Source organism: Pseudochaenichthys georgianus, chromosome 9 (genome assembly GCF_902827115.2).
Source record: "Pseudochaenichthys georgianus chromosome 9, fPseGeo1.2, whole genome shotgun sequence".
NCBI classification, from domain to species: domain Eukaryota; kingdom Metazoa; phylum Chordata; class Actinopteri; order Perciformes; family Channichthyidae; genus Pseudochaenichthys; species Pseudochaenichthys georgianus.
In genome coordinates this window covers 28,350,298-28,494,476 of record NC_047511.1, presented here as the reverse complement: position 1 = coordinate 28,494,476, position 144,179 = coordinate 28,350,298, and the positions used below count along the sequence as shown (strand labels likewise).

The following is a 144,179-nucleotide window of genomic DNA, read 5'->3' as shown; positions in this document are numbered from 1 at the left end:
AAATAAACAGTGTTTTAAATTGTCTTATGCGGAACAACTAACAACAATCCATAACAAATGATTTTCTTCCTAAAAAGCCACATTGATAAAGAAATATACCTGATCACAAACTTAGTGGCATTAAAACACTGCGGAGGAGGAAACAAGCACGAACCTGCTGCTAATAGAAGCTCTCTGCCTCTTTCTTTACAAAGAAATTAAAGTTGGAAAAAGTGGAAAAGTAGTTGGCCATATAGTAGTTTTAATTAAGGTGAAAATGTCTACATTTGAACAAGATTTTTTGTAGTTGGATTTTTTTTTATACAAATTGGTAATATTTGTATGCAGGAAATTACAGCAGTTGGGCGAACCTCCAACCTGCATCACAAATGTTAAAATTAAGCCAAACCTCTTGTGCTTGCTATTTTCAGGATGACAGAGATCGGAGGCATGCTTATAAATGCGATGCAGTTTCGTTTCACACAATACAACATCTTATTATGTTTTGGTTGTCTCAGCTTTATAAGCTTTAAAGAGTTGTAAAGGCCTGTGGAAAGAAGAACAATGTTTGAAGTGGAACATTTCTATAAATCAATTTGACACTGTAATTAAGAGAGAAAGATAGATCTTTGGGAAGATTGCCTCAGGCTCATGGCAGTTATGTCTTTTTGATTGTTATCACCTCCATCTAAGTTGAGGAAATTGGATATTAGAGTGGAAAAACACTGGCAAACTGTACTCAGGTGCAAATGAACAATAGCTTTTACTCTTTATGTAATCTTTGTCCTGATGTCTTTCTTATTGTTCTTCAATACATTTCTCAAGATAGGTTTACAAGACAATGGTGACAGTAATCAGATTCAGTGCTCAAGACATTTACGTTTCCCCCTATAAGTGGAAACGCATGAGAGGCACAGAGCCATCACAGTGTCGGATGGGAAACGTTAAGAACATGATACATTTCTGGAAATCTTCTGATCTTATAAAAGCCGAAAACTTGAGGATGTCCATTTGAGGAGCTGCCACCACAGCTCATCTTGTTGTTATTGCAGTTAACTTCCACTGTAAACTTTCTGGCTGCCAAATATAAATAAAAACAACATTCAATAAGGCTATGAGTTTCCATATAGAGGAATATGGCTTTGGACTGGTAGAATATACTGTATATGACCTTGACCTGAGAACGAATAAATCAAGCAGAATTAAAATGACATTTGATTTCAACTGAATATGGGTCTTTATGTACACACATGTTGCCTTTCACTATATTATCTGTCAATCTTTTTGTGCTTTGTTTTTCACTCATCAGACAGAAATTGAATTTGTTTTAGCAAATTTGCAATTCTTGGCGTGTAGATTAAGCACCAGCAATGTGATCTGTATTTCCAACAGTCAGAGTCAGACACCTTGTCTCACATCACAAGATGTTTGAAAGCCGTAAATTACTCAAATGCTCAATCTCCCACACATAATCTACATACCACACACACACACACACACACACACACACACACACACACACACACACACACACACACACACACACACACACACACACACACACACACACACACACACACACACACACACACACACACACACACACACACACACACACACACACACACACACACACCACACACACACACACACACACACACACACACACACACACACACACACACACACACACACACACACACACACAGAAGAGAAAATGAGGGAAGTGTTCTGTTTTCAGCTGATGGGAAACTCAATTACACAGCCAATTGAGAATTTGACTGCTTCTCAGATTTGCGTGATGTGTTCCTGACCTAAATAAGATCGCAGTTTCTTATGAAGTTTCCACAACTGCATACATTTACTAGACTGACAAACATAGAAAAACAGTACACTGACACAGACACACTGGACCTCTTCTTCCCTTATTCATATTTGATTTGTTGTTCCCCAGTGTTGCTGCCCCTGGACCACCTCAGATGAGGTGAGATTTGGAGCCACAGTATAATGCCATCTGGATATTCACACATGATTGCCCATGTGCACCCATACACACACACACACACACACACACAGATATACTCTTGTCATAACCCACACTGACAAACACCTGGACTTGGTTACTGGACTCTGAGGGAGAGTTGATGTGTGTGTGTGTGTGTGTGTGTGTGTGTGTGTGTGTGTGTGTGTGTGTGTGTGCGTGCGTGCGTGCGTGCGTGCGTGCGTGCGTGCGTGCGTGCGTGCGTGCGTGCGTGCGTGCGTGCGTGTGTGTGTGTGTGTGGGGTGAATGAGGAATACTGGGTTGTAGGTTATTCAGCGCTGGAGGCTGTGTTGAGGTTAATGTAGCTTTTTGAGCCCTTGAAGAAGGGGGCTCAATTCACCAAGTCTCACAAATGTCAAGGTACCTTTGTGGCTCCCAAATACAAATAATTCCTGAAGAGAGGGTTTTTCTGATGGTAACTGACAATCATGATGGTAGGACTGTTTGTAAATAATGTTTTATAGTATACAGTGTTAAAATATTTACAGAATTCATATTAACAGTGTTCCGCAGATGTTTTCTACATGTTTTTTAATAACATATCCTGGGAACTGATTAAACGTGGAAATTAAAGTTTTCTAAATGGCATCAACTATCAACGTCTCTAATATGTCTGTGCTCTCACATATATGATTGAGTGTGAAAATGCAGTTGTTATTAAGATTGTGTCACCCATTATGTGTTATTAACTTCAACAACTAATGTGGTGAAATTCATCAGAAATGAGAGTCACAATAAAGGCTTTCTTACTATCAGTGTTTCAGTATTTAGTGTTATGTCGGCAGTTACTGCTGCCTTTTTGTCAAAGTATCTTCCTGGATGGAAAAGAGATTGTTCTTTTTGCTACCCTAACAAGACATTGCTACAACAATAAACACAAACAGGCTACAATAAGGCATCTTGGCCACCACACATTTAACATTAACTTACTGCTGTCACTGTTACATTAACAGTAATGCTAGCTCACCTCTGGGAAATGTTTCCAACTGCATGCCATAGGATTACGTTTTACAATGTCTTTACATTTGAGTAGGACTATTAAACAGCACACTGGCCTGGGCTAATGACAAATGAAGTAATCCTAGACCTAGAATATTACATTTTAGTTTGAGTGAGGGGGCTCAAAGTGATACTCTTCTACTGTTTGAGATAAATACAATTAGGTTGTGTTATTGTTTGGACTCTTCTATGTTAACAATACAGGACCAATATGATCCTCTGCACTGAGATTAATGTAAACAACGTTAATATAGAGCTATAGGAAAACCATTCAATCTTTTATCAATGAAACGCTTCTCTTCTAGGTTGTTATCATCTACAATTTCCAGTAGCCTAAACTAAACCTCAAATAAATAAGTCAAACGCACGTGCAGCAGACTGTCAACAGCTAGCAAATAAAAAGAGCAACGCCTGTCACACCAAAGGTGATCCCCAACAGTCGCGACTATAAACAGACATTGTAAAAGTAATACCACTCAAGAACTGTGTTATAATGACACCCGTGTTGCTCAAAGTTTACTCACCTTAAATTACGCTCTTTTCGCAATCGGTAGCTTACAAATGCGGTTTGGTCTGTTCTCACGCCAGAGTTGTGGCTTTTCTCCCTGTCTGTCTGTCTTCCTCTCTCTCTCACTCTCTCTCCTCACTCATACACACTCAAACCCATACACACCCATGTATGAACATGCACAAACGCACACACACGAACACACACACAGATGCACGAGGTCACACATTCGTCTCACACACCGAAACCTCTCTGTGCCTCACTCTGCCGTATGAGGGGTGATTAATGCCACCAAAAAGTGCATTAGCAAAGAGAAAAGTGTTTTAGTGCACCGGCAAGACATGCTTGCAAAAACACTCTTCTGTTGATAGATAATAAACAATTACAAAAACGTTACTGCACCGTCTCTTCATTAATATATTCTCTAGTAACCCTAGGGCTATAACCCTATACCTTATCTTAGTAACACTGTAATCACTGTAACTTTTATCCATGTATTTTTTCTTTTAATGTTTATTTTATTAGCTTTTCTTTTTAATGACTGATTTTAAATGCCATTTTCTTAATGTCTTTCATTTTTTGTAAAGCACTTTGAATTGCCTTGTGTTGAAAAGTGCTATATAAATAAACTTGCCTTGCCTATAGTCCCAGGCTTTCTACTCTAATGGCATAATCTACATTTTACTGTCTGCTATGTAAGAAACACTAAATTAACATTGAGAAACAACATGATACATAAAGTAGGTAAAGCAATAAGCACAACCAATACCAAACCAGATACACTATATTAGGCTAAAAAGTATATGTGACATGAACTCGTGGAGGATGATCTAGCCTGTCCCTCCTACACTTATAGTTTTGGTTTAATTCTGACACATGATCCTCCAATGTCAAAAGACTATAGGCCTACTATCGTCTCAAAAGGCAATTCTTACTTAAGAATGTGATGGCATTATTAATAACTAAAAGACATGAACTCAATTGCAATACTAAAAGAATAAATGCAGTGGGACAGTACTTACAGTACCTGCGCTTCTACATTTTACTCATTGGTGTATCGTGACCTTTTCTAGGACTGCACATACTCTTGACTTTTGGATCAGCCAGAAAGTTTCATGAGATCTCGAAAACCTTTTCTGCTCTATGTTCACAATGACACAAATCCCCATTCATTTTAGGGGTTGATGTTGGAATTTGTAGTGCGTTTAAATTATCATTTGGTTTGTCAATTTGTCTTGAGAAAACCTACAAGGTACACACAGCATACTAATAATAACTTTGTAGTGTCATTTAATGGTAAGCTATTGATGTGTCTCCCATCACCCAAATCCCCTGACTATTCTCTCAACTCAGTATTTACATTCTTCTATTCAAAGAAAATCAGTAATATCTTAATATCTTTAAAAAACTTAAAGTCCTTTTCTATCAGCTGTGCATCTACCAATTGGATCAAATATAAAAGTCAGCCGAATTACTATTGATACTGCAAGGAGACGTATTTTGTGAAAAGAAACTATAGGTTACTTACGTAACCCCAGCCTCAGAGTAACATGAAGTGAGATGTCTCCCTATGGGATGCGCCTCATCGCGGAGCAAACAGAAGCATCAATCTCATTACGCCAATCCTGATTGGCTGGTGATCTTGACGTCAACGTCAGGGAATCACCCCCTATAAGTAGCTTGCGCCACGACGCATGCGTCATTCAAAATAAGAACCTCTTCTCGCTTCACCATAGCAAGGAGGGCCGTCTGGTGAGACATCTCACTTCATGTTACTCTGAGTCCTGGGGTTACGTAAGTAACCTATAGTTCTCATTCATAACACTCCGTTCGATGTCTCACTATGGGAAATTGTAGCTCCCGTATTGCCACCAAAAATCACCAACCAACCAGAACTTAACAGGTAGAGTCCCGACTCAACAAGGTGCCCAGCACTGCTCGGGCCACGCTTGGAGCGGAGACGTCTAGCCTGTAAAAGCGGACAAAAGTGAGCGGCGAGGACCAGCTCGCCGCTGCACAGATGTCTTGGATGGAAACACCCTTGAACAAAGCCCAGGATGTAGCTAGGCCCGAGTCGAGTGAGCACGCAGACCCGAAGGACAGCACCCGTAGGCGCGCCCCGTACTAGAAAAGTCGGGTGCGTCCAGTGGCGTAGTGCCACTACGCATTTCATAATAACCAATACTCTCCGCACGCCGTGCCGCGCGGGGTTTAGTTTTATTATGAGACCCATGTTGAGCAGGTGCTTTACGAGGACATTTGTCTGCGTAATCTGACTCTGCTCGGCGGGCATTATAGATAAAACCCTCCTTTCTAGGAGAGAGAGAGAACCTCTCTCTCCAGAATATGGGTTGACTCTCTCAGGGCTTGTGAATACAGATAGCCCGAGAAGCGAAGGGGGGTGACGGTGACTTGGAGTCTGTAGCTCCGTGTAACTGTCTTGAGAAACCCAAGCAGATGTCGTGAGCATCTCCTGCTGTATGCTCCTTAGAGCCAGCTGAGATGTCACGTCTCTTCCCCTCTGAGTCTCTATTTGTAGTGTTATGGGGCCCTCCAGTGTCTGAGCATTGTGGTGCCCCATTTCGACAATCCCCACCGACACACATGCGTGTGGCGGTGGTGCCCCTACGGCTCCAGCCGGCACTGCACATGCGCGTGACGGTGGTGCCTTCACGACCTCAGCCGGCACTGCGCATGCGCGTGACGGTGGTGCCTTCACGACCCCAGCCGGCACTGCGCATGCGCGTGACGGTGGTGCCCTTACAGCCCCAGCCGGCACTGCGCATGCGCATGACGGTGGTGCCTTCACAGACCCGTCAATTGTCCGCCCTTTGAGAGAGGCCGTAGCTGCTCTCAGAAGGGGAACAGTTGACGGACTGTTTATTGTTTTTATTGTTTTTCTTTTAATTTTTTCGAGCTCGAAGCCTGGATGCGTCAGCGGAAAATGTTTTATGACATAAAAATCAATAAGTGTGTGACATGTGTTTATACGGACTGGAGGATAGTGTTGAGGCATCTCTCGAGGCGGCGGGAACACATTTAGAGCTGGGGAACCATAGACTTCCAGCTCTGTCACAGAGGGGAGAAGGAGGGGCTGTCACGCCGCTCGCTTCTTCTTCCTCGACTGCTGGCCGAAATTCTGGGTTGGCTGCGCCTGGGCTGCAGCCGGAACCGGAGATTTTCTAGGCCAGCTCGCCCTCGTCCCCTGCCTGGGCTGGGGACTCGGGGCGGACTGCGACCTCTGCGTTTTCGGTATTTTGAACCGAGCAGGGTTCGGGGCAGCTTGGACGAAGGGCTGCTGCTGCGAAGGCAGCGGCTGGGCCCTTTGAGGGAGGAAGAGGTGGAGGGCCTCGTCCTCCTTCTTTTTCGACTCGCATCTCCTCTGCATGGAGGCAAGAGCGGAGCCGAAAATCCCCTCGGGAACGATGGGCATGTCAAGCACATTCTCCTTTTCCCGGTCTGGGAGGTTGGTGAGGTTGAGCCATCTAGCTCTTTCCTGCACCACCATGATCCCCATTGTTTTGCCCGTGGCCTGGACGGCGCAGTGTTGGACACGGAGACAAATGTCTGTGACCGCGGCCAACTCGTCCAGAACGGCCAGTCCAGGATTACTCGACATATCCTCACAGAGCTCCGCTTGGTATGCGGTTAGCAGTGAGGAAACGTTCAGAGCCCTGGCGGACAACGCTGCGGCTCTGTAGGACCGTTCAGTCATGGTCGACTGGAAACGGTCCACCTTCGCTGGCAGCGTGGGGTTCCTGCTTGGTGACGGGCCCATCCTCGGTAGGAGGTGGGCTGCCACCAGCAGTTCCATCGGCGGTATGCGGAGCAGGCCGAGCCTCTCCATACCGTCGCAGTCTAGGGAGGAGGCACCCTGGATTGGGGCCTTGTTGCTAAAGGGTCGGTCCCTCCACGAGACCGACACCTCATCCAACATCTCCGGGAAGACCGGGAGGAATTGCCTCCCTGTCCTCGTTGCTTGGGGAGAATGTTTCCCCTCGTAACAGGACCTGGCCGTCTCCTTGGCCATTTCGGGCCATGGGATATATAGCCTGGACGCAGTGCGCTGACACGCGGCCTGCAGGTCCATGCTCAGACAGGGCGAAGCTGGTGTGCTATCACCCGGGAGAGCAGCCATCGCTCCCGGCTTTGCCGTTTGAGCCGATGACATGAAGATATCTTCTTCTTGCTCATCCGAATCAGACAGGAGGGACTCAGAGGTGTCCTCTTCGTCCCCCATGTAGTCTAATTCCAGGACATCCTCCGCGGGCGAGACCATGGTGAGGTCTCGCCAGGAGCTCCCGCCTGGTGAGGCGTGGGGCTCCGTTCCCGCGTCTCTTGCCGCCACCGGGTCCCGGCCTGACAAGGCGTGGGATCCCGGTTCCGCAGCTGCAGCTGTTAGTGAGCCCCAGACCGACACAGTGAGGGGCTCAGTCTCTGCGGCAGATGCCCCCGTGTCTTGATTGCCAAACGGCGAATCAGTGGACATGAGGGAGTCCTGTTCCAACAAGCTAGCTTGGTGTGCTAGCCGCCGGTGGAGGCTCTTTCGGGTGAAACGGGCACAATGCCCGCACGAGCCGGGGTTGTCGATAGCCTCCCGGGCGTGTTCCAGCCCGAGGCAGGACGAGCAGACCTGGTGTGAGTCTGTGCCTGCTATCTTCAACCCGCAGCCGCATGACCGAGCCTCCGAGTCCCTGACTCCTCTGGTGTGAGGGGGAGAGGCGTCCATCTTGTTCGCCTCGTGGCATGGAGAGGACCCGCTCGTAACAGGTACGTCGTTGAGAGAAAAGTGTTACCAACCCGTCCTTAATCCGGAGAAAAACGGACGGTGTGGGTCCTTTGTTCTCAAAGAATATTGACTGGTGTGTCAATATACTTCTAATCCTTTTCTCCTCCGTGAGAGAGAAAAAGAAAAGCGTCCTCGCTACCGTGGTGACGGTAGTAAGGGGAAGCTAGCTAGCAACAGGTGTGTTGCTAGCAACAGGTGTGTTGCTAGCTTGAAAAAATCAGACCTACCTTACTTTCCGGAGAAGAGAAGGGCGAGGTCGATTTCAATACTAACTGGCGTTAGTATTGAAATCCCGTCGACCGAAATGGTTATATTTGGGTTCAGTCTGTGGACCGTTAAGCTTGTCCGGCTACTATAGAGATGTGCTCTGAAGCGAGAAGAGGTGTTTGAATGACGCATGCGTCGTGGCGCAAGCTACTTATAGGGGGTGATTCCCTGACGTTGACGTCAAGATCACCAGCCAATCAGGATTGGCGTAATGAGATTGATGCTTCTGTTTGCTCCGCGATGAGGCGCATCCCATAGTGAGACATCGAACGGAGTGTTATGAATGAGAACGTAAGATGTTGTTTAATTGTTGATATATTTATGATCCACGTCACATATTAAGTTTTGGCGGCAGTTCTTCAAGTTTGTCCAGAAGTCTTCTCATCAGGGCTCTATAAATAAAGAACTACGGCAGATGTGTAATATTTAATGCAGCCGAACCGTGTATTACAATGTCGTTATGTGATGACTTTCAAAGAGAAAAGCAAGAACACTCGGAATAAAGTATTTTATTTTTTAAAAATGTTTTCGGATATCATATCTTATTAACACCATATCCCAGCGTGCATTGCAGCTAAAACATTCAATCAACAAGCTTCAAGCTGAGGATCTTGGGTAATCAGTTCAGTGGGTTTGTGGTGTGTATCGCTCGAAATGTCCCGTCTGTTTCGGGTGACTTTAGTTACGGCTAAAAAGCATGCTAAAAAGCCCAAGATTATAGAGTTAAACGAATAAATAAAAACAAGGATAATTGTGTGTTATTTAGAAAATAATAACAAATTAGAAGGAAAAAAAGATTAAAAAAAATACAGATTTCAGTATTTTGAGGCTTTAAGCCCCATTTATTTTCCTCACAGACGGCAAAAAAAGTCCGACATTATACGATTTAAAATAAAAACAAATAAATAAAAAGATAAAACACTGGCATGTCATTTACGTTAGAATAAATAGAATGGTTTTGAATAATAGATGAGAGTAAAATCTACGTCACTTTACAGCCCCGCCCACTTTTGGGGAAACCAACGCTGTCATTTGAACCGCGATCACGCCTGAAGGCACAGAGATCTTCTGTTACTGTCCTTTCTTCTTAGAGGAAGTACAGAAACACGTAACTCTGGATTTGTTTTAACGTTTGAGGTGCAATAAACGACACAGCATCATTTTGGCATGTTAAAACTATTATTTTCTGCCTCGCTCATGAGAATAACAGCTGGCGAAATTACAGCCTCGCCTACTGATTTGAATTTAACCATATATCGAGCCCGATTGTCGATTTCAAATGTGTGATCTAAAATGATATTTATAAATGACTATTATCATTATTATAAGCAAGACAATAAATGGCAAAGATATGTAGAAAATAAACGTATTTAAGATACGTATTTAAGATACGTTCATAACAAACGTAACGTGGGAGAAAATATGTTTCTAGAAGATATGTAGAAAATAAACGTATTTGAGATACGTTCATAACAAACGTAACGTGGGAGAAATTACGTTTTTAGCTAAACGTAATTGAGAATGCAGTTTAGTTCTGTGGGAACGTAATTTTTAGGAGACAGGGTTGAGGCCCCCCTTGCTCGATTTTGCTGATTGACATTTCTTTCTAACAGTCAGAGCCAATTGAATCGAGGGGAACTCCCACATACTCCTTATTTGGTAATGTGTGTGAGACTGACGCATAGCTGCAACAAAAAACTCAACTCAACAGCATAGCCAAAACCGGAAGCTGCGATAACTCTGGTGGCTACCATTAGCAGCTCATTTTTACTGTCCGATTTTTACATAAAAATTGAATTATGGATTATAAATCATTTTTTCAAATCAACAGAAACATTATCAACCTATGGATTAACCGATTTAGTCGCGTTTTTTCTCGTTTTAATGCCATTGAACAAGTATTTTGATCAGATTGACAGCTACGGTGAGACGATCCCCTGTAAAAGCCCCGTAAAGGTACGTGTTGTGATGTCTGTATTTGCTTCCCCTGTCGCGAGTTCGGATCACTCAGTGATGATACTATACCTAAATAATCTTTGGAACCTCAGCTTTAATTGGATATCTTGTATGTGCAGCTACGATAAGTAATAAGGGTATCTTTTATCTTGAGTTCTGTGCCAAAGTGCGTTAGCATTTTTCGCTCAGGGGTCATTTAGATGCTTGTTATGAGACTTGTGTTTTGTTTTGGTAAAAATTGTTTGCATCGTCAGTTAGCTGAGATTCTTCCCGTTAATCTGGTATAACACATTAATAGGTTCTTAAATACTAAGATACCCTGAGACACAGTGTCGTGAAGGAAAAAAGGGGGGCTTTGGGGCTTAACAGTTAATGGTAAGCTGTTAAAATTGTGATTCCATAGATGTGTCTCCCATCACCCAAATCCCCTGACTATTCTCTCAACTCAGTATTTACATTCTTATATTATATTATATAAAAGTCAGCCGAATTAATGTTGATACTGCAAGGAGACGTATATTGTGAAGAGAAATTGAAGATGTTGTTTAATTGCTGATGTTGTTTAATTGCTGATATATTTATATTATATATTTATCATATATTTACTGAAAACGTGACGTGGATCACGTCACGTTTTCAGTTTCGGTGGCATTTCTTCCAGTTTATCTAGAATTCTTCTCAGGGCTCAATAAATAAAGAACAGATGTGTAATATTTAATGCAGCCAAACCGTGTATTGCAATGCCGTTATGTGATGACCTTCAACGTGCATTGCGGCTAAACAATCCAATCACCGAGCTTCTAGCTGAGGATCTTGGGTAATCAGTTCAGTGGGTTTGTGGTGTGTATCGCAGCAATGATGCTCGAAATGTCCCTTATAGGCCTAGGTCTGTTTCCGGTGACTTTATTTTGAAATTCAGTTTCTGAGGAACGGCTGATATTATAGAATTAAACAAATAAATAAAAACAAGGATAATTGTGTGTTATTGTTAAAGGAGACATGTCGTGCTTTTCCGGTTATTACCCGTCCCCTTGTGTGTTATGAAGGTTTTTATGCATGTAAATGGGCTGCAGAGTCAAAACCCTCAAAGTGCACCCTGTTGGGAGTAAAGCTCTAACACAGAAAATACCTCCCCAAAACGCCTCGTTGGAACTATTTGACCTTCTTCCATGTTCTTCCTGGACATTGTGACGTGTGAACACCCAGTAGCCACACCCAGAACTATGACGCGATACGGTCATGCGGTAGCCGGAACCAAATGGGCCAATCCGTGGAGCCGTTACTTTACGTCCGCGGAGCCGTTACGTTAAGCCCCCGCTGATTGGTCCAAATTAACCAATCCACGACTTCCTCACACACTCACTCAGTGCAGGCAGCTCTGCTGTTCTCATTCATAACACTCCGTTCGATGTCTCACTATGGGATGCGCCTCATCGCGGAGCAAACAGAAGCATCAATCTCAATACGCCAATCCTGATTGGCTGGTGATCTTGACGTCAGCGTCAGGGAATCCACCCCCTATAAGTAGCTTGCGCTACGTCGCATGCGTTATTCAAACACCTCTTCTCGCTTCAGAGCACATCTCGATGGTAGCCGGGCTAGCTTAACAGTCCACAGACTGAACCCAAAGCTAACTTTCGGTCGACGGGCGCTCGCCGGCTACTCTTCTGCTTTGCAAGAAGACTGTTAATGCTAACACACCAGTTAGTATTATAATCGACCTCGCCGTTTCTTTCCTCGGAAATTAAGGTACGGTTTTGATTTTTTCAAGCTAACAACACACCTGTTGCTAGCTTGCTTTCCCTCGGAGCCCCACGCTTTACCAAGCTGGGGCTCCCGGCTGGACCTTACCATGGTTTCGCCCGCGGAGGATGTCCTGGAATTGGATTATATGGAGGACGAAGAGGGTGCCTCTGAGTTCCTCCTGTCTGATTCGGATGAGCAAGAAGACGATATCTTCATGTCATCGGCTCAGGCTGCAAAGCCGGGAGCGATGGCTGCTCACCCGGGCGATAGCACACCAGCTTCGCCCTGTCTGAGCATGGACCTGCAGGCCGTGTGTCAGCGTGCCGCGTCCAGACTAGACATCCCATGGCCCGAAATGGCCAAGGAGACCTCCAGGTCCCGTTACGAGGGGAAACATTTTCCCCAAGCAACGAGGACAAAGAGGCAACTCCTTCCGGTCTTCCCGGAGATGTTGGATGAGGCGTCGGTCTCGTGGAGAGACCGGCCCTTTAGCAACAAGGCCCCAATCCAGGGTGCCTCCTCCCTAGACTGTGACGGTATGGAGAGGCTCGGCCTTCTCCGCATACCGCCTATAGAACCTCTGGTGGCAGCCCACCTCCTACCGAGGCTGGTCCCGTCACCAAGCAGGAACCCCACGCTGCCAGCGAAGGCGGACCGATTCCAGTCGACCATGACTGAACGGTCCTATCGAGCCGCAGCGTTGTCCGCCAGGGCTTTGAACGTTTCCTCGCTGCTAACCGCATACCAAGCGGAGCTCTGCGAGGATCTGTCAAGCAATCCTGGACGGGACGTTCTGGACGAAATGGCCGCGATCACAGACATTTGTCTTCGTGTTCAACGCTGCGCCGTCCAGGCCACGGGCAAGGCAATGGGGATCATGGTGGTGCAGGAAAGAGCTAGATGGCTCAACCGCACCAACCTCCCAGACCGGGAAAAGGAGGATGTGCTAGACATGCCCATCGTTCCCGAGGGGATTTTCGGCTCCGCTCTCACCTCCATGCAGAGGAGATGCGAGTCGAAAAAGAAGGAGGACGAGGCCCTCCACCTCTGTCTCCCTCGAAGGGTCCAGCCGCTGCCTTCACAGCGGCTGGACAGCCCGGCAGCCCGCCCCGAGTCCCCAGCCCAGGCAGGAGACGAGGGCGAGTTGGCTTAGAAAATCTCCGGTTCCGGCTGCAGCCCAGGCGCAGCCAACCCAGAATTTCGGCCAGCAGTCGAGGAAGAAGAAGCGGGCGGACTGACAGCCCCCCCTTCTCCCCTCTGTGACAGAGCTGGAAGTCCACGGTTCCCCAGCTCTAGATGTGTTCCCGCTGCCTCGAGACATGCCTCAACACCATCCTCAAGTCCGCAAAAACACATGTCACAGTATTGGTTAATAGACGGGTCTGTGAAGGCACCACCGTCACGCGCATGCGCAGTGTCGGTGGGGATTGTCGAAATGGGGTACCACCGTGTTCAGACACTAGAGGGCCCCATAACACAACAAATAGAGACTCAGAGGGTAAGAGACGTGACATCTCCGCTGGCTCTAAGGAGCATACAGTGGGAGATGCTCACAACATCTGCTTGGGTTTTCAAGACAGTAACACGGGGCTACAGACTCCAATTCGCTGTCACCCCCCCTCGCTTCTCGGGCATTCTGTATTCACAAGCCCAAGGAGAGTCAGCCCATATTCTAGAGGGAGAGATCCTCTCACTTCTAGAAAAGAGGGCTATATCTATAGTATCCGCCGAGCAGAGTCAGAGCGGCTTTTATTCCAAGTATTTCCTCGTTCCCAAACGGGGAAGGAACGGAATTCGGCCAATACTGGATTTGAGGGTTCTGAACACATATCTAAAAAGATACAAATTCAGAATGCTCACTCACACATCTCTGCTGCGTCTCGTGCGACAAAACGACTGGTTTACATCAGTCGACCTGAAAGATGCGTATTTCCACATCCCAGTATATTACCCACACAGGAAATATCTGAGGTTCGCATTCCAGGGGATCTGTTACGAATACAGAGTACTTCCCTTCGGTCTGTCTCTCAGTCCAAGAGTGTTTGTACGATGTACGGAAGCCGCGATAGCCCCGTTAAGACAACAGGGTATTCGCCTGGCGACCTACCTAGACGACTGGCTGCTTCTCGCACAGTCGGAGCAGGAGGCTATTACGCAGACAAATGTCCTCGTAAAGCACCTGCTCAACCTGGGTTTCATAATAAACACAGAGAAGAGCATGTTGTGCTCAGCACAGACTGTACTCTTCCTGGGTTTACACCTGAACTCGGTGCCCTTTACAGCCCGCCTGTCAGCGGAAAGAGTGAAAGCTTTCAGAGCTTGTCTCGCTCATTTCCAGCTGCGCAAACATGTTCTCTTCAGATCATGCCTGCGGTTACTGGGGCTCATGGCGTCAGCCATCCTGGTCGTACGACTGGGACGCTTACACATGAGAGAGTTTCAGCGCTGGGTAGCTGCTCTAAAACTAAACCCTGCGCGTCATGGCGCGCGGAGAGTAATGGTTACTGTGAAATGCGTAATGGCACTGCGCCACTGGCTGCACCCGACTTTTCTAGTACGGGGCGTGCCTATGGGTGCTGTCCTTTCACGGAATGTGGTCACCACGGACGCATGTCTGACAGGCTGGGGAGGTATTTACGAAGGTCGTCCGGTGAGGGGTCTCTGGAGCAGAGACCTCCAGCGGGCGCACATAAATTACCTGAAGCTTTTAGCGGTGTTCCTCACCCTAAAACGCTTTCTGCCTTTTCTCAGAGGACATCATGTCCTCGTGAGGACAGACAATACGACCACAATATCGTATATAAACCGCCAAAGGGGTTTGCGTTCTCTCCAGTTACACATGCTGGCACGCAAACTGATCGTATGGAGCGGCGGACGTCTCCTCTCTCTGAGAGCGACGCACGTACCAGGAGTGATGAACCTCGGGGCGGATCTGCTGTCCAGAGGTGCACCACTATATGCAGACTGGACTCTACATCCAAGGATTGTGAGTCAGCTGTGGGTGCGTTATGGCAGAGCCGCGGTAAATCTGTTCGCATCGAAAGAAAATGCTCAATGTCAGCTTTTCTTTTCAATGCGTGATTTAAACGCTCCGTTAGGTGTGGACGCGCTCGCGCACGTTTGGCCTCCGGGCCTTCTGTACGCTTTCTCACCCCTGGCTCTGATACCCCCAACTCTGGCCAGAGTGAGGGAACAACGCCACACACTTATCCTGATAGGATATCTGCAGGTCTCCCTTGAAAAAGAGATCTATGATCTCAATGGGACCAATTTGGTTAAATAAAGGTTTGAAATTAAATGAAATTAAATGATAGCTCTGCACTGGCCTGCAATGTACTGGCTGGCGGAGATATATCAGCTGCTGTGCGGGCAGCCATGGCAGCTCCCACTACGCAGGGACATACTGTCTCAGGCGGGGGGGGGCGATCTTTCACCCACACCCAGAGCGCTTGGCACTATGGGCCTGGCCCGTGAGTGGTACAATCTGAATACAGTGGGACTCCCTCAGAAGGTGATAAACACTATTCAGAGTGCGAGAGCTTCCTCCACCAGGTCTCTTTACGACTGTAAGTGGAGGGTGTTTGAGGAGTGGCGCCTTCAAAAAGGACACATCTCTTTTCAATGTCCTGTTGGGGTGATTTTATCATTTCTACAGGACTTGATTGATAAACACAGAGCTTTCTCTACGATCAAAGTGTACCTGGCTGCTATTGCTGCATGCCATGTGGGCTTTGAGGGAAAGACGGCCAGCCAACATCCTTTGGTCTGCCGTTTTATGAAAGGGGCTCGCAGGCTCCTCCCTGTCTCCAGGTCACTGGTGCCCTTATGGGACTTGGCAGTGGTTTTAAATGGGTTCACTCTAACCCCATTTGAACCCCTTGAAGAAGCTGACATGAAGCACTTGTCACTCAAGACAGTGCTGTTACTGGCCCTGGCATCCGCCAAGCGAGTCAGTGACATTCATGCGCTATCTGTACATCCTTCATGCACTCAGTTCGCCCCAGGGCAAACAACAGTGTTGTTGAAGCCCAACCCTGCCTTTATACAGGGTGGTTGGTTCATGTACCCCAATTGACATTGAGGCATTTCCTCCGCCGCTGTGTTCCTCCGGGGAACAGCAGCCGGATTTGCTGTGTCCAGTTCGTGCTTTACGCACCTATATGGACAGATCAAAAGAGTTTCGTCATAATGACCAACTCTTTGTGTCCTGGGCTAACCCTCAGAAGGGCAAGCCTGTTACTAAGCAACGGCTCTCCCACTGGATTGTGGAGGCAATTGCTTTGGCCTATACGAGTCAGGGTTTGCAGGCACCAACGGGTCTGCGTGCTCATTCGACTCGTGGTCTGGCTACATCCTGGGCTTTGTTCAAGGGTGTTTCCATCCAAGACATTTGTGCAGCGGCAAGCTGGTTCTCGCCGCTCACTTTTGTCCGCTTTTACAGGCTAGACGTCTCTGCTCCTAGTGTGGCCCGAGCAGTGCTGGGCACCTTGTTGAGTCAGAGCTCTACCTGTTAAGTTCTGGTTGGTTTGGTGAATTTCGAGATAAGCTCGTCTGGCAATACGGGAGCTACAATATCCCATAGTGAGACATCGAACAGAGTGTTATGAATGAGAACTATAGGTTACTTACGTAACCCCAGGACTCAGAGTAACATGTAGTGAGATGTCTCACCAGACGGCCCTCCTTGCTATGGTGAAGCGAGAAGAGGTGCTTATTTTGAATGACGCATGCGACGTAGCGCAAGCTACTTATAGGGGGTGGATTCCCTGACGCTGACGTCAAGATCACCAGCCAATCAGGATTGGCGTAATGAGATTGATGCTTCTGTTTGCTCCGCGATGAGGCGCATCCCATAGTGCAGTGGTTCTCAAACTTTTTCTGTCATTCCCCGCTTTGAACAGGTGGGCCTTTTCAAGCCCCACCTGTTCCTCATTGCTCCAATCAAATGGTAGGCCAAGCTTAAAATTGTCAAATGTATCGTTCTATAACAGGGGTCTCCAACTTTTTTTAGGATGAGGGTTACTTTCAAAAAATAAAACAAGTCGTGAGCTACTTTTACTCCTCTTTTTTGTTTTTTTGCAGTGTATATATTTAGCACATTTTAACATTATTATATGCTACCTTTAACCTTTGAGTGCTGTTTGGGTCTGTGGGACCCGTTTTCAGTGTTTACTAAAATAAAATGTATGCAATTTAATTATTTTAACCTGCTTTATTTGGTGGTGGACGTCACATCCTCTAGGGGGGTCCAGGGGCATGCACCCCCAGGAAGATTTCTTTTTAAATGTTGAAGTTGAATGCATCAATCTGGTGCACTTTGAGCTAGGGCTGCTCAATTAAATCGTATTTTAATCGCAATTACGATTTTGGCTTGCAACGATTATGAAAACAACATAATCAAAATAAAACGATTTTATTTATTTTTTAAATAGGTTTTTCAGTTGAATTATACTTAAAGTTCAGAGTAATCAACTGTTAAAAACATACTTTTCAAATTATTTTCTTCAATAAATTGACGTTTTTCAAAGTAAATGGTTAATCGTTTTTAATAATCGTGATATCAATTATTGACCCAAATAATCGAGATTATGATTGTTGCCATAATCGAGCAGCCCTACTTTGAGCCCAACATGAATTTATGGATACAGCTCTCAACACTCAGATGAAAGGGAGCTGTATACTTTTCAATAATCCAAACATCTTTAGAATATGATCACAACAAATCATTTAAACTTGTTTATTCTTATCTTATGTTACCTAGTTAGCATTCTTTCTTTTTATTTATGCATATTTGACTAATCCCTCCCCTTGTAAACTTTTGACTGTCCTATAGTACACATTGGAATGATTTCTTACTTTATTTTGTTCAACTTTATTAAATAGATAAAGGTGTGCTCTCTCTCTTGCTCTCTCGCTCTCTCGCTCCACATTGCTTTTCTTCCCGACTGCAACGCTGTTGTGTGTGTCTGTGAGAGCGTTTCATGTGTGTATGAGAGATTTTTACCAGTGGCGAGCCTGTCTCTGAGGGCCTAAGATATTCTACAAAATAATATTTAAAAACATTAAAACAAATTATATTTTTCTTTATATATTTTTTTTAAATATGTTTTTAGTAATATTTGTCATTAGTTTTACCAAAAATAACTTGATTAAATTGTATTTAAAATAACATTTCCAAAGAAATAAATCCTTTGAATCTGCCTATTCATTTTCTGTTTGAATGTGAAGGGTTAAATGAAAGAAGCTCCTCTCTGCGAGTCTGTGAAGACAGGAGCTGATTGGACGTCCAGCTGTGAACTCACAGAGGGTCGCTATAGTAACTGAACGAGAGTAATGTCAAATGACAGTACAATTGACCAATCATATCTTCCCTCTAAATGGGTGGGCTTTATTATCGCGGACTTTATGACAAGTTCCGCCTGCTGTGAAACATTTCTTGTTTCCATAGCAACAACAACTGTCAACAGCGTAAACTTGCCTTCAAAATAAAAGCATGCCAAATTACACTTAAGACATACAACTGCAACGAAAGTAACAAACACAATGCAATATCCTTTTCAATTTCAAAGAACACAAATTGGGTTATCTACAGGTGTTGTTTTGTGTGGTAGAGGGTCGCTTTTCATTGATACGTTTTGCACCCCGGGTGGCCCGTTGTTTTGATATTCCACCAGTGTATAAATAAATAAATGTGAAAAAAAAATGTAAAAAAAAAATTGAGAAACGCTGCCATAGTGAGACATCTCACGACATGCTCTGAGACTGCGGTTACATAAGTAACCTATAGATTTCTCCTCCCTGGCTGCAGGCTGATAACAGGCAGTTGGGATCGCGGCAAAATTCTCTCTGCAGACCCATTCTCACAGCGTTTATCAACCTTTTTCTTACTCAATATCAAGCGACACTTATTGTTTTTACTTCGGCTGTGACTTTGTGTGTGTTCAGGTTGAGTTTGGCTGTGTTTCGCTGTGTATCGCTAAACAAGGAAATCACACCTCGACGGAGCTCTGCGCAATTCACAACGTCCCAACTGGTCCCGACCAATCGGAGCACACTGGGCTCACAGGGAGGGAGGGCAAGAGCTGCAGCAAGCCGTTTAGTGGAGAAAGTGAATACTGCTGAATACACATACTTTAAAGAGATGCTGTATGCGAAACCAGTGGTAGTGCCACTACGCATTTCATAATAACCAATACTCTCCGCACGCCGTGCCGCGCGGGGTTTAGTTTTATTATGAGACCCATGTTGAGCAGGTGCTTTACGAGGACATTTGTCTGCGTAATCTGACTCTGCTCGGCGGGCATTATAGATAAAACCCTCCTTTCTAGGAGAGAGAGAGAACCTCTCTCTCCAGAATATGGGTTGACTCTCTCAGGGCTTGTGAATACAGATAGCCCGAGAAGCGAAGGGGGGTGACGGTGACTTGGAGTCTGTAGCTCCGTGTAACTGTCTTGAGAAACCCAAGCAGATGGTAGTGCCACTACGCATTTCATAATAACCAATACTCTCCGCACGCCGTGCCGCGCGGGGTTTAGTTTTATTATGAGACCCATGTTGAGCAGGTGCTTTACGAGGACATTTGTCTGCGTAATCTGACTCTGCTCGGCGGGCATTATAGATAAAACCCTCCTTTCTAGGAGAGAGAGAGAACCTCTCTCTCCAGAATATGGGTTGACTCTCTCAGGGCTTGTGAATACAGATAGCCCGAGAAGCGAAGGGGGGTGACGGTGACTTGGAGTCTGTAGCTCCGTGTAACTGTCTTGAGAAACCCAAGCAGATGTCGTGAGCATCTCCTGCTGTATGCTCCTTAGAGCCAGCTGAGATGTCACGTCTCTTCCCCTCTGAGTCTCTATTTGTAGTGTTATGGGGCCCTCCAGTGTCTGAGCATTGTGGTGCCCCATTTCGACAATCCCCACCGACACACATGCGTGTGGCGGTGGTGCCCCTACGGCTCCAGCCGGCACTGCACATGCGCGTGACGGTGGTGCCTTCACGACCTCAGCCGGCACTGCGCATGCGCGTGACGGTGGTGCCTTCACGACCCCAGCCGGCACTGCGCATGCGCGTGACGGTGGTGCCCTTACAGCCCCAGCCGGCACTGCGCATGCGCATGACGGTGGTGCCTTCACAGACCCGTCAATTGTCCGCCCTTTGAGAGAGGCCGTAGCTGCTCTCAGAAGGGGAACAGTTGACGGACTGTTTATTGTTTTTATTGTTTTTCTTTTAATTTTTTCGAGCTCGAAGCCTGGATGCGTCAGCGGAAAATGTTTTATGACATAAAAATCAATAAGTGTGTGACATGTGTTTATACGGACTGGAGGATAGTGTTGAGGCATCTCTCGAGGCGGCGGGAACACATTTAGAGCTGGGGAACCATAGACTTCCAGCTCTGTCACAGAGGGGAGAAGGAGGGGCTGTCACGCCGCTCGCTTCTTCTTCCTCGACTGCTGGCCGAAATTCTGGGTTGGCTGCGCCTGGGCTGCAGCCGGAACCGGAGATTTTCTAGGCCAGCTCGCCCTCGTCCCCTGCCTGGGCTGGGGACTCGGGGCGGACTGCGACCTCTGCGTTTTCGGTATTTTGAACCGAGCAGGGTTCGGGGCAGCTTGGACGAAGGGCTGCTGCTGCGAAGGCAGCGGCTGGGCCCTTTGAGGGAGGAAGAGGTGGAGGGCCTCGTCCTCCTTCTTTTTCGACTCGCATCTCCTCTGCATGGAGGCAAGAGCGGAGCCGAAAATCCCCTCGGGAACGATGGGCATGTCAAGCACATTCTCCTTTTCCCGGTCTGGGAGGTTGGTGAGGTTGAGCCATCTAGCTCTTTCCTGCACCACCATGATCCCCATTGTTTTGCCCGTGGCCTGGACAGCGCAGTGTTGGACACGGAGACAAATGTCTGTGACCGCGGCCAACTCGTCCAGAACGGCCAGTCCAGGATTACTCGACATATCCTCACAGAGCTCCGCTTGGTATGCGGTTAGCAGTGAGGAAACGTTCAGAGCCCTGGCGGACAACGCTGCGGCTCTGTAGGACCGTTCAGTCATGGTCGACTGGAAACGGTCCACCTTCGCTGGCAGCGTGGGGTTCCTGCTTGGTGACGGGCCCATCCTCGGTAGGAAGTGGGCTGCCACCAGCAGTTCCATCGGCGGTATGCGGAGCAGGCCGAGCCTCTCCATACCGTCGCAGTCTAGGGAGGAGGCACCCTGGATTGGGGCCTTGTTGCTAAAGGGTCGGTCCCTCCACGAGACCGACACCTCATCCAACATCTCCGGGAAGACCGGGAGGAATTGCCTCCCTGTCCTCGTTGCTTGGGGAGAATGTTTCCCCTCGTAACAGGACCTGGCCGTCTCCTTGGCCATTTCGGGCCATGGGATATATAGCCTGGACGCAGTGCGCTGACACGCGGCCTGCAGGTCCATGCTCAGACAGGGCGAAGCTGGTGTGCTATCACCCGGGAGAGCAGCCATCGCTCCCGGCTTTGCCGTTTGAGCCGATGACATGAAGATATCTTCTTCTTGCTCATCCGAATCAGACAGGAGGGACTCAGAGGTGTCCTCTTCGTCCCCCATGTAGTCTAATTCCAGGACATCCTCCGCGGGCGAGACCATGGTGAGGTCTCGCCAGGAGCTCCCGCCTGGTGAGGCGTGGGGCTCCGTTCCCGCGTCTCTTGCCGCCACCGGGTCCCGGCCTGACAAGGCGTGGGATCCCGGTTCCGCAGCTGCAGCTGTTAGTGAGCCCCAGACCGACACAGTGAGGGGCTCAGTCTCTGCGGCAGATGCCCCCGTGTCTTGATTGCCAAACGGCGAATCAGTGGACATGAGGGAGTCCTGTTCCAACAAGCTAGCTTGGTGTGCTAGCCGCCGGTGGAGGCTCTTTCGGGTGAAACGGGCACAATGCCCGCACGAGCCGGGGTTGTCGATAGCCTCCCGGGCGTGTTCCAGCCCGAGGCAGGACGAGCAGACCTGGTGTGAGTCTGTGCCTGCTATCTTCAACCCGCAGCCGCATGACCGAGCCTCCGAGTCCCTGACTCCTCTGGTGTGAGGGGGAGAGGCGTCCATCTTGTTCGCCTCGTGGCATGGAGAGGACCCGCTCGTAACAGGTACGTCGTTGAGAGAAAAGTGTTACCAACCCGTCCTTAATCCGGAGAAAAACGGACGGTGTGGGTCCTTTGTTCTCAAAGAATATTGACTGGTGTGTCAATATACTTCTAATCCTTTTCTCCTCCGTGAGAGAGAAAAAGAAAAGCGTCCTCGCTACCGTGGTGACGGTAGTAAGGGGAAGCTAGCTAGCAACAGGTGTGTTGCTAGCAACAGGTGTGTTGCTAGCTTGAAAAAATCAGACCTACCTTACTTTCCGGAGAAGAGAAGGGCGAGGTCGATTTCAATACTAACTGGCGTTAGTATTGAAATCCCGTCGACCGAAATGGTTATATTTGGGTTCAGTCTGTGGACCGTTAAGCTTGTCCGGCTACTATAGAGATGTGCTCTGAAGCGAGAAGAGGTGTTTGAATGACGCATGCGTCGTGGCGCAAGCTACTTATAGGGGGTGATTCCCTGACGTTGACGTCAAGATCACCAGCCAATCAGGATTGGCGTAATGAGATTGATGCTTCTGTTTGCTCCGCGATGAGGCGCATCCCATAGTGAGACATCGAACGGAGTGTTATGAATGAGAACGTAAGATGTTGTTTAATTGTTGATATATTTATGATCCACGTCACATATTAAGTTTTGGCGGCAGTTCTTCAAGTTTGTCCAGAAGTCTTCTCATCAGGGCTCTATAAATAAAGAACTACGGCAGATGTGTAATATTTAATGCAGCCGAACCGTGTATTACAATGTCGTTATGTGATGACTTTCAAAGAGAAAAGCAAGAACACTCGGAATAAAGTATTTTATTTTTTAAAAATGTTTTCGGATATCATATCTTATTAACACCATATCCCAGCGTGCATTGCAGCTAAAACATTCAATCAACAAGCTTCAAGCTGAGGATCTTGGGTAATCAGTTCAGTGGGTTTGTGGTGTGTATCGCTCGAAATGTCCCGTCTGTTTCGGGTGACTTTAGTTACGGCTAAAAAGCATGCTAAAAAGCCCAAGATTATAGAGTTAAACGAATAAATAAAAACAAGGATAATTGTGTGTTATTTAGAAAATAATAACAAATTAGAAGGAAAAAAAGATTAAAAAAAATACAGATTTCAGTATTTTGAGGCTTTAAGCCCCATTTATTTTCCTCACAGACGGCAAAAAAAGTCCGACATTATACGATTTAAAATAAAAACAAATAAATAAAAAGATAAAACACTGGCATGTCATTTACGTTAGAATAAATAGAATGGTTTTGAATAATAGATGAGAGTAAAATCTACGTCACTTTACAGCCCCGCCCACTTTTGGGGAAACCAACGCTGTCATTTGAACCGCGATCACGCCTGAAGGCACAGAGATCTTCTGTTACTGTCCTTTCTTCTTAGAGGAAGTACAGAAACACGTAACTCTGGATTTGTTTTAACGTTTGAGGTGCAATAAACGACACAGCATCATTTTGGCATGTTAAAAACTATTATTTTCTGCCTCGCTCATGAGAATAACAGCTGGCGAAATTACAGCCTCGCCTACTGATTTGAATTTAACCATATATCGAGCCCGATTGTCGATTTCAAATGTGTGATCTAAAATGATATTTATAAATGACTATTATCATTATTATAAGCAAGACAATAAATGGCAAAGATATGTAGAAAATAAACGTATTTAAGATACGTATTTGAGATACGTTCATAACAAACGTAACGTGGGAGAAATTACGTTTTTAGCTAAACGTAATTGAGAATGCAGTTTAGTTCTGTGGGAACGTAATTTTTAGGAGACAGGGTTGAGGCCCCCCTTGCTCGATTTTGCTGATTGACATTTCTTTCTAACAGTCAGAGCCAATTGAATCGAGGGGAACTCCCACATACTCCTTATTTGGTAATGTGTGTGAGACTGACGCATAGCTGCAACAAAAAACTCAACTCAACAGCATAGCCAAAACCGGAAGCTGCGATAACTCTGGTGGCTACCATTAGCAGCTCATTTTTACTGTCCGATTTTTACATAAAAATTGAATTATGGATTATAAATCATTTTTTCAAATCAACAGAAACATTATCAACCTATGGATTAACCGATTTAGTCGCGTTTTTTCTCGTTTTAATGCCATTGAACAAGTATTTTGATCAGATTGACAGCTACGGTGAGACGATCCCCTGTAAAAGCCCCGTAAAGGTACGTGTTGTGATGTCTGTATTTGCTTCCCCTGTCGCGAGTTCGGATCACTCAGTGATGATACTATACCTAAATAATCTTTGGAACCTCAGCTTTAATTGGATATCTTGTATGTGCAGCTACGATAAGTAATAAGGGTATCTTTTATCTTGAGTTCTGTGCCAAAGTGCGTTAGCATTTTTCGCTCAGGGGTCATTTAGATGCTTGTTATGAGACTTGTGTTTTGTTTTGGTAAAAATTGTTTGCATCGTCAGTTAGCTGAGATTCTTCCCGTTAATCTGGTATAACACATTAATAGGTTCTTAAATACTAAGATACCCTGAGACACAGTGTCGTGAAGGAAAAAAGGGGGGCTTTGGGGCTTAACAGTTAATGGTAAGCTGTTAAAATTGTGATTCCATAGATGTGTCTCCCATCACCCAAATCCCCTGACTATTCTCTCAACTCAGTATTTACATTCTTATATTATATTATATAAAAGTCAGCCGAATTAATGTTGATACTGCAAGGAGACGTATATTGTGAAGAGAAATTGAAGATGTTGTTTAATTGCTGATGTTGTTTAATTGCTGATATATTTATATTATATATTTATCATATATTTACTGAAAACGTGACGTAGATCACGTCACGTTTTCAGTTTCGGTGGCATTTCTTCCAGTTTATCTAGAATTCTTCTCAGGGCTCAATAAATAAAGAACAGATGTGTAATATTTAATGCAGCCAAACCGTGTATTGCAATGCCGTTATGTGATGACCTTCAACGTGCATTGCGGCTAAACAATCCAATCACCGAGCTTCTAGCTGAGGATCTTGGGTAATCAGTTCAGTGGGTTTGTGGTGTGTATCGCAGCAATGATGCTCGAAATGTCCCTTATAGGCCTAGGTCTGTTTCCGGTGACTTTATTTTGAAATTCAGTTTCTGAGGAACGGCTAAAAAGCCTGATATTATAGAATTAAACAAATAAATAAAAACAAGGATAATTGTGTGTTATTGTTAAAGGAGACATGTCGTGCTTTTCCGGTTATTACCCGTCCCCTTGTGTGTTATGAAGGTTTTTATGCATGTAAATGGGCTGCAGAGTCAAAACCCTCAAAGTGCACCCTGTTGGGAGTAAAGCTCTAACACAGAAAATACCTCCCCAAAACGCCTCGTTGGAACTATTTGACCTTCTTCCATGTTCTTCCTGGACATTGTGACGTGTGAACACCCAGTAGCCACACCCAGAACTATGACGCGATACGGTCATGCGGTAGCCGGAACCAAATGGGCCAATCCGTGGAGCCGTTACTTTACGTCCGCGGAGCCGTTACGTTAAGCCCCCGCTGATTGGTCCAAATTAACCAATCCACGACTTCCTCACACACTCACTCAGTGCAGGCAGCTCTGCTGTTCTCATTCATAACACTCCGTTCGATGTCTCACTATGGGATGCGCCTCATCGCGGAGCAAACAGAAGCATCAATCTCAATACGCCAATCCTGATTGGCTGGTGATCTTGACGTCAGCGTCAGGGAATCCACCCCCTATAAGTAGCTTGCGCTACGTCGCATGCGTTATTCAAACACCTCTTCTCGCTTCAGAGCACATCTCGATGGTAGCCGGGCTAGCTTAACAGTCCACAGACTGAACCCAAAGCTAACTTTCGGTCGACGGGCGCTCGCCGGCTACTCTTCTGCTTTGCAAGAAGACTGTTAATGCTAACACACCAGTTAGTATTATAATCGACCTCGCCGTTTCTTTCCTCGGAAATTAAGGTACGGTTTTGATTTTTTCAAGCTAACAACACACCTGTTGCTAGCTTGCTTTCCCTCGGAGCCCCACGCTTTACCAAGCTGGGGCTCCCGGCTGGACCTTACCATGGTTTCGCCCGCGGAGGATGTCCTGGAATTGGATTATATGGAGGACGAAGAGGGTGCCTCTGAGTTCCTCCTGTCTGATTCGGATGAGCAAGAAGACGATATCTTCATGTCATCGGCTCAGGCTGCAAAGCCGGGAGCGATGGCTGCTCACCCGGGCGATAGCACACCAGCTTCGCCCTGTCTGAGCATGGACCTGCAGGCCGTGTGTCAGCGTGCCGCGTCCAGACTAGACATCCCATGGCCCGAAATGGCCAAGGAGACCTCCAGGTCCCGTTACGAGGGGAAACATTTTCCCCAAGCAACGAGGACAAAGAGGCAACTCCTTCCGGTCTTCCCGGAGATGTTGGATGAGGCGTCGGTCTCGTGGAGAGACCGGCCCTTTAGCAACAAGGCCCCAATCCAGGGTGCCTCCTCCCTAGACTGTGACGGTATGGAGAGGCTCGGCCTTCTCCGCATACCGCCTATAGAACCTCTGGTGGCAGCCCACCTCCTACCGAGGCTGGTCCCGTCACCAAGCAGGAACCCCACGCTGCCAGCGAAGGCGGACCGATTCCAGTCGACCATGACTGAACGGTCCTATCGAGCCGCAGCGTTGTCCGCCAGGGCTTTGAACGTTTCCTCGCTGCTAACCGCATACCAAGCGGAGCTCTGCGAGGATCTGTCAAGCAATCCTGGACGGGACGTTCTGGACGAAATGGCCGCGATCACAGACATTTGTCTTCGTGTTCAACGCTGCGCCGTCCAGGCCACGGGCAAGGCAATGGGGATCATGGTGGTGCAGGAAAGAGCTAGATGGCTCAACCGCACCAACCTCCCAGACCGGGAAAAGGAGGATGTGCTAGACATGCCCATCGTTCCCGAGGGGATTTTCGGCTCCGCTCTCACCTCCATGCAGAGGAGATGCGAGTCGAAAAAGAAGGAGGACGAGGCCCTCCACCTCTGTCTCCCTCGAAGGGTCCAGCCGCTGCCTTCACAGCGGCTGGACAGCCCGGCAGCCCGCCCCGAGTCCCCAGCCCAGGCAGGAGACGAGGGCGAGTTGGCTTAGAAAATCTCCGGTTCCGGCTGCAGCCCAGGCGCAGCCAACCCAGAATTTCGGCCAGCAGTCGAGGAAGAAGAAGCGGGCGGACTGACAGCCCCCCCTTCTCCCCTCTGTGACAGAGCTGGAAGTCCACGGTTCCCCAGCTCTAGATGTGTTCCCGCTGCCTCGAGACATGCCTCAACACCATCCTCAAGTCCGCAAAAACACATGTCACAGTATTGGTTAATAGACGGGTCTGTGAAGGCACCACCGTCACGCGCATGCGCAGTGTCGGTGGGGATTGTCGAAATGGGGTACCACCGTGTTCAGACACTAGAGGGCCCCATAACACAACAAATAGAGACTCAGAGGGTAAGAGACGTGACATCTCCGCTGGCTCTAAGGAGCATACAGTGGGAGATGCTCACAACATCTGCTTGGGTTTTCAAGACAGTAACACGGGGCTACAGACTCCAATTCGCTGTCACCCCCCCTCGCTTCTCGGGCATTCTGTATTCACAAGCCCAAGGAGAGTCAGCCCATATTCTAGAGGGAGAGATCCTCTCACTTCTAGAAAAGAGGGCTATATCTATAGTATCCGCCGAGCAGAGTCAGAGCGGCTTTTATTCCAAGTATTTCCTCGTTCCCAAACGGGGAAGGAACGGAATTCGGCCAATACTGGATTTGAGGGTTCTGAACACATATCTAAAAAGATACAAATTCAGAATGCTCACTCACACATCTCTGCTGCGTCTCGTGCGACAAAACGACTGGTTTACATCAGTCGACCTGAAAGATGCGTATTTCCACATCCCAGTATATTACCCACACAGGAAATATCTGAGGTTCGCATTCCAGGGGATCTGTTACGAATACAGAGTACTTCCCTTCGGTCTGTCTCTCAGTCCAAGAGTGTTTGTACGATGTACGGAAGCCGCGATAGCCCCGTTAAGACAACAGGGTATTCGCCTGGCGACCTACCTAGACGACTGGCTGCTTCTCGCACAGTCGGAGCAGGAGGCTATTACGCAGACAAATGTCCTCGTAAAGCACCTGCTCAACCTGGGTTTCATAATAAACACAGAGAAGAGCATGTTGTGCTCAGCACAGACTGTACTCTTCCTGGGTTTACACCTGAACTCGGTGCCCTTTACAGCCCGCCTGTCAGCGGAAAGAGTGAAAGCTTTCAGAGCTTGTCTCGCTCATTTCCAGCTGCGCAAACATGTTCTCTTCAGATCATGCCTGCGGTTACTGGGGCTCATGGCGTCAGCCATCCTGGTCGTACGACTGGGACGCTTACACATGAGAGAGTTTCAGCGCTGGGTAGCTGCTCTAAAACTAAACCCTGCGCGTCATGGCGCGCGGAGAGTAATGGTTACTGTGAAATGCGTAATGGCACTGCGCCACTGGCTGCACCCGACTTTTCTAGTACGGGGCGTGCCTATGGGTGCTGTCCTTTCACGGAATGTGGTCACCACGGACGCATGTCTGACAGGCTGGGGAGGTATTTACGAAGGTCGTCCGGTGAGGGGTCTCTGGAGCAGAGACCTCCAGCGGGCGCACATAAATTACCTGAAGCTTTTAGCGGTGTTCCTCACCCTAAAACGCTTTCTGCCTTTTCTCAGAGGACATCATGTCCTCGTGAGGACAGACAATACGACCACAATATCGTATATAAACCGCCAAAGGGGTTTGCGTTCTCTCCAGTTACACATGCTGGCACGCAAACTGATCGTATGGAGCGGCGGACGTCTCCTCTCTCTGAGAGCGACGCATGTACCAGGAGTGATGAACCTCGGGGCGGATCTGCAATGTACTGGCTGGCGGAGATATATCAGCTGCTGTGCGGGCAGCCATGGCAGCTCCCACTACGCAGGGACATACTGTCTCAGGCGGGGGGGGGCGATCTTTCACCCACACCCAGAGCGCTTGGCACTATGGGCCTGGCCCGTGAGTGGTACAATCTGAATACAGTGGGACTCCCTCAGAAGGTGATAAACACTATTCAGAGTGCGAGAGCTTCCTCCACCAGGTCTCTTTACGACTGTAAGTGGAGGGTGTTTGAGGAGTGGCGCCTTCAAAAAGGACACATCTCTTTTCAATGTCCTGTTGGGGTGATTTTATCATTTCTACAGGACTTGATTGATAAACACAGAGCTTTCTCTACGATCAAAGTGTACCTGGCTGCTATTGCTGCATGCCATGTGGGCTTTGAGGGAAAGACGGCCAGCCAACATCCTTTGGTCTGCCGTTTTATGAAAGGGGCTCGCAGGCTCCTCCCTGTCTCCAGGTCACTGGTGCCCTTATGGGACTTGGCAGTGGTTTTAAATGGGTTCACTCTAACCCCATTTGAACCCCTTGAAGAAGCTGACATGAAGCACTTGTCACTCAAGACAGTGCTGTTACTGGCCCTGGCATCCGCCAAGCGAGTCAGTGACATTCATGCGCTATCTGTACATCCTTCATGCACTCAGTTCGCCCCAGGGCAAACAACAGTGTTGTTGAAGCCCAACCCTGCCTTTATACAGGGTGGTTGGTTCATGTACCCCAATTGACATTGAGGCATTTCCTCCGCCGCTGTGTTCCTCCGGGGAACAGCAGCCGGATTTGCTGTGTCCAGTTCGTGCTTTACGCACCTATATGGACAGATCAAAAGAGTTTCGTCATAATGACCAACTCTTTGTGTCCTGGGCTAACCCTCAGAAGGGCAAGCCTGTTACTAAGCAACGGCTCTCCCACTGGATTGTGGAGGCAATTGCTTTGGCCTATACGAGTCAGGGTTTGCAGGCACCAACGGGTCTGCGTGCTCATTCGACTCGTGGTCTGGCTACATCCTGGGCTTTGTTCAAGGGTGTTTCCATCCAAGACATTTGTGCAGCGGCAAGCTGGTTCTCGCCGCTCACTTTTGTCCGCTTTTACAGGCTAGACGTCTCTGCTCCTAGTGTGGCCCGAGCAGTGCTGGGCACCTTGTTGAGTCAGAGCTCTACCTGTTAAGTTCTGGTTGGTTTGGTGAATTTCGAGATAAGCTCGTCTGGCAATACGGGAGCTACAATATCCCATAGTGAGACATCGAACAGAGTGTTATGAATGAGAACTATAGGTTACTTACGTAACCCCAGGACTCAGAGTAACATGTAGTGAGATGTCTCACCAGACGGCCCTCCTTGCTATGGTGAAGCGAGAAGAGGTGCTTATTTTGAATGACGCATGCGACGTAGCGCAAGCTACTTATAGGGGGTGGATTCCCTGACGCTGACGTCAAGATCACCAGCCAATCAGGATTGGCGTAATGAGATTGATGCTTCTGTTTGCTCCGCGATGAGGCGCATCCCATAGTGCAGTGGTTCTCAAACTTTTTCTGTCATTCCCCGCTTTGAACAGGTGGGCCTTTTCAAGCCCCACCTGTTCCTCATTGCTCCAATCAAATGGTAGGCCAAGCTTAAAATTGTCAAATGTATCGTTCTATAACAGGGGTCTCCAACTTTTTTTAGGATGAGGGTTACTTTCAAAAAATAAAACAAGTCATGAGCTACTTTTACTCCTCTTTTTTGTTTTTTTGCAGTGTATATATTTAGCACATTTTAACATTATTATATGCTACCTTTAACCTTTGAGTGCTGTTTGGGTCTGTGGGACCCGTTTTCAGTGTTTACTAAAATAAAATGTATGCAATTTAATTATTTTAACCTGCTTTATTTGGTGGTGGACGTCACATCCTCTAGGGGGGTCCAGGGGCATGCACCCCCAGGAAGATTTCTTTTTAAATGTTGAAGTTGAATGCATCAATCTGGTGCACTTTGAGCTAGGGCTGCTCAATTAAATCGTATTTTAATCGCAATTACGATTTTGGCTTGCAACGATTATGAAAACAACATAATCAAAATAAAACGATTTTATTTATTTTTTAAATAGGTTTTTCAGTTGAATTATACTTAAAGTTCAGAGTAATCAACTGTTAAAAACATACTTTTCAAATTATTTTCTTCAATAAATTGACGTTTTTCAAAGTAAATGGTTAATCGTTTTTAATAATCGTGATATCAATTATTGACCCAAATAATCGAGATTATGATTGTTGCCATAATCGAGCAGCCCTACTTTGAGCCCAACATGAATTTATGGATACAGCTCTCAACACTCAGATGAAAGGGAGCTGTATACTTTTCAATAATCCAAACATCTTTAGAATATGATCACAACAAATCATTTAAACTTGTTTATTCTTATCTTATGTTACCTAGTTAGCATTCTTTCTTTTTATTTATGCATATTTGACTAATCCCTCCCCTTGTAAACTTTTGACTGTCCTATAGTACACATTGGAATGATTTCTTACTTTATTTTGTTCAACTTTATTAAATAGATAAAGGTGTGCTCTCTCTCTTGCTCTCTCGCTCTCTCGCTCCACATTGCTTTTCTTCCCGACTGCAACGCTGTTGTGTGTGTCTGTGAGAGCGTTTCATGTGTGTATGAGAGATTTTTACCAGTGGCGAGCCTGTCTCTGAGGGCCTAAGATATTCTACAAAATAATATTTAAAAACATTAAAACAAATTATATTTTTCTTTATATATTTTTTTTAAATATGTTTTTAGTAATATTTGTCATTAGTTTTACCAAAAATAACTTGATTAAATTGTATTTAAAATAACATTTCCAAAGAAATAAATCCTTTGAATCTGCCTATTCATTTTCTGTTTGAATGTGAAGGGTTAAATGAAAGAAGCTCCTCTCTGCGAGTCTGTGAAGACAGGAGCTGATTGGACGTCCAGCTGTGAACTCACAGAGGGTCGCTATAGTAACTGAACGAGAGTAATGTCAAATGACAGTACAATTGACCAATCATATCTTCCCTCTAAATGGGTGGGCTTTATTATCGCGGACTTTATGACAAGTTCCGCCTGCTGTGAAACATTTCTTGTTTCCATAGCAACAACAACTGTCAACAGCGTAAACTTGCCTTCAAAATAAAAGCATGCCAAATTACACTTAAGACATACAACTGCAACGAAAGTAACAAACACAATGCAATATCCTTTTCAATTTCAAAGAACACAAATTGGGTTATCTACAGGTGTTGTTTTGTGTGGTAGAGGGTCGCTTTTCATTGATACGTTTTGCACCCCGGGTGGCCCGTTGTTTTGATATTCCACCAGTGTATAAATAATAAATAAATGTGAAAAAAAAATGTAAAAAAAAAATTGAGAAACGCTGCCATAGTGAGACATCTCACGACATGCTCTGAGACTGCGGTTACATAAGTAACCTATAGATTTCTCCTCCCTGGCTGCAGGCTGATAACAGGCAGTTGGGATCGCGGCAAAATTCTCTCTGCAGACCCATTCTCACAGCGTTTATCAACCTTTTTCTTACTCAATATCAAGCGACACTTATTGTTTTTACTTCGGCTGTGACTTTGTGTGTGTTCAGGTTGAGTTTGGCTGTGTTTCGCTGTGTATCGCTAAACAAGGAAATCACACCTCGACGGAGCTCTGCGCAATTCACAACGTCCCAACTGGTCCCGACCAATCGGAGCACACTGGGCTCACAGGGAGGGAGGGCAAGAGCTGCAGCAAGCCGTTTAGTGGAGAAAGTGAATACTGCTGAATACACATACTTTAAAGAGATGCTGTATGCGAAACCAATGTGAGTTTGGAAAATTGCACAGTATTTTTCTATTTTAGTATACCTCAACAATGGAATTATGATCAGGGGAAATGGCCATGACACCTCTTCTTTAAGTAAATAACAGTGTGTTATTTAGAAAACAATAACAAATTAGAAGGAAAAAAAGAAAAACAAAATACAGATTTCATTATTCTGAGGCTCTGAGCAACATTTATTTTCCTCACAGACGGCAAAAGAAAAGTCAAACATTATACGATTTAAAATAAAAACAATAATCGTGGCTTGATATTGAGTAAGAACCGGTAAGAACATGTTTTTATGAACCACACAGCTTCCGGTCAAAACGTGGCGTATCATATGCATGCAAAACTCGGCCTCAGAACTCAATGGGAATGGTTAGCGTACTGTATCATATGCACGCAAAATCGGACTTCTGCATATCTATTGCACGCATTTCCAATGTGTAAAGTCGTGTCATTTGTACGCAGACTGAAGAGAGTGGGTTGCTTTATTCCACCCCAGTGAGGACGTGACCATGTCTCCTTTGACCTTTTCTCAGCATGGTGGAGACATGCGTTAAAATCTACATTTCACACTGCTTATGTCACACTCCTCTGTACTGCCATGTGGTTCCTCAAGCAATAATACAGGAAGTTTAGTGTGGTAAGATAGTATTACACTGACTCAGAAGAAAGCAAACATGAAGAAACACAGGATTTGCCTCTAGAGGTTTTAAAAACATCATTTATCAAACAACTCAGATAGTTCCAACTGTAGTTTGTGAGATAGAATAACTGTTTACTATGCTCCATTACTGCTGTACACGGTACTCACTTGATCTCATTCAGAAAAAAAACAAGCTTTCTTTAATGATAATCAGGTGAAATTAATAAAGAATGTTTTGCTACCATTTGTTCTGGTGTTAGAAAACCAAAAATAATAGACCATGGCAACAACATGTCTATTTGTCTAACCCCCTCCACACCCATTCCCTGCACCATTCCCTAAAAAACAAAAACCCAGAAGCCTAAACAGTAAATTAATTTATGTTTGCAGATAACACATATCTTACCTCTAAAAACAGAATAAAATACTGTTTACTACAATAAGAATATGTTTGACCCTATTTTCCTGCAGGCCATGACAGAAAGAGCTTTTCACTTTTATAAATGCATCAAGCAGAAATGTATGCAGTTATTATACCATTGAAAATAAATATTTATATTATAATATGAGTAAAATACTAAAAATATGAATATGACAAATTATACAATATGGCACTCAATACTATGCAATAATCAAAACATATCAGTGTATGAAAATAAGGAGAAATACATAGATATACATAATGCAGGCTTTATATGTTGTTATATTGTAATTAATCTACATGTCATCTATGAGCCATTTAGGTAATGAATTGTTTTGAAACTGGTAACATTTAACAAGTAACACATGAGAACATAAAATACATTAAATTATTTAAGAAAACAAGAGGTTTTACCATAACATCAGACATCCAGCTCACCTGTATTAAAACAAGTGATACAAGAATTGTCGGAGTGTATTTTGTTTTAATAGCTGCAGATCAGATTGTTACATTTGATTCCAGCGACACAAACATTCAAACAAACAATAATAAACTCTCTTACTGTGTTCCCATAGAATAGATATCAATATATGGTATATTTTCACGCATTTCTGGTACTGTATAATTTCAAGTGTTGTGTGAATCAAAAGGTTACTACCCAAGCGTCTTTGTACACTGATTTACAATATTCAATATGATGTTATTAAAAGGTTCTTACTTCTGAGATACGAATGAAAAAAAGAATAAAGAAAAAGAGACCAGGATCAAAACATTATTTGTATTATTAAATGTATGACTTTCAGGATGTCTGGTGGTTGAAAACAGACATTGCACTAATTGCACATTGCTCTACTTTTTAATGCGTGAGAACAAAAATCCAGATAAAAATCTCTATTTTTTATGTAAGATGATAAAAACAAGGATTCTTTACTGCCAGCTTTGCTGCTTATAGTAGAAAATGGATAGGAAAGTCTGGTAGTTTTTGACTTACAATGGTTCTGTGTCCCATAGAAGGGTAAGTTCACTTTTGCAAACATGGTAGTGTTTTCCTTATTATGGCTGCTATGTTACTATGTAAGTAGTGCTTGTCTTTTACTGTCCCATGCATTTGTAAGAGGCCTTCCCACCCCATTAAGCAAGGGGGAATGAATAGCTAGAAATTGTGTGAGGAAAGTCCAACATCACTGAACAATCATATCTTCAGTGTGTGAGCATGTTTCTTGCAAAGAGGTTTGTCCTTCTTGGAGAAAAAGGTCTGGCCTTCCAGAGTAGTGCAGCACACCTGAGGAAAAAGAATACACACACGTTAGTAAGAACTTTAAAACTCTTCCATGATGATGAAAAATAAACAATACCATTACTTTATAATATGTATCAAGTTCAACATGATTTATTGAAAGACAAGTGGTTTAAAAAAAAGTTAAGCGATTGTCAAAAGTCTAGGTTGGTAAGTGGCATGGTGGTCATCGTTGTACATTGAATCAATAATGACCCAGGATAACGCCTCTGCTGTTCTATGCAAAGTTTGCAAATGTTGTGTCTCTTTTATATTCAAGCTCAGTCTTGCCCTCATCGTTCAAACTTGGGCAGGACTGTCTTAATTAACTGTACAGTGAATATACTGTGAGGCTTTCACTTACAGCGCAGACGAAGCAGTTATCATGCCAGGTGTAACCAAGGGCCTCGAGGAACTTGTCTCCAGCCTCAACGGGGAACTCACAGCCATGGCAGCTGGTACCGAACATACTGTAAAAATCTTTTTTCAGACAAAACAACATAGCATGTTATTTACAGAAAAGAGCATCAATGCTTTTCTTTGGTTATTATTTTCACTAAAATAAATTCTAAACATAACAGAGAGTCACTTGTGTCCATTTACAGACTTCTGTCTTCTATCCTGACATCCTTCATCAGCATGTGTCCAGTCAACTTATTATTATAAGAGTCCTCATCACTTACCTTGTTCACAGTATGGCTCTCCTTCCTCCAGGTGGAAGGTGTTGTTTCTGATTGGCTGCTGACAGGTAGCGCACAGAAAGCAGTGGACATGCCACGTCTGTTTGAGGGCATTTATCACCTCCTGGATGCAAAAATAAAACACTGTTGTTAGTTGGAAGCATAACACAGTTCATTATGATCACTGGTCTCTGTTTTTGTTCATCTAAGACTCTAAGGAATATTACAATTAGATCAAGGATATTTAAACGTTTTATTGGATGTTACCTTGCTAATTGGGGAATTGTTTGTTAAACAGCTGTTTATGTAATGTGTGAACAAAAATCATTCCAATTCTATTATCAATCCAAATTGGATCAAAATGGATAAAAGTGTCTGTTTTACATTTGCCAGGAATGCACACCGACTTTCCTAAAGTCTGTTCTTTTCTCACGTCACATTTAAATATAATATTTTGTCTTGTGTGACCACATGACCCGGCTTAAAATATACAAACTGCTTCTTTTCCCACCCTTAAACTGTGAGAACACGACAGGACAGGGAATCAATGAAAAGTTGGTGGGCCAGAGTGAAATAAAGGATTAGAGGAGAGGGAGTGAGAAAACAGGTTAATAAGAAGCCGTAAGCTGGTTGAAGATGTGTGAGAAATAGAGGGTTGAAAGGGATTGAGGGTAAAGAGGTTAGAACACGTGAGGGATGAATGTCAGTGCTGTTATGAGAGCAGCCATCTCAGCTTCCTGACGCTCTGGGTTCATGCTACACCTGCAGCCTCAAGGCCTCTAAGCCTAATTCTCCTAACACCCGAACATGCACCACATTCCTGAGTTTCAGTGGGGGTCACTATAGAAAATTCCCTATCCTTCCTATATGGGCCTTTTATGAATTTGTCTTGCATTTTCAGGTATTTTATTGTTACCATAAAAGGGACACTTTGATGATGTTTACACCTTAACATTTAATATCCCTTTATTATTTTGTCTCATATTGGCATTTGATAAACAAAGCAAAAAGTAATTATAGAGACAAATCCCATAGCAATGAAGCCTTGTATGACCATATCAGTTCAAGTATAGGTTTGCATGTTGTGTCAACCACTCTCATTAAGTAGAATGTTTTAAATACGGGCTTCTGGAGCTTTCATTTTTATAGTAAAGTATCTTGCATTTGGGAGCTACTTCATGTTATTATAATCCTACTTTGCAACCAAAAGTAGTTATGCACCCAATTTATCATTTCAAACCCTTCAACATACAATGTTGAGGACACTGAAACATTTTAATCAAGTTGATGTACCAGTCTATACAAACCATTAAAGAAATAAGGTCAGATATGTGTGACGGGTTTGCACGGAATTCCACAGAGGAGGAGTATCCCTTTTTGTCTCCAAAAAACAGAGGCCTGTACGAATCCAGTTCAACATACCCTGGATATGTTTGAGTTACCCAGCTTACCTAACCCAAAACAAACGCGCTCTAGCTAAGCGGTCCTACTGTATGACGTTGGTTATCAACTCGGTAACTCAAGCCCGGTGTGCCCTATCTAGTTATGTTATGCACGTTAACATGAAAGGGGCGGGGTTAGCAATATTTGACACAAACATTGACAAGCGTACTGACAGCGCAGCGTCATACTTCCTGAATGAAAAGTGAACTATAATATTAGACAAATATGAAGAAGTTAAACTTTAAGCATCCATGACTTAAACACTTTATCCAGGATAAAAGCCACATAGTTGTACCTGCAAGGTGAATACAGCTGGTAAAAAAAAAAGTGTTTGACTTTTTTTTTAATGCGTACATTAACAGGTTTATGTTATCACTGCCCCTACGACACGAGTGGATCTGACATTAATTACATTTGACTTGAGTGTTTCGTCAACTTAATGTGTTGCTTAATGTGTTGCTTAAAATAACATACACACACACACACACACACACACACACACACACACACACACACACACACACACACACACACACACACACACACACACACACACACACACACACACACACACACACACACACACACACACACACACACACACACACACTCACCCCAAGTATCTTGTCCTGGCAGCGGCTGCATGTTGGAGCGAGGAAGTCTTCATAGCAATGTTCACAGTAGACAGTGCCCTGTTCTTCCACAAAGCCTATATCTGCCAGGGATTTACGGCAGTGGGTACAGTTAAATTCCTCCTTATGCCATGACTTTCCCAATGCTACCAAAAATGGCCCTCTGGGTGAAAAAAGGACAAGCAAAGACAAATGGATAAGTTTAAAATCAACTTTTTATTTTTTATTTAACTGAAGTTACAAGAAGAACAGTCCAAAGTCTATGTTTTGCAAATTAAAGACATTGAAAGCAGTCCATGTTGGGCTTTCTCAAATTAAGGACATACACAATGAATAGATTATCAAAATTGCTCGGTAAACTAATCATATTCTACTCAGGTCAATAAAGGCTGCTTCAAAAACAAGTATCAGATTCTAGAATCCGATGTGTTGATGTCACTGAAGCTTTACTGTGACAATCATCCTCTGCGTCCACTGTGACAGCACTTTGGCACTGTCCACTCGGATGATTAGTTAAAGTAGGAAAACAACACAGACTAATTTACTGCACACAACAGCTGTGCTTATCTGAGCTTTCTCAGATAGTGGCACAAGCCTGGCAGCTATTAGCATGTGAGCTACCTTATCCTTAGTGATATGTAATGTAAGGTGACACAATTTGGGAAATAACGCTTGTGTTAAGGCAGTCATGAGAAGAACAGGATAACCAAGAGTTGGTATCAGATCATATCATGTACATCAATAGTTTCAGTCAGAAATTTGTAGTTCTACAGTTTCATACACAGATTATTTACTCGAGATGGTTTCCAGTTAATTATTTTAAGTGCCTAACTGGGACGCTGAATAATTTAGATATGGAAATATGTTCCAATCGTGACTTGATTAAGAACAATTGGATATCTGGGCAGCCAAGGGAAGTAACAGGCCTCTTTTTTAAGGAATGGTGAGCAAGCAGTATTTGGGCTGATGACAGAGCCTGTGATTCTTTATTTGTAATATCTCCACACTGCTATCAAGAAAAATAGGATAGTAGGTTAATTGAGGTAATTTAGATAATCCATTCAGAGATTCTTAATGGGTTCCTAAGGTGTAAATGACATTATTAGTCAAAGTAAAGAATGTGACTCTCACCTGATGACCATATTGCAGTGGGCACACATGGGCGTACGAAAACCAGCAGGGATGTGTTCTGCCATCTGGACCAGGGTGTCCTCATCTTTAGGATGGGGCTGAGGTAAAGGCCGGGTTGGGACAGGACTCCTGGGGACACTGGCACCACCATTACCCTTTATACCGGAAGACGGGGTGATTAAACCAGCCTTTGGGACTTGACCTGAAGAAGATACAAAAGAGATAAAGATAATAGAAACTGGAGGAACAACAACAAATTAAATAAAAATACAAGCACTTATAGAAACACAAAGCTCTGTGTTTTCTTCTTAGGTGTGTAAGTTATTTGACCTCTAACCTCTTGACTATACACCCAGCTGGTGTCAGGGTGGTGCACGCAGCTGACTACTGTTGTCAACAACCATGAATTCACCACATCAATCTACAACTTTGACACATGCCTATGGCATATGTGCCTTCATACACATGGCCACGCACGAGCGAACACACACACACACACACACACACACACACACACACACACACACACACACACACACACACACACACACACACACACACACACACACACACACACACACGCACACACACGCACACACACACACCTTCCCTCAGATAAAACCTAAACCAACACCTGGCTAAACATATAGCCTGGCCTTTGATCTTCAGACTGTGGATGAAGGTTTGTTTTTATATGCACATGGGGAGGAATGGACTACTTTTGGAGTTTGGCTTTACCATTACATGCGTGTAATGTTTAAATATGTGTTTGGCATAGGAACAGGGATGGTTTTCCATGAAATGTTGGGGCTAGTCAGGTATTCTTTTACATTTTAAAATTTTACAATTGCAGTATTTTTTAAACTGACAAAAGAAGAGAAGCAAAACCTCAAGCCAGATTTGCACATCTCCAAGCATATTTTCAGCCTCTCATTTTAAGATTATCAGCAAACATGTCGAACAGTCGATTTGTACACACCTGCTGCCAGGGAGCAACATTATTATTGATTTGGAGTCGTTTTTAGACCAACTAATGGATGAAAGACCATGTGGTCTGATGAGTGGCTGATACATAAGGGAGATAACAGGCGGAAAAGGAGAGAACTTGTGATTTTAGATTGGATGGAGTAAAAGTTGAAGCAGTTAAATAGGCAGATAGAAACATTTTTGGGGTACATATACAGTATGTTAAACTGAACAATTAATGTTCTCAGAAACTGTGCGCCCCAGTGCAGTAGAGTGGAGTAGATTAGTTGTTCGGCAGCACTGTGGTTTGCCTTTAAAACTTTATTCATAACTCCCATACATAACATAAGTCTTCAGTAAATATTATCTTTCTTACGGAGTAGAAGTGCTGCACGTGTTACAGAACAAAGTGCAACAGGCAGAGCGGGACTTTCTCGCCTGCTTAATGGGCTTCCACAGAGGAAAAATATGAGAAAAGAAAAAGAAAGTCTGCAATGACCTATTTCACAACATATGTCACGCTTGGTCCATGGAAAAATAAGCCTCTTTCCCTCTCGCTAAATGGCTGCAACAACATTAAATCTAACAGCAGTAAATCAGTTTTACACTATGTCAGGATTTCAAATCAAACATTTTTTGTGAGAATAAAAATAACATTTTCGTTACTGTAAGGGTGCATATATGAATCAATCAAAATACATAATTAAAAAAGGATTTAGTTGAATTCCTTAATTAATTGTTACGAATCTATTTGAGGGACTCGATATTTACAGTAAAGGTACCCACTATGACTTGTGCTAAGAAAACATGTGAGGCACCAGTCTGATTATACTCCACTAGTACATTTTGTGAAAAAATTCCACGACACGACACACGTAGGCAAATATACTTTAACTGTATTTAGTAACAGATTCAAGCAGCAATGTACTTTCCTACAGACTTCATGAAGCAGTAGGCTCGATGAACATGAAGGCATTCTTAAATCATTGAAACCCATGTATCATGTATTATTTTATGCTGACAAAGGCGGATATGTTATTTCTATTAATATTAATATTTCACACACACACACACACACACACACACACACACACACACACACACACACACACACACACACATGTTTACCCTGGATTGCAGGCGGTCCTTTCGTCATGGTTTTGATAACTGCTGACTCATGGCTGCTGAGTTCTGGCTCCTTTCCCTCCTCACTGTAAATGGAATGGAAATTATATTCTGATCAATTAATGGGAAAACGTTGTGTAATTAACATTATAAAAAAATTCCCCCTACACAAACTCAGTATTCAGTGCTTGAATTGCAAAATGCATGGTTACTATCCACTCAATCAGAATGGTTGGTATGTACTGTGACTTATGTGCCTTAGTGCTTTTTTTTCCAAAATGTAATTCCCAGAAAAATATCACTGAGAGCCTACTGTACGAATAGCCATTAGAAAAAAATCCTGTCAGGTAGACATCAGCACAGTCTCGTTATTCAAGTTTCTGTCAAAATACAGTAAGACGGATTCCAGACCACCTACCTGCTGACAGAGCGGAGAAATATATTGTACCAAACAAAACACTGCATGCAGCTTCAGCCAACACAGTATAGTACTCAACTTCACGGAGCAATTCCTACATGTGAGTACACACTCACAACAATGTGCCATGTGCCACTTCACAGCAGAACAGAGTCCAGGCCACCGGCCTGATGATGGATGGGAAACGAGTTTGCACAGCACTAATGATACAGCAAACTCATTCAAAAATGATGCCAGCATATCAATTCCCATGACCTAACAGAGAGAAAGGGACTACGGTGCAGTGAAATATATCATAGTGTAATGAACGAAAGTGCCCATTCCAGATGTGCTGTAGACAGATACCAGACTCCGAGAACTAATAATGGGGGTGAAGAGAGCTCTTATGGTGCGGTAAAGAGTTCACATTATTCAATGCATAATCTTGTTTTCACGACTATTGTACACAGGTATTTTTTAACCTCCCTTTATACTTTAAATGTCTCCTAAGAATGCACAAAGTTCTGAACTGAATAAGTCCCCACAGGAACATGGGCAGTCCATTTTCATGGGCCCCAAGAAATAGACCTGAAATTCACATTTGGGTCGAAGGCTGAGTAATTTTAAGAGACTTTGCAGTAAAATATATTGGTGATCACATGAAACGATGCCAGAACACTAATTTAATAACATAGACAAACTGAGCCTTGCATAGATATATGATAAGTGTTCAGTGAACAATGCTGTGGAACAGGGTGACATTTGATATCCATGCTATTGTTTTAAGTTTTTTTACAGATAGCAATATAATCTTATGGAGGTCACACAGTTTCTCTCATGGGTCAACATATATATATATATATATCCTTGATTTAACCAGGTAAAAGACTCATTGAGATTAAAATCTCTTTTCCAAGAGTGACCTGGCCAAGAGGGGCAGCATGTACGAAGTTAGAACAGATAAAACACAGACATAACAGGCAGACAAATACAGCTGTAAAACACAAATAAAATGGCACATTAGCCAGTCAATATGCAAAGTAAAACAAACTATTAAAAATCATTCAAAACTGGCATCATTCAAAACTGGCAACATTTAAAACGATTTTAGGATATACGAGCACTCACATCTACCAATGGTGTCGTGTTCTCTGTCCTTTAAGATGGACCTGAATTCCCCCATAGTGATTCAATCTGAGAGTTTCAGCTCCTTCTGTACATTGTTCCAAGCTGTGGGGGCAGCATATTTAAAAGCTGTTTTACCCAGTTTTGTTCTCACTGTAGGAACCAGCATCTGAATAAAATCTTGTGAGCGCAGGCCATATAGACTTTCTCTTCGACACATATATGTGCAAATGTAGGAGGGAATCAACCCAAGCAGAGATTTATAAATAAAACCCAACCAATGAGAAAGTCTGCGAGCAGACAAAGATGGCCAATTAGCAGCAGCATATAAAGTGCAATGGTGTACTCGATATCCACATCCAGTAATAAATCGTAAGGCAAAACGGTACACAGTATCCAAGCTCTTTAGGCACTGGTCAGAGGCATTCATGTAGCAGATCATCATAATCTAATACAGGTAAAAACGTTGCAGATATCAAATGTGTTTAAAAGAAACCTAATTTTATTTTTAGCTTTGAAACAACATTTTCCGTGTGTAACTTGAAAGACAAGTTCTGTTCAATAAGAAATGTGTTAGTAGTGACCCTCTCAATGTCAGTCCCTTGGAGAGGGACAGTTCCGGTGCAGACCTCCACTCTCAGGACACCTCCACTCTCAGGACAGGAAGTGCACGCTAAGAATTCCAAAATAAAATCACCACTATCAGTACAGTGCCACTTTCCAAACAGGAAATGCACGCAAATACAAAATAAAATCGTACTGACACTTATTATCTATATCATAGATATATTTTTTCTATATCATAGATATATATAGATATATATTTATTTATATATATAAATACGACATCTTGTATTTTAGTTACACCCGCTAGACAACAGTGGAAGGTTCGAGAAACAACCGCGTTTGCCGGGTGCACCGCGGCGGAGGTGGGGAGGTTCCAGCTGGGAACCTCCACCCCGCTGCGGGACCCGTGGGACCCCTGGACGGTGCGTCTTGGTCACGCTTCATATCGGCCGGCTCGGGAAGGAAGAGACACGCAGAGTGGGGGAAGTCCCCCACTCTTTGTTAATATATGGATGAGTGGGGGGGGGGACACGGCTGGACACGGCTGGACACAGGCCGTGGGGGGACACCAGAGACCGGGCATATTATAAAAAATAATAAAACCGGGGAAAAGTGAAAACAAGTGTCCGAAAATAGGCACTCGTGAGGCGGGCAGAGTCCCCTGTCAACTCCCGTTACATTCCTCCATGGTGTCATTTGAGCGAAAAACTTTTACGAGAACCAGGCTGGGGGGGTCAAAAGGGCTTGACCAAGGCCGACCCAAAGTGCACGGTGGGCGGACTCATCACCTCCGTGATGATTCTCCATTGTGATTTGAAAATGTCCATCAAACGAGTCCTTCGGTGGGCGGGGAAAAAAACGCGTCAGAATCGTCACTTCCTGTACTGACAGTGGAGGTATCCTGAGACTGGAGGTCTGCACCGGAACTGTCCTGAGAGTGGAGGTCTGCAGGCAGGTTCCCATGGTCCCTTGTGCAGTACAAATATTGGGTAGAATAGATGTTAACTTTTTGCCATTCGAAAATATCATCACTTTGGATTTTTCAGCATTTAATACCAACTTTAGTTGATATAAATGGGTTTGTATGACATCAAAGGCAGACTGGAGGAAATCTAGACTTTGCTCTATAGAAGCGGAGGAACAATAAATAACAGTATCATCTGCATACAAATGGTAAGAAGCATTTGCTAAATTATTACATAGATTATTTACATATGGTAAAAAGAATCGGTCCTAATATGGAACCTTGTGGCACACCCTTTGCTATCAGGAGGAAGGAAGTAGAGGACCCAGAAAATTGGACGCATTGGGTTCTCGCTGATAATAATTTAAAAACCAACCTACAGTATGCCTAGATAAGCCGATACTGTGAAGTCTTTCCGCCAGGATGATATGATCAACTCAACTGTGTCAAACGCCTTTGACAAATCAATAAATAGAGCTGCACAATACTTTTTACAATGCTGGTAATTCATTTTTAGTTTTTGTTCCAAATTAGTTTTTTATTACCTTCCAAATTTTCTTTGGATCATTTAAGTTAATAGTAGTATTAGAAATGTAGTACTCAGATTTACCCTTTTTAACTAGGAAGGTGAAATGATTTCGGAGCTGTCTAAAAACAATCCAATCCACTTGGGATTTCGATTTTCTGGCCCTTGACCAGGCAATATCCCTTTCTTTTAGAATGCTGGCCAGTTGAGGACTAAACCAGGGATTTTTTAACCCTTTCACCCTAAATTTGCGGAAAGGAGCATGTTTGTTTATAATTCTAGAAAAAGCCTCATGAAAATAATCCCATGCCAGTTCAACATCACTAATGAGAGAGATCTTGTTCCAATCAAAATCCCACAGGTCATGAAAAAATGCTTGCTCGCAGAATTGTTTAAAGTCACGTTTAAAAACTATTTGTGGTCTTGTTTTTGGAAGCTTAGCTTGCCTGATTGTAGCTATAGCGCAATGGTATATCATTTGCAAAAATTGGGCTATTGATAAGTTGCATAAGATTAAAAGAGTCAAGAGGTTGATTTAAAACTATCGGAGACCGAGGACAACCAGTCCCAGTTAAAGTCTCCAGCAAGTAAAATCTCATTAAAATCCAAGCAAGATAACTGACGACTCAGTGATGATAAAGCCTCAATGCTTGCTGAAACATATTATTTTGCAGTTCATAACATGTCTCTGAGTAAGTCTTCCTTAATGGTGGAAACGTTATTTACTTATTAAAGTTTTTAGGACTTATTAGGAAATATTCTCTCTGATCTCCTGAATATAGGGCTGCACCTAAAGCCCCTGTCACACTGTCCCAAAATTGACACCCGATAGACACACGAATATGGAATTGTGAATTTCGCACGAAGATGGCCCCGAACCACACACGAAGGCAACATTTACATTACATGTAAGACATACAACTGCAACGAAAGTACCAAAAAGCAATTATGTTACAGTACTATGATACTGCACTGATATCTTCAGACTTTGTTCTTTACTTTATTCGTCTTTATATGTAGAAAATATTACGTTTTCTCCGTAATGTTGTTTCCATAACAACTTCCTGTCAACTCTCCTTCAAAATAGTATATGATATTCTTTTTAGTTTCACAGAACACAAATTGGGTTATTTACATAATATGTTTACATGATTTTGTTGTGCAATAAAACAACCCGATAGACACACGATAAAGGAAATGTTCAAATTCGGGTGTGATCGTAGCAACATCGGGCCATTCGTGAGGGCATCTTAAGCCATCGTATGACCGCCAGTGGAGTTTCTCAGGCTCCGGCAGCAACTTCGTGAGCGGTGGCAAAATCTTTGGCATGCCAAAAAATTGCCGGAGGACCTTGCGAAGGTTCAATTTCGTGTTGAATTTGTGTGTCAATTTTGCCCTTCGTAAGGCAATCGTGAGGGCATCTTGTTATCATCGGTGCCATCGGGTATTCGCCCCGATCAGAGTGAGGGTGAATGCACCGATGATAACACGAAGATGACACGATTTGACAAGATGCCCTCACGAGTGCCTTACGAAGTTGCCGCTCACGAAGTTGCTGCCGGAGCCTGAGAAACTCCACCGGCGGTCATACGATGGCTTAGATCTAAGCCATGGTATGACCGCCGATGGAGTTTCTCAGGCTCCGGAGCCCTCACGAATGGCCCGATGTTGCTACGATCAGAGCCGAATTTGAACATTTCCTTTATCGTGTGTCCATCGGGTGTCAGGGCCTTAATTGTTTTTCAAGAAGAACATGTTTGATAGACTTGTATTTTTTAGAATGGTTTTTATTTTTGGGGTTGCATGGTATAAGTAAAAACTGAGCAATACAAATGTGACTTCGCACACATTCTTTAACATAAATCCATTATTAATCAAATACATAACAGAATAAATAAAATACCATTTCAAATAAGACTGACTATTATTTGCATTTAGGGATTAAATTAAACCAAGACAGGCTTTGAAAGTATTTTTCTGGTATTGCAGAGAGATGGCAGAGCATGCCAGATATCGCAACACACTCTCACTCCCTAAGCGTCCAATAGCGACGTTTGGTCAGTGTCCGTGGCGTCCAATTGTGACGCTCCTAGGCTCCTTCAGCGTCATAAAGGGACGCAAATAGCTTTCAACTGATTGCAATGTATTCCCATCTGCGTCGGGATTTGACGCTCATGGAAGCACGGCATTCGTTTATGCCGGCTGCCCTTAAAGGCAATGTGAGCATCCATTCCCATTGGATAACGGAGAATTTTACACCCGGAAGTAAGTACTCCTCTTACTGTCGACTGATTTTACAGTGATATCTGCACTACTCATCGACTAAAAAACACCAGATTATCCTTGTTAATTACACAACATTGATTGGTTTAAATTGTGTACAATGCTTTTGTATTTTTCCCCTTCGATTCGGAGAAACAAATATGTTTTCTGAGTAAAGGATGACAGAAGACACTACACTACCCAGAATCCCCAGCTATCGTTTGGCCTACACCAGAGCTATTTAATAGAAGAGTTACGACATCTCCGTTCACTCCAATGGACCACTTTTTTACAGCAATGGCGGATCGTGGAGCCTCTCAATCGTTCCCCGGAAGTTAGCGCCAAGGCTGGCAGAGCTGTGGAGTTGCAGCATAATAGACCGTTCGTGACGGACTTTTAAAGGTAAGAAGAAGTTTAAAGATGTATATTGCGGATATTATCAGTACATCTGATTCTAATGAACATGTGTATTAAAGGATGTCAGTGGATTATCCCTAAATTAGTAGATTTAGGGAACGTTTACAGATAACAGATTAAGCTAGCATACCGAAGCAAGTTAGCAACACACGTTGAACAGCCTTTTAATTGTACATTCCGTTCTCTTAATGTCATTTCGTCCAACATGTTGAATTAGAGAAGAGGGGCTTCTAAACGGGATTGTATGCGGGGGTGGAGGGAGTTAAATATTATATAAATATAACTTTGGTGCGTGTAAGAGTGAGTGTTTTTAGCAGAGCCATATTGTGTCCTTGTGATTCTGTTGATTATTACCTGTCTGTATAATGTTGCAGCTCAGCTGATTCTGGATTGATGGCAAAGGGAGAGGGACTTAAGTGAGAGTGAAAACACAAGGTACGTTTAATACTACTGTTTTATATAAGTAAACACCTTATCTCCCCAAGGCAATAGGTGTGCTATATAGGTGTGTATAACCCTTTCTCCTGTCTGTTACTCCCTCTTTCAGCACAAGAACCAGAGGGGGATTCAATGGAGCCTGAATACCTGCACTGAGACCCTCACCCTGCACCCTGAGTCTCAACTCTCAGTGTTTTTCAAGCCTTTCCCTGTTTTTTTGTATTAAACAAAACATTAAGCTTTCCCAATGGTGTGGTTTTCGTTTTGTGAAAAAGTGCAAATGCAGTGTTTGTATATAATTAAATCACATATTTTGTTGCTGTTGGTCGTGAAATTGCTCCTGCTGACTTGAGCCAGCCATTTTTTCCTCCGCTCTGTGTCAGTGGGGAAGCCGTACATTCGTACTCCTTTCTCTGAGCGATTTGAGCATCCCCAAGCAGCACAGCAAACCATGGTATTTGCAATGGATTTTCCTAAAACAACACATTTAACATCATCATCATCATCATCATCATCATCATCATCATCATCATCATCATCATCATCATCATATGCTGCTAGTCCTGCTGCTGCTGCTGCTGCTAGTCCTTTGATAGTCACCTGTCGGTCTCCTGTCCTTTCTGAAAGCCATAAAGATGACATTAGTCATTTAGATAACTTGTGTCCTCAATTACCAGGGGATTACTGAAACTACCATGAATTTAAGAAAATGGTAGAAATGAATCCAATCTGAATTTTAAAGCATTACTTTAGATCCCCTCCCTCTAAATGTATCAATAAACATTAGAAAGTGATGCTCCTGACTACCATACAAGTTTAAGAAGATAATATTGGTTTGAAAGAATTCAAAGCTATAAATAAACAGCAACAGGCTCTTTAACCAAGGCACTGTTAGTAACATGTAAACTAGTTGTTCACACTAATCCTAATATTATCACTTAATATTAGCAAATTCGATTTTATTTTTGAAAACATATTGATGTAAATACATACACATATCGATTTGTTGTATAAATATTGCAAATCAAAACCTTTATTCACTAATAATGACCAAAAATCGTAGTTCTATCTCCTGTTATCAATGCATTCACATTGCCCTCCATGAACTTCCGGGGAACGATCCCTCGTCTACATGAACCACGTGACGATAACCGTTTTTGGACTTCCGGTGTCGTAACTCTTCTATTATACAGCTCTGGCCTACACCATGTGCTCTGTTTGACAAACCCCGTTTTTTTCACCATTCATTCCGATGGCTGGCGTCTATGTCACGTGATCTTCAAATGTCTCCCTGCAGAAAAAGAAAACATGGCCGAACTTCGTTTTATTCTAGGTGTAAAATGCCTATTTTAAAGTTAGTTTGGCAATTAAAATGCGTTTTGATGTCATTTGATGCGAGAAATATGAGTTGTTATTTCAGATTATGTGTGCAGTGGATGTACATGATCTTTAGTTTGCTAGTTATTACGAAGATTACTTCAGGAAATCGCGACGTTTTCATTGTTACCAAGGTGGTTGCTAGGGACGCTGCTATCGATATTATTTCTGTTATGTTGTGTAACTGTTTAATGGTGTTATCTTTATTGCTACCCCCTTCCCCGTCAATGTATAGTGTTGGTCCACAGCCTAAACATATTAGTTTAACAAAATCCGCATCTAAAGATAGCTTACGTTATTTCCCCCCTGTGCAATTCCAGTCTCACATCTCAGAGCACACCGTCATTAACAAATACCGGAAACAGACCGAAATAATAATAATACCTTATTCCGAGTGTGCTTGCTTTTCTCTTTGAAAGTCATCACATAACGGCATTGTAATACACGGTTCGGCTGCATTACATATTACATATCTGCCGTAGTTCTGTATTTATAGAGCCCTGATGAGAAGACAAACATGAGGAACTGAAAACGTGACGTGGATCATAAATATATCAGCCATTAAACAACATCTTACATTTATTTTCACACAATGCGTCTCCTTGCAGTATCAACACTAATTCGGCTCACTTTTATATTTGATCCAATTGGTAGATAGGCTGTATTTACACCATAAAGGTGCACAGTTGATATAAAGGGACACCTGGTGGTTAAAGCATGTTATTGAATTTCAATATTTTTATTATTAGATATTAATACGATCCCTATAAAGTATATTCATTATTCGTTATTCTCTACTAATTGTTAATTAAAGACTGTATGTAATGACTATTTTGCACATCCCTTTCAAGATTTCAAGATTTTCTAAGGTTTATTGACATATCATATAGGCCTACACAACTGTGGTGTAGTTCTGCACTGAATGAAAAACTTGGGTTGCAGGTTCCTCAATAGTGCATTACAAGACATCTATCAATATTTGTGCATACCTCCAGCAATGTTAACTATGTTGAAGCACTTATTTTAACTGATATTATACATAATGTATTATACTCTTATAGATGTATGTAGATATTTCTTCTCCGGCCTTGTCAGGTATTGAACAATCAATAAATAAAGAACACAGAATTGTTGAATATAAAACACAGAATTTATGTGATTATACTAAATGATTTTCAAATAAACACAACTGCATATTTAACTGTTACACATGCTGATGTAACGCAAATGTTCCAACTTGGGATCAATAAAGTATATCTTATCTTAAGCTGATCGATGGCTACTGCCATATTTGCACAATGTGCCTCTGAACCTTGACAAGTGCATGTTTCAGGCTTATCAATTAATGTAATGTAATGTTATCACAGGGGTCACACACATAAGACCAGCTGTTAAATAAAGCTCTTCTGACCTTAGCTGGCATGTGGGTATATATAGTAATACTGCCCATAATGGGCACAAGCAATTTTCACCCATTTATTAATTATATGTTTTAAATGTGAGTGTTTCCTTTCCCCTAAACCTCCAGGGATGTACACAGTTTAATACTGGCAACTTCTTATTATGGGAAATACGAAAACGTCTTTTAAAACTACAACTTCCAGTAGAGACGTGCCATAGAGAACATGTTGCGAAACAGAATAGCCAGCATGTGTAGTTCTGGGGACGGGGTGGGGGAGGGGGGACCCGTTCAAATCCAGTTTTGGACAGTCTGCCGTGGTTCCATCCCATTTCAAGTGCTGTTTGAGAATCGGCTTAACCCTCGGAGCACACTCTCCAATCACAGAGCTTGAGGACTATCACGGGGTTTGTCAAGAGCACATGGTGTAGTCCAAACGATAGCTGGGGATTCTGGGTAGTGTAGTGTCTTCTGCCATCCTTTACTCCTGGGAATGGACGCTCACATTACCTTTAAGGGCAGCCGACATAAACGAATGCCGTGCTTCCATGAGCGTCAAATCCCGACGCAGATGGGAATACATTGCAATCAGTTGAAAGCTATTTGCGTCTCTTTATGACGCTGAAGGAGCCTAGGAGCGTCACAATTGGACGCCACGGACACTGACCAAATGTCGCTATTGGACGCTTAGGGAGTGAGAGTGTGTTGGATATCGTTGTTGAACGTAGGAACATTTCATTAGCTCTTCAAATGATGCAGTCAATATCCCTCACTATGTGTTTTCAAGTATTTGACAGCACCAGTTGAGAAGCTTGGGTGGGCCAGTAACATCTCCCCATATTATACCCAAAATGCATAGTTGTAGCCAATGTGAACAGTTGGAAAACTGCTGTCTTCTTCTTGTTCCTAGTTGTTAAGGGCCTCGTGGAAGACAAGTGTTATGGCAACTACAATCATAGTTAGGCTGAGTTTTGTCTGTATGTTAGATTTCAGTGAGAAAGAGACGAAAAGAGAAAGAGTGATCGGACTATGAGAGGTGACTTCACAGACAGAGAGACATAGATTAAGATAAAGGGAGAATAGCACACTTGTGTTTGTGATCACATCAGTAGGTCCTCTGTTTTTCACTTGAAATGTACCTAAATCGTGTTCACCAACACGATTTTTAATCTATTGATTCGTGTTCACCAACACGATTTGCCCCTTTTTTTCGTGTTGCACAGCACGATTTTAAAAGCAATGTATTTCTACTGGTAATGTGTTTCGTGCCTGCAGGCTGCAGCACGTCTTTTTCTCCGGTCGGGTCGTGGAAGACCGGAAGCTGTGTGGTTCATAAAAACATGTTCTTACTCATTATCAAGCCACAGTTATTGCTTTTATTTTAAATCGTATAATTTCTGACTTTTGTTGCCGTCTGTGAGGAAAATAAATGGGGCTCAGAGCCTCAGGATACTGAAATCTGTATTTTTTAAATCTTTTTTTCCTTCTAATTTGTTATTCTTTTCAAAATAACACACTGTTATTTACTCACCAATAACACACAATTATCCTTGCTTTTATTTATTGGTTTAATTCCATAATCTCGGGCTTTTTTGGCGTCCGTCAGGAACTGAATTTCAAAATAAATATAACCGGAAACAGACATAGGCATTTCGAGCGTTTACCCAAGATCCTCAGCTATGGTTTTAAGCTCGCTGATTGGATGTGTTAGCCGCAATGCATGCTGGGATTTGGTGTTTATATTATATGAAATCCGGAAAACATTTTAAAAGAATAAAATAATACTTAATTCCGAGTGCTCTTGCTTTTCTCTTTGAAAGTCATCACATAACGGCATTGTAATACACGGTTCGGCTCCATTACATATTACAGATCTGCCGTAGTTCTTTATTTAGAGAGCCCTGATGAGAAGACCTTTGGAAAAACTGGAAGAAATGCCGCCGAAACTGAATACTTGACGTGGATCATAAATATATCAACATTTAAACAACATCTTCAATTTCTCTTCACACAATACGTCTCCTTGCAGTATCAACACTAATTCGGCTGACTTTTACATTTGATCTAATTCATAGATAGGTTATATTTACACAGGGGCGGATATACGGGGGGCAAGGGGGGGCAGCTGCCCCCCCCCCCCCCGGTGTAGAGCCTTGCCCCCCCAGCTGCCCCCCTAACTTTTGTTTCCTTAAAACTGTACTAAAACAAACCTACACTATTTCCACAAGCTTCTCAAGCAAGAAACAAGCATTACATTAGTTAAAAGTGAATCATTTTAAATATCATTTTAGGCCCGTTAAAAACGTAGACGGCCCTGCATTAAACTGCGGAGCGGTGTTCACACAGACCGCGGCTCACACAGTGTTGCCAACTTGGCGACTTTGTCGTTAAATGTGGTGGATTTCCAAACCCAAATCCAGACAACCACACTCCCCCGTGTCAAGACTGCAAATGAATTGCGCATGCGCCAACTGCCAAGCCGTCCTGGTTTTGAGCGGGATTTAAATGTAAAATGTAAATGTTTCTTCACAAATAACTGCCTTTGCTTAAATTGACTCACACAGCCTCAGTCACTCAATCACCTCGTCCACTGTGTGTGTGCCTCTCTGTGACAATGGCACAGTCTAAATTATATTATCAAAAGTACAGAAAGGAGTGGGAATCAATCCCCGAATATAAAGGATGATTGAAGCCATTTATTGGAGATGACACACGGGCAAACTGCCTTTATTGTAAGGGGGATTTCTATGCCAAACTGATATGCAAATTAGACGATGACGTCATTTAGCGACTTCTGGCGACTTTCCGGACAGCTAATAGCTACTTTCCTTACTATGGAGTTGGCAACACTGGGCTCACACCGCTGCAGAGAGGGAGCGAGCTGTCCCAGCACCTATGGATCAGCTTCCCCATCCACTAGTTTTGTTTTTACTAAGGACGAGAGCTTGAAACTAAATATTAATAAAACGCTGCCGTTTGAATCGATAGCGTTTAACAGATGGGCGCTGTTTGGGGCATTACGCTACAAAATACTACGCAGACAGCGCTAGCTGGGAGATCGATCACTTTGCTAAACTACGTGGTTGCCTACTATTAAATCCACGTAAACTACACATCACAGCCATGAGGCCAGATCAATGAAACCAGGATACATCCTTTACCGTAAAAACTGGATCTAAACACAGCTGCCTGTGTGCGTTTGATAAATACTTTCTGATGATATGCTACTTATTAGCTAGGCTACATGGCCCTAACGTGTAAAGTTATACAAGCATTTGTACCAGTGCTTTTCACAAGTAGACTCTTGCAGGCCAGAGTAGCTGGAGTGATTCAACAACAACAAAAAGACATATCTGAGAAGTGATCAGGACGAACAGAAAGAGGAAAAGGAAAAGAGAGTTCACTGAAGAGACCAGGAGGGTCAGAGCAGGAGGAAAAGAGAGTTCACTGAAGAGACCAGGAGGGTCAGAGCAGGAGGAAAAGAGAGTTCACTGAAGAGACCAGAAGGGTCAGAGCAGGAGGAAGCCAGGAGGAGATGAAGACATTAGTGGTGAAGAAGAAGAAATGTATGTGAGGAATAAAGATGAAGTATCAGAAAGAGGGACTGAGGCAGGGATCAGGAGGCAGGTGAAAATCCAGCTGGACCACATGGTATGTTCTTATTCTCCTTACATGTTCCATTACAGCAGCACAATCTAGCAGCTCTTAGTAGTGACAATTATTGATTGAAATGTGTTGCTGCACAGGTCACCTTTAGCTCTCTGAAGAAATGGGTGATGCCATTTGTGTACTTAATTATAACTAAGCACTTACAATATGCAGAATTAGAGTATTCTCTGAATCGGGTGCCTTTTGGGTCTTTATATCTTTGAAAAATTAAACCAAAATGTTTGGTCAACATCTGGTAGTGGACTACTTACATTTTCCCACCCCAGGCACAACATATAAATAATTACTAGGAATGTACTTGAAAACATTTAACAGGGTTGAAGTTTTTGACAAAAAGTAGGCATGAGACCTTGTTTAGCTAAGATATGGCACCACATGGAAATCAAGGACATTACAAAATTGTAATATTTTGCAAAACTATTGTTTATTTTGTAATAAACAATTATATACTATTATTAATTCATATAACAGAGTTGAAATGTTGAGCTTGTCAATCTTAATCTGAAAATACAAAAACTAAAATATAGGTAAGAGAAGAAACTGACACTTTTGTGATGTAATTCCCTCAATGCAGATCACACATGGACTGATCCATTATTTTAATAGGAGGGTAAATGGTATGGCGTGACGGGGTTGAAACAAACTGAGGGACGTGTGTCAATATTGCAATTTCATAGATAATTCAAGTATTTTTGCAGAATTTATTTTTGATCAGTTAAAGTTGTCAAGCATATGATTATATTAGCAGCAACATTTTGGAATAATTGGCCATTTTGATTTGTTTAATATTAAATTAATATGTAATAATGCTTAGTGAGCACATGCAAATATGTCTGTCTAATACTAAGACAACACATTTTTTTAAAACAAAATATATATTTAATTTTACATTGTAATGCAAAACAACCTGTTCCATTAATTAATTGCTTTAAAATACATTTTGTAGTTTCCTTTCATTTAAAATTATTGAAATAAGCTTGGGGGACTCAAAGGGCACCCGATTGTTTGTCTGAACACCTTGTTTCTCTTGTGCATTAAGAACACTTGTGTTAGGGCATGAATTAACAATAAATAGGTTATATACAGTATAAAATACCACGTACTGTCCGCCCTCCCATGCCACCCTGGCATGACCTCTTGCCCCCCCTTTGCCACCCCATGTCAAATGTTCTAGAACCGCCACTGTATTTACACCATAACGGTGCACAGCTGATATAAAAGGACTGTAGTTTTTAAAGATATTACTGATTTTCTTTGAATGTAAGAATGTAAATACTGAGTCTGAAATAGTATAGCAATATGCTGTAAAATTATGTGAAAGCATGCATAAAACTATACATCTTCAGATGTTGTACATACACACTAATAATACAAAGTTATTATGGCTGTGTGTACCTTGTGTGCACCTCCTAGTGGTTAAAGCACGTTATTGAATTATTGTTTTTATGTGTTATATTTGATTAAAAAAATATTAAGAGTACATACTTTCATAGGGGGAAAGTATAAATATATAAATATAGAATATAAAAAATCAAGAAGATACTATAAGTGATCTCTACAATAAAACAGTTTAGTGCAGGATGTACAAAGATATTAATAGGAGGAGGTGCAAAACAGAAAAACGGATTAACCTTTATTTAAACATTAAATAACAGATTAAGGTCTTCTTTTAAATAAGAAAAAAACTTTGGGGGTATCTATCTACAGATAAATATTAAGCCTGACAAAGTACTTAACGTCTAATATATTGCTTTCCTGCAATGTTAACTATGTTGAAGCACTTATTTTAACTGATATTATACATATGAATTATACTCTTATGTATGTAGATAGAATAAGAAATGTGCAGAATATGACAGTTTAATGGTGGAGGTACACACATATTGATAGATGTCTTGTAATGCACTGTTGAGGAACCTGTGACCCAAGTTTTTTATTCATTGCATAACTACACCGTAGTTGTGTATGATATGTCAATAAACCTTTGAAAATCTTGAAAGGGATGTGCAAAATAGCCATAATATACAGTCTTTAATTAACTATTAGTAGAGAATAACGAGTAATGAATATACTTTATTACTTGTTTCCATTCATGTCAATTGCAGATACATGTTTAGTCTTCTCAAGCTTGATTGTTGGCACTTGACAATCACCTTACCTGAATTTTACTCAGGTGTAACTAAAGTCTGATTTAAGGGTTGTTTATATTTCACATAATTAATCAGAATCTGCAAAGTAACTCAAATAAATGCAGTGGAGTAAAAATACCAGGTTAACCTCTGCATTGTAGTGGAGTAGAATTACAAAGTAGCAATGAGCTGTCATGTGGGTATATATTAATGCTATATATTAATGCTGCGCATTATGGACACAAGCGATTTTCACCCATTTATTAATTATATGTTTTACATTTGATAACACCAATGTGTTTAATACTGGCAACTTCTAATTGTGGGAAAAACGAAAACGTTCAGTAGAGACGTCCCATAGAACATTTTGCGAAACACAATAGCCAGCATGTGTAGTTCTGGGGGGGTGTTCGATTCCAGTTTTGGATAGTCTGGCGTGGTTTCGTTCCATTGCACACAGCTGTTTGACGCTCTGCGTAACCTTACGGGGACTGTAGTCCTAAACGATAGCTGGGGATTATGGGTAGTGTAGTGTCTTCGGCCATCCTAAACTCAGAAATGTTGACAATCGCAATGATGCTCGAAATGTCCCTTATAGGCCTACGTCTGTTTCCGGTTATTTTTATTTTGAAATTCAGTTCCTGACGGACACCAAAAAAGCCCGAGATTATGGAATTAAACCAATAAATAAAAGCAAGGATAATTGTGTGTTATTGGTGAGTAATTAACAGTGTGTTATTTTGAAAAGAATAACAAATAAGAAGGAAAAAATATTTAAAAATACAGATTTCAGTATCCTGAGGCTCTGAGACCCATTTATTTTCCTCACAGACTGCAACAAAAGTCAGAAATTATACGATTTAAAATAAAAGCAATAATTGTGGCTTGATATTGAGGAAGAACATGTTTTTATGAACCACACAGCTTCCGGTCTCCCACGACCCGACCGGAGAAAAAGACGTGCTGCAGGCAGTAGAAATACATTGCTTTTAAAATCGTGCTGTGCAACACGGAAAAAAGGGGCAAATCGTGTTCTTGAACATGAATCAATAGATTAAAAGTCGTGTTGGTGAACACGAAATGCCGTGAGACTGGGTTGAAATATGTAGACAGCGTTAACAGGAGAAGAAAAGAGAGGGTCTCCCTCTTCTGTGGCAGATTGATGCCAAGACACCCTTTCGTGTGACAAGCCACAAAAAAAAAAGACAGAAAAAGAGAATAAGAAAGAAATACATAAACACAAAGTGAAAGAGATAATTGGTTATGGCTGTTAGAATTGCATTTTTTCCCTTAGTTGTTATAAAATAGCACTTACAAAATGTGTATCTCAAATGAATAGACACATATTGTATTTACTTGCCGTATTTTATCTGTGTTATTGGGTTGCACTGTTGGAGGAGCCTGGGATTTAAGATTTTCATCGACATAACTACACTGTAGCTATGTACGAATGACAATAAATGCCTTGAACATTGAACATGGTTAGGAAAGCCATGTGATGAAAACAGACTGTGAAACAATAGGCACACAAGCTTCAGTGTGGTGACAAGAATTGTGATGAATACACCCAGCAGACTGTTGTGTTAGCATTGATTCCAGCTAATCAGCCTTTAGAAGATACAGTCCTGATCTAAGTACTGTCTATACAGGAAAGAGACTGTCACATTGAAGAACATCTCTCTTCTTTCCCATTATCTTCTTATCATCTTGTACACCATGTGCCTGGCAGAGGAGACAGTGGATACACTCCACACTAACCTTGTATATCTAAAGCAAGATAGAGGGTACAGACGGTGCGCAAACAGTGTTCAGTCTCATTTCAATTTGATCCCATTTAGATTTAACAATTTACGGAAACATTTAGCATAGACCAAAATAACCTCCTATACCTAACTGTATTTTATTAATTGTACTTTCATTTACCCCTTTTCTTGATTATTCATGATTGAAATTAGTTTCCAAAAAAAGACATGTAGTTGTTATCAATCTTTTGGTGGGATTAACTACAAAAGTGAATGTACATCTTGAAAGTGAATGGTTCCCAATGTTTTCTGCATGTGACCTTTAAACTAATAATTATATACTTGCAATCCCTCATGGCCTTGCTGTGGACATTAGCTGTAGGTTAGACTAATGAGTGACCCCAAGATTGGCAAATTACTAATATAAATCCCCTCCAAGGTAATTAAGCAAGTCGATCAGGAAGCTTTCTGGTAACACGCCAAACTAAATTCACTGGTCACTATTTTACACATTTTGAAATGCAAACAAGAACGTCATCTGGTATCAACTTATCAAGCGGAACATTCATGTAAAGAACAGGAAGGATCTCATTCCCATTATGCTATTAGGCGATAACTGAGATTAAAGGCTCTGGTGCCATATATTCAAGTTATCTATAGCGAACAACATTAGCTTTGGGAATTGGCTAACAACAGGTGACAAGTAGAGCAGGAAATAAGATGCTCCCCAGTCCTTCATTCATTAGAGACAATTACAGCATAGCTCGTTAATATTCTCCACCAATCAGGCCCATTATATGGGAACTTAATTGTATTCTGCAGGACTGTGATTGGGTGATTAATGGATCAATCATGGTATGATTCAATAGTAGCCAGTTGGAGTGCTGACCATCTGGACGCACTGGGCCACACATGAACCTAGTTAACTGAAGGGATAATTAAAGAGGGATGGGAGGAAGGAGGAAAGAGGGACGCAATTATCTTGTTTGTGTCTCTTCTCTGTTCATATCTGTATTCAACACTGTTTAACATTACACTGCAACCTTGACATTTTAAATCATGTATCACTTGCCTGGCCTTGCTCTACATGTCTGTTTTTGTTTCAATTTGTTTCTATTTTCAGCACTGCCTGCTGCCAAATAATGAGACTTCTGGTTTAAGTGAAAATGAGGGGAAAAGGGTACATTTCAGGCACAACTGTTTACATTATCTTAAGTAACCCCTTGTGTATAGCTCTAATGAGAACTTGCATTGTGCATCTCATAAATGTGTTGGTTTAAACATTGAACAAATGGACCATTAACATAGCTGACTGCTGTCCAGCAGCTCTCTCTGCCACACAACAGATGGTATTATTTCTGCACTGTGATAGTCTTTGGATCAAATTCAATCTTCACACACTATGCCATCCATTCACACACACACACACACAATATCAAAGACATCCACTCAAACTCTCTCCCTCTGACACATACACACTATTTTCATACTTCACGGTTTAAATGTGTACAGTTATGTCCACTAGCCAATGACTGATCTCTGTGAGATGCTGCCAAGTAGTTTCACAGCGACCACAGAATGTCATAGTTGGTATGAGGTGTCTCCACAAACACATATGGACCTTGTCTTTTGGTGCTGGCATGCTCTGACCAAACACAGCCTTTTCACTGCAATGCATGGCATGTTCAGCAGACACAAGAGCTGTTTATTCTACTGTTTAAAATAGTTACCATCTACTTTTTTTTTTTAAACATTCAACCAATTGACCAAATACAAAAGCTTCATGCATCACATCCCATTGGAGTAAATGAGTAGTCTTCACACGTTATATCACTTTTCTTTAATTAGATAATTATATATTTCTCACTCTTTCCTAGACTCAGACCTGGACAAAACTCTTGTTAAAGACATGTTTGAACCTCGAACAATAACAGCATGAAGAATGCTGATTGTCTTGATTAACCTAATAATTTCCGACATAAAAAAGTGTCAACAATTTTCAAGTGTTGAAGACCAAGTTAAACAGTAAAAGCTTTATCCAGGTCTGCACCATCTACCTTTTGTTCTTGGACAGGTGCAGCTCACTGACGCTGCAGCGCTTCTTTTTCCTCAAGAGTAGTGGCAGAGCTTTAGTGATTGGACTGATGAGCAGGGCATCCAATAAGCGCTGAGACACTGATTTCTCAGGAGACTGGTGACTGCCCTGATAAGTTGTTCTGACACTGACGTCACATTGAGGAAGAGATGAGGAAGAGTATCAAAGGGAAATAGTGGTGAAACTTAAGATAGGGATAATTGGCAGGGAATACATGTATGGATACTTTCAGGGATAATCATGCTCACGCACACGCACACACACACACACACACACACACACACACACACACACACACACACACACACACACACACACACACACACACACACACACACACACACACATACACCCATGCACACACACACACACACACACACACACACACACACACACACACACACACACACACACACACACACACACACACACACACACACACACACACACACACACACACACACACACACACACACACACACACACACACACACACACACACACACACACACACACACACACACACACACACACACACACACACACACACACACAGACATCACATATTGGAAAGATAGTTGTAGCAATTAATGACCTGCCAGTGAAAACTTTACCTGATGTGAATCAAAACATTATAATTGTTATGCAGCACCTTTGTTGAAATGAAAGGTCACACTGAGTTTGCAGCAGAGAGGTGGTAGCTTGAGTATGTAGTTTGTGGTCATCACATCTTGATAAATTATAAGTCCACAGCACTCAAACTTGTTTGAGTCTGTGCTGTCCTCTAGTGGTGTCAGAGGACAATTGCTAGACCAGGGTACCAAAGTAAAGCAAATGATCAGAGTCACATTCTTTTTGGACCTATTACGCATTCTGGGGTCACACTAAGAACTTTTATCTCAAACCCGATGTACCTTTCAGCTGTGGGCAGTCCCAGGCTTGGTGACTGTGTGACAGTACTATCTGAAGCTGGTGGTCCATCAATAGGGACATGATCAGAAGAAGCATCTGGTGCTTTGATTTGACCTAATGAAGAGTCATTGACATGTGACAAGTATAGAACAGGTGATGGACAAGAAACAGGTAAACAGGATACTATAATTTGGGTATGAACAGGACTGGGTCCAAGAACATGTGGGATGTGCTGGCATCAGGAGAAGTGTCATTTAACTTCTGTGAATTACATTATGGTATTTGACTTGGTGTTGAACCAGTATATATAAAGGCACCACGATAGCTCATGTTGGACAAATTGGTTGAGTATTTTTGGCAAAACATGTCAACAGAACTTGAATACATAATTTGGATGGCAACCAAGTGAAGGGCTGTTGTACAAGACACATCGTTCTCTTGGTGTTGAGTTATTAAGAGGCTGCCAGGTTTGGAAATGTGGGCATAATTGGGGATTGTTGCGTCCTTCTCTGGCTGTTGCTGATTGGCGGATGAACCTGACCCCTGTGGCTGTGGTTGGTCAATGTGAACAGATGTGGGTGTGGCTCCTGCATCATAACGTCCACTTAATGCTGGGTGTGAAACTCCGACTTCAGATGATTTATGTGGAGATCTGTCACTGGCAGATAACAGATAGCAAAGCATAATAGTACTTAGTTTTTGGTGTAACTTAACCATATATAGATCTTAGATTAAAGAGTAAATGTGTTATAGTGCAGGTGTGAAAAGATCAGAACATTGTAAATCAGTGTTAAACCTTGCAAAAAGTAAGTTTGTGACACATCAATGTATTAAACATTTGGTTAAATGTTTGTACATCACAGAATAGACGTTAGTGTCTGTTATTTATCAAAAACCCTTAAATGTCTTATCGGAAGTGACTACTGTGTTGCGGGACAATTTATCATGACAGGTGAAGGATTCAAAAAAGGTTTAACAAGTTTAAATGATAAATTATACCTGACCTCTCCACTGTTTGTCTCAGTTTCAGAGAGACATTTAGAAGAACATGCAGTGAAGGAACTAAGGAAGTAGGGGAGAAAGGAAGAAATGACAGGGACACCAGAGACAGAGAGAAAAGGAAACAAGAAAAAATCATATCACTTTATTAGCTCTAATATAGTATGATAGTTTGTCTTCAAACTCAAAACACAAGATATATACGTTTTAGCTACTAGATTGACAACTATTTAAATGCAACAGAATGAAATTCTACAAAGAAGAAACTGTCATTAAAATCAATCAATACTTTTTTATTTATATAGCCTAATATCACAACTTACGCTTTTGTCTCTGGGCTTTAAAGTGAGCATTCTGTAGTAAACATAGGGATGAAATATATGTAAAGGCACTGGAGAAATATTATATTTAGAAAAGGTCTCAAAATAAAACCTTAGCATTACAATCCATTTATAGCATTTATTCAGTAACTTTGAAAAACATCTTATCTGAACAACCTGCTCACTGAAAAGAGCCTTTTTGACTTGCATATACCTCTTATCATACAGCACCTATCTGTAGAGCTGCTTACATCCAAGGAAATGGCCTTTTAACTATTGCTTTATATAAACTGTACAAACATTGTAAGTTTAAATCTCTTTTTCCATTACTCAGCTGCCACCATATTTCAAGATACTGAAAATTGATAACTGAAAACTGATAACTGATCAAACCTTGATCAGTTAGTTCCAATGCCATAAACAAACCATTAAAGCTATTGAATAGGTTTGACTAATCTTCCATATAATATATCTTAACAAACTTCCAAAATACGTGAAAAACATACACTGCCGTGTGAGAGTGCACACAAGCCAGATTAGCTATTTTCCGATGTGATAAATGTCTCCTTTGTCCAAACCACACACCTCCCCATTGACATATATTACAGTGGTAGGAACAACTTTAATGTCACACATCTGTAATAAATGGGATTAAAAGTTCTGTATGTTCTTAACAAAAATCTGCCATTGAAAAATGTGAAAGACCACGAATGCAGAAAGCTATTTTTTTTACCAAATCACTACCATGTTCACCGAAAGGAGCATAAAAATGCTTTAATCAAACCCAAATTCAAGTACAATGAATAACACAAATAAGAGTTAGTTTTAATGCTCCTAAAGTTTACCTTTAGGTTCAGTAGATTGGCCAGTGGCCAGACACGTATCAGTAACGCTCAATTTAAAAGTCTGAATGAGGCTAATTAAAAAAAACGGTCAAGGACAAGCCCAAGCACACGCGCGCACACACACACACACACACACACACACACACACACACACACACACACACACACACACACACACACACACACACACACACACACACACACACACACACACACACACACACACACACACACACACACACACACACACACACACACACACACACACACACACACACACACACACACAGAAACACCCAATAGTTCCTTTGAACAGTCACTCCACGTTTATTTAATTTATTTCCATTATGTTATCACTTAAGCAGTCTAATTCATCAGAAAACCACCCACAGAAGTAAAACTGATATAATTCACACATACACAGGGACACACTCACACGCACACACAGTCTACTGGACATTGAGGGTGCGAGCAGACACTCCGTGATGCCAGTCTCTCAGCTCGTTGTACTTAGGACCAATCAACATTCGAGTGGTGGTCTTGTTTGCTTTGCTGTCACAGGAGGAGAGAGAAAAGAAGAGAAAAACACAGCAAACAAGAAAGAAAAGAAGAATTTAGGAAACGCAGAGAGATTGCCCTGCATTCATAAGATATACTTACAAGCCATGCTACAAGGAAAGCCTGATGATATGGTAAGGTGTCTGACGCCACAAACAAGATGCTGATTGTAGAAAACTATTTGATGGGTTGGATATGTGAAGTTATGCTGTTATCATCAGAATAGAAAATGACAGAAATCAATACAGATAGATAAAGAAAATAAACTGTAAGGAATATCTGGAGAACAGTTAACTCCTGTCACATGAGGTCTTAATGCAGCCCATGGATCATGGCCAATATGGACTGAAATGATGAATACATTTCACAGTAAGGAAACAACACACAGAAAGGAAATGTCTGCATGTTAACACAAATGACCACAGACACACATTGATCACATGTATCGCAACAAATCACAAAAAGCAATGGACAGCCAATGGGTCACATCACACTAAGAGCAACACCAACATACCAGCCATGATTGTTCACAACACAATCAAATGTCAAAACAAAATGCAGCACTGCAAGGTTGTCACATCCACAAACCATTGCAAAGACAACCGGTAGGAGCAGACACACCATCACACAAAATAACTTTCAGTAATCTCAGAGGGGTATTAAAACCGCTTTCTGAACTTTTGGAGCAACTACAAATGAACATATTGCAAGGTGTACAAAGGTCTGGCTTTTGACTTAATGCCTCAAATGTGATCCTGTCTCTGCCGTCTAGACAGGAAGAGACCACCCAGCATCAATTAAGCTTCCAGAAATGTGCCATAGAGATCTGATTTTTGGGACTCCTTGTATGTTAATGTGGACTTTATATGTTAGCCCAAAGAAGAGGGTTAACCCGAATTTTGGAAAGTATAGTTACAAAAAACAATGCACAAACACAATGGATTATAAGGAGTTTTGGACAAACATTGCACTTACTTCGTCTTGGCTGCCTCAGCTTCCTCGTCTTGAGCTACAAGCGAAAATATAAAAAGTCCATTAAAGAATAAAAAAGGGTAGTATTTAGCTTGTATTTTAAGTTAATTAAAATAGAGCCTTAGTTTGTCATTCATTTAAACATAAATACTATGGTTCACTTCACAGTATGCATATTGATTTTGCCATGTTTATTTGACTATTTATTGTTGCCCTTTGCTCAGATGTGACCCTTACATTAACTATATAACTATATAACGTTTTTCAGTAACACACCACGCTCGGTTCCGGTGATCTGAGCCAGAATCCTGAAAGACCTGGACTGGGTGGTGCCGGAGCGTGGGCGCCAGTCCTCTGTGTCCTCCGTTATGCGCTTCCTGCTGGCATCAGCATGAGTGGGCACATGATAGAAATGGATGTCTGTGTCCACGATATGTTTCCTGGGCACTCTGGAAGGACAGGATGGATAATATCAGCAAATATACTTTTGAATTCAAATCCTCTCTCTTACATGATTGATGAAAGTGAAAAGTACACTTGTTAAATTGTTGTAGTGTACTGTAGATAGTTAGCTCCGACCATCAGAGTGTGTTGTGGAACAAAGCCGTGTTTAGTCTTTTTATGAGGTTAATTTCAACCAAGGATTTACAGTGATATACAGTACACATATTTACATTATTAAAAACACAATAATTCAGTTAGAGGAATGGCATCTTTTTAGACTGGAGGTTACATTAATTGAAAATGCAGCAGACTACACTTTGTTAAATTTGGTGTCTAGGTCTGAACCAATCTGATACCTTGGTGGCTGGGGTTTTCTTAAAAACCGTCGACAGAAAAGAGCAGGACAGAAGAAAAGAGAAATAGAGTGAATAAAGGCAGGCTAAAAATAAATCAGATACATTTATAACAGTCATAAAGAGACAGAAAATACTTACTTTAGAATACTTTGAGGTCCACTAAAAGGATAGGAAAGCAGAGAAAGAGGAAAATTCACAGTTATGAAGAATTAATTAAGAAATAAAAAAAAAGTATCAAAGTAAATGTTAACAAGCAGGCAGTATAATAGCTGAAAGTAAATAATAAAAGTTAAAACCCATATGGACCACGACTCCCAATGCATGCAAAACACCCAAATCAACGATCTATTTCCAACCACATGGTGGTGCTACTGGATTGTCTTGACTCTTATAAAAGTCTAGTCATTCATAATTTGGACAGTAAAAAAAGGAAGATTTCAATGGAATTAAAATGTAATGAAACACATGAGTGTTTAGCATAAACATGATTTAACGTGTGTGTGTGTTTTTGGGAACACATCATAAAATGTGTGCAAACCTACAATCTTTGCAAAAAGGCTGCTGACAGGCCTTTTTACTAATTGACTGTCAATAAATCAACTCCTATGACAAATATACACACATACATACAAAGGGGCATTGAAGAGTAGTCAGACCCCGCTGTTAATAAATCAACTCTAAATACACACACCCACCAACACTTACCTAGCACAATGAATAGACTTATTTATGAGTGTCTCAACACATTCTTGTCACTGCAGCAGCTATGTGGGTGTGGGAGTGTTGACGGCTCTATGTGAGCCTGGTCACACACTTACAGTTAGACTGGAGGTGTCTGACAAAACAGCCTGTATGGGTGTGCCACTCTATAAGTGATTTATAGTTAAACAATTCACTGTGGCTTCAGCATTTTGTATTACACACAACATGTTCCATTTTAATTAGCTGAATGCATGTGTGCTGCAGTTCTTGCATAATTACAACATAAAAGATAATCCGACTAAACTATTCACATAACTAGCATAAATCATGCTCTGCAGTAAAATCATAGGCAAATGCATGCAGCTGCCATGATACTGTAGACACAAGACGGTGGATAGAAAAAAAAGGAAGCAGGCAGTCCAACACTCATAAAGACATGCTTCAGGGACTAACTTTGTGATCTGTTGACAAGCCGCAGTCTGCAAAGCAGGAACACAAGGGTTGAAAGGTAGGGAGAAGGAAAGAGAACATAGACATGTCCACACTTTTGTCATTTTACAGTAATACATTCAAAGGTGTCATTCAAAAAACCCTTCTGAGATGAACCACACAGATCATTTGAAGCATGCAAACAGGTAAGCAACATGAAAGGATGCACACACATGCAGTCTTACATTCTGACCTCAGTAATATAAAAAATACATATTAATCATTTTCACTGGCAGGCAGCTAATCTGTTCCCTTTTACGGGTTGCTAATCAATAGCATATGTTGTTGCCATTGTATGTGTGGAAAATTGACCAGATGTGTTTGCACAAATTGGGGAATAAAGGAAAAAACTAGTTATTTCAAATTCCAAAAAAAGAAAAAGAATGGGTCTACCGATACCGCATGTTGAGCTCTACTGACAGTGCTTTTACTGTGAATATGCAAAAATGATTTAAAGATGAAAAGAACATTGAAATAGAAATGTTTACATGAAGAAAGCAGGTCAAAGCCCAAAAGACTGAAGACAGGTCCAGATCTTGCCTTGGTATAATATTACATGCTATCAAATGACATCAGGAATACTTTTGGAAGGCTATGTACCAAACTCAATGGTGTGTGTTTGTCACCACACAAGATTATGTTGTACAGATTGCTGGTGTGTGCCGAGTGTCACAGAGAGAGAAAACAGTGATCACTGAGTTCTGCCCCTTTAACCCCTTTTAAGGCTTTAACTTTTCACAGAGTTTATCTACAATTTTCTAAATGAATTGTACTTCTAAAGGAGTACTTCTTCCCCTACTGGATGTATGACATTCTTGCCAGGGATATTATTTTTACTTATCCTATTATATGTTTCATTATTTTAACGGGAATGCCAACGCTGAATTAAAGACCATCAATTATCTAGTTATCTATCGCAGAGACCCAGCTCTTACATATCTTTTAGTACAGAATATCCCTTCCCTGAGGTTCCTAAAGAAAACAAATGGTTTATAAATCTAGTTTATTTTGCTTAAACATCAGTGTTTCCAGATTTGTTTATGAAGTTGTCTAACATTACATAGGACACAAATAACTGAAAGTATTTCTGATTGGTGACATCTGTTTGTTAAATGGTAACCAAACCAGCAGCACATTGCCACATTTTGAGTGTTACATTTCAACACTTTAATAAACAAGACTCAAACCAGAGGCATCCTAGTTTGGCTTGTTTTGCAGAGATCCTAATAGTTAGCAATATAGTATTTTGATCTGTTTTAAAAGATGTTCTTTTATAAAGGAAACACAAAAAAGACATATGATTCTGATTTATGATGTGAACTTTGAGAAGATTTCAAGATTCAAGACTGGAGCCAGTAACGAACATAAACATTGACAGAAGCTTTTAAAAACCCCTAAAATAATATAGCACATATATATTACACATGTCAAGGAGCATTTCATCTCCCATTTGAAAGTTTGAACAGAACCAAGACGCAGAAAGTCGGAGGGAGATAAAGTGCAGAGAATGGATTGATCCGTATATTTGATTGGCTAGAGTGAACGCCACTCACCCATTAAACTCCAAAGGCAAGGCTCCGACCTGACTCTCCAACAGGCCCCGCCTCTGCCCCATGGCCACCTCACATGCGTTCTCAGTGGAGTAGAGGTGGATTGGTGTGTTATACACTGATGGCTGGGGCGCAACAAGGCCAGGGGGGGAGGGGGAGGAAGAGGATGGGTAAGAGACAGGAGGTGGAGGAGGGGGGATGGTGTAGGAGGAGGCAGGAGTGAAGGCAGAGGATGGGGATGGGATGAAGGGTGAGTAAGGGGATTGTGAAGGAGGGTATTCACTCTCTGTCCCGCAGCCCCCAAAAAGTCTGGGGGCCTTGTTGTAGTGGGCGGCTGAGGGGCTGGAGGAGTGCGGGTAGGGAATGGGTGGAAGGGGATGGGTGAGGGCAACTGGTTTTATGATGTCTGATCTTTCGTCCTACCGGCATGAGAGAAGAGCATGCAAACACAAACAAAAAACAAATCACAACACAGCACACTATACTGATGCCTCTCAGGTTTGGTTTGTTCCATAGGCTTTATACTGTATAAAGCATATGATCAGTATATTTATTATCGTAGGATTGAATTTAGGAATAGCTGGGGAAATGTATTGTGTCCTTATAATATGTCCTGAGAAGCATCAGTATACTTAACTCTCATTTTAAATGAAAAACAGATGTAGTAATATGAGAAATAATAATACATAAAGTATTTACATCGATCAAAGTAAATGTGGTTTTAATGCATGCATGGCAACGTTTCAGAAGGGTGTAGCAAAAGGTTTCAAAGCACTTGGTACCCCAAGTGAATATTTTTTTATTATATTGAATATGATTAAAAATATGTTTCATGTCTTGACATGTATTTTCCTGTTCTATAGTACCTCCAGAGTTGGTTGAACAATGACATTTTCGAAAGAAAAAATGATGAAGAGGAAAAACAAAGTTTCATCCAAGACTCAATGAAACTAAAATGACATACAATCGAATAAAATGTTGAGTATGCCATAATGTCAATGACAATTACTTTTTCGTCAAACTTTAGATGGTATAAATTAAAAATATAATATTTAAATCCAGCCAGAATTGTACATGTTCACCGGGGTGTGCTTTGAGTGAATACAATATTAACATTGTAAAAACATCTTTATATACAAATACAAATCTGTGCACACAAGTAAATATAGGTGTGTTATTTCAGTGACATGCTATGTTACTGTACCTTTGGTGCCACAGGAGGAGGTTTAGAAACACTGGAGGCCCTGGAGAGAGATAGAGAGAGAGAGAGAGAGAGAGAGAGAGAGAGAGAGAGAGAGAGAGAGAGAGAGAGAGAGAGAGACAGAGAGAGAGAGAGAAAGTGCATGAGTTAAGGGTGTACACTTCTTCTTTATTTCAATATGTCCTTTGATTTTGTATTATATTTTATTTATATAATATGTCTGCTTTTGACATATGAAAATGTATTTTTAGAATAACTTTAACTGTCTGTTAGCTTACATGGTTAAATAGCACAAACCTTTCAAAGGATGCTGATATTTATAGAGCCATTAAAATTTGCTAAAACCATACTTTAAAATATTTAGATCTCACTGAGGTTGAGAGAAACTGTGGTCATAGTGAATTATTACTAAACCTGAGCTCTTAGCAGAGAAACCCACATGGAGAGTTTTCTGTCCTCAGCTGACAGAATCCAAAAGAGTCTCACAGTTTCTGACTGTGAAACTGAAGTTGCTAGGGCTGCACGAATATGGCTTCTCTCAATGCTTGCTTGCTTTTGAAAGCAGGCTTGTATCAATCTGATACTCTTGGTCTTTGATATTCTTGATGCCATGAGATCCCCTAAAGGTCATCTGAGGAACTGGACTGTCACCAACCAAAGTGTTAATTCGACAGAGGAGTGATATCAGCTGAGCACTTCAGATCCTTTTTAATCTGTTTATACTTTTTTAGGTTGACTCATCTGGTTGAGAATAATATTGGCACAACAGGCTTATGCTCAATTAACCAAGTTAATCATTCAAAGCAGTCATTGATCAATATAAACTCTTTTGAAAACAAGTCAGATACAGTATTCAGGAGAGTGAATCTGAACAACAACAGCTTACGTACAGTACAGTTACACACATGGAAACCATTATACTCAAATGATTGTTGGAGTGCATCACAGCTTCATTTTACATGATATGAAAGGGAAGAAATACAAGAGATATCGTAAATTAAAGGTTAAGTAAGCTTTGCAGAAACAGAAGACGTGTGATTCTCAGTGGCCCCGCATTCCTTTTAGAGCAGCTCTTCTAGAAACTTCCTGAGGGAGGTTCATGTCCTTCACCTCTGTAAATTTGAGCCGACAGCCTTGTAGTAGCTGGAAACACATCAGTCTACAGACACAGCTCATACTCTTGGCCCTTTCCTCACTGCCTACTGTTCCTCTGTAGTTTGCAACAGTGTCCTGATAATGTCATCTTTCTTAACAGCAGAAGGAAAAGGAAATCTCACGATAAATTATTTCTACAACAGGTAAGATTAAGGGCGCTTTGACATGCCAACAAACAGTCTGTTTTAATCGAAGTGCAATTTAAAACCTGGTGCTGTTTGGTTGGGCAATTGTGGATAAAAGTAACCGTTTGTGCGCACAGTAGATCCGTGCTGAGTGAAAACAAGATGAAAGCTACATTGTATTTGCCCCACGGCATAGTTTTAATTTCGTCCGCTTTAGCTTGTGCCACCATTAAACTATAACTTGTGAATGCGCCCAACAGCAGCTTGGCGATACGGATGTTTAAGAACCCTGATCATGGTTCGGATTTTTCACTCAAAGTAAGGAAGAAAGGACGTGCTGCCTTAACAAAAGAGTCCAAAGCTCAACTAAAAGCAAAACAATCCCCAGAGCAACTACTAAAGACATTCCTGTTATCATCTGAGGCAACGCAGCTCAACTGTTTATTGTCTCAGTGTGCCTGAGCTCTTCCCTGGACACACTATACTGTAAATAATCCAACAAGTACCTAATCAGTGCAACAGCAAAGTATTCACTGACATCAAAGCTGATCGGAGGACAGCAATATCCCCCAGCAAGATGTCTCTTGCGCAACCGATGGCTTGGACATGTGTGAGGCATATAGAGTAGGAGGGAGAGGAACAGGGTCTTCTGGGTATTTCACATACGTCACCCCCATCCCACTGTGCTGTAGCCTCTATTACACTGCAGCTATAACTGGAAACACCAGCATGGAAATGTGTTGGGATCGTATTCTAAGTGGGAGGAAAAAAGATGCCTGCTAAAATGTGAATGAGAACTACAGTTTAATTGAACTCAGAGGCTTTCAAACCATTTATCTGGGGGATTTGTATATTCAGAAGTAAAGCTTTTAAAAAAAGATACTGTTTTATTATGTGGGACCTTGATAGAACTATGTTGTACCTTCAAACAGCAGTGACCAAATTTGATTTTGTTTTCATTTCAAATTCCCCAAAAATAAATATAGCAAACATATCATATTCACCAGAATGTGGGTCTTCTATTGGGTGCTGATATAGCAGAGGAATAACAGGACCTAGCACTAAACAAACACTAAACCAGAGGAATTTTTCTCCATAGCTCAAATGTGTGAAGGTCAGAGTAAGTGGATACAACAGAAACAATGTGACAATGACAAACATATGGCAACATTTGCTGGGCTTGACATGTGTTTGTGTTTTCCCACAAACAGTTACATTTGATCAATAATGTAAGAGCAGCTGGTAAAACACATCTTTTTTTCCCTCTTTGTGTGTGTATCCCTGCAAGTTCCATGTAAACTGTCAGGCTATATGTGTCTGTTTCCTTCACTCTGTTTCATGTTCATGGTAGTTTAATATCATATTGCTGAGGGATTGGTCTGTTTGTGTAACTGTGAGTGTGTGATCCTCAAGCTATACTTTGTGGTGACAACCATTTTGGATTTGCTTTGATACCGTACCACATCCCAATGCTTGCAGTGGCTACAGTGGTGATGTTTAAGCATGTTTCAATATTTTGTTAGGTAAAAGTAATTTAGAGTAATATTTTTCAACATTAGTCATGAAGGTTTGCATGCACAAAACAGTCATTTGTATTTCTTTCAAATTTCCCTCAGTCCTATATTTGATGTTTTTCTAATTTATGTTTTTTGGGAACTACATAAGCTTTTAAATAACACTGGCGGCATGCTTTCATGGGCTTTTCACTTTTTCTCTGTTCCGTTTTCACTCTCTACAACAACTCTTTTGGTATTCGCAGGGAATTAACAAAATACCATCTCCTCGTCAAATCTTCTTTCCTCTATGAGTCCCCAATGATTAATGTGCATGCATTCATGCTGTTTTGCATCTCTTTGAAGATTCCCAGGATTTATGCATTATAGTTAATTAATTTGTCATAAAGAGGATGTGGTCTCGTCAGCATCTCCTCTCAAATCACCCGTGCCTTTGCGGCTGTTGTTCTGTTCTCAGTGGTGCATTTGTGTTTAATCTCCTAGGTCTATTCTTACTGGAGTGAGATCATTGACCGATGTTTCCAGGGCTGTGCCCTGACATGCCATCAGCTTCACACAGCAAGCAACCCGCCATACTGAATCAATAGGAGATTGTGTGTGTGTGTGTGTGTGTGTGTGTGTGTGTGTGTGTGTGTGTGTGTGTGTGTGTGTGTGTGTGTGTGTGTGTGTGTGTGTGTGTGTGTGTGTGTGTGTGTGTGTGTGTGTGTGTGTGTGTGTGTGTGTGTGTGTGTGTGAAAATGGGGTTGGTCAAGAGGCAGCGGTGGTTTTAGTGGAGGTGACACCGACTGGCATATGTTAGTAACACCTGTAGACTCTATGCTACAGAATACAAATAGGCACACACATCCAAGATATACAGTAGAGGCCTAGAGTGATTTTACAAGTGGAAATTATTCTATCACAGGCTATATGTGTGTGACCTCATAAAATGAGTGTTTTACTCAGACTTTTTGTTGACTCAAACAGAGAAACTCCCCACATGGGAAACAAAATATAATAATATGCAATACACGCACCAACTGACATGAACACACACACATTCTCTGTCTTGTTTAAACAGCTACACACATCATTGTGTATTAAGCAGCTCTTTAATGAAGTGTGCTACCATTTGGATGACAGAATTGTTAAAAGTAGTGAAGGGACAAAGGCCCAGTTGACACAAATACATACACATGCACACACAATGATGTATTATTCAAGGTGTGGTGACAGGTTGGCCCAGGAAATGTTACTTGGGTAGGGCAATAACACAGACTACAAGGACCAGCTTATACTGCAGCATCTGCACCTGCAAATAGGCTTTAATTGAATGCACACCAATGTAGACATAGAACAAAGGTGTGCAGGCTTCTTAGATTATTTTCAAATATTGGACGTGTGAAAAACTTGTACTAGATTGATCCGGTTATAAATGGCTCTGTTTTTCTGACCAGAGCTGGTCCTGTTTGCCTGTCTGGTTCTTTATGAGCCATAATCTTATCACTTGATTTGTCTTGTTGAGACATTTTTTGGCAGCTCTTGTTGAACGTTTTTGCTGTAACATTTGCATTCCTTCCAAGAACAAGGGAATGATTTTATTCAACTGATGTATATTTGAAAAATGATGTGTTCCTGATATATCATTTTCTTATCATTTAAATTTCCCCTGTGTCCATTCATCTCTTGTGCTTATCTCTTGTGCTTATCAAAAAGGTGTTGGAATAATGTGTGTGTCTGTGCGTTCAACTGTGCAAAAATATTACATTTGTCCCAAGGGATTCAGCAACACGAGTATGAAACCCATGATTAAGAGAGTGAGATATAGGAAGGGACTTCCTGCTTCACTGTGTAAATCAGGGGGTTTAGGATGTAAGTCATTTATGTTCAAGCACAACTGTGCCCCTGGGTCATTAAAGTAAAACATGACATTAACTTTGTTCTTTCAGTCTCAAATTAATATAAACATAAAACGTGTTTCTGTTTCATTCCTCTTTTAAACTAACAGGATATATACTACTCTCCATTTCTCTCTGTTGTGTTTTAATTATCTCCCATTCTAATTTAATCTTTCCAGCCTTCCATGTTGTTTGACACCTTGTTTTCATCTTCTCTGAGATGAGGTCACTGTTCTTTGAACAATGACGTAATGATGATTATTTAAACGAAGCCCTCTAAAATATGCTGTCTATTCCTGAAGGTGGGACAAAACTGTCATCTATGTATTGCTTTTTCTGTGCCTTATTAGGAAGAAGGGGAAAGAGTAGGCTGCTTTGGTTTCAAGAGCAGTGGGTGAATGTATCTAGAACTGACCTTAAATAAATCTGGAAGCTGAGTCTGCCTGTCTTTATCAGTTCTCAAACTGGGCAAAACCATAGGAGACAGATGCTACCCACAGATCACATGTACTGAAGGTCTTTATGTGTGTGTGCTTTTGTGGGTGTGTGTGTGTGATCCTGCCAATCCCTTATCCACATCCTCCTGCCTCTATCTCCACAGAGGCCTCGACAGGCCTTTCAACTGAGAATGACATCACATACGATCCTAAAAGAAGCTTTGACACTTACCAGACAAAAAGAAACAAGATTAAAACCAGAGCGATGTGACTACAAACACATTTGTCAACTAGAATGGAACTTGGAGAGCGCTAACCTCTGCCAACTGGATTCGTGGAGAGGGCGTTCATGTGAATTTTGCCAGTACGGAATTAATTGTTCCAAATATTCTACATAACATGTAGGCTATGCAGCACAAATTCCATATCGCAATGTATCCTCCATGTGAGTCAGATCTTCCCCAAAATGTGTTGTTCTGTTCAAGACACCAACATCATGTCGCCGATGAAATATTGGAGTTGTGTTTAAATTGTTGTTCCTTATCCTCTACCAACGATCAATGTGGCTAGACAAAATGCTTGAGGGTTAGAGTCCACTGTGATGTTCATGAAAGGGGCTCTTGCACTAGCTGCCCGTTGTTCTGATGGAAAACAAAAATGTGCACTCAATATAGATTTGACCTGACCCTAGTATTCAGGACAATAACTCGTTCTGTATGGTAGGTATTCAGATGGCTCTTGTGGTACTCTTAATTTACACAAAGACCCATTTTATATCACTTTCTGAATCTTAATCTACCAAAATCTAAGTTATTTTGTGAAATGTAGATTACCACAGGAACAAAAACAAATCAGAACATGCATTTCCTGGTAGCATAGCAACAAACAAGCACATTTTATAGTAGCTCACTTTCTAACCAAAACACTCAGCATTACACTGGTACCCCAAGGAGTCTTAAAAGCAAACCATGAGAGGAAACACTCACATTCAGTTAAACCCACAAGGGCAGGAGAAAGGAGGCAATGTCTCAAAAAGCCCAAAGGTCAACAGTACTGCATCAAACCCGACAGCGCAGAGGGAGCAGCACTTCAATTGCTAACGCTCAGAAAGACGAGAGGACAAACTTCACCTCAGGCTCGCTGGAATAAAGGCTATACAACTAAAGTAATAGATAAAGTAGGGAAGTGTGAGAAAACACGTTTAAAATTAAAATATTAGGCACATACACTAGAATACACAGCTAATTTACCTATCTTAATGTGTTTGGACATTTAAACAGTAATGGAAGGGTGGAGAGGACACATGTTTGAAACAACAATGTGTAAAACTGTATTCAATGCATACAATATACTGAAACACATGTAGTGGTCTGTATACTTAAAGCATGTCATTCTTTGATGTTTTAAGTATTTCATAGGCAGGGGACATATTTCTTCCTTTTATGTGAAACTGTTTGGTTTAACTGTATTGTCTAAAGTAGCAAGTAAGTCTGACTGCCTACACTGTCTCTGGGATCACGAGGCTGTAAAAGAAGGAGATGGGCAGACTGGAGTCCTGTGTTGTCTTTTGAAATCTAATTAAAACTTTTACAGGTTTGTTTGAAAGCAGACCACCCCAGAAGTACAAAGTGGAGATTTAAACAGAGGAGCTCACGTGAAGGCTAAAAGAGAAAATGCAGGCCCAGGGAAAAGCCGACACAAACATGTGTTGACATCAAGTCCCACACACAAATAGCAGAATCCAAATATTCCAAATATTTTTCTTGCAACAAAACCTGCCATGTTTCAAGCATTTTTCCTCCGTGTTAATGACTCTTGACCTGATAATTCCTCTGCGAACACTTCATGGCAATTCCCAAGCAGAACATTGCCATCGTCATTTAAAAGATTTAAAGTGTAATTAAATAAACTAATGACTGTATGGACTGTATAACTGGACGGTGGCCAGCCTTTTTGCAAAATATATAGAAGAAATGTTTCACATTGTTAATGAACATGTAAAGACATACATTTATTTTTCACTGCAGCTGATTGACAAACACATCATGACAGCTTTGATAAGAACCATACAACTCGAGGAGAGGAGAAAGACCAGACAGATCCTCAGAGCAAATCTGGGTTTATCAAAGGCATGTCAAGTGTTGTCAAACTGATTTCAAGTAAACCCTAAACTGTGTTTCTGAAATTACACAACACAGGTTAAACCTAGCACAACCAAAGCCCTGGTGGGATTTCATAAGACTGAGATGACGATTGCATTGTTGAGAAATCTCTGCCTTTGAGGCAAACTCAGCACATGCTGGGGCTCCATGAGGGAAACCAGCGAACAGGGGGACCCACACTGGATAAGGACGTTCACATGGTTCTAGGGGGCCCCAAATGGGATGAATTCAAGCAGAGATTCAAGATTAATGAGCTTTTAGTGCTGTGGTTTTGTAGGTTATATCTGGCACTCAACTATACATGTGAAAAAACGTACACTACACCAGCAGTGTGTGTATTCAACAGAAGAATAAAAAGTGGACTAATGAAGGCTACACCTAAAATATACATTTGATGGCAGTTAAGGAGGGAGGTAAAGTGATTTGTATTGTTTTGATGTCTTTACTTCACAGTTTCTAGTTTTCTCGCTGTCGGCTCACAGTTGTTTCTCTTAGGCAGCAGAAGCAACACAGTACATCAGAAAGAAATATAGACTAAAAAGACAGAACTCCAGCTGGGTCCAGAACTTAATGCTCAGACAACCTGTCCATCAAAAGCTGGTAAGGCAGTGTTTTCAATTTTCAACATCTGGCCTCAGGTCTGTTCAGAGGGTTACATAGATATACCAATGTGCGTCAGTATCACTTAGTGGATTCACTCACAGAGAATTACTGGCTCATTTTACTTTTGATTCTCAGTTCAGTGTCCAACTTTCTGTCTCCGTTTGTCTGGCCCATTTTCTCTTTTCTCTGCCTCTTTTTTTGTGCACTTTTCTCAAGACCTTTTCTTTGTAAGGCTGAGAGTCACATGTCTCATAAACTTAGGCGACACTGATGTGACAGTGATCATAAATGATATTGGCTCTGACATTGAAGAAATACCTGAGGTTATGAATTTCCATCAGATTTTTCCCCCTTTAAAATCATAGCATTTTCAACAGGTGAGCCTGAAAAGGATAATGGTGGAAAAAGGTAGAGAAAGAATGAGTGCGCTCGACTTACTAGAAGAATGACATCAGTGCAAACATCTGTGCATTTTATCCATCCATATATCCAGTATACATATGTCTTATGTAATCAACCTATACTGTACAGTAGGGTGCCTTAAAAAGTCAAATGGATATCTTAAAAGACATGCATAACCACACATGCTCCTTACACATGTCTGCATAATTTAAACATGATGTCATCTGATTGAGTTAAATCAATCATGGCAAAAACAACCATGGGCTAAATAAAAATATATCCCAGCCATTCTTAACTGATAACAGCTGACCTAGATCTTAGTGTGAGATCTACAGAAGAAGACGGTAACCTACCTCTAGGGAATGAGTGCACAGTGTTTTAAAATATGTTGATTACAATTTATTATTGAGTCATTTGTAACTCTAACTAGACGTTTATTTATTTTAAACAACTGCTGAGTGTTCTATTAATGATCTGCCTCACAGTGTGAAACCCCTTTATAATAATTACTCAGCTTCTATGAAATGAAGCTTCTTGTTTTTCTCTTCAAATCAGTCCAGAGGATTGTGCACACAGTTCCCGTCTGGGTATCACTCAACAATGCTGGCTTGCCTAAAGATGAGTGCTCTTGGCTTACAGTAAGATATATCTGGCAAAGAGCTGAGAGGAATAAAAAAATAGAGACAGATGAGCTCAACTCAATGTTCTTGGCCTCAGAATATATATGGGCTACCTTCACAGACCCCTAATGTTCTTGGGATTAGCATTTTCTTTGGCCATAACAACCGAACAGAAAGAGACAGGCAGAGACAGGTGTGTCGAACTGAACCAGCATTCTCTTGGTATTATGATATTGCTGTAAATACTAAAAGCCTAGCTACAGATAAGGGCCATTACGATGCTCTTTGGCAAATACTATAGACCGGTGAAAGACAGAGACAGGTGAGCCCAGTTTAGCACTTTTGACTTTGGAACATGTTTGGCAAATATCAGAACCGAGTAAGTGACAATAGCAGCTGCGTACCCCACGCAGCTGCTATTGTCACTTACTTGGTTCTGATATTGTGCACACAGTTCCCGCGGCCCGTCTATGAGCACAGAGGATTTCCAAAGGGCTGTGAATTTCTGTATCTACATTACAAGTATCCAAAGTTCTAATTGATCAAGCCAATACTGGATGAATTACATGATCAAGCGTAGGGTTTGCATTGATAGTAGTTGGAAACATAGAGCCCTGGTGGCGCAGACCATGAACCTTTGCATTCTGCTTTCCGATAAGGGCACAAAATGTCCAAAACAATAACAAATGTTGAGCCTTACAACACAGAAGTAATGCAGTGTATACTTCTATCATTATTTACATTTGATTTAAGAAGGTGCTCTTTTAGACCATGTGACTATCAGAGTATGACTTTCATTGCTCTCAAAAACTTCAGCAGGCCACATTTTTTCCAATTGCATTTGCCAAGTTATTCTGCAAAACAGAGATCTGTCCTTGCCTCCTTCAAAGCCAACTGAGTCAAACTTGATGTTTTTGTTACACACAGGTCACGTCAATGGGACCATGCCATCCATTCTTGGTTTCATTTCAAAGTGTTAATTACAAACAGAAAAAGATATTTTCAATAAAATAAAAGTCTTGCTACAAAAAACTAACTGATGTAAATATGACCAATAATGTAACGGATACTATGTAACTTGTATTTTGACTGTCATGAGGGTGCATACTGACAATTACAGATCAGAGTAATTGGGAAGATAATAATTATATCATAAATACAAAATCTACAAGAGGACAGATTTGTGTCAGTCTGTGAATTTTGCATCGCAACATTTTAAAGATAAAATGACATGAACCTCTGATATATATGGCCAATGGCTACTTCTGGCGCAATGTTGGATGGGCATGTGTCTGTGCACAAGCGTTAGCATATCCATGTACAACCCGGGGATCTTGTTGACTCTATTCAGAGAACACAATGTAAACAAAATGAAAAAGTATACCACAGCTCTAAATATACTTCCCCTAACCAACCCCTTACCCAAGCATCTAGAGCCAACTTCAGACTAAAAATAACTCACACAGCTGACACTGAATCTGTGTGTGTGCGTGCGTGCGTGCATGCGTGCCTCTTTGTTGGGCTAAAGAGAACCACACCGTTCAATTTCATTCTGCTTCTATGTAACAATTTAGAGTTTCTGCACATGCACCGGGCATCTACAACCTGATTGTGTTTATACATGACTTATTATGGCCTGTTCTTGTGGCTTTCTGCATGAGCACATACGACTCCACCGTTATAAATGTGACGCCTCCACTTATGAGACTCTCAGTCACAAAGAGCAGGCTTGTCCAACACTATAATTATCCTGTTTGAGTTCCTTTCAACAGGGTGAGATCTCCTCTCTCTGATAAAAAGAAGTGGAACCAATTCACTCAGCAAAACACAAAAGATGATTCAAAACCAATTTTTTTGTATGATCGCCCGAGTTAATTCAAATTGTGCATTCATTTACAGGCAGGTTCTGTGATGTGCCTTGGGTGAGGGCATAAGGTAAACTGCATTTCATTTTGTACTTTCTAACTGCTTCAAATACATCAAGACTTTGGGACTGGTAAAAACACTCAAAACACATACATAAAACAGGACCATTAAACAGCCAAATTAAGAAAAAAATACTTTACTGTTGGGAATAAAGCATTTAACCAGACATGGCAGCTAAAGAGCATACCAATGAAATACAAAGGTGGTTTTGTTGAGGCATGGGATGAATAGGTCAAATGAACAGCTGAATACTATGGTGTACCTCTCGAGAATAATGCTTTAATAGCTAAAGTAATTTCCGTGTTAATTGTACCATACTAGTGGGACTGCTTCAGGACAGAACTACGAGCTTGAAGGAAACTTCCTTCTGCATTTTCTATTCATCAGCAACATCTTAATGTTGGGTCTTTCTCAGTTAGAAAAGCTCTCACTTTATCCCTCAAAAGTTCTCACTCTCATTTCTAAATGACATTCCTCTTTCCTGCTCTCTTTCTTACATTTCCTTCTTCCTTCAAAAACATCTCTCTGCCAATCTGTCATCTTTTCAAATACACTTCCCACTGCTTTATCTTATCAGTTTCTCTACCCATAACCTCTCTTGTTCCTGCTCTGTCAACACTTCCATGATTAATTCATCCTTGTAGTTCCATTGATATACTGCAAACATTTGTTAAACTATGTTTTGATGGAAAATGTAATGGGCTTTATTTATCATTTTGTAATGTAATATGTTATTCTATTTTTGTGGAAGATGCTACAATACCATCTGGCAGTATAACATTCTAATTAATACCAAGCAACCTTTTCACAGTTTTCTTGTGTGTGTGTGTGTGTGTGTGTGTGTGTGTGTGTGTGTGTGTGTGTGTGTGTGTGTGTGTGTGTGTGTGTGTGTGTGTGTGTGTGTGTGTGTGTGTGTGTGTGTGTGTGTGTGTCCATATCTCCTTCTAATACATGGTTAGTCTAGCTAACAACATATTAGTTGTTTTTAAAGATCTCATCAAATGGAATTGAGTTTGACGCTGAAGATAAAAGTAGTCAAATGATTCACTGGCAAAAGAAATTCCCAGAACCTCGACTGCATTTGTTCCACAGCTGTGAATTGTAATCAGAGTTAAACTTTATGGATATCTATGAATCTAAACATGGCGCAGTGATGTTTTAACGTCTGGTGACGTCGAGCAGGGTGAACCACTGTTTCAACATTTTCCATGAACTGCAGATGTCAACCAAATTGATCAGATGGCCTTGAGGAATCCATCTCCATCATTGTTTATGTGTCTTTCTTCTATCCCTTTTCCATGATATTACTACCATTTGCATCCCTTGACGTTCTGTGAGTTTTTTTCATCTTTAGATTCTGTTCCTGGTCCCTTTACTATTGAAACCCCTCTCCTTCAGCAGGAGAGCTCACACACACACACACACACACACACACACACACACACACACACACACACACACACACACACACACACACACACACACACACACACACACACACACACACACACACATACACACACACACACACACACACACACACACACACACACACACACACACACACACACACACACACACACACACACACACACACACACACACACACACACACACACACACACACACACACACACACCAAAGTTATTTACCAGAAAGTTGTGAAAGCTCCAAAGGTCAGGACTCATAAGGTTGTGTTTTGAGAGCTATTATTAATGCAACAATACAGAGTGCATTCCTAGACGGGGCAAAACAGATTGAAATGTCGGTAAAACAACAAACACTTGAGATCAGTAACCAGTCATGTCAACATTACAACGCCTTCAATACAACTTATGGTAGTAAAACTGTGAAGAAAAAGATACTGATAGCTAGTAGACTTTTATCTGAATCACAGTATGTGTCACCGATGATACTGATCTTTGAAAGCCTTCAGAATCTCCCAGTCAAACTGTGATAAAGTGATTTACACAGTGCATTGCCAGACATCGCTGCTGTTGCCAAATATAGTTCAGCCCGTTATGCTGACATGTAGCAGTAAAGCACCCACATTTTGAACATTTCATGTGTTCACTACACTAATTAATTACAAGTAAAACGATTGGTCATTCCTGAATGAAAGAAGCTGATAAAACTGACTTTAATCTATTTGCAATCGGATATTTCAAGTACAAAACTTGTTGGAAGAAAAAAACCTGCAGTTTCTCTTCCAGTCTTGTCCATGTCCACACATCTGCTGCCCATCTCTTCTCACCATCACTTGTTTATTTGGAGAAAGGAATAACAACCTGTCTCCTTTTAAAATACACACATACAGACGCCACATGCATTGTTAACATCTCTCTGTATCTTCTCACTGTTATCATTCCTCTTTCTATCTGACCCAGTGACAAACCCCATCAGAATGTGCAGGCAGAAAGGAAAAATGAACAGAGGAGCGAGTGACGCCTATAAAGTGAACAGAAACAAAGAGCGTAGATTGGTTATTTCCATTACGCATTTAAATCCATTGAAGCCCAGACCTAGGCATGACACTCTTTGGATATACAGTATTCCTAACTTACAGTGCCAATAAAAGCCAGCGACAAACAGAAATATACCGAAACACTTGATTATATTTGTTATTGTGCAGTAAATGGAGTCTGGATTGCTGTCAATCTTCTAGACCATAAAGTAGTCCTGTAGAGCAGAAGCTGGGGCAAGCTGTCCCCAAAGTCGCTGCTTAATAATATAATATTGCCAGTTAATGAAACAAGCTGTGCCATGTGCTTTAAATAGGACATGACACCCTTAAAGGTCTGATGTCTGACACAGAGAGATGCAGAACAGATTATCCTTTAACTGGTCTCCCAAATAAGCGCAACTTAACATGTGTGAGATTTGTTCGGTTAGGCACGAGCCCGCTCTTTTGGTTGCCATAATTAGGTAATTTAAAGTAAAAGCCAATAACTGATAAAAATCTTGCTCTGTTCGTCAAGGCGGTTGAAAACATTACCAATAAAAGATGAATGTTAAAGGAACACTTTGACAAAATGGGGAAAAAAAATGCTTATTCACTTTGTGTCCAGTCTTAATGCAAAGCCATACTGACCACCGTCTGGCTGTTGCTTCTTATTTAACAATCAGACAAATGTTTTTAATGTATTCCTTTGAGAGAAAATATATATGGTGTGCCAGTAATAATAAATCATATGTTTCAAAAAGGATGTGATGAGTCCTGCAAAGCACAAAGATCATATCAACCTTTTTCACTATATTTCAAACAGAGGATGAAGGACGGAAATGGTAAATCTATTAAAGGTCTCCTCCACAGTTAGAAACCTTTTGTGATGTCTTAGCAAATGAACAAGTAATTGAAACAGCTAAGCGGTATTAATAAAAAGACGGACAGACCGATTGGCTGTAAATTTGCCATGTCGTTGTCAGCACAACTGTTGTTGACCTTCTTCATCAACCCTCAACTAACTTTAGCCAAGATCTATTCCAGAAACGTCTTCACACATCATAGAAAATAGTTTGATTATAGGTCTCTCTTTCAAAGTTACAAACACACACTGACCTTTAGTTATTATAAGCTGGAGTATTACAGTTTGTGATCTCTTCCACAGAACCAAAAGAAAACTTATTTGGTCTGTCATCATTTGGACACAAATTAGAGGACATACCCAGTAGGACATACCCAGTAGCCTCAAATGACGGAAGGGGTGAAAGAAATATTAAAAATCATCGAGGATGGACAGAATGTGCAGTCCAGACATGCAGCCACAAAAGGAAACTGAGCATTTCATTACTTCAATTAAGTCAAATCAGATTTCAGGTTTAGATATGACAATTAATTGTTCCTATGTTTCTAGTACCCTGTAAATCTGCTTCTCTATTTAGTGACCTCAAATCCAAAAAGGACAAGCGTAGGAGCCTTGCACGTCCCTCAGAGTTTAAATGAAAAAGCATGTTTGCCTACAGGTGATGCCAAGAAATCGGACAATCCAAACCACATGAGATCAATATATAACCAAAAACCCACTGACACAAAGACACACGCAACTGCATGTGATAAATCGTCTCCACTGTACAACAGAATTCTACCAAACCGTGAGGAGTAGCCCCTGGGGAAGAGGGGATGGTCCACATGTGTGATACTCTCGCTGTGATTTCAGTTATTCCTTTTTTCTTCGGGGAATGGGAGATGAGGCAGAACTAATGGTGTTACTGTGTGTTAGATTAACTCTAACAACAACAGTGAACATCTGCCTGTATGCGGGATGTCTGGAGTTGAAAGGGGAAGCATGGACTTAAGAGTTTGGGTAGAGAACATATAAATGTGCTCTGGGTTTGTCACACTAAAGGAATAGGTGTTATTATAACCACCCAGCCAAATTAGAATGATTAAATAACAGCAAGTACATACATTTAGGTTTCAGCATTGTAAATAAATTATTATAAGCATAATTATTTGAAATACTGGGGCTGTGTCTGCTGAAGGTGCTGAGAAAACACCCAATTCAGGAGAGGGCTGCAAACATATAATCAGTATAAACAATACTTCCTGTTTGCCATTGTGCATCCTTTATGAGGCACTAGGCTTCAGCTGGCTTAGCCCTATGCTTACTTGAATGCCCACCTGCTATAGACACATACATGTACACACACAAACACACACACACTGACTGTGAGATCATGACTTACTTCTGCAGTTTGAGGCTGAGGTTTCCACTGCAGCTCTTGATCTTGTTCTGGGCCTCTAGGTGGTTCATGCCCTCCGTGGCGATGCCATCAATAGACAGAACCATGTCTCCAATACCAATGCCCCCTTTAGCCGCCTTCCCACCATCCGTCAGCTGCAGGCGCACAAAACCACAGACAGTTAAAATTATATACAAACAGCATCAAATTCAAGATTATTAAGGGATTAGGAGGGTGGGATGTGCACATTACCTCTGTATTTATCACAGGATTTATGGATCTATTCTAGTATTTTGGCAAAGCTAATGAAAGAGCTGGTTCTTTACCACATAATGGTGAGTCTAGTGTACATTCACTGATGCGTGTCTAATAGCAGGAGCCTTCGTCTTTGAGTTACCTTTGTTTCTTCTTTATGACCTGCTGTCATACTGGGCTTACAACATGTTAGAGGAACATTCAAAATGTCTCCTAACCTGAGCATGTGAGAAATAAAGATCACAACTATAATGCATTCCTTGTGTCCAACTTCTACTCTACTGTATGAAGCCATTTCACATGGTAAGTGAGTGAACATTGAAAATAAGATTACAAAATATACAGCATTACAGAGTATAGGCTAGATTTTGATATAAACATGTATCAAACAAATAATTATTTAAAGTTTTAGAGCCATTTTTTAAGGAGCAGTTTAACAAAAAAGGTGGTGTTTGGTAATGTCTGCTTCTGAAAATAGAAAAATTAAGCTTAAACATTAGAGATCAACTAAAGAACATCTAATCCCAGTAAAAAACAATCATGTAATTATACTTCGTACAAAATGCAATTAAAAAGGTGACACATAGCTAATGGGACCTAGCGTCACGGTTTAGACAGACATTTGTTTTATTGGCTTTGAGGAAATCTCTTGTTTTTCACGCATCATAAAATATACATACCCTTCTTTTGTCTCTGGTTGTTAGTGTCTCCTATGAATTTTGAGGTATACTTGAAATATCTGCATCCAAACAAGGTTTAATTGCTGTACTTCCACTCTGGGGGAAGCTGGTTAATTTGAACCAGATTCAAGCCACACACAGAACTCATGCTGAACAGCAGGTCTGGTATTTAGTACCAGCCTGTTCAACATGGCTTTAACATGGACACATGCTGTACGGTATCAACTCTGTTCTTGACAGAAATGTTAAATACATAATTATAATAATGTCCGGGGAACAAATGCAGCATTTTCCGCACCCATAGTTGCTGCTGTAGACCATCTATTTACGAGCAATGCTAAACAGATTTTGTAAACAAGTTTTGAGCAACAGTCGCGAGGAAACTAACCACTTAACTGGCACCAATAGGTCTGAGTCTACACCAAAATAAAATTTGATTAAATGTGTAAGGACATGTGTAATGTGTTGACACTCACGTGAGTTAAAGTATGTGCTATTGAGGTACATTTACACAAATGCTTTTCATTAAAAACACATGTATCACTATTATGTTTATAATTTCGAAAAAAATCCTCTTTGTGTTTGTTTGTGCGATTGAAATGTCTTACTTGAAGTACTGTTTTAGTATCTGTCAATGTATTTTGTTGTGTTACTGTCTTTACATCACTGTCACCATCACAGAGAAGGCAATACATTGTGGCAGCATGTGTTGTATAAACCAGAGCCATTCCTATCGGCTCAGGAGGACTGTGACACATTTGGAAATGTGCGTCGGACGTTACACACATCTCTTTTCCTTTTCCCATGACTTAAATGGACTGTATCTAAGACCAATGTGAAGGTATTATTACAACACATTTCTGTATAACAATTATTGATATCACATTCATTTTATAACAATTTGGTTCAGCGACTATGTATTATATTATTCATTTATGACAAGTCCTTCAAGAACAAGAGGAAGCTACAGCTCTGATTCTGACCATTCTTGGTCACACACAAGGTCCAAGTTTGTCCAAAGAAGAGTGAGGTCATGTGTTTCTTTTGACAGAGTGAAAAAGGACCACACAGGACACTTCACTGGACACACACATGCACACAAACCACTTTTGGGGTAGTTATTTGTACAGTATGAAGTGGCTCTTACTCTTGACAGCCATATATCACTCCTAGAGCAGCTTTTTAATCTGGGGCCTCAAGAAATCTGTTTTTGCTGAATCAGGGACGGCAAGGATGATAAAGTGTAATGTGGGTTCGGTCCTCTTTGGTGTGTAACATCCTCCTACAGTATGTGTCTGTGTCCTCTGCCTCTATCTTTGTCTTTCAGTCTCTCACACACACACACACACACACACACACACACACACACACACACACACACACACACACACACACACACACACACACACACACACACACACACACACACACACACACACACACACACACACACACGCATACCATGTATACATCACTTCAGGGGACATTACATTGACTTACATGCATTTCCTGGAGACTTATCCTAACCTTAACCATAACCAACACATGCTTAACCCTAACCCTTAACCTTACCCTTACCCTAACCCTAATCCTAAACCTAACCAAGTCTTCACCCTAAAATTAATGATTCCCCTCCAATTTGTCCCCATAAGGGAGGCGAGTCCCCACACGTGACTGTGTAATTAGATGTAGGTCCCCACAAGTATAGTAATGCTAGGCCACACACACACACACACACACACACACACACACACACACACACACACACACACACACACACACACACACACACACACACACACACACACACACACACACACACACACACACACACACACACACACACACACACACACACACACACACACACACACACACACACACACACACACACACACACACACACACACACACACACACACACACACAAACAAAGACAGACAGACAGACACAGGCCGGGCTAATAAAAGAGGCTCTGCACTCGGATTAGTGTTAAGTCTCTGCGGCCCCAACCTTTTATAGTCATATTAGCCCAACACACGCAACATCACTCACCACCACTCACAACCACAGAGGGCAGGAAGAAGAGAGTAATGAGGGATCGACTTGACACTGATTAGAATAGCGTGAATGTAAGGGAAGGAAAAGAGAGAGAAAGGAGAAAAACGTCTCCTGCTGAATCTGTGGGCTCTTTCTTCTATGTGCATTTTGACCCATACTGAGGGGTGTGTTCATACCAACTGCTTTGGCACTGTTATGGACCAAACACTCAACACAAAATGTTCTATTATATGTTCTATCCCAATTAGTACTCTGTTTCTGCCCCCCACACACAACCGCTACATCTCTCTCTCAAAAACACTTACCCAAACTCTGCTTCTCTCTGTAGTAACCTAAAACTACACCAGAAAATAGTCTATACAACATAAAGATAATATACATGTTTAAGTCTAAATAAATTGTTCATGATGGCAGGAAACCAGAAATGTTTAAAAAAAACATTTGTTTTCAATAACTACGATTAAAAAGATTTCAGAGATCAAAGTAGTTTCAATTTTCACATGAAAGAGAGTGCAACAAGTCATTGAGATAATCAGAAACAGAAATCTAAATAATCTGTCTATGCAACAAGCCAGGCACTTCAAGGTTCCCAGGGTGTTTGATTTATGGCTCTGCTTCTTTGGCCATGATAGAAAACAGGAGCTTTAACACTATGCACTTATCCGCAGGAGACGGTAATACAAAATATGTATGTACTTTCCTAGTGTTCTGTAAAGCACAACCTCTGACAGCAGCTGAGATTAGCTCCAAATCTGCAGGGACATCGGTTAACACTTGACCAACATTTATATTAACAACAGAGCCCCCATCACAAATACCCTGGCCGTGAAACAACAAAAAAATATGACTGAAGCAAATAAACAGTTTTGCTAATGCTCAATTGTCAATACGAACAGAATATTTGCAATTAAATGAATCGGATGGTCAGAACCAAATTAAATGACAAAAAATATGATCTGTAATTCTTCCTTAACAGGAAAGGAAAACAACTTTTTCTTATCTGATGAACCTATATTCAGGGTCTGCTAGACAAAGCTAACAATGGCAACTTTACAAGAGCATAATAAAGTGTGTTGTTTATGTATGTTTGATGCAGCTCTAACTCATTTTTTACAACTTCTAATAGCTGGTATCTGCTTTTACATACTTTCTTTATAACATGTCTATTATTCTGCATTTTCAAACAACACTACCTTTGTTTAAAACAGACTCCTGTCTTATTATATATTCATGTAAAAGATAAAGAGTCAATATTCTTGTCATCACACTTAAAAGCAAGGGAAAACTATAGGTTACTTACGTAACCCCAGTGCTCAGAGTAACATGAAGTGAGATGTCTCACTATGGGATCGCGGAGCAAACAGAAGCATCAATCTCATTACGCCAATCCTGATTGGCTGGTGATCTTGACGTCAGCGTCAGGGGAAATCACCCCCTATAAGTAGCCTGCGCCACAACGCATTAGTGATGGGAATTCCGATTCCCTTCGGGGACACGAATCTTTTGATTCAGTTCACTTGAAAGATTCGTTCACTGATTCGTTCACCAGTTCGCGAACGACTTCTGGTGATTTGCACGTTCGCGAACGATTCGTCTTTGTACTTAATTCGTTCAGTGAGTCTTCACTACTGCCGAAGTCCGTACAAGAAGTTTGCTGGCGTAACATTTATGATATTAAAACACATTTTACACCTCACCTTGTTGCCCCATGAATTATGCTCTGAGAATAGGCTACATATTATTTAAGAAATATAATTGGCCATTGTTAAATCTCTCATAAATGTGTGCCTGACTATACGATGTATTACAGCAACTATGTGGCCTAACTTAAATCCCAGAGCATTAAACTCCATTTGGCCGAGTTCAAAGTGAATACAAAAATATATCCTCTACATCGGTGACGATGTATTCATATTCTATAGTATGTAGTACCCATCTATGTTTACCTTTAGCTAGCGGCTAAGCTAGTGGGACGCTACGGAGCCCAGCTATCCGCTCTCTGAAGCTTTTAGGACCTACAGGGAGAGGAGAATGTCCCGCTAACGCTGTGTGTGTGTGTTTCACATTAGCGGGACGCTATGGAGCTCAGGTATCCGCCATCTGAAGCTTTTAGGGCCGACAGGGGAGGAGAATACAGCGCTGTGTGTATTTATCGCTAAGCTAGCGGCTAAGCTAGCTGGACGCTACGGAGCCCAGCTATCCGCCCTCTGAAGCTTTTAGGGCAGACAGGGAGAGGAGAATGTCCTGTTAACGCTGTGTGTGTGTATTTCACATTAGCGGGATGCTATGGAGCTCAGGTATCCACCATCTGAAGCTTTTAGGGCCGACAGGGGGAGGAGAATACAACGTTGTGTGTATTTATCGCTAAGCTAGCTGGACGCTACGGCTCAGGTATCCGTCCTCTTTATTGCGGACATGTTGAGGAGGATGTCCCGCTCCTGTGTGTGTGTGTGTGTGTGTGTGTGTGTGTGTGTGTGTGTGTGTGTGTGTGTGTGTGTGTGTGTGTGTCAGAGCTCAGATGAGAGGGCTCTGATTACAGTACACTGTAGGAAACAGTTCTGATATGCAGGGGCGGCGCCAGGGGGTATCTAGGAGTTGCTATAGCAACTCCAACAATTGGCCTAGCAACGGCTTAGCAACCCCATTGTTTTGATATGAAAATGTATCATATTTATACACATTCTCGCAGCCCGCGAGAATGTGTATAAATATGATACATTTTCGCGGGATCTATCAGGGGCGGGTCGTTGTAATTTACTGCGTGAACTGTTACTTGGCTAATTCTCAGTAGATCGAAAATGGAAACATTTCTCACAGTCACAAGTCAGCGTAAACGACCGCGTTCTCCAACGGAGCCGGTCCAGACGGACAACCCTGCTATCCACAAGGATCCCGATGTTCACTATGAAAACCGGGAGGATTGGGACCACGAAGAACAGGTGCCCCCGCCAACTGACCCGCTGCACCCGCAGCAGCAGGACCAGCTAGCTGCTACCACAAGCTGCAGTGGAACTAGCGCTGCTCCTCTCCGCACCGTGATGATCCAGTGCCCTCATTTCCTCCACCCTGCTCTCTGCAGAGCTCCACTCCAGAATATACAAATTCTGCTAGTCAGTGATTATCAGACACAGCGTCTCACCCTTTGAGCATCTCGGCAGAAATGAGCAGTCACTCCTCTCAGTTACAAATGGTCATTTTAAATGAATCAAGAATGTGTTATATTTTCCGACATGGCGCATTGTTCGAGGCGTGCTGACAGTGAGATCTAACACGGGGAATTGTGAATGAGGAGAAGAGAACTGAGAATGAGGAGGAGGAGGAGGAGGAGGAGGAGGAGGAGGAGGAGGAGGAGGAGGAGGAGGAGGAGGAGGAGGAGGAGGAGGAAAAGTGCGTTATTTAGGCAATGTTGTTAGTGGGAGTTAGGGAGAGACCGCCCCTTCCAGATGTGTATGTGTGTGCGTTTTCCGGTGTGTGTTACGTGAAAGTCATGAGTGTTACACTATTGATTGGTTCTGTAAATAAAGAGAACGTTTTCGACATTGAAGGCTTGAGTGATCTTGAATAGCGGTGAACGCTACAATATGAACAGGCTCGTGCTTGGCCCACTGGTATTGTTTGTTTATTTTGAAAATTAACTAGCAACGCCGTGCTGTCATATAGCAACTGCTAAGCTACTGCAGCAAAAAAATCCTGGCGCCGCCCATGATGTTATGGATGTTGCTCTTGACCAAGGCACCTCAGAATTATCCCCTAAATGCACCAGGAGTGTCTGCGCCGCGCTGCGCTGCGGCTGCGCCATGCTGCGACCTAACACCAGGCGCGTTTCAAAACGTTGCGGAAGCGGAGCGTCGTGTGTGCAGCCTCGCAGTTGTTGTTGATTTTGGAATATTTCCTGGACATTTGTACTTCTACAAGTAGTAGGCTACGTAGTTAAATGGTTTATGTTTGTGTCTGTTTAAATCGGGTTTATTGTTGTTATTTCCTATTTTGTTGTGTTGTAGACTACAGACACAGTTAATAATAATTGTAATATTCCAGTTATAAACGACATGAATCAAAGATGTGTTGCTGTACAGTATTTTAGTGGTAAAAAAATATGCATTCATCATCATAATTATTGTATATATATAATTGACAGTGCCTGTAAACCGGAGGAGAACGCTGGCATGTATTCTCCTACTTGAAAGACGGTGGTGGGGGAGGAGGAGAAGGAGCCGGTTTTGAGTGCACCCCCTCAACCAGCAAAGCAGACAACAAGGTGATTTTCATCACTTCCTGCCGCGCTGCGCCGCATCAAAAATAGGATTCATCCTATATTTTAGAAATTCCTTGCGGCGAGGAGCTTCTGGGACGCTTCGAGCGTCTGGTGGAATAGCACCCATTGACTATAGAGTGGCCGCGATCTTTGCGAACGCTGCGGCGCGGCCGTAACGCAGCGCAGACGCTCCTGGTGCGTTTAGGGGGTAACGGAACGTCCACACTACAGCTCCAAAAATAGCTTGGAGCTGGGCGTGTCTGGAGCTTGGGGATTTTATTCAAGCAACACGGCCAACAACCAATCACATGAATCTCCCGCCCCCGACATACAAAGCAAAAACCCCCGTTTTCGGGATTTTATGCGAGCAATATATATATAAACTCCCCAAACAGGCGAAAACCTACCAGTTTCCCCCACTGTCTCTGCCACCTCCCTCCATGCCTGGTTCCTCCGGTTTGTATCCCGGGAGGTGAAGAGGGTCTGGTCATACAAAACCGGGTGATTCGCTACGGCGATAGTTAGTTTCTCCTCCGACTTTTTTTGAAAATATAGAAATGAACGGCGGGATATCTCTCCCAGCTTAGACGCGGTTTGATTGGCTAGCGCTTCAGCTGTCAGATTTTGGGAAACGGGATTTGATTGGCTGGCGCTGGCTACTCCGGCGTCCAGGCGACCAGAAGTTGAACAATGTTCAACTTCTGGTCGCCTGGGTCGCCTGAGACGCCTCGCTCGGCTACCCACAATTCAGTTCGGCGAAAAAGCGCGGCTACGTGACGTCACCCCATTGAAAGTGAATGGGCAGCTTGGAGCTGCTTGGAGCTTTCGACGCTCTCGACGCTGTAGTGTAGACGGGCCGTAAGAGTCGGTCCCTGGGCTGCCATGGCACCACTCACATTTAGGGTCAAATGCAGAGGACATTTAGGGCAAAATCTTTTTTTCACTTTAATTTAAAGGGGGGGAGGGGATACAAAAATGTGGTTATAATGTAAGTATATGGTACAAATCTTGTAGGTTAACAGTCCCTCATTTACTAATAATAAAGTCAACATAGTTTTTAGAATATTGAATTATAGTGTATTTTTTCAAAAAAGCAGTTACTGGTATACGATCAAAACTGGTATCTAAAGGGTTACATTTGTATCATAATTAATTAAATCATTATGTAAATTCTTCATGAAAAATTTGAGGAAAAAAATGTATCCGTCATCATTTTATTGCAGTTCAAATACAAATATTTGATGTTAACATTCCCAATGTTACTTTTTTTAACAGGGCATTACGTGCAAATTGAAATTGTTTACAAAATATGAAAATATATTAAAAGATTATACAGATAATACAAAATAGGACCAATGTTGTCAATGGCTGCCTACTCCACTCTCCCCCATCTCATAGAAGTTTCCAAAGATTTTCATAATCATGCTTTTTGGTCTCAATTTTTCTGGCTCTTGCTTTCGGATTGCTAGTTAAGCAATGGCTTTGAAGCCAAGTCTTGACATATACCTCTGGTCTGAACTTGTTCAGTGGAGGGCCAACACACTTGATGAAAAGTAAGGCTGACATGCTTTTTACCTCTAGGGAGCTTCTAGTTGTGGTTAAAATGTTCATCTGACTAAACCATGACTAAACCCACGTTCACACTCAGCTGTGGAGATGACCAGAGTGTTCACTGCTTGAAGGAGGGGTTTCAGCTCTTCTGGTGCTGGTGGTATCATTTCATCAACAGTTTTGAGTCTTACCAGCTAGCGAGAGAAAAATGTATAACTCCAAACTAAGTTGTTATTGCTGCTTATGTCCATAGATTCCACCTTTGGTGACTAAAGTAGTGAGTAATGAGTTGACTAAGATTACTGATTCTTGGCTTACCTGAAATGTTATTTTTAGTATTTTTAAATATGAAGTCCCTCAGATCGCGTTGTCCTCCTGGTTGCTTGGCCATTGTGATGACCGTTACCTGCGCTTCTGGCATCGATCAAACAGGCGCATCACGGCGCGCTGGCGCCCTCTAGGGCACTCGCATAGTATAGCGTCAGTGAATTGCTAAAAATGTCATTGCGTGTGTGCATGCTCCCTTGCCCACAGTATTTTACTCAAAATGCGCAAAATTAATGTTGAAATTGCAGTAATACCAGTTAATTGATACAATTACATAAGGGATGGAAAGGGGGAATGGCAGTTTTAGAAGGGGGATGCTTTTGACCGTTTTTATTTCAGGGGGGATGCCATCCCCCCTCATCACCCCTCAACTCGAGTACTGACTACAACGCATGCGTCATTCAAAATAAGCACCTCTTCTCGCTTCACCATAGCAAGGAGGGCCGTCTGGTGAGACATCTCACTTCATGTTACTCTGAGTGCTTGGGTTACGTAAGTAACCAATAGTTCTCATTCATTCATTCGATGTCTCACTATGGGATATTGTAGCTCCCGTATTGCCAGACGAGCTTATCTCGAAGATCACCGATCAACCAGAATTTAACAGGTGGAGTCCCGACTCAACAATGTGCCCAGCACTACTCGGGCCACACTTGGAGCGGAGACGTCTAGCCTGTAAAAGCGAACAAAAGTGAGCGGTGAAGACCAGCTTGCCGCTGCACAGATGTCTTGGATGGAAACACCCTTGAACAAAGCCCAGGATGTAGCCAGGCCCCGAGTCGAGTGAGCCCGCAGACCCGAAGGTGCTTGCAGATTCTGACTCGTATAGGCCAAAGCAATTGCCTCCACGATCCAGTGGGAGAGCCGTTGCTTAGTAACAGGCTTACCCTTGTGAGGATTAGCCCAGGACACGAAGAGTTGGTCATTAAGACGAAGCTCTTTTGATCTGTCCATATATGTGTGTAAAGCCCGGACTGGACACAACAGATCCTGCTGCTGCTCCCCGAAGGAAACCAGCGGCGGAGGAAATGCCTCAATGTCAATTGGGGTACACGAACCAACCACCTTTGGTGTAAAGGCAGGGTTGGGTTTCAACAACACTCTCGTTTGCCCTGGGGCGAACTGAGTGCATGAGGGATGTACAGACAGTGCATGGATATCGCTGACCGGCTTGGCGGATGCCAGGGCCAGTAACAGCACTGTCTTGAGTGACAGATGTTTTATGTCAGCTCCTTCCAGGGGTTCAAATGGGGTCATTCTGAGCCCATTTAAAACCACTGCCAGGTCCCATAAGGCCACCAGCGACCTGGAGACAGGGAGGAGCCTGCGAGCTCCCTTCATAAAACGGCAAACCAAAGGATGTTGGCTAGCCGTCTTACCCTCAAAGCCCACATGGCATGCAGCAATAGCAGCCAGGTACACCTTGATCGTGGAGAAAGCTCTGTGTTTATCGATCAAGTTCCGTAGAAATGATCAAATCACCCCGACAGGACATTGAAAAGAGATGTGTCCTTCTTGAAGGCACCACTCCTCAAACACCCTCCACTTACAGTCGTAAAGAGACCTGGTGGAGGAAGCTCTCGCACTCTGAATAGTGTTTATCACCTTCTGAGGGAGTCCCTCTGTATTCAGATTGTACCACTCACGGGTCAGGCCCATAGTGCCCCGCGCTCTGGGCGTGGGTGAAGGATCGCCCCCCCCCGCCTGAGACAATCTGTCCTTGCGTGGTGGGGGCTGCCATGGCTGCCCGCACAACAGCTGATATATCTCCGCCAGCCTGTACGTTGCGGCCTAGGGTGGAAACATCAGAGTAAGTGTGTGGCGTTGCTCCTTCACTCTGGCCAGAGTTGGGGGTAACAGAGCCAGGGGTGGGAACGCGTACAGAGGACCCGGAGGTCAATCGTGTACGAGTGCGTCCCCGCCTAACAGTGCGTTTAAATTGTGCATCAAAGAGAACAGCTGTCATTGAGCATTTTCTCTTTTTGCGAACAGATTTAACGCGGCTCCGCCGTAACGCACCCACAGCGGGCTCACGATCCTTGGATGAGGAGTCCAGTCTGCATAGAGTGGTGCACCTCTGGACAGTAATTCTGTCCCGAGGTGCATCACTCCCGGTACCTGTGTCGTTCTCAGAGAGAGGAGACGTCTGCCGCTCCAAGGGATCAGTTTGTGTGCCAGTGTGTGTGACTGGAGACAACGCAACCTCCCTTGGCGGTTCATACATGATATCGTGTTGTCTGTCCTCACGAGGACATGGTGTCCTCTGAGAGAAGGCAGGAAGCGTTTTAGGGTGGGGAACACCGCTAAAAGCTCCGGGTAGTTTACGTGTGCCCGCTGGAGGTCTCTGCTCTAGGGACCTCTCACCGGGCGACCTTCGTAAATACCCTATCAGCCTGTCTGACATGCGTCCGTGGTGACCACCTTCCGTGAAAGGACAGCACCCGTAGGCGCGTCCCGCACTAGAAAAGTCGGGTGTAGTGCCACTACGCATTACATAATAACCAATACTCTCCGCACGCCGTGGCATGCGGGGTTTAGTTTTATTATGAGACCCATGTTGAGCGGGTGCTTTACGAGGACATTTGTCCGCGTAATCTGACTCTGCTCGGCGGGCATTATAGATAAAACCCTTCTTTCTAGGAGAGAGAGATCCTCTCTCTCCAGAATATGGGTTGACTCTCTCTGGGCTTGTGAAAACAGATAAAGTATAACTGATTTGAGAAGCCCAGGCAGATGTCGTGAGTATCTCCTGCTGTATGCTCCTTACGGCCCCTACACACGGCGGCGTGCGTTGCCGCTTCAACGCTTCTGCCCATTCACTTTGAATGGGGTGACGTCACGATTCGCCGAACTGCATTGTGGGAGCAAAGCGTAGCTTCTCTCGAGGTGCTCGCTGTCGCTGCAAAAGTAGAGCAATGTTCTACTTTTGCCGCCTCGACGGAGGCGTCAGCCAATCAAATCCCTCGTATGTAAATCTGACAGTACAAGCAGTAGCCAATCAAACCGGGTGTATGTTGGGAGAGCCAGACCGCAGTTATTTCCCATATGTCAACAAAAGGAGGAGAAAATGATCGTGGCGGTAGGGAACATACAGGGATACAAACCGGAGGAGCCAGGAATGGGGGGAGGTGGCAAAGACAGTAGCGTTGCCAAGCGGCAACGCACTCCGCCGTGTGTAGGGGCCGTTAGAGCCAGCTGAGATGTCACGCTTACGGCTCCAGCCGGCACTGCGCATGCGCGTGACGGAGGTGCCCTTACAGCTCCAGCCGGCACTGCGCATGCGTGTGACGGTGGTGCCTTCACAGCTCCAGTCGGCACTGCGCCTGCGCGTGACGGTGGAGCCTTCACGACCCCAGCCGGCACTGCGCATGCGCGTGACGGTGGTGCCTTCACAGATCCGTCAATAATCCGCTTTTTGAGAAGAATTGGCGGGCTGTTTATTGGTTTTATTGATTTTCTTTTCATTTTTTTTGAGCTGCGCCCTCGGCCTGAAGCCTGGATGTGTCAGTGGCAAATGTTTAATGACGGAATGATCAACCAGTGTGTGACATGTGTTTGTGCAGACTTGAGGATGGTGTTTAGGCATCTCTCGAGGCGGCGGGAACACATTCACGGAGGGGAGAAGGAGGGGCTGTCACGCCGCTCGCTTCTTCTTCCTCGATTGCTGGCCGAAATTCTGGGTTGGCTGAGCCTGAGCTGCAGCCGGAACCGTAGATTTTCTCGGCCAACTTGCCCTTGTCTCCAGCCTGGGCTGGGGACTCGGGGTGAGCTGCGACCTCTGCTTGACCGGTGCTTTGAACCGGGCAGAGTTCGCTTGGGTGAAGGACTGCTGCTGCCAGGGCAGCGGCTGGACCCTTCGAGGGAGCCAGAGGTGGAGTGCCTCGTCCTCCTTCTTCTTCGTCTCGCACCTCCTTTGCATGGAGGCGAGAGCGGAGCCAAAAATTCCCTCGGGAACGATGGGCATATCCAGCACATCTTCCCTTTCTCGGTCCGGGAGGTTGGTGAGGTTGAGCCATCTCGCTCTTTCCTGCACCACCATGATCCCCATGACCTTGCCCGTGGCCTGAACGGCGCAGCGCTGGACACGGAGGCAAATGTCCGTGATCGCTGCCATCTCGTCCAGAGTGGCTGCTCCCGGACTACCCAACAGGTCCTCGCAGAGCTCCGCTTGGTAGGCAGTTAGCAGCGAGGACACGTTCAGGGCCCTGGCGGACAGCGCTGCAGCTTTATAAGACTTTTCAGTCATTGTGGACTGAAAGCGGTCCGCTTTTGCTGGCAGCGTGGGGTTCCTGCTCGGTGAGGGGCCCACCTTCGGCAGAAGGTGGGCCGCCACCAGCGGTTCCATGGGCGGTATGCGGAGCAGGCCGAGCCTCTCCATTCCGTCACAATCCAGGGAGGAGGCACCCTGGATTGGGACCTTGTTGCTGAAGGGCCGGTCTCTCCACGAGACCGACACTTCATCCGACATTTCCGGAAACACCGGGAGGAGTTGCCTCCCTTTTCCCGCTGTTTGGGGAAGGTGCTTCCCCTCGTAGCGGGACCTGGAGGTCTCCTTGGCGCGTTTGCACACGGCCTGCAGGTCCATGCTCAGACCGGGCGAAGCTGGTGTGCTGTCGCCCGGGAGAGCAGCCCTCGCTCCAGGCTTTGCAGCCTGGGCCGATGACATGAAGATGTCCTCTTCTTGGTCATCCGACTCGGACAGGAGGAACGCCAGGGCGTCCCCCTCCTCGTCCTCCTCGTAGTCCAACTCGAGGACATCCTCCGCGGGTGAGACCATGGTGAGGTCCAACCGGGAGCCCCAGCTTGTCGTCACCGGGTCCCGGTCTGTCAGGGCGCGGGATCCCGGTTCTGAGGCCATCGCTGACGATGAGCCCCAGACCGACACGGAGAGGAGTTCGCTCTCTGTGGCAGACACCCCCATGTCTTGACTGCCGGCCGGCGGGTCCATGGACATGGGGTGGTCCTGTTACGACAGGCTAGCTTGTCTCGCTAGCCGTCGGCGGAGGCTCTTGACGGTGAAGCGGACACAATGTCCGCATGAGCCGGGGTTGTCGATAGCGCCTCGGCGTGTTCCAGCCCGAGGCAGGACGAACAGACCTGGTGTGTGTCTGTGCCCGATATCTTAAACCCGCAGCCGCAGAGTCGAGCCACCGAGTCCCTGACTCCTCTGGTGTGAGGGAGAGGGGCGTCCATCTTTGTCGCCTCGTGTCGTGTAGAGGGCCCGCTCTCGACAGGTGGGACGGGAAAAAAAGGTATTACCACCTTGTCCTTAATCCGGGGAAAGAGGACGGTGTGGGTCTTTTAATCCCGGAGAATACTGACTGGTATGGCGGTATGCTCCTCTTTTAATCCTTTTCCCCTCCGTGGGGAAGAGAAAAAAAAAAAAAAACCGTCCTCGCTACCGTGGTGTCAGTAGAGAGGGAGCGAGCTAGCAACAGGTGTGTTGCTAGTTTGAAAAAATCGGACCTACCTTACTTTCTCGTAGAGAAGGGCGAGGTCGATTTATTTCCAAGTACTAACAGCGTTAGTACTACCGTCTTCCTGCGAAGCAGAAGGAGCAGCCGGCGAGCGCCCGTCGACCGAAAAAGTATTTTGGGTTCAGTCTGTGGACAGTGAAGCTTGCCCGGCTACTGTAGAGATGTGCTCTGAAGCGAGAAGAGGTGTTTGAATGACGCATGCGTTGTGGCACAGGCTACTTATAGGGGGTGATTTCCCCTGACGCTGACGTCATTACGCCAATCAGGATTGGCGTAATGAGATTGATGCTTCTGTTTGCTCCGCGATGAGGCGCATCCCATAGTGAGACATCGAACGGAGTGTTATGAATGAGAACACATGCAGTGTGTTAAAGCCTTCACTGATGAACCTTCTAGCAAAGTTTTCAACACACATATCGTCTGATTTAAGTGCTAGGAAAATGTAAAGCACTTCCAACACAACAGAAAAGTCTAGCTGGAGTGCTGAAACATTGTCAGGTTTGAGCATAGACTGAACAGCTTGAGTGCTTTGAACAATGCCTGCTTTCAGCACAAGAAGTGAGATGACAGGCAGATTGTTTGGTTAACATCACACTACGATTGAAACGCTGAGAGCAGGAGACACACATACCCAAAAATGGCCCCTTGTAATTCAACATTCAAAAAAGCGGATTCCATATGCAAGCCTTCAGAATTATTTATTTACTCAGGCTGGACATCCAGCAGGATATATTTCAGTGTGATCCTACATGAAACAAATGTTTTTATTTAAAATAAAGGCAGCTTAGGGGCTCAAATCTCACGAAGAAAAACAAAAACAACAAATAAATGAATATGAATAAAGAAATTGAGTTTGAAGGGTACGAGACAGACTGGAATAAATATAGAGGTGAGGGAGATATACAGTATAAGGGACGTAGAGGGATAGAGACGGGAAAAAGTTATAACAGAGAAAGGGAATGATTAAAAAAGTGCAGGAGACAGAAGCTCAGGCAGACATCTCGTCTGCATGATCCATCAGTCACACATGTTAAACTGTGTTAGGCAACGTGTCACTTTTACGCTCCTGAAGGAGGTAAATCATGCAGTTTTGTCATCTGCATTGTAGAAATGCCTGAAACAGGATCTAGTGATTATATGATAAAATTCACTGGTCTTTTTGTAACTGTTATAAAGAGTCTGATGCTGGCACTTTGCGATAAAGTCAAAAGTTACATTTATGAAACTGATGATCAGATCCAAAACTCCATGTATGAAGTATGAGTAATCCTAAAACGATGCACATGTAATGGAGAAATAATACAATAGAGACTGTGGACAGTGTAGCGCTTCAACTGGGAGTAAGAATCAATTGAATGTAATACAGTGAGTTTGTAAAGGGCTACCTCAGCCCTCTAACATGATATGGTTGGTGTGTGTTTGCACATGTACCCATGTATGCACATGCATTATGCTGGCACACACACACAAACTTTCAATCTGATAAAAGCTTTTGAAAATAACTGTTTCTTTCTCTAAAGCTGTTTGTGCACCCGGATCTAATAATTGCAGCCTTACTGTACTGTATGTTATTGCAAGAGACCTTAATAAGAAAAAGCTATATCGGATTGAGTTCACATAGATAGCTCACTGCAGCTACAGCTGCCAAAACCAGAAAAACATATTGTACACATTAAACATAAAGCTTTGAAAAAACCATTGAGAAAATGGCCACTAGTTTTGCCATACTTACAAAAAGCCTCCAAATTAAAGTAAAATCCACCTCTGATACAAGCTGATAAGAATTATTAGGATTTAGCTGATATCTCCTGAAAGTCAAATGGGTTTTTAAAAGTAATTTTAACAATAAAGATAATGTGGTACAGAGGGCTGCAGCTTCAGCAAAGTGTGTCTATCCTTTATTCAGTAAAGAGTGCACATGTTTAAAGGTTCCCTAAACATTTAAACATTTTGTGTGTATCTGTCATGCAAATGCTTTTCCTTCCTCATAAAACATTTACAGAACACATTTTTCCTCCATGTTAACTTGTTGCTAGCAGTATTCTTCTTCCCTGCTTTTAATGGGATGTTTCTGAATTACTCGCCTTTAAAATGCCACTTGTAGATAAGTAGAGTTGTGTGACATAATTGGCAGGAAAGATCTGTGTAAAACAGCGGGAGACTCGCTCGCAACAACATTGCTGCATATGGCAATACCAAGTGTCAAAAACTCTACAAGAAGACCAGTGTAAAAGTATAGTAGAGAGGTCAAGGAAAACATTTTACTAAATGAACTCTCGACACTGTCCGAATATACCTGCTGGATATCATTAAACAAACATGAGTTTCACTGTATTCAAAACTGATGGGTTGATGTTTCCTTGACATGGGCATTTACATGGAAATAAAGTTAACGTATGTAACAGAAGGCTATATTGTAAAACTACACACAGGACTAGTATCAACAAACCCACATGACATTATTTCATGCTGTAAAAACTCCCTGCACTTTGGTAAACTGGAAGCGAACAAGCCAGCATTCACAGCTACAGTCAATGATGTGTTTGTCATGGCGCTGGGGGACTAAGCATTGGCAGCGCTGGAACACACACTCAGGAAAATATTACACAAGTCTAGATTGTTCTTATTCCATATGAACACACAGTGTGCGTCATCTGCAGCACACACTTAAAGAGGCTGTAATTAATCCAAAATGGTGGTTGTAAGTTTCAGATTGTATCGTACTGTTTAAACTTGCCATAAAACATTAAAATGAGTTAGAGTAGCAATTATTTCCCTATATTGTGAAGAAATGATGTGAGTGTTATTACTCAGTACGCTTTAAATCAAGTTGCTCAGAGGGGGATAACATTTGTCCAGACACTCAGAATGAAACCGGCCTGAATGTTTATGAGTGACTGAGTATCGAGGGGTTTCTGGTCACAATGGCAGTTGAACAATTAGAAATTAGAAACCTAATTGAAAACACAGAAGAGCATGCAGGGTCCTTAAGTGGACATACCGTACCACACATTTTAAAATCCTACTACAAAATGTTTCAATGTTTTCATTTTCAGAAAAGAAACATATTCCTGTCTGAAAAGCTCTGTTTTAGCATCTGTTTCTTTAACACCCCATCCCAAACATGCCTTTCTGCTCTGAATGGATTGCAAGAAAAGCTTTAGCAAAGGTCTCAAGACCATATTTTCTGACCAAACAAAATGGAATATGGGGATAAATGTGTTGATACTGTAGGCACTAATGATATACAAATGTATGCACATTTTCAAGATGATTCTGCTTTTAAAGAAGCCACTCAGTTAACCAAAACAACAGGAAGTAACATGAACTTAGAAGAATAGAGTGACTGAAAACTGAACAACAAATCATACATAGCCTAAAAGCCTAACGGTCCGTCCACACAGCAGCTTTTCAAAAATCTTGAAAATCTTGGAGCTGGGCGTGTCTGACAGCTTGGGGATTTTTTGCGAGCAATGCGACCAACAACCAATCACATGAATCTCCCGCCCCCGACATACAAAGCAATGCGAAACAGGCGAAAACCTACCAGTTTCACCCACTGTCTCTGCCACCTCCCTCCATGCCTGGTTCTTCCGGTTTGTATCCCGTTAATAGTTCTGGTCGTAAATAACCGGGTGATTTGCTACCGTAATTTCTCGTTTGGAATATGAGGAAATGAACTGCGGTCTGGTTCTCCCTGCATAAACGTGTTTGATTGGCTGGCGCTTCCAGCTCAGCTTCAAAAGTTGAACATTGCTCAACTTTTGAATCCTGGAGATCCTGGACATCCTGGAAATCTTCGCTTCGCTACCCCACAATGCAGTTTCCCACGAAAAGCGAGGCAAAGTGACGTCATCCCCATTCAAAGTCAATGGGCAGAGAAGCGCTGGAAGCGGTGGAAGATTCTTCTGAAGCTGCTGTGTGGACGTACCGTTACGGCCCGTACACACTACAGGCGTCAAAAAAGCTTGAAGCTGGGCGTGTCTGAGGCTTGGCGATTTGTCGCGCCCAAGGCGACCAACAACCAATCAGGAATCTCCCGCCCGCCCCCGGCATACAAAGCAAAAAAAAGCCCGGCTCTTCTTCACTATTGCCAAAATGGATGCCGGTTTTGTAGCAACAGTAGCGTTGGTTTATTCCAGGGGTACTCAAATACAAATCTTAAAGGTCCAAAATAAATGTTTCAATAAGACAAAGGTCCGTTTATTACGGTCATTCAAACTTTTAAACAATTGCAACAAGATTCTTAACACAAGGTTGCAAAAACAAAAGTAATCTGTATGCAGCAGTTTTCATTGTTATTGTGTCTGTGCTTGACGCCTCAGAGTCGCAGTGTAAGAGCTGCACAGTTATGAATAAAGGCAGCTGCACCCTCTTTCGTTCAGCATTCCCATTATTGCTTTATAAATGTCTTGCCCCCCCCCCCTTCTGTGTCCACTGAGGTTCCTCAGGCCCAACACATCTTCAACAAACCCCCCCTTTGCCTCGTCATAAAAACTCACAAACACCAGCAACTGAGCAATGTCAGCGGTGTCAGTGGACTCACCCACAGCTAAGGAAATGCACTGTGCATTTTGTATTCCATCACAAAGCTGATGAATCAAATCACCAGCCAGTATTTATGTTCTTCTGGTTGCTGTGGAATCTGAGAGGGGGTTTGCTTGATTTGACCTGTTATTTCCTCTTTTTGTTTGCCTTCACATGGTCTCCATCACTTCAGTCATGCCTTCTTTTATACTTCAGTTGTTATCCAGTGGAAAGTCCTTACCTACTGGCCTAGTTCAATCAAAGAGGTTACTTTTGTTTGGCTGGGCAGTGTAGTTTTACACAACGTCTTATTTGACTTTCTCAGGACTTAAACAGTTTTTGGGGGGCAGACCCCCTCAAAGAAAAAAATATATTTACACGTAAGGTCATCATCTCATCCGTGAGCAGAGCATCAAGTTGACGTGTATTGCAGCTAAATGCGGCGATTACCATTTTGTTCAGCAACACGCCTCACAAACGTATTCAGATCAACAGCTTTAGTGCGTTTTGATTCAATGCTGAGTACAGCCACACTGACAGTCTCTTCTCTGTCAGACCGCAAATACCTCATTCCTTCAGTGCTTCGGTCCGAATGCTTCTCGTTTTGTGCCGTCCCGTTCAAATGAAATCGCCGCCAATCATATGTCCACGCTCGCGCCAGGACCGGGGGAGGGGTTACATGACGTGCATCTTGTGCTGCATTCACTTGCACTCGGACATTAGAGACTTTCTCTCATAAATGTCCGATGAGCGCTGTTTGCAGTCTATGGACATAGCGGATCATTTTGACTCGTTGCATTGTGGCGATGTCTTGCAGATAACACAGATAATACAGATAATACATATGAAAAGTATAATTTGCTCAGAGTCCAGAGACAGTTGTGGTTCGGTCCGGATCCGGACCGGAGTCCGTACTTTGAGGATGCCTGGTTTATTCAATGTCTCGCAGGAGGCCACGTATCGTGTGTCGCTGTTGGGTACATCTGATACTTAGAAAACGTCTGCAACGGGGGGAATACCACGTTCTTGTCCAAGAGCTCCGCCTGGATGGTGTACTGTTTCAGCAGTACTTCAGGATGAGCAAAGACGCGTTCGACGAGTTGCTCGGAAAAGTCGGTCCACTGATTGCAAAGGCAGACACCCGTATGCGTTTGTCAATCGGACCCGCCGAGCGACTCGCCATCTGCCTACGGTACGTTTTGTGTATTTCTACTTCTTTAATATGACTCTGTATATAAAGAGAGAGAATGCATGCAATGGATGAATGAAGTCTGTGATTTAGTTCAGATGAATGACATTAATTAAGATAGCTACGTAAACGCAGTATTGCTCCCCTGTGTGTGTGTGTGTGTGTGTGTGTGTGTGTGTGTGTGTGTGTGTGTGTGTGTGTGTGTGTGTGTGTGTGTGTGTGTGTGTGTGTGTGTGTGTGTATGTGTCTGACTGTGGTGTGTGTGTGTCTGTGGTGTGTGTGTGTGTGTCTGTGATGTGTGTGTCTGTGGTGTGTGTCTGCCTGTGGTGTAATTGTGTGTCTGTGATGTGTGTGTCTGTGATGTGTGTGTGTCTGTGGTATGTTGGTGTGTCTGTGATGTATGTGTCTGTGATGTGTGTGTCTGTGGTGTGTGTGTGTGTGTGTGTGTGTGTGTGTGTGTGTGTGTGTCTGTGATGTGTGTGTCTGTGGTGTGTGTGTGTCTGCCTGTGGTGTAATTGTGTGTCTGTGATGTGTGTGTGTCTGTGGTATGTTGGTGTGTCTGTGATGTGTGTGTGGTGTGTGTGTCTGTGGTGTGTGTGTGTCTGTGTCTGCGTGGCGTATAACTTTTTTTTTTTAAATCTTGTATATTACTTTTTTTCTCAGGTACCTGCAACACGGCAACCGGTGACTCGTACAGGACCATAGCATTCAGCTATCGGGTCGGGCATACAACAGTGGCTGTCATCGTCAAGGAGGTTGCGGGTGCCATCTCGACCGCGCTGGTCGAGGAGACCATGCCGGTACCACAGATGGAGGACTGGAGAGCCATCGCTGCTGGGTTCCAGGAGCGCTGGAAATTTCCAAATTGCGTTGGTGCCATTGATGGGAAGCACGTGGTGATCCAGGCTCCGGAAAATTCTGGGTCCCTGTACTTCAACTACAAGTCCACCCACTCCTTGGTACTGCTGGCTGTCGTGGATGCCCAGTACCTCTTCAGGGTAGTGGATGTCGGAGGTTTTGGAAGGAGCAGCGACGGTGGGAGCCTGCGGAATTCCGCTTTTGGAGATGGCAGTCTGCAGCTACCACCTGACACCGTCATCCCAGGAGCAGAGCGGCTGGGCCTTCTTCCCCATGTGTTTGTTGGGGACATGGGCGGCGCCAGGATTTTTTTGCTGCAGTAGCTTAGCAGTTGCTATATGACAGCACGGCGTTGCTAGTTAATTTTCAAAATAAACAAACAATACCAGTGGGCCAAGCACGAGCCTGTTCATATTGTAGCATTCACCGCTATTCAAGATCACTCAAGCCTTCAATGTCGAAAATGTTCTCTTTATTTACAGAACCAATCAATAGCGTAACACTCATGACTTTCACGTGACACACACCGGAACACGCACACACATACACACACCTGGAAGGGGCGGTCTCTCCCTAACTCCCACCAACAACATTGCCTAAATAACGCACTTTTCCTCCTCTCTGGCCTCCTCCTCCTCCTCCTCCTCATTCACAATTCCCCGTGTTAGATCTCACTGTCAGCACGCCTCGAACAATGCGCCACGTCGGAAAATACAACACATTCTTGATTAATTTAAAATGACAATTTGTAACTGAGAGGAGTGACTGCTCATTTCTGCTGAGATGCTCAAAGGGTGAGACGCTGTGTCTGAGAATCACTGACTAGCATAATTTGTATATTCTGGAGTGGAGCTCTGCAGAGAGCAGGGTGGAGGAAATGAGGGCAGTGGATCATCACGGTGCGGAGAGAAGCAGCGCTAGTTCCACTAGTTCCACTGCAGCTCGTGGTAGCAGCTAGCTGGTCCTGCTGCTGCGGGTGCAGCGGGTCAGTTGGCGGGGGCACCTGTTCTTCATGGTCCCAATCCTCCCGGTTTTCATAGTGAACATCGGGATCCTTGTGGATCGCAGGGTTGTCCGGCTGGACCGGCTCCGTTGGAGATCGCGGTCGTTTACGCTGACTTGTGACTGAGAAATGTTTCCATTTTCGATCTACTGAGAATTAGCCAAGTAACAGTTCACAGTCAATTACAATGACCCGCCCCTGATAGATCCTGCGAGAATGTGTATAAATATGATACATTTTCATATCAAAACAATGGGGTTGCTAAGCCGTTGCTAGGCCAATTGTTGGAGTTGCTATAGCAACTCCTAGATACCCCCTGGCGCCGCCCCTGGTTGGGGATGAGGCTTTTCCGCTGCTGGACAACCTGCTGCGTCCGTTCCCTGGACGTCAGCTCACGCGTGAAAGGAGGCTGTTCAACTACCGCCTCAGCCGGGCCAGGTTGGTGGTTGAATGTGCGTTTGGCATCCTCTCATCTCAGTGGAGAATGTTCCGGCGTGTCATCACCACCAGCCCGGAGGTAACAGAGTTGTGTGTGAAGGCCACCTGTGTGTTGCACAACTTCCTCCGCAGGAAGACACTAGGAAGGTCATCACGCACACCTGTCGTCCCTGTCGTCGGAGAGTCGAGTGATGAAGCTCCAACCCTGCGCGATGCACCTATGATGGGCTCAAACAACGCCACACGCCGATCCATCCAACTGCGGGAGACCTTCTGCTCCTATTTGAATGAGGAGGGTGTAGTGTCATGGCAGCAGAACGTGGTGTAGGGTCACCATGACTCCTCCAAACCAAAAGCTCTTTTAAGAGCTACCCATTTTCTTTAAAGAGCAAATATTCCAAATGAGCCATTTTAAAATCAAACATTCCTAATAAACATGTTTCTTGAATTGATATTATTATATTATGATATGACTAACAACCTTCTTCTTTCAGCCCTGTTTTTACTGATAAACCACTCATAATTTCAATAGGTTTTCACATGACCAATTACAGAAGAAAGCACATTATATATACCGACATACATGAAGCTTCTGGTATGTTGCAACTGACAAACCACATGAACAAGTGAAGACACAGTATAGCCATAACATACTTGAAATAATGTTTTATTTGGTGAATTTGAGTGAAGTGTGTGTGATGAGTGAAGTGTGTGTGATGAGTGAAGTGTGTGTGATGAGTGTAAAAAAATGTAATGTGGATCAGTACGTGTGAAAAAATTATAAAATTATAAATTGTCCTGCTGGTCCACGTCAAAAATGAGCTGGTGTACCCCGAGGCGGACTCTTGCCCTCTGTGCCCTTGTCATCTGCCTCATGGTGGGCAAGAGGCTCTTGAAAAATTGCAAGTCCTCATCCTCCTCCACCACTGGTGGGGTTGGCTGGGCAATTGCTTTGTAATTGCTGACAGCAGACAGCAGACTTCTTTCAAACGGGGACATCTCCCTCCCCCTCCCCCGTGTTTTGCCCCGGACCTCAGCATTCTCCTCCTGGCTGACTGCTGCTGGGCTGACTGGCGGGCTGACTGGCGGGCTGACTGGCGGGCTGACTGGCTGGCTGACTCACTATCTATCTGGCTCTCTTCCTCTGCCACCAGGGTGGATGGAGGCAGGGTCTGCCGGGGGACATTGCTGGACGTCTCACGGTCTACGATGAATGGGGTTAAAAACCCCATCACTGGCATGAAACGCCAGGGCTTGTACCCCCCTGCAGATCCTGCCCCGCTTCTTTTGGCCTCCTTTTCCATATTATTTTCCTTGCGGAACCTGTCCCTCAGACTCTTCCATCTCTTCTTGCAGACATTCTCTAATAAAATGAAATGAAATAATAAAGTTAATAAATAATAAAGTGAATTTCTTGAATTTACTAAATTATTCCTCCATTAATGAATGCTATTTTTATGCTACATTCCATACATTCTATACTGTCTATGCTTGATAGCTGTGAATCAAATTGATTTATATAGCACATTTATAAACGATTTTTGGTCGAGCCAAAGTGCTGTACATATAATAAAATTAGCCTACAGTAGAGACACTTTACAGCAAATACAACAGCACAGATTGTTCAGAATATCAGTATGAGAAAAACGACACCCTCTGCATGTATTATATGTTATATATTATGTTTATACTTATTATATTATATATAATATTTTTTTATTATTATATTAATATATATTATATGTTATGCTACATTACTAGCTGGCTAAATATACTGTCTATGCTTGATAGCTGTGCATGTATTATATGTTATGTTATATATTATGCTTATACTTATTATAATATTTTTTTATTATTATATTAATATATATTATATGTTATTATGCTACATTACTAGCTGTCCATTCAATGCTAAAACGAAGTAAACTGGATATAAACACCCCAAACAGTTGAAAACCTACCAGTTTCACCAACTGTCTCTGCCACCTCCCGCCATGCCTGGTTCCTCCGGTTTAGGTCCCGGTAGGTGACCTAAACCGTACAGTCATACAAGACTGGGACATTTGCCACGGCAATGATTAATTTTTCCTCCATTTTCTGACATATGGAAAATAGTCAAGACCTGCATACACGCGGTTTGATTGGCTAGCGTTTGTACTGGCGGGAATTGCAAAAACGGGATTTGATTGGCTGACGCCAGCTTCGAGCAAGCATCGAGCCTCAAAAGTTGAACAATGTTCAACTTTTGACGCCGATAGACGCTCGCGAGGCTTGCAACACCTTGCCATGTTACCCACAATGCAGTTCGGCGAAGTTTGAAAATATCCTACGTCACCCCATTCAAATGAATGGGCGAAGCGTTGAAAGCCTTTTTTGACGCCTGTAGTGTGTACGGGCCGTAAGAGGAAAGTGGATAGCTACAGCTGTTTTCCTTTGATTGATCTCCCAACCCACAGCCATTAAAGTGTATTTCTATCTATCAGTCTTGGTAGTGAACCAATGTTATTATGACTAAACATGATACGAGCCTTGAGGCCGGTAGCCTGAGAGGAAGGCAGACGAGACATGGCCAGATAAGCAGCTACCTTGGAAAATACATTATAGCCACATTAAACAATAGGGTATTCAAGTCTCTTCATTGTAAATCCACTGCAGTGCATGTCATGACCTGGCCGCGCTTGTCTTCTTGGGTTATAAAAGTTTTCTGGCCTCAAATGATTCTGTTCATTCCAGTTACACTAAAGAAGCATCCTCCAAAGACATATTTTAAAGATTTATTTTTTTCCTTCAATCGGCCACTAAATCCTTCATGAAGTTTGTTTAATAAAAAACATTTATGGTGTTATTTTCATTTCAGCATGTTCCTGCCTTGGTATGTGTGACACTCGTAGGGCTTTTTACTATGGATTAGTCTGTCCATTACTGGTGAAGACAGAAAGTGAGGTCACCATTAGAACCAGATAACTGTCAACATGCAAAATGAAGGATAGGACGTGTTTTCAAATAGTCATCCCCCTCTTTTCTCCCAACTCATTACCGCTATTATGGTGCAAAGCGACCTCACTAATGCTTTTAAAAGACGATTAACAAAAGATGTGTGACAACATGCTTTATTGTGTCATACAAAATGCCACAATAAAGCAAACCTTTGAACGACAAACACATATTTCAAGAAATCAAAGATTAATTATCTTGTTGCCGTGAACACAGAAAAGTCTACATTGTGCTACATTGTCTAAACAAAAGTATGTGCCAATAATCAACAAAAAAGACAGCATTGACAGAATGATTTGTGGGAGAGGAAACGATAAGTTGTTGATTCTGGCTCTTGGGCTATTTAACTAAGATGCTAGATACTCACAGTGAAGCATGGGACTTGTTATATTAAAATAGATTTAAGTATTATTAAGTCATAAGGGGTTGCTGTCAACTGGCTCTGGTAGTCTGCTATGAAAGGTCAAAGCACAAAGATTGTAGCGCAGGTTTGAGAACTGAGACTGCAGTAATGCTCATGTAAGAATTGGAACTGTAAGAGGAGGAGAGGCAGTGAAAAAAGACAAGAGACTATGTATAGAAGGATTCAGTCTTGAAACAGACCAATCATTGTGGTCATAGTCTAGCAGGAAGGGGCCTCAGATTTTGAGATACCCCTACCCGAGGTAGAACAAATGACAACAATGATTTTTCTTATCTTTAGGGTCTCCCATTAATGAAATTGATTGCTGTCAAATTTTATTTTGGGGGAAAAAATGTTTTTTTGGTTGTTCTTTAGAACTACTCCAATCCCTGAAAAAGAGCCAAATTAGACCAGGCCGAATATGGGAAAGGTGACAAAGCCCATAACTTGAGAATGACCACTCTTTTCCTCTTCAGATTTTCTCTAAAACATAGGTGTAAATAGTACAGGTTTTATTGAAACTCAAACCGTAATTCAAAGTACAGGATATAAATCATCAAATAATTCTGTGAGAGGTCAAGTAGGTACTAGAATATAATGTTAAATGTCAGGTTCCTCAGAAACGTTAGGGGACACATTTTTACATTCTGCACAGCAGGTGCAGAACTCCGTACAGGGAAGGACAACAGAGAGGCACTGGCACTTCCCACTCTCTCCACACTTTGCATCTTTGCAATACAAGTGAGTAATGTCTCTCACTTCTCTAGGTGCTGGGGGTTTTGTAAATAGTACTGGTTGAATGGCCCCATCTCTGACAATCCACCCCTTGCCAATAGGACTCCATAACAAGGGTTTGGGTTCGGCTGTGACACCATATCGCTGTCTGAAACATTGCTCTTTACACATGTTGTTGAAATGCATCCTCTGTTGGCAGCAGATTTTCCGAGGCTGCATCTGTTGTTGATGCAATTATGAACCTCAGTTCATCCAATTTTGTGCACATCAGTCCAATTTCTTTTTTCTTTTGTCCATATAGCAGAAGCGCAAATTCTCTTGCGACTGGCAAAGACTCTTCCAAGCTGGCAGAGAGTCCAAAATGGGCCAGATCTTTGAGCTCCCTGAGATGGGTCTTGAGTTTGGTGAATGCTGTAGTCCTTCCTATTCTGTACAAACTACTTGTTGTGCCACAGCCAGTGAGTGCATGACATGCTGGTAGACATCATTGTAGTTGCCGCCCAGCTTCAGGACCATCTCAAACTAAACGGCCTCTTTGAGAAATTCCAGTCCAGTTTCCGTTCCGCCCACAGCACTGAAACAGCTCTGGTCAGGGTCACAAACAACCTGCTGATGGCGGCTGACACTGGTTCCCCATCTCTCCTCATCCTCCTGGATCTGACTTCAGCATTCAACACTGTTGACCATAACATCCTCCTTCAGCGCCTCCAATACACCATGGGACTCTCTGACTCCGCCCTGAGCTGGTTCCAGTCCTACCTGTCTGGAAGAACAGAGTACGTCTCCTTGGGAGGTGCGAGGTCTCAGACACTCCCTGTCACCTATGGTGTCCCTCAAGGGTCGGTCCTCGGGCCCACTCTGTTCACCCTGTACACTCTGCCCCTATGCCGTGTCATCAGCCAGCAATGAAGGCTTGGATGCAACAACACTTCCTGCAGCTTAATAGCTCCAAAATAGAAGCAACACTGAACAAAAATATAAATGCAACACTTTTGTTTTTGCTCCCATTTTTCATGAGATGAACTCAAAGATCTAAAACATTTTCTATATACACAAAATAACCATTTTTGGGGCCGTGCATTATCATGCTGCAACATGAGGTGATGGTCTTGGATGAATGGCACAACAATGGGCCTCAGGATCTCGTCACGTTATCTCTGTGCATTCACAATGCCATCAATAAAATGCACCTGTGTTCGTCGTCCATAACATACGCCTGCCCATACCATAACCCCACCACTACCCCTCGATTCACAACATTGACATCAGAAAACCGCTCACCCACACGACGCCACACATGCTGTCTGCCATCTGCCATAGGGCCTCATTTATAAAGGGATATACGCTCAAAAAATGGCGTACGCCAGTTTCTACGCAATGTTTGCGATTTATAAAATACTAACTTGACGGGAAAACATGCGGTCCTCCACGCAAACTCTAACCCATGCGTACGCACTAAGCACACAAACGGGAGATACGAGAAACTGCGACACCGTTGGCAGAAGGAAGAATGGAGAGAAATATGTGGAAATAATACCATAAACAAAATGTTATCTCTCATTTATCATATATGATGAATTCATTTTCAAACATTGATTAAAGCCAATCTTAAAATGATTAAACAAACGCCTGTTTGAGACTCCTCAGTGCACACAAACACATAACTTGTAGAAATAAATAAATACGGATATGTTATTTAAAACCACCTCGAATATGTTGTGTTAATGTTATGAAATGTTTTCTCATAAATGATGCGGTTTTGCATTTCTATAGGTTGTACGAGCATGGTTTTATATACTACCATGTTTAATCATGTGTTATGCCGTTTGCTAAGACTTGATAAGTCGCTCATAAAACACAGGAGGTATGGAAACTAGAACACCATATGTGGTAAATTGTACAGCTAATATAACACAACACATTAGTTGTATTTCCTCTAACTGGTGGATATAGAGTTGCTGCGGGGAGGGGGGGTTGAGATGCACAGGCTGCAGTGGAGACGCTGCGCACAGCTGATCGACAGCTGGGACACAAACCAACAAATACGAAAACATAATTCAGATCCAGTCGTCATGACTCCACTCCGGAGGGTTTCCCTGATCATTTCTTACAGTTTCTCACCAAGGGGGTGTCTCCTGTCCGCGGTACAAACACACTGCCTGAGGAAGGCTATGTGTATTTCTTTTGTCATGAACCTTTTTCGGGCCACTTATTTATTTATTTTGGTGACGATCCGACCTCCATGCTGCTACTCTGGTTCAAACGGCATCCACCAAACAATATGATTTATCTCGACCTCCCCAAAATAACCAAAATTTGACACGGTGTGAGATGTCTTTTTTAGCTGTTCTGTCGTCATTTCCTGCTATCTTCTTCATAAAGTCAGTCAAAAGGAATGAATGAATGGGCGTTTCTTTGTCTATTTATAGGCAAATATGGGCATTACGTGGAGCCCGCAAAAGCTGCACCGCATTTCGAGTCGGTTGTGATTTCTAAAGGGAAACCGGCGTAGGAAGTGCTGTACGCACTTTCCTCGCCGGTACGCAATGTTTGGTGAATCGGAAAATGTCGGAACATTTCTGTACCTATTTTTTGGATTTCTACTACGTAAGCAACCTTCCCACGTGAATCCTACGCACGGCGTTATAAATGAGGCCCTAGAACAGTGAAAACCAGGATTCATCCGTGAAGAGAACACCTCTCCAACGTGCCAGACGCCATCGAATGTGAGCATTTGCCCACTCAAGTCGGTTACGACAACGAACCGGAGTCAGGTCGAGACCCCGATGAGGACGACGAGCACGCAGATGAGCTTCCCTGAGACGGTTTCTGACAGTTTGTGCAGAAATTCTTTGGTTATGCAAACCGATTGTTGCAGCAGCTGTCCGAGTGGCTGGTCTCAGACGATCTTGGAGGTGAACATGCTGGATGTGGAGGTCCTGGGCTGGTGTGGTTACACGTGGTCTGCGGTTGTGAGGCCGTTTGGATGTACTGCCAAATTCTCTGAAACGCCTTTGGAGACGGCTTATGGTAGAGAAATGAACATTCAATTCACAGGCAACAGCTCTGGTGGACATTCCTGCTGTCAGCATGCCAATTGCACGCTCCCTCAAAACTTGCGACATCTGTGGCATTGTGCTGTGTGATAAAACTGAACATTTTAGAGTGGCCTTTTATTGTGGCCAGCCTAAGGCACACCTGTGCAATAATCATGCTGTCTAATCAGCATCTTGATATGCCACACCTGTGAGATGGGATGGATTATCTCGGCAAAGGAGAAGTGCTCACTATCACAGATTTTTTCAGATTTGTGAACAATATTTGAGAGAAATGGTTATTTTGTGTATATAGAAAATGTTTTAGATCTTTGAGTTCATCTCATGACAAATGGGAGCAAAAACAAAAGTGTTGCGTTTATATATTTGTTCAGTGTATTTTAGTTGGCACACCAAACCAGGTCCAGTCATCCCCCATAACCCACATCACCTTTTCTGGCCAAAACATACCCCTCTCCACATCAGTTACCAACCTGGGTGTAAGATTTGACCGACATCTGACCTTTGACACCCACATCAAACACCTGTGCAAAACCATGCACAGTGCAAAAACATGCACAGTGCAGTCTTGTTTCCACTACTCCTCAAGTACTTCCTGTAGTTTGGGACATTTGTTTTGCTTTAGGTTATAACACTTGTGTTATTCTTCAAAAACAAATGTCCCAAACTACAGGAAGTACTTGATGACTACTGGAAACAAGACTGCACTGTGCATGTTTGTGAGCAACTACATTGTCACTGCTGCCCCACAGAGACTACACTCAGGATTTGACGAAGGGGAGGAGGTGACGAGCATCTGCACAGCAGGAGTAAGCAGTTTGACATCACTGTACAGTGATCAGGATGAGGCAGACACAAGGATGGAGCTCCATGCCATACATCTTGCAGAGTCATATTCCCGCATCATTGTGAGGTCTGATCACACAGGTGTGGAAGTACTGCTCATTATGCAAGCAAATACATGTTTGGTTAATCTCTAGTGTACATGCACGCAGGCGATGGAATGAGAGAGATATGTCCCCATCAACACCATATGTGAGAAAATTGGAAAAGACATGTCTAACTGTTTACCAGCATGTCGTGCACTCACTGGCTGTGGCACAACAAGTAGTTTGTACAGAATAGGAAGGACAATCAGCATCAGCAGGTCGTTTGTAACCCTGACCAGAGCTGTTTCAGTGCTGTGGGTGGAACGGATACCGGACTGGAATTTCTCAAAGAGGCCGTTTAGTTGGAGATGGTCCTGAAGCTGGGCGGAAACGAAACCACATGTCTAACTGTCTACCAGCATGTCATGCACTCACTGGCTGTGGCACAACAAGTAGTTTGTACAGAATAGGAAGGACAACAGCATTCACCAAACTCAAGACCCATCTCAGCGAGCTCAATGATCTGGCCCATTTTGGACTCTCTGCCAGCTTGAAAGAGTCTTTGCCAGTTGCAAGAGAATTTGCGCTTCTGCTATATGGAAAAAAGGAAATTGGACTGATGTGCACAAACTTGGATGAACTGAGGTTCATAATTGCATCAACAAATCTGCCGCCAACAGAGGATGCATTTCATCAACATGTAAAGAGCAATGTTTCAGACGCGATATGGTGTCACAGCAGAACCCAAACCCTTGTTATGGAGTCCTATTGGCAAGGGGTGGATTGTCAGAGATGGGGCCATTCAACCAGTGCTATTTACAAAAACCACAGCACCTACAGAAGTGAGAGACATTACTCACTTGTATTGCAAAGATGCAAAGTGTGGAGAGAGTGGGAAGTGCCAGTGCCTCTCTGTTGGCCTTCCCTGTACGGAGTCTGCACCTGCTGTGCAGAATGTCAAAATGTGTCCCCTAACGTTTCTGAGGAACCTGACATTTAACATTATATTCTAGTACCTACTTGACCTCTCACAGAATTATTTGATGATTTATATCCTGTACTTTGAATTACGGTTTCAGTTTCAATAAAACCTGTACTATTTACACCTATGTTTTAGAGGCTTGCAATTTAGAACTAATACACTTTATTGTATTGGGTTACTCTTATTCTGACTATTTGGTGATTTCAGCCACCTGGTATTTCCCTCTCCAAATATAATGACCATCAGAGTGAGCATTCTTAACTTATAGGCTATGGTGCCACTTCTCCCCCATTCGGGATTTGACTGTATCAGAGAAGAGGTAGGCCTATGTCTAAAGAAATCTCATTTGTAATAGAACTGTACCAGATATTTCCATACAATTACTGGTTAATGTTCAATAGCACCCTAGACAATTCAGCAATGGTATATTTTTTAGGGATTTCTGTTTTTCTGATAAATGAGAGAAAAGTGATTGAGTCCTATGTTCCTATCACCAAAAGTACAATTTCCGTCTAAACTAAAGCTACGTTTACAGGACTATAATTCAGTATTTTTTTAGTTAAATAATTGTCTGACTATTTGGTTAAGTAGGACAGCCACCTGGTTCATACCTCAGCAAATCTGAAGAGGAAAGGAGTGGTCATTCTCAAGTAATGGGCTTTTTTGTCACCTTTCCCATATTCGGTCTGGTCTAATTTGGCTCTTTTCCAGGGATTGGGGTAGTTCTAAAGAACAACCAAAAAAACATTTTTTCCCCCAAAATAAAATTTGATAACAATCAATTTCATTAATGGGAGACCCTAAAGATAATAAAAATCATTGTTGTCATTTGTTCTACCTCGGGTAGGGGTATCTCGAAAACTAAAGCCTTTTTTGAGGACTTGATGCTGGACTATCAGTTGTTATCATCGCCTGTGGAAGCGTCGGCAAGGCAGAAGGCAGAAACCGCTGATGTAGTTCCAGGAACTGCATTATTCCACAAAAAGGTTTTCATATAGATTATCTGTCCAGTGCTATTGCTGAAGTCAAAGCAGATACTTCATTGTGTGTAATTAGCAATTCAGCAAAACCAGTGTTACATCTTAACATTGACGTTTCTCTATGGAGTTCAAGAAGGAGGATTGATTAAGTGGTGACATACAGCAGCATAAATACGGACTAGGCATGGAACTCATGCGTCTTTATACCTTAACAACAGAATATATGTTTAACCTTAAAAACAATATATATTACTGTTGAATAGAGAGTACCAGTGACAGACACATGGTTAATGTTGTAATTGAAACAAAACGATTTGATTAGGTTTAGGCAAGAGTAATACTTTAGGCAACAAAACAATTCAATTAAATATCTGGGTTTGGTGTATAATATGTACGGTTGGAGCGCCTTTTAAGCCAAATGGTTACAGCTGAATCCATACATGTCCTTGATTTGTTTCCAGCTTTGGGACCTGTGTTGCATGTTGACATATATATATATATATATATATTACCATTTATTTGCTGTCATCTGACAAATGAAAATAACAGTTTAAAACAAATGACTTTTTAAAAGAATATTTGTAATGCAATTTAGGTAACGGACGTAAGATAAAGGAGACCTATCATGCTATATTTGAATAATATATTGTAGGGCCATACCTATATAAGGTAAAACAATGAGAGATAATTAGATTCTCAATATAGATAATGTCAAATATAAGTGATCTATTCTTGCATAATGATGACGTTTGTACTTGGAATCTCTGAAATAATAATAGTAATAATAATAGCTTGGATTTATATAGCGCCTTTCATGAGACCCAAGGTCGCTTTACAGAGAAGTAAGCAAAATAAGCAAAAGCTTTAATGATTAACATTCAACCAAGACCAAGGAGCTCTAAGTCAGGGGTACAGATCCAAGACCAGTTTGTCTCGTGAGTGGGTACCGTCAAGGGAGCTGACCTGTAGAAAGATGGATCTATTTTCAGAAGCCTGATGCACATGCTCCCCTGTGTTGCCGTCCGGTAAATTATTTTAGAAATGGTTCCTGTAAATGGGCTGCCCTCAGAAGGGTTTAAAAATGGATTCACTCTGTTGTAAATTTAACTGCAAATAAAGGGCAGCTATTCTTGGAAATGCTTTGATCCATTAAACATTTATTGGATTTCACAACAAATGGTTTGAAAGGGGATTAACTGTGCCTGGAGTGCTTCTACATTATTTTTCTTTAAAACCGGTTCATATCCATTAAATGGTTGCTTCACTAAAAGGCAAGACATGTTACTTGTAGTCAATATAGAGTCAATAGTCTACCTCGTACAGATTACATTCCATTACTGTCTTAAAGCTTATCATTAGCCACTTGTCACTTATAACACCAGCATTCATACTCAGCTGTTTTGCTGTGCATCACAATGACTATGTATTACATTATGTTGAAACCCCTGCTCAACTAATGCAGGATATGTTCAAAGTGCTGAAGGCCATCATTAAAAAAAATACTTGAGGAGAACTTAGCAACCCCACTCTGTCACACTGCTGCCGGCTCTTACTGAAATATGTTCCTTTCTTCTCAAAATATCTCCTTTTATGGACTGTGTCAAACTGAGATGCCGTGGTAAAATGTTTCATTGGCACTTTAGCAACACTGTTTTTCTACACCGTAAAATAAAAGAAGAGGTGAGGAAAACAGCAGTTACTGGGCAGATAACTCTGGACCTACAGTTGTGATTACACCTACACCAACCCAATGATGCAATACCGGTACAATGTGATAATAATACCATTGCTACAAAAACGAAACACACAGTATATCCACATACGTAAAGAGCTTAGCAACAGCAGCTGTTAGGGTTAGTGTGTGGTTTGGCAGTAGTAGCTGCGTTTCCTTAATAACCCTTTCTCAGAACAAACTCTATGGTTGGACTGGCAGATAGCGATGGGTCTCAAACACAACATAAATCACACAGTGTATATTGGCACATGTGCCAGTTCCATTATTTAACCTTAAACTGGATTAATTAGGCCGGCTAGAAATAGTGTTGGGTTATTATTGTATGTAGACTTTAATCCATATTGTTTTCAGAGGAGTGAGTCATATCTTACATAAGACCCCAATTAAGAGAGAGAGAGAGAAGAGAGAGAGAAAGAGAGAAAGAGACAAATAGGAAGGTATGACAGTATGAGATACGGTGAGAATGAGGGGGGCAGATAGAAAGCTCTAGATAGATGACCTGTTGAGTGATATCATATGTTTGCATCACATAGACTATTTTCATTTAATCGTTTATTTAGCAGGGACAATTAATGAACACTTAAAACAAAAAAATGTAAATAGTTTAAAATGCCGGATTTTAGCTTGGAGCTCATTTCCATCCGCAATCCCTCACATAAAACATTTAAGAACATGACAATTATACACATAGCAAAAACAAATACATGATATGCAAAAAGTGCAAAAGAGCAAGACTATCTGTCATCAGCCCTTAAGAAACCCCTTTCTGTAAACAGCTTCCTTCCTATGTACCGCATATCTATATCACCTTACATCCACTCACTTATTCCAGCTTTCCACCTCTCCCTGTTCTCTGCTAATATACATTTATTTCTCCGCTAAGTTAACCACAGTTTTAACAATGGCCACCCTTTGGTGAGTTTAAGTTTTCCCAAAGATGCACTGGTGTTCTGCTTTACATTACTCTCTATAAAAGTTGTTTGCGATACAAAAAGCTTTAGTCCACATATACCTCATCAAATGGCGTTGTGCAACGTGTACACTCCAAACTAAATATGGAGATGAAGACAAAGGCAGAATATCTGTGTTTCTGAGAATATCCTTTATTCCCCGTTTCACATTCGTCTAATTTATTGAAAAATAATCAGACGAAGCTGCAATTTTTAGACTTGACCTGAACCAAATCTGCAAACTATAAAAGCATACTCATAAGTCATATTATCCTTATTCCTATACTTATGGTAGATATTATGGTCTCAAGTACATTTAGTATATCAACACTAAAAACTGCACCAGCAGTTACTCACACTCTTGCCAACATCTTGAAACTTAAACCTTATAACTGTTATTGTGATACTGCAGTAAAGGCCTGAGTGGGCTACTGAGACGATTCTAGTTTAGTTACTGCCAACTTCACTGGGAATTAAAAAAACTTCCACTGACCTACATAACAATTTATTTCCATTTTTCAGTTATATCTGGGTTCTTCCTACAGGAAGTCTTTGGAATAATATGTTTGTAATGCAGAATATTGTTCTCGAAATGTGATATTTCAGCATCCACCTTCTGGATGTACTGTATATGAAGTCTTTCTTTTGAAAACATTTACCTCATATCTTCATTTTTTCTTTACCTGTCCTCAGTTTTTTTCTGTCAGTTGCACAAATAGTGTCTTCCATCATTTTAACTGCATGAGCACAATCCCAGACACAGACACGCAGACACACACACAAGCACACAACAGTGGTAAAAGTTCACATGGCTTCGGTTAGTGGGAAAAGTATCACATCCAAAGTAATAACACAAACATGGCAACCCAATGCGGCCCCCAGGGGGATTGGCACAGGACCTGGCAAGCCATTTATCATCAGGCTTATGTTGCCATATGTGTGTTCACTGCCAGTTTTAGTGATGTGTGTGTGGACACATGTGCACTTCATGAGTGTAGGTTGGTCTAGTACAATTAGCTGGACTGAGTTTTGCGTGTGCCATAAAAGCTGCACTCTCCAAGCAGAACAGAACTGAAGGGTAATACGTTTCAGAATTATACTTTAGTTAATGCAATAAAGGATATTCTATTTGTGTGTAGATAAGATAAGATAAGGATGAACCTTTATTAATCCTCGAGGGGAAATTCAGTGGTACAAAGCAGCAACAGGGTAAGCGTGAAAAAACAGGACAGCAAAGATTCACACAGATTAATAAAATCAAAAATAAATAAGATCAAGAAAAAAATTAAAATGATAATAATAATAGGCTTGAAGAGTAACAGATTACATGTAACTGGAATACGTAAACAGAATACAAAGAGAAGGTAACAGTATTCCCTTACCGTTTCATAAAGGAGACGTAATCAGATTACTGTTACATTTAAAAAATGTATGATTACTAGCAGGATTACAATGTTTCTTAAAAACAAAAACATATTAACATAAGGAGCATTTTGTTTTATTTTCTTTGTAAGCTGTACTGTTCTGTAGGCTAATACTTTAAGTGTGAATATATACGCCTACTGCCTGAATTTACTTTATGGTTTTCACTTCTTATTAGTTGATTAATTATTATTATTCAGTAGGGGAACATACTGTTTATGTTCATACAATTGTGTGTGTGAGCTTAACTGTGTGAGCCTCAAGAAGGTCCAGATTGCTTATAATGACTGTTTGCGTATACTGCTAAGAAAACCAAGGTGGTGCAGCACAAGTGAAATGTTTTGTAATGCACGAGTCAACACGTTCCATGCTCTCTTGAGAAATCTGATGTACAAATTCATCTGTCGATTGACTGTTTCTCATAACTCTGTCATTATGCTACTTTCAAATCCATGTCAGTGCTATAAGATACCAGTCACCTCTGACTGTGGAAACATTGGTATAACTGCCTTTTTTAATTTATATTTGAGTGTTGTATGTCTTTTAATAATGGACCAAGAGTCTCTTCAAATAAAAGCTGCTGATGATGATGATGATGATGATGATGATGATGATGATGATGATGATGATGATGATGATGATGATGATGATGATGATGATGATGATGATGATGATCTAAGGATAGATGATGATCGTCTAAGGCAGAGGTGCCCAGTACGTCGACGTCGGGGGCAATGCTGGTAGATCGCGAGTCATTCATAAAATAAAAAATCCAGCTCCATTAAAATAGACAAAACAGGTTTTGATCCCTCCTCCCTTGGCCTCCCTGCCACTTAATTCAGGAGTTTACTTGATTGACAGGAAAAACGACACCCTCTATCCTTAGACTCTAAGGATAGAGGGTGTCGTTTTTCTCATACTGATATTCTGAACAATCTGTGCTGTTGTATTTGCTGTAAAGTGTCTCTACTGTAGGCTATTTTTATTATATGTACAGCACTTTGGCTCGACCAAAAATCGTTTATAAATCCATCCATCCATCCATCTTCTCCCGCTTATCCGTGGTCGGGTCGCGGGGGTAGCAGTTCCAGCAGAGAGCCCCAAACTTTCTTTTCCCTGGCGACATCAACCAGCTCTGACTGGGGGATCCCAAGGCGCTCCCAGGCCAGCAAAGAGATATAATCCCTCCACCTGGTCCTAGGTCTACCCCTTGGTCTCTTCCCAGCTGGACGTGCCTGGAACACTTCCCTAGGGAGGCGCCCAGGTGGCATCCTAACTAGGTGCCCGAACCACCTCAACTGGCTCCTTTCGACGCGAAGGAGGAGCGGCTCAACTCCGAGTCCCTCCCTGATGACCGAACTTCTCACCTTATCCCTAAGGGAGACACCAGCCACCCTGCGGAGAAAACCCATCTCGGCCGCTTGTATCCGCGATCTCGTTCTTTCGGTCATGACCCATCCTTCATGACCATAGGTGAGGGTAGGAACGAAAATGGCCCGGTAGACAGAGAGCTTTGCCTTCTGGCTCAGCTCCCTTTTCGTCACAACGGTGCGGTAAAGCGACTGCAGTACCGCTCCCGCTGCTCCGATTCTCCGGCCCATCTCACGCTCCATTGTTCCCTCACTCGAGAACAAGACCCCGAGATACTTGAACTCCTTCACTTGGGGTAAGGACTCATTCCCTACTTGGAGTGGACAGTCCATCGGTTTCCTGCTGAGAACCATAGCCTCAGATTTGGAGGTGCTGATCCTCATCCCAGCCGCTTCACACTCGGTTGCGAACCGATCCAGTGAGTGCTGAAAGTCGCAGACCGATGAAGCCATCAGAACCACATCATCTGCAAAAAGCAGTGGTGCAATTCTTAGTCCACCGAACTGCAGACCCCCTCCCCCACGACTACGCCTCGAAATCCGATCCATGTATATTACAAACAGGATTGGTGACAAAGCGCAGCCCTGGTGGAGGCCAACCCTCACCGGAAAAGGGTCCGACTTACTGCCGAGGACCCGGACACAGCTCTCGCTTTGGGAGTACGGCCGTGAGTAGAGACCCCCTCACCCCATACTCCCGCAGCACCTCCCACAGTAACTCCCTGGGAACTCGGTCATACGCCTTCTCCAAGTCTACAAAACACATGTAGACCGGATAAGCGTACTCCCAGGCCCCCTCCAGGATCCTTGCGAGAGTAAAAAGCTGATCCGTCGTTCCACGACCAGGACGGAATCCGCATTGTTCCTCCTCAATCTGAGGTTCGACAATTGGCCTGACCCTCCTTTTGAGTACCTTAGAGTAAACTTTCCCGGGGAGGCTGAGTAGTGTGATGCCTCTGTAATTGGCACACACCCTCTGATCCCCCTTTTTAAAAAGAGGAACCACCACCCCGGTCTGCCACTCCTTCGGTACTGTTTCCGACTTCCACGCAACGTTGATGAGACGTGTCAACCATGACAGTCCCTCAACACCCAGAGCCTTCAGCATTTCCGGGCGGATCTCATCCACCCCCGGGGCTTTGCCACTGTGGAGTTGTTTGACGACCTCAGTGACCTCCCCCCGGGAGATTGGTGTTGATCCCCCGTCATACTCCAGCTCTGCCTCTAACATAGAGGGCGGAGTTGTCGGGTTCAGGAGTTCCTCAAAGTGTTCCTTCCAACGCCCTAACACTCCATCAGTTGAGGTCAACAACGTCCCATCCTTACTGTACACAGCTTGGATGGTTCCCTGCTTCCCCCTCCTGAGGTGTCGGACAGTTTTCCAGAACAACTTTGGTCCCGCCCGAAAGTCCTTCTCCATGTCTTCTCCGAACTTCTCCCACACCCGCTGCTTTACCTCGGCCACGGATGAGGCTGCTGCCCTTCGGGCCTGTCGATACCTTGCAACTGATAACAAATCCCTGAAGGCCTCCTTCTTCAGTCAGACGGCTTCCCTGACCACCGGTGTCCACCAGGAGGTTCGAGGGTTACCGCCCCTTGAGGCACCTAGGACCTTGAGACCACAGCTCCCTGCCGCGGCTTCCGCAATAGAGGCTTTGAACACCGACCACTCTGGTTCAATGTCCCCAACCTCCACAGGAATGCCCGAAAAGCTCCGCCGGAGGTGCGAGTTGAAGGCCTCCTGAACTTGGGCCTCCTCCAGACGTTCCCAGTTCACCCGAACTACACGTTTGGGCTTACCAGGTCTATCCAGAGGCTTCCCCCGCCACTCGACCCAACTCACCACCAGATGGTGATCAGTTGACAACTCCGCCCCTCACTTTACCCGAGTGTCCAAAACATACGGCCTCAGGTCCGATGATACGATAACGAAATCGTTCATGGACCTTCTGCCTAGGGTGCTCTGGTACCACGTACACTTATGAGCATCCTTATGTTCGAACATGGTGTTTGTTATGGCCAATCCATGACTAGCACAGAAGTCCAGTAACAAACCACCACTCCGGTTCAGATCAGGGGGGCCGTTCCTCCCAATCACGCCCCTCCAAGTGTCTCCATCATTGCCCACATGTGCGTTGAAGTCTCCCAGCAAGATTAAAGAGTCCCCTTCAGGAGCCCCATACAGGACTCTTTCCAGGGTCTCCAAGAAGGCTGTATACTCTGAACTGCTGTTGGGTGCATAAGCACACACAACAGTCAGAGTTTTCCCCCCCATAACCCGCAGGCGTAGGGAGGCGACCCTCTCGTCCACTGGGGTAAACTCCAACAACGAAGCACCTAACCGGGGACTTGTGAGTATCCCCACACCCGCCCGGCGCCTCACACCTTGAGCAACTCCGGAGAAGAATAGAGTCCAACCCCTATCCAGAAGTAAGGTTCCAGAGCCGACGCTGTGCGTAGAGGTGAGCGCAACCAGATCCAACTGGTAACGCTCCACCTCCCGCACAAGCTCCGGCTCCTTCCCCCCAAGAGAGGTGACGTTCCACGTCCCCAAAGCCAGCTTCTGTCGCCCGGGTCTGGTCCGTCGAGACCCTCCGCTTTCACTGCCACACTTCTGGCAGCGCACCCGACCCCATCGCTGTTTCCCGTAGGTGGTGGGCCCGCGGGACGGAGAAGCGGAGGTGTTGCCCACATTGCCTTTTCGGGCTGGGCCCGGCCGGGCTCCGTGGCAAGCCCGGCCACCAGACGCTCGCCGACGAGTCCTCCTTCTGGGCCTGGCTCCAGAAAGGGACCCCGGGCTTCCTCCGGGCCGGGTATCCTCACTTCTTGTTCTTGTTTCTTTCATGAGATCTTTTGAAGTTTATAAATGTGCTATATAAATAAAACTTGATATGATTTGATTTGATGATGGTGTATGTATTAAACTAAAATGGAGCATTTTCTGTTTGCTCTGATTCTCTTTTTCTTTTTAATCTATAGTATGTATTATTCAGTGATGTACCTGAACGCGTTCAATGAACGATCGTTCATGAACGCGTTCATATTTTGGGCGAACGTGAACTGAACGTACTGTATTTCCGCTAGATGAACGTAATTGAGAACGCGTTCATTCTCAGCGCTGTATAACGGCGTTCAAAAGTGCGTTCATTCTCAGCACTGTATTATAACGGCGTTCAAAAGTGTACCAGATTTCATATGCCTTTCAGCCGAAAACCCAGTTAAAACACACCGTAAACAGGCTTCAAAATAATGCGGAAAACCACCCAATTTGGCAACAGCAAGCTGCCTGTGACGCATACGCGCCTGTCACCCCTGGCTGTCGCACTAAAATATAAATATACTAAATATATCAGACTCCTCACAACAAACAATGTGGAACCGCGGAACCGGCGAGCATTGAATGAATGAATGAATGAATTAGTATGGACGAAGCCGAGAGCAGCTGCAGCAGCACTCGCTCAGAGTGAGACTCTACGGCAGGGGTGGGGAACCTCCGGCCTCCGGGCCGTATACGGCCCGCGAGACAATTTGGTACGGCCCTCGAGGTAATTTATAAACACACGCAAAAAATAAAAAAATGAAAGAAATCTAGACCGCAAAATAATTAAACAAGGAAGTGCCTGTTTTTCCTGGCCAAGATCAGGGTCCTTGAACACAACACGAGCCTAACGTGTCATCACGTGGTATATGTCTCGACTGACAGGGGTGCAGTTCTGACGGAGAGCACCAGAACGCCACTCCAGCAATGGCAGAAAGTCCATACACATGCCGCAGTTTCTGCGTGTCTGTGTCTTTAGTTGAAAGCCCAGTGGCGATCTGCTCATCTGTCATACAGTCAATAACTTTGTTGTTATCATTAGCATCTGGTTAGCTAGCTATGCTAACGAATATAAGAAGCTTTGTCTACAACCAGTGAGGTAAAGGCACATCTTTATATGATCATTATAGTTATAAAAAAAATAAGAGAATAAAGTAAACAGGTATAAAATACTATATGATAGTTATTAATAAAGAAGAATACAGTTTGAAAGGGGAGTGATTTGTCAAATATCCATAAATTAAAAGAAAATCTGCTTACAGTTGTGTTTGGGTGTTGAGAGATGTGTCCATAGATCTCCTAATGTTGCTCTCAAAGTGCACCAGATTGATGCTTTTAACTTCAACATTTAAAAAAAATCTTCCCAAGGGAGCATGCCCCCCGGATCCCCCTAGAGGAGGTTAGGTTCCCCCCCCCCCACTTAAATCATGTTCACATGAATAGGAAACTAAATACATTTGCACACATCTTGTGTCCATATCTTTCTGTTTTGGTGGTCACGCCACACCGTGCACGTGCATGCATACGCGAGTCATGGTGAGATATCTGGATTAAGAGGTTGCTTTTTCTTTGCACAGAATGAAATGAATGGGCTGTGATTTTAGTTGTTTTAAGCAGAGGTCAATAACTTGTACGGCCCTCTGAGGATATTGTAAAAATTGAAATGGCCCATTAACATCGTACAGGAGACAAATAATAGCTCGCAGCAACATATTGAAAAAAGAACTATGAACTAGTGTTGCACGGTGTACCGATACTTGAAAGGTACCGCGATACCCTGATGTTAAAAACGGTACGATTCCTCCGTTTCATTAGTATCGGTACTTTAAGAATGACGGGGAAAAGTACTCCCGTGAAAAAGCGCCGTTTTAATAAGAGCCGTGTGTATTCAGCGCTCTGCTTCCACTCCCTGCACTGCAGCCGTGCCTGCAGTCCCGCTCCTCTCAAGCACGTTCTAAGTCCCTCCCCTCTCTGGTGCACGCGGCCACGCGCTAGCTGCCAGAGCATGTGAGAAAACGAGAAGCATGGCTGCAAGTGGGAGTGCAACTGCCGCCGCGCCTCGGCTTGTTGACAAAAAAGACGCCAGAAGTCTGTGGACGGGCCGTTCAGAGCAGAGCTCCCTGTCGGAGCGGCAGAGCGTGATCTGCACTGAAAAGTGTTTCTGTCGCAATATTATCGTTGAGCAAACTTAACTAGCAAACTAGCATCACTATCTGCTAACGTTAGCTTTAGCCTTCGTTTTCTATTCGTTTTTTTCATAGGCTATAAACGGAGGTGGTATAAGTATATATCTTGTACTTGAGTAAAAGTAGAAGTACCCGGGTCTTGTACTTGAGTTAAAGTAGAGGTACCAGAATGTAGGAACAATCCTGCAATCAAAATGTTCCTCAAATAAAAGTACAAGTATTATCATCAAAATATAGTTAAAGTAGCGACAGTAAAAGTAGAAGTACTCAGGTCTTGTACTAGAAGCACCAGAGTGTGTAGAATACTCTTGTTACAGTAAAAGTACTGCATTCAAAATGTTCCTCAAGTAAAAGTATTAAAGTAGCGACAGTAAAAGTAGTCATTGTGCAGATTGGTCCATTTCAGAATAATATATATGATGTGTTTTATAATGATTGATCATGAAAGTGTTCTCAAAGCTGGTGAAGGTGCAGCTAGTTTGAATCTTGTGGATTTACTCCAGGTGGAACTAAAGTCTGATTTAACACTTGATTATATTTCACATCATTCATCCACATCTGTGAAGTAACTAAAGGGATTAATACATGTAGTGGAGTAAAAGTACACCATGTACCTCTGAACTGTAGTGGATTAGAAGAACAAAGTAGCAAAAGAAACATTGAAATACTTAAATAAAGTACAAGTATCTCAAAATTGTACCCAAGTAGTACTTGAGTTTATGAACTTAGTTACTTTACACCAGTGGCTATAAAGATAGAAAGACTAAGCCTTGCACAGAGGCATGAAAATACATTTTCAAAATGCTCAACAGTGCTGCCAAAATGTTAAACTCACTGCTACACAATTAAAATAAATGCTTTTATATATATTTATATTAGATGTGACTCTTTGGTGTTTCTGTTCTTAGTAACACTGCTGCTTTAGTTGTTCTGACTGCTAAAATCATCTGTTATTCCTAATTTTAAAGCCGATATTCCGTGTTTCCCTTTTTTTAAGAAAAGTATCGAAAAAGAATCGGAATCGCAATTCTTGACTTGGTATCGGTATCGAAACCAAAATGTTGGTATCGTGACAACACTATGAACTATAAATTAGTTCATTTTTGAAACCATGAACTTTAGTTCAACATTTTGAATTATGAACTATGAACTGAACTAGTTCATTTTAAAATGTGTGAACTGTGAACTGAACTAGTTCATGTAGAAAGTGAACTTTCCCAACACTGGTATTATTGCACTGTGATTCATGTGTTGTGCACTCATTGTTAGTGTCAAGAATAATCCCTGATTTACTTAATGAAAGGCAGGTTTTCAGGAAACATTTTTCATACATAATACACTAAAGTAATATCTTATTGATATTCCTTTTCTCTTATATTTATTTTGATATGAGGTCATCAAAAAGTAATGGAAAGTAATCAGGTTACATTACTTTTATATTTTGATACGCAAATGAGGTTACTGATTACATCTTTTTTTGTACAGGTAAAAAGGAATACATTTATAAGTAACCCTCCCAACCCTGTTTGAGTTACTTGTAATGTGAATGACCAGCTGGCTGGGAGTTAATGTTAAGAGTAGACACTGAAAGGCACAAAAACTAAGGGACCATCAAGTTTCTGAGGGACTGAAGCCAAGATTTGTGCGCCAACATTTGGATGCAGCACTTTTACTACAGACTCTTAAATGTGAAGTGGAATGCGTGCAGAGTGAGAAAAGGTTTCCTGTGTGGTCGATACATGACGGATAGCATATGATTCAGCTATCACACGAGTGGTGGTTGCAAGCTGGTGAAACGATGGAGAAAGATGGGAGAAAAAGAGCGGAAGGATAGAATCAAAAGGTATCAGTTTTCATCTTTTTAATCACTAATAGGCCATGGGGCATTGCTGGGATGCCATTCTGTAGCTGCACTGTGATAAACGAGTCTGGAGATAAAACAGGGACATGGCATAGGGGCATAGTAGATACAACTAAAATAAAAGTGTGTTGGAGTGGACCTATCATCATGTGTGTGCATATTTAAGTCTTACCCTGGAGATGGTGAGGGGCATGTTGAAGTCCTTCCCTCCCTGGAGCCTGAAGCCCCACGGGGCGGGGCCTAAGAGAGTGACGCTGTCGTTGCTGCTCATGGTCTGCTTGGATGATGTCAAATGCGTTGATATCACTGACAAGTGATGATGTTGACGGCAGGAAAATATGTTGCAGATCAGGTGACAAAGATGATGTCAGTGTGTCTTGATGATAGGTAATAATTTGGCAAGGATTCCCTTTAGGATGTTGTTCCCAGATCTGAAGCGAGATATGAAAGAAAACAATACATTAAATATGTTATTAAAGGGTTACGTAAGACAATTGAAGCTTAAATAAATATTCTTGTGTGATGGCAAGAGGGGTTATGAGGGTGGTGGAGACAATAATAAAACAAAACATTATTTTAACTTATTCACTTTCATTAACCACACAAAACGTGCACATATAAAGATGTTTGGTTAAAATTAGATACAAATGTCATTGTGCAACTGGGTGCACATTATTAAGCAGGGTACAATTTAAACACATACACATGAAAACAAAAAAAGCTGGAGCACTTGAGACTTAAGATACGGCCAAGCAAAGCCTCAACCAAAGGACCACCACACAGATTACATTATTATAACTGCAGACCACCTCCTACTGTTTACTGCTATTACAATTGTAAATAGAAATACTTTACCTCTTTAGTGGAAATTCCAGAGAGGAAAATAAGTCCTTCACAGGCAGGTAGACAATGTAATCCCTAGTTTCCCATGTGCTATCCCCTTCCCAGCAAACACACTGTATGTGTGTGAGAGAGGTAGAGAGGGATGCAATGCTCTTATATACAGCTAATGACAGATGGGAGGGGAAAGGTGGAGGAGGGGAGAGAAGAAGAGGAAGGCGAGAGGGAGAACGGGTCGGGGTTAGGTTGGGAGGAGAGAGGGAGGAGAAAGAGGAGGGGAATCACCCATGGGTGGAGTGAGTGGGACACAGGAGAGGAGGAGAAAATAGGGAGATGATATCAAGGGGGAGATTAGGGGATAAGGGGGGACAACAGTCAGAAAAAAATGAGGGAGGAAAGACTAAATGGGTGGGGGTTGAAGGGGGGGATTAAGGCAAAGAGTGTGGGAGCACTGCACACGGAGTAAATGACAAAGGGAGGGGAGGGGAGGCACCAGAGAGGGAGAGAGGGGCAGAGGAGAGGGGACAGTTTATCTTTCATCTGGATATTTTGGGAACATTGACTCAGTGCAGCAGGCTGCTTCATTTAAGGTGGAACCAGCCGTAACCAGATCGTGACCCGGGACACATCCCAGAGGCTTTGATTAAAATGTCTCTCAAAGGTTGGAGGATACAGTGGGGTGATGGTGATTTGATACAAGCTCAGGATCAACTTGTTCAAGTCCTGTTACAGTTTGTTTTACTGCGACTGCACTGATGCCCAAACTGAGACATTTCTTCAGTCAAAGCCACAATGATACATTTGATTTTCTTTAATTTAGCTTCTGTCTGATATATCATTTGTTTTAAGGTAAATCTTTCAGGTTTTTTTTGTTGTCTTTGATGCGTCATCCCTTGACCACTCTACCAATTAAACAAGCGTTTAACTAATCTGGAACTCAACCTCTTTTCATTATGATACAAACCTGTAAGCAATTTAGTGCAGTATCATTTCCTTCTTGTTTATTTATCAGTTTCCTCATTATTTATGTCCAGACAGCTGGCAGTTATTCTCCTTCTGTACTTCTGCACTGGCTTTCGTCCATCCCCCCTTTTTGTAGCCCAGACAGATCAATATTGACTTTGTATTTAGACCGACATAGTAGTGGCTCAATTAAACCCTCATCCCATTCTCAATTATTGGCCATGATCCACCTCCACTCATTTTCCATGACATATCAAAGAGGAGTTGGAGAGCTTGAGAAATAAGTTAGACATGAGCTGAGAGGAGGTGGTTGGAAGATCTTCAAGATAGATAAAACGAGAGATAGAGAGAGGGACAGTGCACATAGAACTAAGCTGGAGAAACAAGAAGGGTAAATGAACACTTTTAATAAGATAACATCATGATGAACACATAGTTAGAGACAATTAAATCAGAAACATAAACACAGGATGTTCTTCATTAACCTGCTAATAGTCGTTCCCACACTGAATCTAATGCAGACAGTTCACACTATGTTTAACAATAGCAAACTCTGGATGGAGCACAGTCATTAACCCGGTTTCCTCTGCAGAGCTGAAGGGGGCTTCATTTTTCAATTTACAGCAAATGTAATTAGAAAATGCACAGTGTTTATTCAAAGCTACAGCACAAATGGTTGCTCATGTCTGTTTTTAAAAGTTTAAACACCTCTTTAAACAGGGGGTGACATGGATAATAAAGGGGTCTGGATAGCATCGTTTGATGTATGTTGGACACCGTGGGACTTTCTCAGAGCGTCTGCCACTGTAGAAACAAGTATAATGCCAGCGGTCTCTGCTGTTAAATTAATTAAAAACACACTGATGATCAGCTCGACAACAGTTACCACAACATCCTTTATTTTCTTTTTAGATAAAGTCCCACGTTTAAAATGGTGTACCAAAGTTCAGGAGTATCCAAGGTAAACAGAGAACAACATGAAATCAGAAGACACAGAAGTCAGACGGCAGACAGATAGATGAGAGCAATCTAGAAAGCAACAGTGCACCATATGAACAGATTGTCTGCACAGACAGCCCCCCAAAGTGCTTTCTCATTCTTTTTGTGGATTAAAATATGCAAAACGACACACTTGGGTAACATAACATTCAGCTGCTTCACTTCACTATACGCCCTATGCTGAGGATTTAGAGCAAATGTGACCTGTTTAAATCAGCTTTAAACAAAATGTTTCACAGATATAAACAGAGCCGGCCCGACCCATTAAGCGACATAAGCCGCTTAGGGCCCGCAGCCACTAAGGGGCCCCCTAGCAAAAAATAAATAAATCTCAGTACACCGTCGCCGTGATAAGTATGTTTAATTAATTTTGTTAATATGCCTAGATTGCCTACTCTCAAAGTCATGTATTATATTATTGAGTCAATAATATAATACATTAACCGTGCTTTACCTGAACCTCATCATGACTCAAGAGAGGACGGCAGGATTGTAATTTCCCGTGTTCAGTGAATGCAACAGAGGCAAGACACCAGACCAACCAGAGAGTTGAATGGAAATAAACATCTGTCTTATTGGCTGACAGGTACCTATCCTGTGAGCTGTAACAATGTTTAAAATAAACTGTCAGTCGGACTCAGAGTTTTTGAAGATGGACATAAGAAAAACATTTCTTAAAAAAGACGACAATTCTCAAGTGGTGGCTCACACAACAACCCCAGAGCCACAGGTAAACAAGGTATGTAAATGTCAGTAAACTTCAAAGTTATGCGAACATGTAAGCAAAGCATAAATTACAGCTACGTTGACGTTACTTTGAATCGCGGGGGTAAACTAAACCGTTAGCAAGTAGCTATAGCTAGCCAGAGATATTAAATAAACACTTTGTCATACAATCTAAATGTTATGTTTTTTAGCGTTACCTGGTGATTTCAAAGAAAGCTCTCTGGGAAATGTTGACTTACTGTTCGACATGAAGCTAGAAGCTGCCTTACAGTACACAGTTGATCCTGAGTCCTGTGAGTTAAAGTGTTTCATAGTTAGCTTAGCTAAGCATCAACCTAGCACTGAAATATATGGATGTTATGTGACAGTATTTCTGAGAAAAAGACAGCTGAAATGGTGGCATAGTTGCCACTGCTTTACGTGTCAACAGCATGTTTGAACGTATTTGCAGCAGTAAATAGCTGTTTGGCCCCTGACGTTGCCATAACAACACCTGAATTTAAATGTGCAACCTCTTTTTGTGACAGATTTTTTGCAAGAAATTATAATTCTAATTCTGCTAGTTTCTACGTGAACATTATGAGATGGACAGCCAGAAAGAATAAATGAAAAACAGTTATGAAATACTATATGACAAAACAATAATACAGTTGATAATAATACAAGTGATTTGTAAAATATCCATAAATCTGTTTCCAGTTCTGTTTCATATGGGTTTTGAGAGATGTATCCATAGATCTCTTAATTTTCCTCTCAAAGTGCACCAGATTGATGCTTTTAACTTCAATATTTAAAAAAAAAAATGTTCCCGCGGGAGCATACACCCGGACCCCCCTAGAGGAGGTGAGGACCCCCTTAGAGGAGGTGAGGACCCCCATAGAGGAGGTTAGGTCTACGATGTTTACATGCTTATTTATAAAATATGTGTGCTTATGCTAACATCATAAGACAAAAGTTGGTTCCGTGTTGTGTGTAGTGAGAACGCGCTCGAGTGAGGGGGGCCCCCAAGCCAAAGCTCGCTTAGGGCCCCCAAAAGTCTAGGGCCGGCCCTGGATATAAACACTGTGTAGGTCTGATGATGCTCTCTCACACGGTCACATATGTATTTATATTAAGAGAAACTGCACTTTTGAACTTGAAGGTGTATTTGAGGAGTGGGTGAAAGATGAAAAGGTCCTGTAAAGACAGGTTTCAGATAAGTGTCCACCTCATGAGGATACAAATTAAACATACTTTAAACATATATTATTTTTGATTCAATCAAAGTATAGAATTACAAATTAATGAATAACTGTAAACTGCTCCGCTTGATGCTTTTTTCCAGTGTGAGAAGAGTGTGGGTTTCCCATGCAGATATAATTTCTAAAATACGGGACCTCCCATGGGCTCACAGGTATATTTTACAACTTTAAAACATTTGATCAATTGCTTGTAGTATCACAAATGGCCAATTGCCAAAACTGCAACAGAGTGAACAAAGGAGATTTGTGAGCCGCAGGATAATGATATCAAACACTAACAATAGAGAGTGTGCTATAGCTGGAAACCTCAGACACGCTGCCAGTCCTTTGTTCTGTCAAATGGTCTATTCCAGTCCCCATTTGCTCACCTCTCCACATGCTTAATGATCACAGCTTAGCCCACAGCCAAACACACATGCTCACAACAACACACACACACACACATACACACATACACGTGCACGGACGCACGCTCACACGAGGGTCGTAGCATACAGTTCTCTTGTATAAATCATGTGTTTCAGGCCTAAATTGAAGATAACAGTTGTAGTCTGAATAGCATTCATTTTAAATTAGGTTTAAATCCATTCATTTATAAAAGTGCAAAAAAACGACAAATAGTAATGATAACTCCCAGTATACTATTGTTTTTGTATGCTTTGTGCTAACAAGATGTTTGACTTCTCTGTGAACCTGTAATAATATTCTGTAGTTTAAAATGCATAAACTGTGTAGTTAGTAGTCGATGTTATTTTATGTGGGGTTATTTTGCCTTGCAAGTTCACAACAAAGCAATGGCACGGTTATATAAATACTCGATTTAAAAAGACCTTGGGAAGGCAGTTTTGTTTAGTGGAAAATAAGAGTGGAAATGGTAGGTAGTTTCCTGTCTCTTTCAGTTAGACTGATGAACCTAGAGGAAGTGGGCAGTATACCAGCCTAAACACCCTGAGTGAGAACAAGTCACAGAAGAACAAAAGAAGACCCCCCTATCACACAAATTATTCTGTAAAGGAACATGACTTTAACTCACAGGTGTATTCACACTTATCTACAGGTAGACATACAAACATGTGTAAGGTTGTTTATATTGGGTAGAGTAATTGTCTGGCAGCCATTTAATCAGTCTGACCCCTCCAGACTGATATAAACCCGACTAATCCCTCCCATCTCCTCTCTGTAAATACTGCACAGTTAGGGGTAGGGTTATAGACTTTTTTGTTCCCAAGGTTTTTGATAGTGATAAACCAGTAATTGTATTCTACCCAGATAGGTTACTTGCCAGATAAGTTATTTGCTTATTTATAACTATTGGAATGCATTCTAATTGTAAGCAGAGACACTCGATAGAGCATTCCCATTGTTTTGGTCAAAGGATCCATGTTTTTTTAACTCTTATATTTACAATAAACAGTGGAACAAATGTATTTAATATTTCTAAATAACATTTGGTCTTAATTTGATCCTATATTAAGTATAAGTGAAAACTTGTCTGGAATCCAGAGATGAGCGTACTATCAGAAGAACCACCTCCTTTCTGAGCTCAGTCACTGTTTATATCTGTTTGCTTTCAGTGGAAAATATTCCTCCCTGCTTACCAGTCACCGGACAAACAAACACACAGGGAGACAGACAGCTCGGCCCAAACGATTGTCCATCCTAAGAGAGATTAACTGAGAGAAATCCGGCTTCACCCGCAGAGACATGAACATACAGGTGCACACACACACACACAAACACACACACACACACACATACACACACACACACACACACACACACACACACACACACACACACACACACACACACACACACACACACACACACTGCTCAATGTGTGAGTCAAGTCTGGGTCAATCAAAGAAAGGAATGTTAAGAGCCAAGTGTAATGTTCCCTCTGAGACAGAACCATTTAACAGAGGCCATCCAGCACTTAAGATCAGCTGCTCTTCATCGTCCACTAACCCATGATTTGAATGCAGAGGAATAAACGATAGCACAACCTTTCGTTTTTCATTTTAAAATATAATGAGCCGGTTGTTGAACTTTGAACATTCATTCATGCTCCCCGGAGGAACAAGATTGAACAAAGATGACATACACCATCTCCTATTTGGAAATGTTGTCCCAGTCCCATTCTGCGGTAAACAAAATCCACCTATTTCAACTTCTATCTTAGCTTGCAGAGTGTGAGACCTGTGTGAGTGTGTGTGCCTGCTCCTAAAAGTGGACAACTTGAGTCATCATCTGTTTTCACCCTTGGTCTACTTATTTCTGTTCCGTTATGACGATCTCAGTTCTCATTCATAACACTCCGTTCGATGTCTCACTATGGGATGCGCCTCATCGCGGAGCAAACAGAAGCATCAATCTCATTACGCCAATCCTGATTGGCTGGTGATCTTGACGTCAGCGTCAGGGAATTCACCCCCTATAAGTAGCTTGCGCCACAACGCATGCGTCATTCAAACACCTCTTCTCGCTTCAGAGCACATCTCTATAGTAGCCGGACAAGCTTCACTGTCCACAGACTGAACCCAAATACCCATTTCGGTCGACGGGCGCTTGCCGGCTACTCCTTCTGCTTTGCAGGAAGACGGTAGTACTAACGCTGTTAGTATTTAAAATCGACCTCGCCCTTCTCTTACCCGAGAAAGTAAGGTAGGTCCGATTTTTCAAGCTAGCAGCACACCTATTGCTAGCTCGCTCCCTCTCTACCGACACCACGGTAGCGAGGAAGTTTTTTCTTTTCTCTTCTCCACGGAGGAAGAAAGGATTAAAGGAGCATACTGCCACACCAGTAGTGCTGCGTACCTGGACTCACATTCAGGTTCAGGTCCGGACTCAAGTCCGGAGGTTCAGGTTCAGGTCCGGACTTATAAGTCCGGACCTGAACCCATGGCTTGTGTCAAGTTGCGTGAGTAACTAAAGTGAACTTATTGTGAGCTAATTATCAATTGAAAATTAACTCATAATCAACTCAAATTCAAACTCGTCAGGTTTATTGTGCTCCCTTCCAACTTGTGTCTACATTTCTCTACAAAGTACAAATGTAAAAAAACTGTTTTTGCCACTTAGTCTACAAATGACTTATGACAGCAACTACAGTGAACTACTACAAAGTTCAAACATTTATTTCATTTACCAAACTAAAGTAACCAAACAGTCCCTGAGCTGACTGAGCCTAAATCCCTAAAACGTTGCTGAAAGGTAGAGTGTAGAGTAGACTATACGCATTACACTGTTACACACCTACTATAGTATACAGTATAGGCTACACTGTATGTACAGTCAGAGTGTACTGTACTGTCTGTACACCATGTATTTTCTACAACTCTACATGTGTACATTATACAGTACATACTACATACATAGTGATGTACATACATACTGTTAGAAATTAAAATCAATGTTGATATGGCGTAATTTTGAATTAAATACACTATTTAATTGAAATCAGTTTTATTCTTAAAAAAAACGGTTTTAACCGGACTTGAACCGAAACTTTTTACAAGTCCAGTACCGGTTCGGCGTACCGGTACGCAGCACTACACACCAGTCAGTATTATCCGGGAATAAAAGACCCAAACCGTCCTTTTCTCCGGATTAAGGACAAGGTGGTAATATCTTTTTCTACCATCCCACCTGTCGAGAGCGGGCCCTCTCCACGCCACGAGGCGAACAAGATGGATGCCCCTCTCCCTCACACCAGAGGAGTCAGGGACTCGGTGGCTCGACTCTGCGGCTGCGGGTTGAAGATCTCGGGCACAGACACACACCAGGTCTGTTCGTGCTGCCTCGGGCTGGAACACGCCCGAGGCACTATCGACAACCCCGGCTCATGCGGACATTGTGTCCGCTTCACCGTTAAGAGCCTCCGCCGAAGGTTAGCACGACAAGCTAGCCTGTCGGAACAGGACCCCCCCATGTCCACGGATCCGCCGGCCGGCAGTCAAGACACGGGGGCATCCGCCACAGAGAGTGAACCCCTCTGCGTGTCGGTCTGGGGCTCATTATCTGTGACGGCCACAGAACCGGAATCCCGCGCCCTGGCAGGCCGGGACCCGGTGACGGCAAGACACGCGGGAACGGATTCCCGCGCTTTACCAAGCTGGGGCTCCCGGTTAGACCTCACCATGGTCTCACCCGCGGAGGATATCCTCGAGCTGGACTATGAGGAGGACGAAGAGGAGGATGCCCTGGCATTCCTCCTGTCCGAGTCGGATGAACAGGAAGAGGACACCTTCATGTCATCGGCTCAGGCTGCAAAGCCTGGAGCGAGGACTGCTCTCCCGGGCGATAGCACACCAGCTTCGCCCGGTCTGAGTATGGACCTGCAGGCCGTGTGCAAACGCGCTGCGGCCAGACTCAACGTCGCGTGGCCTGAAATGGCCAAGGAGACCTCCAGGTCCCGCTACGAGGGAAAACATCTTCCCCAAGCAGCGGGCAAAAAGAGGCAACTCCTTCCGGTCTTCCCGGAGATGTTGGATGAGGTGTCGGTCTCGTGGAGAGACCGGCCCTTCAGCAACAAGGTCCCAATCCAGGGTGCCTCCTCCCTAGACTGCGACGGAATGGAGAAGCTCGGCCTGCTCCGCATACCGCCCATGGAACCGCTGGTAGCGGCCCACCTCCTACCGAAGGTGGGCCCGTCACCGAGCAGGAACCCCACGCTGCCAGCAAAGTCGGACCGCTTTCAGTCTACAATGACTGAAAAGTCCTACAAAGCTGCAGCGTTGTCCGCCAGGGCCCTGAACGTGTCCTCGCTGCTAACCGCTTACCAAGCGGAGCTCTGCGAGGACCTGTCGGGTAACCCGGGGGCAGCCACTCTGGACGAGATGGCAGCGGTCACAGGCAAGGTAATGGGGATCATGGTGGTGCAGGAAAGAGCGAGATGGCTCAACCTCACCAACCTCCCTGACCGGGAAAAGGAGGATGTGCTGGATATGCCCATCGTTCCCGAGGGAATTTTCGGCTCCGCTCTCGCCTCCATGCAAAGGAGGTGTGAGACGAAGAAGAAGGAGGACTGAATGTGTTCCCGCCGCCTCGAAAGATGCCTAAACACCATCCTCAAGTCCGCACAAACACATGTCACACGTTGATTGATTATTTTGTTATAAAACATTTGCCGCTGACGCATCCAGGCTTCAGGCCGAGGGCGCAGCTCAAAAAAATGAAAAGAAAATCAATAAAACCAATAAACAGCCCGTCAATTGTTCCCCTTCTGAGAGCAGCTACGGCATCTCTCAAAAGGCGGATTACTGAGGGGTCTGTGAAGGCACCACCACCACGCGCACGTGCAGTGCCGGCTGGGGCTTTAAGGGAACCACCGTCACGCGCATGCGCAGTGCCGGCTGGAGCTGTAAAGGCACCACCGTCACGTGCATGCGCAGTGCCGGCTGGAGCCGAAAGCGTGACATCTCAGCTGGCTCTAAGGAGCATACAGCAGGAGATACTCACGACATCTGCCTGGGCTTCTCAAAACAGTTACACACTATCTGTTTTCACAAGCCCGGAGAGAGTCAACCCACATTCTGGAGAGAGAGGTTCTCTCTCTCCTAGAAAGGAGGGTTTTATCTATAATGCCCGCCGAGCAGAGTCAGATTACGCAGACAAATGTCCTCGTAAAGCACCCGCTCAACATGGGTCTCATAATAAAACTAAACCCCGCGTGCCACAGCGTGCGGAGAGTATTGGTTATTATGTAATGCGTAGTGGCACTACACCCGACTTTTCTAGTACGGGACGTGCCTACGGGTGCTGTCCTTTCACGGAAGGTGGTCACCACGGACGCATATCAGACAGGCTGATAGGGTATTTACGAAGGTCGCCCGGTGAGGGGTCTCTGGAGCAGAGACCTCCAGCGGGCGCACGTAAATCACCCGGAGCTTTTAGCGGTGTTCCCCACCCTAAAACGCTTCCTGCCTTCTCTCAGAGGACACCATGTCCTCGTGAGGACAGACAACACGATATCGTGTATGAACCGCCAAGGGAGGTTGCATTGTCTCCAGTCACACACACTGGCACACAAACTGATCCCTTGGAGCGGCAGACGTCTCCTCTCTCTGAGAGCGACACATGTACCGGGAGTGATGTACCTCGGGACAGAACTACTGTCCAGAGGTGCACCACTCTATGCAGACTGGACTCCTCATCCAAGGATCGTGAGTCCACTGTGGGTGCGTTACGGCAGAGCCGCGTTAAATCTGTTCGCATAAAGAAAAAATGCTCAATGACAGCTGTTCTCTTTAATGCACGATTTAAACGCACTGTTAGGCGGGGACACACTCGTACACGATTGACCTCCGGGTCTTCTGTACGCGTTCCCACCCCTGGCTCTGATACCCCCAACTCCGCCCTAGCCCGCAACGTACGGGCTGGCAGAGATATATCAGCTGTTGTGCGGGCAGCCACCCCCACCACGCAGGGACAGATTGTCTCAGGCGGGGGGGGGGGGGGGATCCTTCACCCACGCCCAGAGCGCGGGGCACTATGGGCCTGACCCGTGAGTGGTACAATCTGAATACAGTGGGACTCCCTCAGAAGGTGATAAACACTATTCAGAGTGCGAGAGCTTCCTCCACCAGGTCTCTTTACGACTGTAAGTGGAGGGTGTTTGAGGAGTGGTGCCTTCAAGAAGGACACATCTCTTTTCAATGTCCTGTCGGGGTGATTTTATCATTTCTACAGGACTTGATCGATAAACACAGAGCTTTCTCCATGATCAAGGTGTACCTGGCTGCTATTGCTGCATGCCATGTGGGCTTTGAGGGTAAGACGGCTGGCCAACATCCTTTGGTCTGCCGTTTTATGAAGGGAGTTCGCAGGCTCCTCCCTGTCTCCAGGTCACTGGTGCCCTTATGGGACTTGGCAGTGGTTTTAAATGGGCTCAGAATGACCCCATTTGAACCCCTGGAAGGAGCTGACATGAAACTTCTGTCACTCAAGACAGTGCTGTTACTGGCCCTGGCATCCGCCAAGCGGGTCAGTGATATTCATGCACTGTCTGTACATCCTTCATGCACTCAGTTCACCCCAGGGCAAACTAGAGTGTTGTTGAAGCCCAACCCTGCCTTTTCACCAAAGGTGGTTGGTTCGTGTACCCCAATTGACATTGAGGCATTTCCTCCGCCGCTGGTTTCCTCCGGGGAGCAGCAGCACGATCTGTTGTGTCCAGTCCGTGCTTTACACACATATATGGACAGATCAAAGGAGCTTCGTCTTAATGACCAACTCTTTGTATCCTGGGTTAACCGTCACAAGGGCAAGCCTGTTACTAAGCAACGGCTCTCCCACTGGATTGGGGAGGCAATTGCTTTGGCCTATGCGAGTCAGAGTTTGCAAGCACCTTCGGGTCTGCGGGCTCACTCGACTCGGGGCCTGGCTACATCCTGGGCTTTGTTCAAGGGTGTTTCCATCCAAGACATCTGTGGAGCAGCGAGCTGGTCCTCGCCGCTCACTTTTGTCCGCTTTTACAGGCTAGACGTCTCCGCTCCAAGCGTGGCCCGAGCAGTGCTGGGCACCTTGTTGAGTCGGGACTCTACCTGTTAAGTTCTGGTTGATCGGTGATTTTCGAGATAAGCTCGTCTGGCAATACGGGAGCTACAATTTGCCATAGTGAGACATCGAACGGAGTGTTATGAATGAGAACTATAGGTTACTTACGTAACCCCAGGACTCAGAGTAACATGAAGTGAGATGTCTCACCAGACGGCCCTCCTTGCTATGGTGAAGCGAGAAGAGGTGCTTATTTTGAATGACGCGTGCGCATAAGCTACTTATAGGGGGTGAATTCCCTGACGCTGACGTCAAGATCACCAGCCAATCAGGATTGGCGTAATGAGATTGATGCTTCTGTTTGCTCCGCGATGAGGCGCATCCCATAGTGAGACATCTCACTTCATGTTACTCTGAGGGCTGGGGTTACGTAAGTAACCTATAGTTTTAGATGTCAGTGAATTTGGCTAAACTACTTTTGAACACACTGCTGGTTCATCCTCCTCTGCTGCTGTTATAGTGTGACTGATGTGTTGGCTGTCAGCACTGTCAGCAGCACGGCAGGAGATACGTTTCAGCCTGAACAAATGAAAAACGTACTTATTCAAGGTTGGCACGATGAATACAGCTGTTGCTGAGGTTCTCATTGCAGTATTGGCGACTTTTTTTCCCACAGTGTATTGGATGTCAGAAATGGGGCTGCTACTTGCAGTTGGAAAAATTAAACAAACTGGTCTGTGATGAGACAGCTCCAGGAACATCTTCGGGGAAAAAATTAGTAATGAGTGAGAATCATTAGAAAGGCTTTTCTTTTGTTGTTGGTGGCATTGGAATAAGCTTTACACAATTATGGTATGACTGACGTCTTTTGAACCATATCTAGTATAATTTATTTCATACAAAATGGCAAAGTACATATTTTTGTAAATATTGATTGGCATAACAACATGGCGTTAATAACCTGTTTTACAGTGTTTAGTAGTGTACGGGGTATAGTTTGGACAGAGATTTAGACTTGTTTACTTGAGTACTGACTATATCAAAACAATAGTTGTGTTTGTCATCACATTGCCTACAGCTTTCTTGCTTGGGAGTAGGTCATAATCTTTTGTGACATGAGTGCCTCATTCAGATATCAGCCATCATCATCAGTGTCATGACCCTGTCTGTAGTGGATAATGAATTATGCATGAATGTGAGCTTATCACTTTGAGGCAAATATGAACCCAGAAGTATAAATAAGACACAGACATGTGCAGTGACATCTGTACCTTTCCAAAGGCTTTACATCCTTTCTCTGCATACAGCTGCTCTGTAAGAAATGAACACAGGAAATAAAGGGGAAAAGGTGATAAGGGCAGCTAAAAATCACTAAATGATGGAGATAAATGAATAAGAGGTGCTAAAGAATTGATGAAAGACAAATTAATCGCAATTAAACAAAACCTCAACTTATATTAAATGAAGTGCCATTTCCATTGCTGGCCATATATCAGTGACCAGACTCAGAGGCCATTCAGTATTAGCAGGGTCTCAAAGGGACATCAAAGCATCTACTCTATTCAGGCCTGACCTAAGCA

General features: G+C 42.9%; 2 protein-coding genes across 3 annotated transcripts in view; both read right to left on the bottom strand.

The window, feature by feature from the left end:
* LOC117452519 (bone morphogenetic protein receptor type-1B-like) overlaps positions 1 to 3,632 on the bottom strand; it is a 76,150-nt gene extending 72,518 nt beyond the window's left edge. Inside the window, exon 1 of the mRNA XM_034091207.2 lies at positions 3,544 to 3,632. The gene's annotated coding sequence lies outside the window, so the exon portion shown is untranslated. The remainder of the gene's footprint in view (positions 1 to 3,543) is intronic.
* Positions 3,633 to 33,778: 30,146 nt separating this feature from the next.
* Positions 33,779 to 131,362, bottom strand: pdlim5a (PDZ and LIM domain 5a). 2 transcript variants are annotated; one of them, XM_034091024.2, is made up of 15 exons: positions 131,189 to 131,357; positions 130,506 to 130,764; positions 85,355 to 85,506; positions 69,851 to 69,890; positions 67,061 to 67,086; positions 66,044 to 66,064; positions 65,906 to 65,923; positions 65,382 to 65,554; positions 65,109 to 65,142; positions 41,396 to 41,478; positions 39,302 to 39,503; positions 38,153 to 38,333; positions 36,099 to 36,219; positions 35,780 to 35,895; positions 33,779 to 35,421 (listed from the first exon to the last, which is right to left on the bottom strand). In XM_034091024.2, exons 2-15 carry the CDS (start codon positions 130,602 to 130,604, stop codon positions 35,332 to 35,334), a joined length of 1,356 nt encoding a protein of 451 aa, XP_033946915.1. In that variant the 5' UTR covers positions 130,605 to 130,764; positions 131,189 to 131,357; the 3' UTR covers positions 33,779 to 35,331. The 2 variants fall into 2 exon arrangements, with proteins under 2 accessions (XP_033946915.1, XP_033946916.1); XM_034091025.2 differs by lacking the exon at positions 65,906 to 65,923 and having other exon boundaries at positions 131,189 to 131,362.
* Positions 131,363 to 144,179: the final 12,817 nt, after the last annotated feature.

What these genes read in the sequence shown, in the direction of transcription:
- pdlim5a (XM_034091024.2), bottom strand. Translation starts at nt 130,604, where the DNA reads ATGAGCAGCAACGACAGCGTCACTCTCTTAGGCCCCGCCCCGTGGGGC. An exon ending in CTCCTCCTGTGGCACCAAAG is followed by an intron (nt 67,087 to 69,850) that starts GTACAGTAACAT and finishes CCTGCTTTGCAG; the next exon opens with ACTGCGGCTTGTCAACAGAT. An exon ending in ATAACTGCTTCGTCTGCGCT is followed by an intron (nt 35,422 to 35,779) that starts GTAAGTGAAAGC and finishes CTTTTTCCTCAG; the next exon opens with GTGTGCTGCACTACTCTGGA.